The following is a 144,179-nucleotide window of genomic DNA, read 5'->3' as shown; positions in this document are numbered from 1 at the left end:
AAATTTATGTTAGGCCAGCCCTAGAATTTGCCGCACAGGTATGGTCTCCCCATGCAGCTTACCAAAAATTAGAAATTGAAAACATCCAAAAAAGAGCAATACAATACATTTGTTTTAAAAGTGGATTAGAATACAATGAGAAACCTACCAAGAGTGGTGTATATTCTTTGGACTTGAAATGCTGGAAAAAAGAAGGGACAAAGCGAACTCGCTCCTTTTTAACCAGCCATTAAATGGTACCATAAATTACTTTCAACCTCGTCTCAAATAAACTTCACTGACCAGAGCTTTAAGAAACCATCCATTGTTAAAACCGTCCTATACAAGAACAAATTATGGATACTACAACTACTATAATAGGACTATAAGATCAATCAACAAAGCAAACAACAAAGCAAAATGTTCAATACCCCTGGACACTTCAAGAAGCAGCTTAGATTTTTAAGCTCCATTATCTGAACCTTAAAATTGATTTTTCTATCAATTTATTTATTTGACTCCGATCCTGTATAGTATGTAATGAAATACCAGTGTTCATTTTTTTCCCATACACCTTCTCACTTTAGTTTGACTGATCCCTCCTTTTTTTTAATTTTTACTTCTTGATTTCTATTAAATGTTTTGTCTGCACTCTGTACATTTACATTTTACCTCAGAAATTAATATTCCGAGTCTTTGCTTTGAAGCTGTGTAATGATGCTTTGTAGCTCCACCCTCGGGCATGCTTGCTGTTTTGTAGCTGATTTAAATAAATAAGCTCTCTGAGCTTGAGATTCAATCTGAACTGCATTAGGTGAAACTCAAGTTGAAATCTTCCCTTTCCTAAAAACTTAAAAATTCTTCCTGACTTTTCTTGATGTCATCTGTCTGTTCAAGTGTTCCTTCACATTTCATATTTCTTGATCATCCTGAATCTGCGTCTTTAATTCCTGCACTGAATGTTGAAAATTCAAAATTTCAGTTTCACTCCTTTTTCCAGATTATGTGAAATGTGGAAAAGAGAAAAGTGCTTCAGAAATACAAAGCCAAACATAATGTGACTGATCAAGAAGCCAAGAAAATGATACAACCAGCAAACATAGACGAACTATCTTATGCAATAAATATGCACAAAAACTGTTCAATTGCAGCACAAACAGAAACATCAATTCCATCAAAAGAATCCTTCTCCTCTCAGATTCAAAAACTTTCAATTCTTACACTATCACAATTGCAAGAACAAGAAACTAACACACCCATTGCTGTTCTATTTCCATTCTATTTCCATTATTATTATTATTATTATCACTAGCCATATAGTGCAAGTAAGCCTGAGGCTTATGCACTAGCCAAAAAAAAAAAAAATTCCAAGTTACCCTGAGAGAGAAAGAGAGGGGGGGGAATCACCAAGAAATAGAAGTATGATGATATCCAGCTCAGGACCCTGGGTGTGCCAAGCCCATACGAGATGTGAGCCCCTCCACCCAGAGCCAGAGTTGAAACTGGATGGACAAGCACTTTCAGTACTAACAAGTATTCAATTCCTTGGACTAATATTTGACAAAAAATTAAACTCCTTTGAGCACATCAAACAATTATGGACAATGTGCTTGAAAAAACTCAACCTGCTTCAAGCATTCTCTGTTACAATATAGAGAGCAGATAGATACACATTGTTAAAACTGTACTCTGCACTAGTTAGATTTAAACTAGATTATGGCAGCTCCAGTGTATGACTCAGCGAGACCAAGTGTCCTTCACTGGCTAGACCCAGTACATCACAGAGAAATTCATATAAACAAACCTTGGGAGCATATTGAACTTTGCCAATTCATAGCCTGTATGCTGAAGTCAGTGGACCACCACTATCCATCAGATGACAGAAACAGATTCTGAACTACACTCATAAAATAAACATACTGGACCATCCTGTGTGGCCATTCCTATTTCTTCCACAATGGGGAAACCATGTATCAAGCACACCCAAGAGCAAATCAACCTCTGTACATTTCTCTTAGAGAGTCTTTAATTCCACACAACCTAATAATGAATGGAATAGTAGTCTTGCCAAAAATTTCACATCCATCTCCTTGGGAATGCTTTAAGATAATCAGCAATCTCCTATTCCAAATCTGGAGAAAAGTGTCCATATCTTACAAAAATTATCAGTTCATTGCATCCAGTTATGGAGCTAATCGCGTCCATTTTGTAATGTTTTTGCCAATATACACAGGTGTCTCTAAATCCAAATGTCATGTAGGTGTGGCAGCTATATTTCCAGAGAAAACTGACACAACAACTTGTTGTGAATAAGCTGCATTCCACAAGAATGCAGCATATTCACAACAGGATTGTGGACAATAAAACTAGCCTTAGGCCATCTACAAGCCATATAAATACAAAAGAGTATGATCTATAGAGATTCCTTGAGTGCTACAAGCAGTAAAAGATCTTTCCAGCATGTAATGTAATTCTTGACAATTCCAAGATATCCTAATCATTTTTTAAACAAAACAAAAACAACCACTTTTTCTGGATGCCAGGCCATAAAAGGGATAACAGGCAACACAGCAGCTGACCAAGCCACAAAATCAACTACAACTTTGACAAGTAAAGATTTTAAAATATGCCAACTTTAAACCATTGATCCACAATGTCTCTTTAACACAGTGACAGACAAACTGGCAGGAACAAATGGAAAACAAACTGTTCCAGATAAAATAGAAGTTAAGCCTATGGAAAACCAGGTTGAAATCAGAGAGGTAGGAAAAAGTTTGTTTTCCAAGCTTGGCTCAGAATTGGTCACACAAATCTAACCCCATGCATACCTACTCCAGGCTGGTGATCCACCTCAAAGCAATTATAAAGAGGCTTTCAATCCATTACTTAAGACACATGAATAGCTAACACTCAGAGGAGTGTTAAGGGAGAGATAACAAAAAAAGATGTATTTAATTTTATGAAAGCTATGAACTGCTACAACCTTCTGTAATGAAAATAACATAGACAAAATACTACACATAATCCAAATAAAAATTCTCTTTCAATAATAAACTAAGAAACATGAAGTGTTTCATGTATTCTGAAGCGAAATATTCAAATTATCCAAAAACACAAGAGCTGTTTTCATGTCATACTGATGGCTTTCCAAACCATTATACCAGGAGTTTGCGATGTATCTTCCCTCCCCTGGCATATTCTCTCCATCATTCACAATGGGGCCAAAATGATACTCCACTAAACACTACTGAATGCCATTTCAGCCTCCACTCAGCCTGTGCATGATGCCTATTAATCACTGTGAATATGTTCCCAGTGATGAGTAGGAATGAGAGTCACAGATCACTAGGACTCGAGATCATGGTCACTCTTCCAGCAAATAATTCAGAGCTATGTGAGGGGTCACACTGGCATTCCTAATCTGGACAGAAGCTGTTGACTTGTTCACCAAAGATATCAGCTGGGATATTGCTTCTGTCTTTCATCCATGCTTCTGAAAGGTCCTATGCCTGGTCTTTGAGCATGTGTGCTTTCCTCTTCCCATTGCATTAAACTTGTTCAGCAGTATCATGGAATGACATTCAACCTTCTCACAGGCTGACTGCCATCCTCTCAGTTTGTCAGTTGGACATACAGAACAATTTGTAGGTGCCTCTGTAGCCAGGTGGGCAGGAGCAGCAGTGTGTAGCACACGCTTCTTGATTACACCAGGGTTCGCGCCCGTGACCACCAAATACGGAGGATGCAGAAAGATCAGGGAATGACCACTGCATATCCCTGGAGCAATATTGCTAATGCTCCTAAAAAAAAACAAATAACAATAACAGAACAATTTGTCTTCTGCTCAGCATTATTCTATGAATACAATAAATTTTAATCGAAAATTTTCAAAAAATTTATAATTTGTTCATAAACAACATTGTCTTAATACAGAATCTAATTCCTTGAAAATTTAATTATTTATTTCACTAATCCCTCTTAACATTATTACTAATTTTGATTAAAATTGGAATCTCTTGCATAAATTTCCGGATTTTCCATTTTCTTAATTCCACATATGTGCGTGCATGCATGCCTGTGTGTATTACTGTGAAATATTGGTTATTATGTGGCTCTGCTGTTACTATGCTGATTCAATTTGTGTAGATTCCAAAAGTTGGATCAGCATACTATCACAAATACATATTTTCTGAAATATGTGATCATGCCCCCCCTTTCATATGCCCCCTCAAAAAAATTTTTTGAGGGTGCATATGAAAGGGGGGCATGATTAATTTGGAAATAAACTGTAAAAGTATTTTTTAATGACAGTTGCTGGAAGCGGCAACAGATAGTATAATGATGTAGTCATGCAGTTAACTCATTGATTGTTGGCTTAAAATTTTTATGTCCATAAGTGTTAATTTTATTTACTTTTGTTCTTTTAGGGTGTTGGAGATATGCCTAAAGATGGATTATCAGCTAAAGGTCAAAAGACAGATATATATCAAAGGCGTACTGGGAGAGCTATGTAGTTCCTGCCATTATTCCTTTCCTTCCTCATTCCCTTCCTTTCTTTCTCTCTCCCCCCCTTTCTATCCCCCATGCATGACTTGTGCTGTTTTCTTCCTCAGATCTGATACAAAAAAAAAAAATCTACATATTCAGTTAGATGCATTAATGCCTGTTATTGGGAAAAATTATTTATTTGACTAAAAAAAAAGTTTTTATATTATAGTGTTGTTTGTATATTGTCCTGAGTGGCAGAGAAAGAAATAGCAGCTGTCAATCATGGATCATTGCGTTATGTAGTTAAAAATTAAATATTTTAATAGACTTTTAAATATGTTGTCAGATTTATAATTTTATTGTGTTTTCATAATTACCTTTTTATAAGCAGTTTCTAAGAAACTGCAAACCACCAAAGAAAAAATTTTATCTCAAATGATGTAAACACAGAATGTTGCCTTATGATATTTATGAATATCTAGTCAAATTTTAAATGCAGGTTGTTATATTTTTTATGTATTTGGTGATGATTAGAATATGGATGTTTATACTATATACTATTCTGTGTAAAATATTTGTTTATGTAATGCAGTTAACACACACACACACACACACACACACACACACACACACACACACACACACAAAGAAACTTTTGTTTAAAATAACCGGAGTTCATTAACTGCAGTGATATAGAGTGGTCCCTCGATTAACGATTGTAATTGGTTCCACGAAAATACTCAAAATTATTGTTAATCAGCTATATGAAATGTGTTAAAAGCTTAATCTGTTCTATGACCATCAAAAGTTGAACTTTTTTCATAGAAAAACTGTACTTTATAATACAGTACTGTACATTATCTTATGCTAACATCATTGTTAAATGCATATATAATTAATACAATGAATTGCAAAAAATTGTTGCCTTTAGCCGAAAAGATCACTGTATGATCTTTTTGCATAGCGATTGTTGCATAATTAATACTGTTTTTGCATGCTGAAATAATTTCTCTTTTCTTTTCTTTTATTTTTGCTGCCATGGATATTGATTTAATTTAGTAAAAATCACGATAAATTTGCAAAAATCAGTAAGAAAGAGAGATATTTGCACTGAAAAGACGCAAAGAGAGAGAGAGAGAGAGAGAGATGGATGCCAAATTCTGATAAATGCAACTTCGTGACTTTAGATCACTATGATTGGCCAAAAATGATGATCCCCATGGCATGACTTGTGAGCACTTTTCTTGATGAAAAATAGAAGCCCTAGTGTTATTGTATTGTTATCATTAATTGAAACTTTATCATTAATCAAATGCATGGATCTATTGAGAGGCATATTGTAAACCAAACTATCTAATCAAAAACATCTGTAACCAAGGGACCATTGTATACAGATATTACTTAGATCATGCATTGTTGCTGTTTGATTACATATGGAAATGTAAGAAGTGGTAAGTTTACAGAGAATTGTGAGTAAATCTCTTGAAACAACAGAGATATGAAAGATGTTGTTTTTCTGAATTTAAATTGTTGAATCTAAATGTGCAACAAAAAATAAATAATTCTGTTACTCTGATGTGTAATAACAAAAACTGATCATTCTGTTCTATACTAATCCTGAGACTTGCAAAAACTGAAGTATTTATTTATAACTGGCAAGTATTTTGTTAAATCTATGCTGTTTTTAATGTGTGCTGCTATGGATGTTGAGTTTTGCAAATTTATATGGACTGTAATAAAGATATGAAGTTCAGTATTTTCTGCTGTGCTCATTAATATACTGATCACTACATTTTATTAATGTATTCTCATAAATTACTCATAAATTTTATTACATAATTAATTACACTCTTTTTGTAAAATATTACTGGAGAATAACGTTTCTGGTAATGTTATATTTTATTGTCATGGTAATTCCTGCAACTCCTGAACATTCAGAATTTCTACATTGATATTTCTTCTGATGGTTTCCTTATCTGGGAACAATTCATTCTCGTGAACAATACTATTTTTTTGTGACCAGAAGTAAAAACTTGCTTATTCAGAGTAGTTGGTATCTAGAAATTTTTAAAGCTATCTTTATGATTGTGAAAATATATATTTGCTTTATATATAGAACATTAAATTTATAACAGTGCTTATTTTTTGATACAGTAAAGTACACAGAAATTCTGAGACTTTGGGCTAGTTATTACTCAGGGCTACTTTTTCCCGGTAATGGTTGAGAGTCACTTTAATGTGAAATGCCAATTGATGATAATTTTTTTAAATATAATGTAGTCTACTTAGAACTTGTTAATGTCATTCTACCAGATTGAAAAGTTTAGCCTTGGTATAAATAAAAATGATATATGATCAGAGCAGCAAAGCAGAGTTCGAAGTAGTGGGAGTACTGTGGCTTGTGGTAGAACAGAAAGGGACAGTTTTATAAATCAGTGGTAGAACAGAAAGGGACAGTTTTATAAATCAGTCTTGCAAAATGTGCTACTTGTTTGATGTTTGCAGACAATCTAGAGTGGGAGGTGATACAATCAAGGGGAATGTCTTTGTGTGTTTGGTGCAAAGAGTGTGAGGAAATTAAGTGTGAACTTGGCATTTTGATGGGCATTTAGGAGAGAGCTTGAAGAATAGGGTGAAGATGCCCTTGGAAGAATTAGAATACGGGGTGATATCTCAATGCTAGAGCTTACACTTGTGCTTCAGACAACACAGTCGCAATCCCCAAGGGATAATCTGGTCCCACGGGAGATAGTTGTTGCAGTAACCCTATTGTCAAAGAAATGTGAAATATATTGTGCAAAAAACGATAGGTGGAATAGGACCAGGGTATATCTCTCAGGGGAAAAAGGAGATGTGTATATGGTGACACTAATGTTAAGTAGATGATATGAGGACTTCCCTAACAAGTAGAGGACAATGTTGAGAAAAAGTTGCATTACATTTGAAAGTGCCTGCAATTCTGTTCACACATATAATAGGGATGAGGAGAACCTTATCAATCAATTCAATCTTGGAGAGGTTGTGCAAGGGTAGTGGGGTAGAATTTTTTTGCAGTATGGTCTGTGCTTGTTAACAAGAAAAACTGTTTTTATATGGAATGGGATACACTTAAATAGAAGTGCAAGAATATTTGCTGATGCTTTTGACGCAATGTTAGATTGCTTGGAAAACTACTAGCTTTGGGGAATAATACACAGACAAATAGATTAACCACAGCCACATTCAGAGGTGTAAGTGATATAAGGAAAACCCAGATATAAGGAACATAGAACTGGAATTTGGGGAGTACAATGTGTACAGAAAGGATAGGAAGAGAGGAGGGGGTTATCCTATTAGTTAAGAAACACATAAAATCCAAGGAAGTGAAGCCAGTCGACATCGCTGGACAGTGCAGTGTCAAGTCAGTTTGGTGTGACATAAGCATTGGGAGATCAAAACTGAGAGTAGGAGTGTGCTATAGGCCTAATGACTGATGAGTATAATAAGAAACTGTACAGGGAAATAGAATTGGCCAGTGAATCAGAGAGTCTTATAATGGGGGATTTTAATTTCCCAGATATTGACTGGAATTTGTGAGTTGGTCACTTACACACTAGCAAGGCTTTTGTGGATTTATTGGATGATTGTTTTCTAAATCAGCATGTTTGGGAGGCAACTAGAGGGAGTAATACTCTTGATCTGATTATCAGTAGTGATTCTTCATGTATTAAGAATCTGCAGATAAAGGAACCACTAGGTGGCAGCGATCACAGCGTGTTGAAGTGGGGTTTACACAAAGAGGTAACTACTATCAGGGGTAAAGGGAAGGGTTTTTGCTTTCGAAACGGTGACTACGCTGGTCTGAGACTATTTAAATTCTATACAGTGGGACCAACTGATGATGATACCAATAGCATATTCAAAATGGGAAGCATTCAAAGAACTTATCTTGGAAACTACTAGGCTTTACATACCAACTAAGAAATATTGTTCAAGGTTTAGGCCTAAATGGATGTCAGATGAACTAATGAGACATATGGCAGAGAAGAAAAATGCATGGGATACATATAAATTAACATGTGACACAGAAGCCTATGATAGATATAAGTTGATCTGTATCCAAGTTACAAAGGAGGTTAGGCAGGCGAAGGCAGATTATGAGAAATCTTTGGCAAAGGATGCAAAGAAAAACAGCAGAGTTCTTTACTTATGTAAACTCTAGAAGGAAGGGGATGAATCAGATTGGTCCACTTGATATCGATGGTTCAACTGTTGATGATCCTGCTCAGGTAGCTGACAAACTGTATGAGCATTTTGCATCAACAGTCACACATAAGGAGTTATCTAAGGAGAGGAATAGCAGATGTCTATCAAACTCTAACAGGGAGCTAAAGGATTTTGTTATAACTGAGAGCAAATTGTAGAAGAAATTGTTAGTTAAACATAAGAAAGGCCTGGGGTAGGAGGGATCTATTCAGTTATATTAAAAGAGGCAGCAAAGGAAGTAAGCAGACCCTTAGCAATTATTATGAGAGCATCTCTGGATTCAGGGAGATCCCCATGGACTGGAGATGTGCAAATTTAACCCCAATTCAAAAAGTGGAATCAAAAGGTGACATGAATAATTACAGACCTGTTAGTTTAACTTCTGTTTCGGGATAAATAATAAAAAAAAAATAGTCACTGGTTAAGGAAGCATTGCAGGATCATCTAGATAAGACTACAGTTATACCTCAGACACAGCATGGGTTTGGTAAGAAGTCGTGTGGGCGCCTCCGTAGCCAGGTGGGAAGGAGCAGCAGTGCATTGCACACGCTTCTTGATTAGACCAGGGTTCGAGCCCGTCACCACCAAATACGGAGGATGCGGAAAGGTCAAGGAATGACCACCGCATATTCCCGGAGTAACATGGCCTTAGTTGCTAATGCTCCTAAAAACCAAAAACAAAAACAAACAAGTCTTGTCTGACCATTTTGATTGGATACTACAATGTGGTCACAAAGAAACCGATGCAAAAAACAATTTTGATAACATATCCTTGGATTTCACTTTTGATACTGTTCCACATGGATAACTACTGTACAAATTGGAGCAGTATGGCATTAAGGGCAAGTTGGTGCTATGCATAAAGGGATGGCTAAGTGGGAGAAGACAGAGAGTGGTAATCAATGGACACTGCTCTTCGTGGACTAATTTTATGAGTGTAAACCCCCAGTGAAAACAAGAATGGACCCAACACCAGGGTTTGGTGTTGGGTCCATTCTTGTTTTAGTATTTGTATTAGTAATGGCCGCATAGTGCAAGAAAGCCTATGGCTTATGCTGCACCAGCCAAAAAAAAAAAAAAAAAACCCGAATAAAACTGATAAAAAAAAATATAAAATAAATAATAATTAATAAAAGAAAAGGAAATTAAACCTATCCTATGTGCTTCCCTGACCCGAAGGTACTATCCAGATGACCTTTGAATTTCCCCAAAACTGTCAGCCTCTACCACCCATATAGGCAACTTATTCCAGTAATTTATAGCTCGCTGGTAAAAATAAAACTTCCTGCAGTAAAATCTAAACATTTCCCCCGTAACTTTAATTTATGTCCCCTAGTTCTAGCATCATTTATAATCTTGAAAATTTCGTCCCCATTCATTTTACTGAAGCCTCTCAGAGCCTTAAACAGCTCAATCAAATCTCCTCTAAGGTGTCTAGTTTCCAAACTCTGCAACCCACATATTCGAAGTCTTTCTTCATAAGGACGCCCTTTTGCCGATCTCACCAGGCGAGTTACCCGTCTTTGCACCCTTTCAAGAAGTTCGATGTCTTTCTTTAGGTGCGGTCGAACACAGTATTCCAAGTGTGGTCTAATAAAAGCCTTATATAATGGGATTATCACATCCCTATCTCTACTTGCAAAAGTTCGATAGATCATCGATAGGACACCATGGACTTTCTTGCAACCTGTTTACAATGCTCAGAGAATTTCATGTCTGACTGTATCGTAACACCAAAGTCCTTTTCCTCCAGTACTGGGTTTAGTTGAACTCCCCCAAGTGAATAAGTTATTTTGGGATTACTGTTTCCCAGGTGTAATACCTTACACTTTGTTGGATTAAAGCATAGCTGCCATTTTTCTGACCATCCCTGAAGACTCTCTAGGTCTCTCTGAAGAAGAGCTCAGCTTAACAGTGATCATTAACTACTCTACCAATTTTAACATCGTCTGCAAATTTAGACATCACGCCCTCTATCCCTTCATTGATGTCGTTTATGAAAATTAAAAACAACAGTGGTCCTAATACTGATCCTTGGGGAAGCCCACTTCTTACATCAACCCAATCTGAGGAATAGCCATTTATCATAACCCTCTGCCTCCTGTCCTGAAACCATCCTGATATCCATCTAAGGATTTTCCCAGTGATTCCAACCTGTTCCAGCTTATAAAGCAACCACTCAATGTGGGACTGAGTCAAAAGCTTTGCTGAAATCTAAATAAACAATGTTGAAATTATTCCCTAAATCCAGCTCGTCAGTGACCCTTTCAAAATAGCGAACCAGATTTGTTATAACATGATTTTCCCTTTACAAAACCATGCTGAGTATCCATGAGAATTTCAATTCGATCGAAATGATCCTGAATTACACCATTTATCATTGCCGCCATGATTTATGCGAGCAATGCACTAGACTCTGGGGAGATTCCCTTTGGATTGGAAAAGTGCAAATGTATCTCCCATATGGGAGATACATTTGCACTTTTCCAATCCAAGGGAATCTCCCCAGAGTCTAGTGATGCTCGCATAAACATGGCAGAATTGCTTAACAAGTACAGGTCACTGTTGAAAAAAAGCCGTGAAATAGGGTTGAATTTGAAAGTGTCTGCAATTCTGCCCAGACACGATAGGAGGGAGTATATGATGAGAGCCTTGTAGATCAATTCGGCCCTGGAAAGCTTGTGCAAAGCTCAAGGGGTAGAATTTTTTTCAGCCTGGACTGAACTTGTTAACAGGAGAGATTGCTTCTACAGGGATGGGATACACTTAAATAGAAAGGGTGCAAGAATATTTGCTGATGCTATCGAGGCAGTGTTAGGTGGGTCGGAAAACTGCTAGCTTGGGGGGAGACAAAGACGAATAGATTAACAGTAGCCACTGGCAGAGGTGAAAGAGATTCTTGCACTGCTTCTATTGGAATCAGCAGAAGCCTGAAAAACAAGATACAGGATATTTCAGAGACTGCTGGGAGTCATTGCGGTACAAGTAAACACATGGGTTGTGTTAGGGTAGCTAAGAATAGAAACAGGTGCATGTATACTTGCGGGTACACCAATGCTAGGAGTTTAGTAAATAAATTTGATGAATTTGAGGTATTGCTCAAAACATCAAAGGCAGATATTGTTGGGATATCAGAGACGTGGTGTCACACAGATATAAGGAATGCAGAAATGGAATTTGGGGAGTACAACGTCTACAGAAAGGATAGACTGGATAGGAAGGGAGGAGGGGTTATGCTATTAGTTAAGAAATACATAAAATCCAAGGAAGTGAAGCCAGTCGACATCGCTGGACAGTGCAGTGTCGAGTCAGTTTGGTGTGACATAGGCATTGGGAGATCAAAATTGAGAGTAGGAGTGTGCTATAGGCCTAATGGCTCTGATGAGTATAATAAGAAACTGTACAGGGAAATAGAATGGGTCAGTAAATCAGAGAGTCTTATAATGGGAGATTTTAATTTCCCAGATATTGACTGGAATTTGGGGGCTGGTCACTCACACACTAGTAAGGCTTTTGTGGATTTATTGGATGATTGTTTTCTACATCAGCATGTTCAGGAGGCAACTAGAGGGAGGAATACTCTTGATTTGATTATCAGCAGTGATTCTTCATGCATAAAGAATCTGCAGATAAATGAACCAGTAGATGGCAGTGATCACATTGTGCTGAAGTGGGATTTACTCAAAGAGGTAACTACCATTAGGGGTAAAGGGAAGGGTTATTGCTTTCATAAAGGCGACTACGATGGACTGAGACAGTATTTAAATTCTATTCAGTGGGATCAACTGATGATGTTACCAGCAGCAAATGCAAAATGGGAAGCATTCAAAGAACTTATCTTGGAAGCTACTAAGCTTTACACACCAACCAAGAAATATTGTTCAAGGTTTAGTCCTAAATGGATGTCAGATGAACTGATGAGGCATATGGCAGAGAAGAAACATGCATGGGATACATACAAATTAACACATGACACAGAAGCCTATGATAGATACAAGTTGATCTATATCCAAGTTACAAAGGAGGTTAGGCAGGCGAAGGCAGATTACGAGAAATCTTTGGCAAGGGATGAAATGAAAAACAGCAAAGAGTTCTTTACTTATGTAAACTCTAGAAGGAAGGGGATGAATCAGATTGGACCAGTTGATATCGATGGGTCAACTGTTGATGATCCTGCTCAGGTAGCTAATAAACTAAATGAATATTTTGCATCGACATTCACACATGAGGAGTTATTTAGCGAGGGGAAAGCCAGAGGTGTATTCAACTCTAGCAGTAAGCTAGAGAATCTTGTAATAACTGAGAGTAAAGTAGAGGAGAAATTGTTGAAGATAAACACAAGAAAGGCACCCAGGGTGGATGGGATCTATCCAGTTATATTAAAGGAGGCAGCAGAGGAAGTAAGCAAACCCTTAGCCATAATTATGAGAGCTTCCTTGGGCTCAGGGGAGGTACCCACAGACTGGAGATGTGCAAATGTGACCCCAATTCACAAAGGAGGATCAAAGGCTGACACAAGTAATTATAGACCTGTGAGTTTAATTTCAATTCCAGGAAAATTAATGGAGGCACTGGTTAAAGGACTGCAGGATCATCTAGACAAGACTTCAGTTATAGCTCAGACACAGCATGGTTTTGTTAAGGGGAAGTCTTGCCTGACCAATTTGATTGGATACTATGATGCAGTCACAAAAGAACTGGATGCAGGGAATAACTTTGATATTATATACTTGGATCTTAGAAAGGTTTTTGATACTGTTGCACATGGAAGACTGCTGCACAAATGGGAGCAGTGTGGCATTGGAGGCAAATGCTATGGATAAAGGGGTGGTTGAAAGGGAGAAGACAGAGAGTGGTAATCAATGGACACTGCTCTTCGTGGACTAATGTTATTAGTGGAGTCCCTCAGGGCTCAGTGTTGGGTCCATTATTGTTTTCTGTATTCATAAATGATATTGATGTTATATATCACGCTTAATGTCGAAGTTTGCAGACGATACAAAGGTTGGCAGGGTTCTCAAGGACACTACTGACACTATGCTGCTGCAAGAGGATCTGGAAAGGTTGAGCAGATGGGCTGAGAGGTGGCAAATGAAGCTTAACATTGACAAATGTAAAGTACTACACATGGGAAACAGCAACCCCAGAGCAACGTATCAACTCTGTGATACTACACTGACAGTGGTAGAGAATGAAAGGGACTTGGGGGTGGTTGTGCAGGCAGATATGAAGTTCTCTGAGCAGTGCAGACGGGCTGCATGAGTAGTTCATGGTGTATTGTCAATGATATATAGGAATTTTTCTAGCAGGGATAAGGAGGTGATTATTCCTTTGTAAAAGGCAATGGTCAGGCCACACCTAGAGTACTGTATACAGGTCTGGAGGCGTCATTTCAAGAAGGATGTAGCGCTGCTGGAACGAGTACAGAGAAGGGCAACAAGATTAGTGAATGGAACAAAGGGGTGCTCTTACGAAGAAAGGCTTAAGATTTGCAAATTACAGTGTCTGGGCACCAGCTAGGTGTATAAAGCCTTGAATGGTTTGAGCATGCTCAATGCTGATGGGATTCTTCCTCTCGCTCAGAATAATCACCTGAGAGGGCATAAATTCAAATTGAGGAAAGACAGATGTAGGAGAGACGTGCGGAAATTTGCCTTTAGCCAGCGGGTGGTTGTTTGGTGGAACAGACTTCCATCCCTTGTCGTGGAAGTTGATAGCCTAAATAAGTTTAAGGATCAGCTGGACAGGTATTTTGAACGAACAGAGGGGTGAAGTGGAAGTGGTTTCTTTTTTTTTTTTTTTTTTTTTTTTTGCTGATGCTGCATAAGCTTGCTTTCTTGCATCAAATGCCTCTACTAATGCTAATCCTAATGCTACTGCTAATAATTAGCCTCGATGGTTCAATGCACTCGCTTGCCGCCTCCCTTAAGATTATAGGGTATATTCCATCAACTCCAGGAGCCTTACTGGCCTGTAGGCTCGAAAGTTTTTTCATTAAATAATCTTGTGAAATTTCAATATCATTAATTACATATTTTTAAGTTCGCTCCCACAATTTCCCATTGCCACAAAAGGTTTTTCATTTGTAAATATCGATGCAAAATAACTTGAGTTCATCTGCAACGTCAGCTGGTGTATTTAATACTATCTCCTTTCCTTTACGTAAAGGGCGATCTGGTTTGTGCTGCTCTTCTTGGCATTTATATATGTGAACTATGCTGTCGAACCTTTTCTGTCGCTCTATTACAGATCATCTTGTAGCTGTTATAGGCTTCAGTACTTTTTATTGCTCTGTAACCTCTCCATGTTACCTTTTTCTGCTCAAGTAATGTGGCAACTTCACTATTCATCCAACTTGGTACCCTCATGGAGTATTTTTTTAATGGTAAATATGCATTCAAGGCATCTGTGATTAATGTTTTAAAAGCATACCGCAGTTCAAATGTATTCATTCTCTGCGCGATATCTACCTTTCCTGAAATTAAAACCCACTCCTTTGCCTTTTACTGCTGCTACCTCTCTCATCATCATCCACCGTAGAACTCCGTGATCATTTCCTGCTACTGGTTCCTCTACTGTCAGCCCTCTTATGTCATCTGATTCATGGGTGATGAGGTCTACGATATTCTTTTCTCTAGTACTTTCCCTGACATGTTGATACAAATAACAGTCATCTAGTTGATTTAAAAATTTTGTTCCCCATGTCGAGTTTCCTTCCCATTTACTCCAATCAATTAGAGGCAAATTTAAATTACCCATAATAATACATTGACGCTTACTTGTCCATTCCATTTGCATATAGAGGCTTTTGTCATAATCTTCACAATCAACTGGTTTGTAGATTACTCCTACTCGCATTATACCTTTGTTTCCAACTATCTCACACCATACAGATTCTATACTAGCATGTGAAACGTCTGAATCCGGGAAAGCTATTGTCACACTCAGGCTGCTTCTGATAAGAAGCATTACCCACCACCCCTTCTATCTACCCTATCCTTTTTAAATACATTATACAAGCCGTACTTAAACTCATCATCCCCAATTTCCGGGTGGCACCACGTCTCTGTAAGCCCTATTATGTCCGCGTTACTTGTTTTAACCAGCAGTTCGAATTCGCTCATTTTATTGACGACACTTCTAACATTACTATATAAACAATTAAGACTTACTGTTCTTGTATATTTAACCACCCTAACACAACCCTTGAAGTTTTTTAAGCTCTCTTCCCTGGCATTAGCTACCTGCTCACTTGAAACGTTTCTGCCCCAGAACATCTAGATAATATGTCCAGTTGGGGTAACAGATAAGAACTCTTGAGGTAGGTGCAAGAGTTACTTTGACCAATATCATCAGATAAATGCGTGTCAGTATTACCCACATCCCCTCCCTAACTAGCAGTTTCCCTGAACCTTTAAGGTATCCTCAATGATATTGGCAAAAACGTTTGCACCACCTTTGTTAAAGTGTATCCCGTCTCTACAAAACAAATTCCTTCTACTTACAAGTGTGGGCCATACTGATAGAAATTTCCCCCCTAAAGCCTTGCAGAGTCCTTCAAGTCTTGAGTTAATCCACAGGGCTTTTAACATATAATCCCTCCTATCGTGTATGGGCAGAATTGCAGACACATAGACATTGTGGCCTAGCTCGCGGCATTTCCTCAGCATGGTCCTGTATTTTTCCAACAAATCGTCAGATCGTGTACGTTTAATGTCATTAGTCCCCACATGAATAATAATATTCTCTTTACCCCCCTTTAAAATCTGACAATCTGTTGGTGACATCATTAATAGTTGCTCCCGGCTGACATGTCGTTATTTGGTTTTTAGGAGCATTAGCAACTAAGGCCATATTGCTCCGGTGCGGTGGTCATTCCCTGACCTTTCCGCATCCCCGAATTTGGTGGTGACGGGCTCGAACCCCGGTCTAAGAGTAGGAGACCGGCGGAATTACTTAGCAAGTACAGGTCACTGTTGAAAAAAAGCCGTGAATTAGGGTTGAAATTGAAAGTGTCTGCAATTCTGCCCAGACACGATAGGAGGAAGTATATGATGAGAGCCTTGTCGATCAATTCGGCCCTGGAGGGATTGTGCAAGGCTCAAGGGGTAGAATTTTTTTCAGCCTGGACTGTACTTGTTAACAGGAGAGATTGCTTCTACAGGGATGGGATACACTTAAATAGAAAGGGTGCAAGAATTTTTGCTGATGCTATCGAGGCAGTGTTAGGTGGGTCGCAAAACTGCTAGTTGGGGGGGGGATACAAGGACTAATAGATTAACAGTAGCCACTGGCAGAGGTGGAAGTGATTCTTGCACTGCTTCTATTGAAATGAGCAGAAGCCTGAAAAACAAGATGCAGGATATTTCAGAGACTGCTGGTAGTCATTGCGGTACAAGTAAACACATGGGTTGTGTTAGGGTAGCTAAGAATAGAAACAGGTGCATATATACCTGCGTGTACACCAATGCTAGGAGTTTGTAAATAAATTTGATGAATTTGAGGTATTGCTCAAAACATCAAAGGCAGATATTGTTGGGATATCAGAGACGTGGTGTCACACAGATATAAGTAATGCGGAACTGGAATTTGGGGAATACAATGTGTATAGGAAGGATAGACAGGACAGGAGGGGAGGAGGGGTTATGCTATTAATTAAAAAACACATAAAGTCCAAGGAAGTGAAGCCAGTCGACATCGATGGAGAGGGCAGTGTCGAGTCAGTTTGGTGTGACATAAGCATAGGAAAATCAAAATTGAGAGTAGGAGTGTGCTATAGGCCTAATGACTCTGATGAGTATAATAAGATATTGTACAGGGAAATAGAGTGGGCCAGTAAATCAGAGAGTCTTATAATGGGGGATTTTAATTTCCCAGATATTGACTGGAATTTGTGGGTTGGTCACTCGCACACTAGCAAGGCTTTTGTGGATTTATTGGATGATTGTTTTCTACATCAGCATGTTCGTGAGGCAACAAGAGGGAGCAATACTCTTGATCTGATTATCAGTAGTGATTCTTCATGCATTATGAATCTGCAGATAAATGAACCACTGGGTGGCAGTGATCACAGTGTGTTGAAGTGGGATTTACTCAAGGAGGTAACTACCATCAGAGGTAAAGGGAAGGGTTTTTGTTTTCGTAAAGGCGACTATGATGGTCTGAGACAGTATTTAAATTCTATACAGTGGGACCAATTGATAATGTTACCAACAGCAAACTCAAAATGGGAAGCATTCAAGGAACTAATCTTGGAGGCTACCAGGCTTTACATACCAACTAAGAAATATTGTTCAAGGTTTAGGCCTAAATGGTTGTCAGATGAACTAATGAGACATGTGGCAGAGAAGAAAAATGCATGGGATACATACAAATTAATGGGTGACATGGAAGCCTATGATAGATATAAGTTGGTCTGTAACCAAGTCACAAAGGAGATTAGGCAGGCAAAGGCAGACTACGAAAAATCCTTGGCAAAGGGTGCAAAGAAAAACAGAAAAGAGTTCTTTACATATTTGAACTCGAGAAGGAAAGGGATGAATCAGATTGGTCCACTGGATATTGATGGTTCAACAGTTGAGGATCCTGCTCAGGTGGCTAACAAACTAAACGAGTATTTTGCATCTACATTCACGCATGAGGAGTTATTCGGGAAGGAGAATGATGTAGGTAAAGTGAACATTGGCAGTGAGCTGGATGATTTTGTAATAACTGAGAGGAAAGTGGAGGAGAGATTGTTGAGAGATAAACATAAAAAAGGCACCTGGGGTGGATGGGATCTATCCAGTTATATTAAAGGAGGCAGCAATGGAAGTATGCAAACCCCTAGCCATAATTATGAGAGCTTCTTTGGACTCAGGGGAGGTACCCATAGACTGGAGATGTGCAAATGTAACCCCAATTCACAAAGGAGGATCAAAGGCTGACACAAGTAATTATAGACTTGTTAGTTTAACTTCTGTTCCAGGTAAATTAATGGAGGCACTGGTTAAAGAAGCACTGCAGGATCATCTAGACAAGAATTCAGTTATAGCTCAGACGCAGCATGGTTTTGTTAAGGGCAGGTCTTGCCTGACCAATTTGATTGGATACTATGATGTAGTCACAAAAGAACTGGATGCAGGGAATAACTTTGATATTATATATTTGGATCTTAGAAAGGCTTTTGATACTGTTGCACATGGAAGACTGCTGCACAAATTGGAGCAGTGTGGCATTGGAGGCAAATTGCTGCTATGGATAAGGGGATGGTTGAGTGGCAGAAGACAGAGAGTGGTAATCAATGGACACTGCTCAACGTGGACTAATGTTATTAGTGGAGTTCCTCAAGGTTCAGTGTTGGGTCCGTTGTTGTTTTCGGTGTTTATGAATGATATTGATGATGGTATATCAAGTTTAATGTCCAAGTTTGCAGATGATACAAAGGTTGGCAGGGTCGTTAAGGACACTACTGACGCTATGCTTCTGCAACAGGATCTGGAAAGGTTGAACAGATGGGCTGAGAGGTGGCAAATGAAGTTTAACATTGACAAATGTAAAGTACTACATATGGGAAACAGTAACCCCAGAGCAACGTATCAACTCTGCGGTACTACACTGACAGTGGTGAAGAATGAAAAGGACCTGGGGGTAATTGTGCAGGCAGATATGAAGTTCTCTGAGCAGTGCAGACGAGCTGCAAGAGTAGCTCATGGAGTATTGTCAATGATATACAGGAATTTTTCTAGCAGGGATAAGGAGGTGATTATTCCCTTGTATAAGGCAATGGTTAGGCCACATCTTGAGTACTGTATACAGGTCTGGAGGCCTCATTTCAAGAAGGATGTAGAGCTGCTGGAACGGGTACAGAGAAGGGCAACAAGATTAGTAAATGGAACAAAGGGTTGCTCTTACGAAGAAAGGCTTAAGTTTTGCAAATTACAGAGTCTGGAGACTAGGCATCGGCGAGTTGATCTGATACAGGTGTATAAGGCTTTGAATGGTTTGAGCATGCTCAATGCCAATGGGATTCTTCATCTTGCTCAGAATAATCACCTTAGAGGGCATAAATTCAAATTGAGGAAGGACGGATATCGGATAGATGTGCGGAAATTTGCCTTTGGGCAGCGGGTGGTTGGTTGGTGGAACCGACTTCCATCATTTGTTGTTGAAGTTGATAGCCTAAACAAATTTAAAGCTCAACTGGACAGGTATTTCGAAAGAACGGAGGGGTGAAATGGGAGTGGGGTTTTTTTTTTTTTTTGGCTGATGCTGAATAAGCTTGCTTTCTTGCATCATATGCCTCTACTAATGCTAATGCTAATGCTAATGCTAATCAAGAAACGTGTGCTACACACTGCTGCTGCTCCTTCCCACCTGGCTACGGAGGCGCCTGACAGACATACCCTGGTTCTACTCCACCTATCCTTATTACAAAAAATATTCCCCGTTTCCCTGACAATGGAGTCTCCTAATAAAACAATGTCCTTTTTAACCAGAGTAGTTTGTACTTGGTTTTTCTGTTTTGAGGCCTGAATCGGGTGTGCATCACTTGGTAGATTGCTGGAGTCTTGATTCCCTGACGAGCTCCCAGATGCATTATTCTCGAGGGCAAGCACCCATTTTTTCAGGGACTCAAATCGTTCCATCAGTGCACCAAATTGTAATATAAGATCGGTGCACTCCTTACATCGATCACAAAGAAAAGAATCCCCAGTTGAGCTATGATTAGTCACCAAGTCGACCTTGTAAAACATTCCACAGGTTCCGCAACGGATTAAATCATGACTCACCCGTAAATCGCCATCGGCTATTTCTGTGTGAGTCACAATACCCTGTGACGTGTTTAAGGTAGATCTCGTAACTACCATTATAAAATTAGCTAAATATCAATGTAAATTAACTTTTAAAAATTATATCTATAATATTATTAAATCCAACTGTTACAGGAAACCTATAACAAAATAATCCAACAATATCTAAATAAATCAAATATTTAAAAGCACTAATCAACAGTAATCCAATCCACTTAACTGAGGAGCCCTGATGAAGCGCGTCCGCTCACCTCGAATGCCAACACTCGAATCGTTTTCTCTATTTATTAATGATATCGAAAAGATATTTCAGGACTAATGTCCAAGTTTGCAGATGATATGAAAGTTGGCAGGCTTGTTAACGATAGTGATGACAGTACGTAACTTCAGCAGGATCTAATAAAGTTGGGCACATAGGCTGAGAGGTAGCAAATGAAGTTTAAAATTGACAAATGCAAAGTACTGCATATAGGTAACAGTAATCCCAGAATAATTTCATTCTCCACTACCCAGAACACTCAGGGTAGTGGAGAATGAAAAAGATCTGGGAGTTATTGTGCGGCCAGATATGAAGTTTTCTGAGGAGTGCAGGCAGGCTGCCAGTACAGTCCATGGGGTCTTGTCGATGATATACAGGAAGTTCGCTAGCAGGGATAAGGAGGTGATTATCCCTTTGTATAAGGTCATGGTCAGGCAATACAGGTATGGAGGCTTCATTTTAGGATATAGAGCTGGAATCAGTACAGAGATGGGCAATAAGGTTGGTCTTGCCAATAAACGCTTAAATTCTGCAAATTGCACTGTCTGGAAATTATGCACCTGCGAGGTGATCTGATTGAGGTTTATAAGGCCTTGAATGGTTTGAGCAAACTGAATGCTGATGGGATTCTTCCTCTTGCTCAGATTATGCACCTGCAGGTACATAAATTCAAATTGAGGAAAGACAGTTGCAGAATAGATATGTGGAAATTTGCCTTTAGCCAGCAAGATGGTCGACTGCTGGAAGAAACACCCATCTGTCGTGTAAATTAATAGCTTAAACAAATTGGAGGAAGAACTACACAAACCTTTGGAGCAAATGGATGGGTGAAATGGGAAGATTTTTTTTTTGGATGATGCTGTATAAGCATGCTTTCTTGCATCATATGCTAATGTGTTCACACATACTGTCTGAAAGTCATATTCAAATTCTGCAACTGTTGCTTTAATTTTACTTTATTTATAGAGCTCTTCCGATGAAGGAAAAGAGAGACAAGGGAAATAGATCCCTCACCAAATTCTGCCCAACTAAGGCTAACGATAATAAATAAATTTTTTCTGTTTATACTCCGGCACGACAACCAAGTCAGTAGAGTTTACAATAAATCGTCAATACAAATATTTATCATATTTAGTAGTCACGGGCTTGAACCCCGGTCCACTCAAGGAGCGCGTGCTATGCACTCTCGCTCCTGACCACTCCCACCTCAAAGGGCCTTGAAAAAAGTGACCGGACAGATTTGGACAGTAGTTAACTTCAGGTAAGTATTCAGTTCAGTGGGTAATTGAACTGAAATAGCTCAAATTCAGTTCAGGTTAGTAACTGAAGTTAAATAAGCTTGAATTCAACTCAGGTGGGTAACTGAACTCAAACAGGACATCATTAAATTCTTAGTCAAATTCAAGCATTCTTATTCTGAACCACAATGCATAATGCCAGCTGCACAGCCCATGGAGCACCAGAAACCCTACAGACAAACTCAACCTTGACTTGCTCTTCAGAACCTTGCTTAAGGAGCAACACCAGATACCAATTCTCTGCAGTGACAGGTTTTTGGATTTTGGGTAAACCACAGAAGACAGGGAGGCCTGAGGCATCATCCTATAATATTCTGCAATTTCAATCTCTTCCTGGTCAAACCATGTTTTTGGAAGACAAATGACCTTCCTTTCTAAAGTGTGGAATCCAAACTATTGGTCTGAAGGCAGATGTATCTATCTTTACAATAAATTTGTTGCTTGCTTGCAACAGTGCATAATCCAAAACTGTTGATTGACTGAATTTAATATTCAATTAAGCAATCAATAAAGAAAAACTGTAATTTAGCTATAAATTCAATGTATGTAATTTAGTATAAACGAATGTTTAACTTCTCTTTGTACATAATTTTACAGAACCCAAAATTCAGACCTAAAGACGAATTTCAATATAGAAATTCATAACATAATGAATTTAGTTTTTTTGGGACTGTCTGGGTTTAACTGTACAAATTTGTTCTTTTCGTGTCAATAAACTAATTAAACTTTTGATTAAACTTACAAAGTTTTCATGCTCAATCAACCACCTGTAGTGCTGCTGTGAAAACAGAAATAGTAACAGAATGTATGTTTCCATAAGTTTTGGTGAATTGCAGATATTCAATCCAAGACTAGTGTAAGACTTTTGTAGCTACTGTACATTCTGTGCACCACACCCAATGGTGCCCTTAGACCACAGGACTTCACTTTTGGGAAGGTTGTGTTAAGGACCAGACATGCAAGTTCCATTCCATTGGCAAATGATGTCACAACTTGAAGAGATCACTGTAGCAATCAACACAGTTACACCAGTCACATTACAGAGCATCTGCAAGAGGTTGATTTGTTGGGATGTATTCCACATTACTACTGGAAGTCATATTCAAATGTTGCAAGCGTTACTTTTATTGCAACTTTGGATCTATACTAATTTTCTCTGAGTATAATTGTTCTGTGTAAACATAATAAAAAATTGTAAGGTAGTGAAGTGTTTCTGTTATTCCAAGAAAAAAATTCCCAGGTTAGATGAGTTCAGTATTTGGAAAATGAATGTTATACATTGTAAAAATGAGTGCTAATCAAAAAAGTTAATACAATTGTAATTACAAATACTAACAAACAAGTATCCACTACTGCGTTTACTAAAAAAAAAGACTGAGTGGTTTTAATGGGCACTGCAGTTGGACTAATGTAATCAGTGGAGATCCCCACTGAGCTCACTGTTGTTTTCAATATTTATTAATCACACTAATGGAGGTATATCTGACTTAATGTCTAAGTTTGCAGATGATGTTTATATAATTAATAATAGTAATCAGGGAATGTTATAGAAACAACTTGGAATATTAGACAGATGGGCTCAGAAATGAGAATTGAAGTTTAACATTTACAAATGCAAGGTAGTGCATGTGAGTAGTAGTAATCCAAGAATAACATACCAATTGGGTGGTACCACACTCAAGGTAGTTCAGAATGAAAAATGGTCTCAGGATAATTTGTGCCGACATGCTCCTAGGGCAGTTCACAGAGTTATGTCAGTGATATACAGGAATTTTGACAGCAGGAGTAGGAAGGTAATTATTCCACTGTATTAAGGCAGTGGTTAAGCTGCATCTTGAGTACTGCATACAGGTCTAGAAGTCTCATTTTAACAAGGATGAGGCTCTGTTGTAATAGGTGTAGAGAATAGTAATGACATTTATGAGGGAAACAAAATGATATTCTTATCAAGAAAGGCATCAGTCTTTCTTGGTAAAATTGCATCTGAATTTGCATCTGTTATTCCACTGCTCTGTCAACCCACTCTGAACATGTGTCAGAGTAGTTTGAAACCAGTCAAAATCCATTTGCCATCCAACACTTAACTCACAGAACTAACTTTTCCTCATTTATCTCTTCTTGTTCTTTGGAACAATCTTCCTTTACCATGTATTTGTCAAAAATAACAGAAATTCATGTCTAATATCTTCTTCAACCAATGCATGGTACTAAATACTATAGAAAAAAAAAGTGGGTGGGATTGTAAAAAAATTTGTTTTCCATTGTTCTGCTTTCCTTTCAAAGAATTTGTGGTTTATTTTGGTATTCAGGTTGCAAGGTATTTAAGTGGCAAATAATTGTTTTTCACAGCTTTGTACAGTTGTTCAAGAGTTAAACATACAACACTCGCATAGGTCTTTCTTGATTATTAAAAGATGAGAAAATCAAATCATATTTTAAATATATCAGGATTACAATTTCAAGTTTTTTTTTAAATTTGTATATTTTTCTTTTAATATGGCTTTTCTTTTTTTACTACCACTTTATAATATTAACATAGGTGGCTCTGGTGATAGTGGGAGCTGATATTGGTAATACTTCAGTTGAAATGTTACCTCTTCTTTTTCTCTTCTTTACTTTATTTTTGCACTATTACTGGTTTTCTTATCCCTATCCATATGAAAGATTAAAATTATACAGAATACTACAAATTACCTTAGATCTCTTGATTGGCAACTGTATATTATCAAATATATCTGTTGAAAGCTCTTGCACAAAAAAAAAACATAGTAGCATTTCTCTGAACTGAAGGTTTGCTTACTTGAACAATCTAGGTGGTGCACTTACTGTGTTCTTTATGAAAACACAATAAAAACTTATGACTTACTTAATCATGGCTTTAAAAAAGTGTCCTTTACTTCACAGATTATTTCCATTAAGAGGTAACTACAAATTACTGCACTGTGATTATTACTTTTGTTAACAGCACATTTTGGAACCTCTCACAGTTCTTTGGATGCATACACCATTCCTCTCAGTATAAGATGTTCAGGAAAGTAGGAAAATGGAGAAGTCATAATATCATATCTTTCTTAGATCAGTAGCTCATAAGATCAAAAAACATCTTTAGAAACAAGAACTAGATCACCCCCATACGTGCCTAGTCTCCAGATGCTGCAATTTGCAGAACTGAAGCCTTTATAGGTAAGAGCACCCTTTTATTCCCTTCACCAATCTGGTTTCCCTTCTCTGCACTCATTCCAATTCTTTCTAAAATGAGGCCTCCAGACCTATATACAATATTCTAGATGTGTTCAAACCATGGCTTTGTACAAAGGGATAATTCTTATTCCTACTAGCAAAGTTTCTGTATATCATTGACAAAACCCCCATGAGTGTCCTGGCAGCAAATCTGCACTGCTCAGAGAATTTCATAACAAACTAATAATTGTGGTCTAATAGTGTAATAATTTGTAGTTAATTCTTATGAATTTAAAAATCTGTTGGATCCACTTAAGTGTGAATTTTAGTATTCCTACAGTATGCTATTCACTTTTGATCTCCATCATTAATTATTTTTTAACTGAAAGGTTTAGCCATAAAAAAAAATTCTTTAGATAATCATATGTGTTAAAAAGCATTCTTGCTTATAAATTAATACAGAGTTTTGATTTGCTTCTTTTTTGGCTATGCTGCTGGTTGGGCAATATTATTTTTTGAATAAGGCGGCTGCTGTTTCTAATGATATTTTTTGATCTTATTACATAATATAGTGTAACAAGGCCAGATGATATGAGGAAGCAGAATTTTTCCTGCATCAACTTAAAAATAAAATAATAATATAAAATAAAAGAATAAAATAAATCATAGTATTCCCATGTAACTGTCCAGTTCTGCTTTGAATTTAGATGGACTCACTGCCTCTGCTACACTAGGAGACAACTTAATCTGGTGTTCGACAATCTGCCACTCATAAGTAAACTTCATGAGATTCAACTTTCTGTTATTCCCTAAGAATTTTTTTTTTGCACACTTGCTAAAGAGAGTTTATATCTTTATCCTGGGGTTCTAGTCTCATCTGCAAGGGGGTACAAATCCTCCTTATTCATTTTATTCAACTAAGATTCTATTCTTAATACTGAGATATACTGTCAGCATTAGGAATAAATTTTAAAGTTTCCCATTTTAAACTATTTGTTGCCTTTTTCCCCCCCAAAAACTGATTGCAGTACAGACAAGTACTTGCTGTTGTTATGGTTTTTTGTAAGCTTGCTAGAGAGCTAATTATTTAAACATTCATAGGAGAGTTTTTAAGCCTAATTTAATTTTGTGTTTATCTTTGATCAGTGGGGATAAGCAATTAAATAAATTGTTTGGTATGTATTTATGTAAGTATATTTCTCAGTTCAATTGGCAATAACAATGCTGTTGTTGTTGTTTGGTTTTTAGGAGCATTAGCAACTAAGGCCATATTGCTCCGGGATATGCGGTCGTCATTCCCTGACCTTTCCGCATCCTCCGTATTTGGTGGTGACGGGCTCGAACCCCGGTCTAATCAAGAAGCGTGTGCTACGCACTGCTGCTCCTTCCCACCTGGCTACGGAGGCGCCAATAACAATGCATTTAAATTTTTTTGTTACAGTTAGTAACTTAATTTTTAATTTTTTGCTTTTTGTTACAAGTTTGTTTAGATTTTTGAATGAATTAATAATACTAATAAAAAAAAAAAATATATATATATATATATTTTTTTTTTTTTTTTTCGAATGCTTATATATATCTGGGCTCCTAGGAGACCATGGCCCCCAGTTTGAGAAACTGGTCTGCATATCCAAGGCTGGGCATTTTAGACATTTTACACACTTGCAAGTACATCTTAAAAATGGCATGCTTAACTAACTGCCTGAAGAATAATCATGAATCAAGTATACAATTAGAAAAAGTACATTATTTATGATAATTTTATTTATTTTGATTTATTCTAAAATAATAAAAAATCGTTAAAAAAAGGAATGAAAATAAATTGGATTTTGAGTTTAATATACAAGATAGCAGTTGTGATTTATATCTCTGTAAACTCATTTGGCCTATTCTGTATACTGTATAAATAGCATGTGCTATTTATATACAATAGGCCATGCAAGTTTACTGAGAAGAGATGCAATTAACTGAGAAATAAACTACTGAAAACAATTTGAACAATTCATTTAAATGTAATAAATAACATCATATAAGGATAATATTAATGCTGATAAAGATACTGATAATAATGAAATAAAATTGACTTTGAAATTAAAATTAGACAATATTTTTTGGTAAATGCCACATGACCTTATATATCAAAGAGGTGAGGAAATTATGCATATAAACAACAAAAGCTATTTTAATATTGATTCATGCAAGAAACATAATAGAACCATGAGGCACTTCTCATTATCTGTGCATTACATTATACATCATGCATTAATACTTTATCAGTAATGAGAGCTACATAAGATCTAAGATAGAGAGAATAAACATTAAGAATTAAACTTAATAACTGTTGTGCAAACAGCACTAAACATAAAAATAAGCAGTGCATGATATAAGTAGGAGTCCCATAGAAAAACCAATGAAACAGGGCCCTATAAAACGCACTGGGATCTTATAATGTTCTGCTAGAGTTACTGGCTCCACTGTGTAAGCAAAAACTGTCATTGATAATCCTATGAGAAAGAAACAAATTCCAGTGGCAGCAGTCAGACAACCATACAGAGCAAGTTCTTTCTGTCTTTTCTTAAAAGAAAGATGTTCATCCTGTTCAGAACTCATTAACTTGATGAATCCTGTAAAATTAACACATAATATTAGTATACAGGTAGGATAATAACTGCCCCCCCTCCCAAAAAAAACCACTTTTCCTCAATCTTTCTGATTCTGTAATTTAACATCTCTGCACGAAACTGACTAGACAAAATCAGTTAATAAATATCATTTTATCTGTATGTAAGCTGCAGTTACTTCCTGGTATTTTACAGTTATGTGTAAGTTCAAGGAAGGGCACAAAAGTCAGAAAATGTTTTCTGTAATAATTGGAGGTTTTTTTGCTTAACAAGTGTTGTCATCTGTGGTTAAAGGGATAGTTTAAGTGCTTTAATCACAAGGAATTTATTTATTTTTGTATTTACCTAAATATTTAGAAGTCTGAATATAAAAGCTGGTGTTTGCCATTATCAAAATTGCAATATTGCTGTAGTGGGAAATTTGTAAACAAATGTGAAGGGTAAGTATAATTCTTGAATATTTTCTTTTGCAAGTTCTGTTAGGAATATAATTTATATTGGAGTATTTTGTAGACATTACAATTTTAAAGATGGGACTAGTATTAGGATGATATTAGTCCAGATACATTAAAAAAATAATAAATAATATTCATGATGAAAATTGTGTTGATAACTCTGTTCATGGCTTTACCACAGTACAATGATGGTAATGTATGAATTTTGTTGTGTACCACTGAGAAAAAAGGGATATCATAGACGTGGTACCACAGAGATATAGGGAATGCAGAATTGGAATTTTGGGAGTACAATGTGTACAGAAAGGATAGGAAGGGAGGAGGGGTTATGCCATTCATAAAGAAACACATAAAATCTAAGAGCATCCAGTTGAAATGGGTGGACAGTGCAATGTTGAGTCAGTTTGGTGTGGCATAAGCACTGGGAAAGCAAATTTGAGAGTAGAAGTGTGTTATAGGCCAAATGACTCTGATTTGTAAAACGAACAACTGTGCAGAGAAATAGAGTGGGCCAGTAAATCAGATTGTCTTATAATGGGGATTTTAACTTCCCAAATATTGACTGGAACTTGTGGATTGGTCACTCACACACTAGCAAGGCTTTTTGTGGATTTACTGGATGACTGTTTTCTACAGCAGCAGCAGCAGCATGTTCGAGAGGCAACCAGAGGGAGTACTCTTGATCTGATTATCAGCAGTGATTCTTCATGCATTAAGAATCTGCAGATAAAGTGCATTTTGTGCCCTTAATAATAAATCCCACATCAGCACAAGTGTGCTGATGTCGGATTTATTATTATTATTATTGGCCATATGGTGCAAGGAAGCCTCAGGCTTGTGCTGCACCAGCCAAAAAAAAATTCGCAAGTTACCCTGAGAGAGAGAGAGAGAGAGAGAGAGAGAGGAGAGAAGTAGAAAGGAATCACCAAGAAAGAGAAGAACGATGATATTCAGCTCGGGGCCCTGGGTGTACCAAGCCCATACTCATCAGATGTGAGCCCCTGGGGTTGATGTAACTGGGATTTACTCAAATAATTGTTATATTAAAGGAGGTGGCAAAGGAAGTAAGCAAACCCTTAGCCATAATTATGAGAGCTTCCTTGGATTCAGGAGAGGTCCTTGATAGTAGTTTTGTCTTTAATTAAATTTCACATTAGTACACTGTGATCACTGTCACACCCAGTTAATCTTTTACCTGCAGATTCTTACTGAAGAATGAAGAATCAATGCTGATAACCAGATTGAGAGTATTGCTTCCTCTTGTTGCCTCTCTAACATGCTACTGTAGAAAACAGTAATGCAATAAATCTAAAAAAGTATTGTGTGTGTGTGTGAGCAACCAAAAATTCAACATCTTGAAAGTTAAAATCTCCCATTATAAGACATTCTGATTTACTGGCCCAGTCATATTTCTCTGTATAATTGTTTGGTATACTCATCATTGTAATTAGGCCTATAACACAATCCTACTCTCAATTTTGTTTTTCTCAGTGCTTATATCACACCAAACTGCCTCAACATTGCACTGGTCACCCATGTCGACTGGATGCACTGCCTTACATTTAATATGCTTCTTGACTAAGAGTATAACCCCTCCTGGCCTGTTTGTCCTTCCAGTATACGTTGTACTCTCCATATTCAAATTCAGCATTGCTTATGTCTGAATGACCCCATGTCTCCGCTATCCCTACAATGTCTTAATGACTTAATCAGTACTTCAAATTCATCATATTTATTTACAATGCTACTAGCATTAGTGTACATGGAAGTATACAAGCACGTGTTCTTACTTTTGATTACCCTAACATAGCATGTGTATTTACTTGTTCCATGATGACCTACAGCAGGGCTTGAAATACCCATGACCTTGCTTTTCAGGATGCTACATGGTCCAATAGAAGCAGAGCAAGAATCACTTTCGCCTCTGCCTGCAGCTCTAGTTAATCCCCCCCCCCCCAAGCTAGCAGTTTTCCGGCCCACCTATCACTGCCTTGATGCCATCGGGAAATATTTTTGCATGTTTTCTATTTAAGTGTATCCCATCCCTGTAAAAACAGTCTCTCCTGTTAATAAGCACACCATGCTGGAAAAAATTCTATCCAGCCCCAAGCTAGCAGTTTTCCGGCCCACCTATCACTGCCTTGATGCCATTGGGAAATATTCTTGCACCTCTTCTATTTAAGCGTATCCCATCCCTGTAAAAACAGTCTCTCCTGTTAATAAGCACACTGTGCTGGAAAAAATTCTATCCAGTGAGCCTTGCAAATTCTCTCCAGGGTCAATCCAACTCATGACTTTTTCCTAACAATGCCCTGTACTTGTTAAATAAGTTCTCAGATCTCCTAGTCTTAATATCATTAATGCCAAATGTACAACAATATCACCTTTTGTGCCCTTAAAAGATATCTGCTCTACAACACATCTATTTTTTCCCCTGGCAGACATACCCTGGTTCTATTACACCTATGAGAGATCAGCGCATTCTGCCTTGGGGATTGCTGCTGTTTTTGCTGATGCACATGTGAGCTCTGGCAGTAAGTTGGGCAGCTGAGAGCCTGATAGGCCCCCATTTTATTTCCTCAAGGGCATCCACCCTACTTTTCAAACTCTCATAAACACCCATTAGAATGCTGAGTTGGCACTTAATTTTTTATACTCTCTACACCAAACACAGAAAGACATCCCTCTTGGCAGTATCATGTCCTGTTCCAGAAATTATGCAAACACTACACAAGTTGTCATTTTGCTGGTCCGTGATTTGTTGGAGAATCGCTCCCACTGGTTCTCCCCTGAAGCCGCAGCACTCCAAATTCTTTGTGCTCATTGCTTTGCTGCTCTACTCTGGGGCATGATTTCCATATAAATACAATTTAATTGATTGACAATGAAAATTAATAAAAGTCAATCAAATTGATTAACTGAAAATACTACACTAAGCTAATAGATTCTTAAATGCAGTGATACGTATTACACTATCAAGTTTATGTTGTACCTTAAACCAGTGTTTCCCAAACTGGAGTCTGCGAACGCCTGGGGTTCTGCAGATGAGTTCCAGAGGGTCCATATCTCAGACCCTCTGGAACTGGTCAAATTATTCATTCTATGTATAGTAAATTAATGATAAATAAAGTTATTATCATATATTTATGTAAAAATAAGAATAAAGGTGAGTTGTTTTAAACACAAAACTTTGAATTTTCTTTTCAGAAAACATATGCATATATATATATATATATATATATATATATTTTGATTTTTTAAGGGGTCCGTAGATCTGAGTAGTTTGGGAACCACTGCCTTATACTATCAAGTTCAAAATATACGTTACATATACCATTACATTCACAGAGTTTTAAATTAGTTATATCCTTACTAAAAGTAAAATTTCTTAACTGGAAACAAAAAAATATTCCAAACTAAGTGATTAGAACCTCCAAGCTATTTATTTATTACAATCGAAACCCTACTATTCCATTGCGCTACTAGTTATGTGCTACGATATTTGCGCCTAAACATTGATATTATAGCTCTACGAATAATAAGTTGTAACTTACAAAATCACTAGCTAAATTTAAAAATATGCTAAGTAATGTGACTAAGACTATTAAACACAATTTAATATGTTAATTAATCAAAAAGAAGATAAAATGTCGAAAAAATGCCTGTTCCCACAAGCTCAAAATAATGTATTTGTATATTATTAATTCCTGATTAATATTATATATTCATGAATTAATATAAAACTACACTATCTTTTGTATATCATTAGCTACTTTTGTATATCATTAGTAATCTTAGATATTTAAATTGAAATTGCTAAATCAGTCATTAATATCAAAAACAGTAAAGGACCCAACGAGAGGCCACTTCTCTTCATGGATCAGTGTCTTATGAAACTGATCCAAGAATAGATATGGCTTCTCTCTCCTCTCACTTAATCATTCTGTTACTTATTTTAATGTCTTTAAGGAATGCAAGAGTTGTTCATGTGGAACCATATCTAAAGTTTTACTAAACTCTAATTAAATTATATCAAAATTATATTTTGCATCCAGTTCCTTTGTGATAACCTTACACTAGTTAACCAGAATAGTCAGGATGATCTCTCCTTAACAAATTCATGCTGCAATTGCCTTATTCTGTAGCTCTCTTCACACTGAGATGATTTTGTTATTTCTGTTACTATGAGCTCCAAAATTTTCTAGATATAGAACCTATAGTACTTAGTACTGTGAATGCATTGACGGTTGAGAAGATGAAAGAAAATATTTGTTGACATTAGACTTAAACTTCTGTAGATTCTAATTTTCAGGAAATACATATGAATGAAGTTGTTCCAGAAAATGGAAGTTGAATGAATAAATGAGGAAGAAGAAAAGTTGGTTCTGTGAGTTTGAAGTTGGACAGTAAAAGTATGTTGACTGGTTTCAGCACGTGTTCGAACAGCTTCGGAAGAGAGAGCAGGAATTATAGAAGCCAATTCAGAAGAACAGTGCCTATGGAAAGTATCTATAGAGAAGGAATGCAGCAGAAACAGAAAGTCTATAAGACAGAGTGGAGAGAACTGTTAAAGATGAGTCATTAATTAACCTAACTACCCTCTTTTGAATGGAATGTAGAAGTTTGAGATGTTTTGGGAGCATCGTCCCAGATGTGGGAACAATATTCCCTGGCAGAATGGATCTACGATTTGTACAGAGTGAACAGCTGTTTGGAAGAAAAGTAACAGCATGAGCAAAAGAGAAAACCCAGTTTTTTGATGTAGAGGAAGCAATATTTTTAACATGCTTATGCCAGGAGAGAGATTAGAAGTCGGGGTAATCCCCAATTGAAATATATGACCTTGCCTATAAATCGGAGTGTCATCAAAGATAAGCATAGGAACAGAAGAATCCTTTTCGCAAAATATGAGACAGGACTAAGTTTTAGAAGGATTGAAATCAATTAAGTTATCTTTTCCACACTGGAGATCAGTACTGAAGGAATTGGCAGTGGATATTCGAGAAGTTGAAGCCATTTGTGCAGGATAAGGGTTCTCAAACTGGAAGGTGGAGTGCAATGTGCTACCAGCAGCAAATGTATGGATAGGATTTCTGGTCAATGGTAGAAGATCATTAATATATCGGTGCCTCAGTAGCCAGGTGGGAAGGAGCAGCAGTGCGTAGCACATGCTTCTTGATTAGACCGGGGTTTGATCCCATCACCACCAAATACGGAGGATGCGGAAAGGTCAAGGAATGACCACCGCATATTCTCGGAGCAATATGGCCTTAGTTGCTAATGCTCCTAAAAACCAAATAACAACAACAACATTAATATACCAGAGGAAAAAGGGATTGGGAGAAAGAACTGAACCTTGGGAACACCAGCATTAGTGAAGAAGTTGGAAAACAGAGAGCCTCTACCATCATCCACAGTGAGCAGTCAGAGAAAACTGGATACCCAATTACAAAAAAACAGTTGACAAATCGTAAAATGGAAGCTTTTTTAGAAGACTTTTATGCCGAAGACTATCAAAAATATTTGAAATGTCAAGAGCAACTGCTTCAGTGTCACCTAACATTTCCATTGAATTTTTCCATAGATGGCTAACGTAAGCCAGAATATCACCAGTATGGATTCCATCAGAACACTGATGGAATCCATACTGGTAATCGTTGATCAGATAGAACGTTTCTAGATAGTTTAAGAGTTTACGGTTAATTGATTTTTCCATTTCTTTAGAAGGAATAGAAGTACAATGGGTCAATAATTGGATGAGAGGGATTTGTCATCCTTTTTGGGAACTGGATGGATATGAGCAAATTTCCAATCAGAAGGGAAAACACCTTTGGAATAATAAAGTGAAGGTGGCACAGAACAACAGTAAGTTCAGGACCACAGGTTTTGAGAACAAGTGGAGAAATACCATCAGGACCTAGAGCTTTCTTAGCATCAAGATTGATCAAAATCCTTCTGACATCCTTTTGATGGAAGACCACAAGAGGCACTAAATGTGATGTACTGGGAATGGTTGGAGGTGGTTTACCAATATCATCTTCTCTTCTCTAGCAAAAAGAAAAAGGAAAATTAAACTTCGATAATAAAAGTTTGACTGGAAACCTCCATGGTTGTTTTCCCCATCCATATAAGTGGACCTCCATTTCTGTGAGATGTGGTGAACATCACTGTGAGGTGAAGAACATCACTGCTATAAATGATCCCCAGCACTGCAGAAAGTGTAATGAAGTTTGTTAACAAAAGTTCAATGGGTGTGGGATGGGGGGTAAGATGTAAAATACCCCTACACTGGTTGGTAAATGTGGAGAGGGTACTTTAAAAATAACATTATACTTCCTGTATCTCACCTTACTGATGCATCACTTTGAATGGTACTGAAAAGGTACAGAAAAAAAAAAAAAAAAAAAAAGATGATATGAAATATTTCTTTTGCCCTGGAATGGATTTACTTTCATGGTAACAGTGGGTTAAGAAGAAAACTTTTTTTTTATTGAATTTTATGCGTTGATTAGTTATTTGCAATAAAGAATAAACAATATATAAATAACCAATACACAAATAATACTCTGCCATCTATTTATCTCATTATATATATATATATTATCGCACACAAATACACATATGAACTTAAACAGAAAACATTTCAAGTTGCCACTCTCTCAAGATTTAACTTTTCATCACTGATGTGGGGTTTGAAACTTCACTCTAGGGAAAAAAAATATATATTTTATATATTAAAAACAATTCCTAAAAAAAATCTGCACACTCTCATGAGTCATCCATGACATTCTGGTGGTTTCACCACTCATAAGTCATGTGGGTATGTCTGGATTCAAGTAAGTCCTGTCACAGAGTGGAGGAATTTCTAAAATCCTATTTAATCAGGGCTGTAGTTAACCAATAACAAGTGGATGGAGTATGTTTTTACCCATGAGTTATGGACAGTGGCCTATGAAAACTTGTAGTCTAAAAGTGCTTTATTAATTCTTTGGAAGATCTTAATTGCTTACCAACTGTCAAATGAAGTATTTGGAAGTTCAGCTTCTTCTTAAGTATAACTAAAAAAAAAAAAAGAAATAAAATAAATTCATAAAAAGTATAAACAAGGCTAGTTGCAGCTGCACAAGTTGCACATGCATAATGTTGGCTGTAAGTTACACACATACTGCAGTGTTATAAATCATTTGCAGAAGCAACAACTTGCTGAAGGAAAGAAAACACAAACCCATGAGTTTCTTAATTTTTTTTACAATTAAACTTTGCTACTAGCAAAGTTTAATTTTCCTTTTAATTTTTGTTAGAGAAGGTTGTCTGCATGTAAGCTGCTTATATTATTTGAAAGCTGTTTTTGGAAAGTGAATAGTAGAGTGGGAAAATGACACCTATAGTTACCAAAAAAAACATTAAAAACATTTTTTTTCAACAATTTAATTATTATAAATGAAGAATGCAGCTACTGAGACACCAGTCTTCGACGTGTTAAAGACTAGCATTTTTGCTTTGCATAAGAAATTTAAAAACAAACCAACAAAAAAATATATATTGCATTTATCATTACATTTTAATGCCACAGAACAAACTGCTTCATTAAAAATACTAAGAGAAATCCCACTCATACAATAGATTCTCAGTTGAAATGTAAATTCTAGTTTCAGTGAAACATAAACTGATTTTTTTATATATCATTCCTGCTCCAACTGCACCTGGAAGCTGATAAACACTGAAAGGTTATCAGTTGTCCAACAGACTTTTCTTCCCTTTGGTAACTGGGAATGGAAGTGGGAACTACAGTAGCATAGAATATATTTTGCTCAGGTATTACTTAACATAAAACAATTGATTCAGATAATAGATATTTTGATGAAATAATCTTTCTAATTAATCAATAATCATGTAAACATATTTGAAATGGAAATTATCCTCAGAAGTTTAGCTAGAAATTCTGGCACCTGTGGCAAATATCTGGTGTTTCATTATTTTTTTACTATTTAATATTAAATAATAAATTTAATTTTATAATTTGATTATATCAAATTATAATATTGCTTTAATCTATTTATTATAAAATCATTTATAATTAAATTATAAAAATGTTATTAGATTATTATTCAAAAGCATGTAGCTTTTATTGAAAGGTACAGGTTTTTATAGTAATTAATTTATATAACAATAATTATATAGTCATTTTGGAAATTAAATGTATATAAATTTAATTACTGAGTTTTTTCACTGGGTTCTGTTGCTGAATTTAATTCACATATCAAAATTTAGAAAGCGATTTATTTAATCTGATATTTAATGTATGTAAATACTGGTATAAAAGTAAACAAAAAATTAAACAGAATTAGAGCAACAAAATTGAAAAAAAAAATTAAAGAAAAATTAAACACCCTTTTTATTGAAATTTATAAAATTTTAAATAAAAAGGACGTTTAATTTTCCTTTAAAAAGTCAAATGGATCGAGGCATTACAAGTGGTGGGTACTACTATACTTATATAACTATTTCTGCATTTTAGATAGAACGAAAGAAAGGAAGCTATTTCTAATAGCAACTACCCATAATTATTTAAAAAAAAAAAAAACGTATAAGTTATTTGTATAACTGCATCATATAAATACATATAAAAGAAAGAAAGAAAGAGTATTTCTAACCCAGTGACAATGATCAAACAAACTGCAACGTTAAAACCACAATGCGCAGACAGTTATTTTCAAAATCAGTGTGAGATGAGTGCAATAGCTGGAATAAAAAAAAAAAAAAAAAAACACAAGAATACAGTAACGACGGGAGAAATTTTTATCAGCTTTTTTCCACAACGTGGCCAAGTTATGCGGTACTAAAAGTGAAAAAAAAAGTAACGTGCAGCCGTTATCAACCCACTGCAGGATGGAAGCCTCCTCAACAATTCATGTTGAGGGAAATGGACCATAATCTGCCACGCTGGTCTAGTGCGAGTTGGCAGATCGACCGTATTCAGGGGTTTGAACCCCGGTCTACTCAAAGAGCGTATACTACTACACTCCCGCTCCTGCTCAATCGGCTACGGAGGCGGTACTAGTCATAAGTAAATATAGGGTGGAATCTTTTATCAATACGGAGAGTGGAAATGATCACCAGGGATCGGATTAAGGATGAAATAGATCCCTATTTAAATTCGAAGCCCCTTTAATCTTTCTCTCTCTCTCTCTCTCTCTATATATATATATATATATATATATATATATATATATATATATATATATATATATAGAGAGAGAGAGAGAGAGAGAGAGGGAGAGAGAGATTAAAGGAGCTTCAAATTTAAAGATGAACTGTACAGACTACAATATGCAAAAAAAAACCTTAGTAAACATGGGTCCGAATCGTTTTCGAGATATTGCACATTTCTAGTTGGGATCCACCACTGACTTGTTTGTTTAAGTTAAGTTATGCTCACTTTCCCTTTCTCAGTGCTCTGAGACGTAGCAGGCATACTAGTACAGTACTTGTCAAAGGAGAGTCAACATGGAAAGTGATTACAGCAACGAAGAGTATGCGGACATGCACTTCATGTAAGGTAAAGCCAATGGCAGTGCACACGAGGCTGCACGTTTGTACCAAGAAGCATTTCTCCATCGAAGGCAGCCAAACAGGCGCATATTCATCAGGTACATCAACGCCTTAGAGAACATGGGCGCTTCGCACATGGAGTACGAACAGGTAGGCCCAAAAGCATAACACCTGATGTTGAGGAAAGGGCGTTAGAAAGAATAGAACAAAATCCAGGAATTTCGAGAAGGAGGGCTGCTCTGCAAGAGCGTGTATTCAGTCATAGCAGTGTGTGGCGAATTTTACATTTCCAATTACTGTACTCCTACCATATCCAGTGTGTACAATGTCTCAGCAATACAGACTACACTCCCAGAGTGCTTCCAGTCATTGACAGATCTTAACGGAATATGTACATTATCTCGAAAACGTTTCATTTGCGGCCCGATGTTCACTGGGACTTTTTTGCTTATATTAGTTTGTATTTTTCACCTTTAAATTATTGACTATCATTTTTGAAACACCCGGTATTATTATTATTATTATTATTATTATTACATATGGTGCAAGGAAGCCTGAGGCTTATGCTGCACCAGCCAAAAAATACCCCGCATTACCCTGAGAGAGAGAGAGAGAGAGAGAGAGAGAGAGAGAGAGAGAGAGAGAGAGAGAGAGAGAGAGAAGTAGGGAATCATCAAGAAAGCAATAAAGAGAAGAATGATGATATCCAGCTCAGGACCCTGGGTTTGCCAAGCCCGTACTCACCAGATGTGAGCCCCTGGGGTTATATATATATATTAGATAAAGTATGCATAGATGAAGCCAAATTTACACAAAGTGCCAGAGACTAGAAAGGTAAGGACAGTAGAAAAAGAAGTATAATAGATATGTAAAAGGTGAAAGAATGTTAATATTCTCAAAATTATGATAAATTAAGAAGATTATGGGCTGAATTACAAAGACAATAGGAGGTGAGTGAGCTGTAAAGTAAAATTATTAATAATAAGGTAAAATATAATACAAAAATAAAAAGTGGTTTTTCTAAATATGTCCCCCCCATCAGATATGGGGGGGACATATTTAGAAAAAAGTCGAATACAGGTAACCCAAAATGCAGAATCTGATGTAAGCTAAATTAACTATTGATACATAGTCAGGTATTTCATCTGGGGACTACACCTGACCATACAGGTTATCTCAAAAATATTGGTACAAACGTTTAGGGGAGGTAGCTAACATCTAAAGGAATGTTAATCGTATAGGAACCCATAACCGGAAACGACACGGGAAGTAGTAGCAGAGGCACAAGAAGCAGAAATGACACAAGATAGTATTAATTAGTGGCAAACATTTATTGGACATAATATTAACAATGGAGTACGAGATGGATGCATTTCACGATGTTACAACAGATGCTTGAAGGTTCCACCATGAGACGCAATGCATGCATGACACCGACACAGCATGGATTGGTGGACACGGTCGAACACACCTGGAGTGTTTTTGACAGTAGCAGCAGCGCAGACGAGTCTCGCCACGAGATCCATTTCCGTCTTCACAGGCGATTCATACACAATAGATTTGAGGGCCCCCCCACAGAAAGAAATCAAGGCTCGATAAATCAGGTGAGCGTGGGGCTAGGCAACGGGTTCACCACGGCCAATCCATCGACGCCCAAAACGCCTGTTCAAATGGTCACGAACACACCTTCCATAATGGGCAGGCACCCCATCATGTTGAAACCAAATGTTGCGTCTCACATTTGCTGGAACATCTTCAAGTAACCCTGGTAGAACTTGTTCAAGAAAGATCTGATATTTAGCGGAGTTCATGCGGGATGGTGACAGGTATGGGCCGACTAAGCAGTCACCGACCATACCTGCCCACACATTTATTGCGAAGCGATGTTGTGCTGCATGGGGACGCACACCATGTGGGCCCTGTGCTAATCCATACACTAGGTTCATGTCTGCCAGCTCACAGTTAGTGTATCGATGCATACTCTTCGTGCGGCGACTACTGCTTGAATGAGTAAACCAGAAATTTTCCTCTTGGCGAACTGATGAACAGCGCCGTGTACGGACTTACGGTGACGTTTCCGGTTATGGGTTCCTATGCGATTCACATTCCTTTAGATGTTACCTACCTCCCCTAAACGTTTGTACCAATATTTTTGAGGCACCCTGTATATCAGGAAATGCGTTTCTATAGTATTAGTATTAGTAGAGGCATTTGATGCAAGAAAGCAAGCTTATGCAGCATCAGCAAAAAAAAAAAAAAAAAAAAAACCACTTCCACTTCACCCCTCTGTTCGTTCCAAATACCTGTCCAGCTGAGCCTTAAACTTATTTAGGCTATCAACCTCCACCACAAGAGATGGGAGTCTGTTCCACCAACCAACCACCCGCTGGCTAAAGGCAATTTCCGCACGTCTATCCTACATCTGTCTTTCCTCAATTTGAATTTATGCCCTCTCGGGCGATTTTTCTGAGCTAGAGGAAGAATCCCATCAGCATTGAGCATGCTTAAACCATTCAAGGCTTTATACACGTCTATCAGATCACCTCGTTGGTGCCTAGTCTCCAGACACTGTAATTTGCAAAACTTAAGCCTTTCTTCGTAAGAACACCCCCTTGTTCCATTCACTAATCTTGTTGCCCTTCTCTGTACTCGTTCCAGCAGCTCTACATCCTTCTTGAAATGAGGCCTCCAGACCTGTATACAGTACTCTAGGTGTGGCCTGACCATTGCCTTATACAATGGAATAATCACCTCCTTACCCCTGCTGGAAAAATTCCTGTATATCATTGACAATACTCCATGAGGTACTCTTGCAGCCCGTCTGCACTGCTCAGAGAAATTCATATCTGCCTGCACAACCACCCCCAAGTCCCTTTCATTCTCTACCACTGTCAGTGTAGTACCACAGAGTTGATAAGTTGCTCTGGGGTTGCTGTTTCCCATGTGTAGTACTTTACATTTGTCAATGTTAAACTTCATTTGCCACCTCTCAGCCCATCTGCTCAACCTTTCCAGATCCTGTTGCAGCAGCATAGTGTCAGTAGTGTCCTTGACAACCCTGCCAACCTTTGTATCATCTGCAAACTTGGACATTAAGCTTGATATACCATCATCAATATCATTTATAAATACAGAAAACAATAATGGACCCAACACTGAGCCCTGAGGGACTCCACTAATAACATTAGTCCACGATGAGCAGTGTCCATTGATATACCACTCTCTGTCTCCTCCCCCTCAACCACCCCTTTATCCATAGCAGCAATTTGCCTCCAATGTCACACTGCTCCAATTTGTGTAGCAGTCTTCCATGTGCAACAGTATCAAAAGCCTTTCTAAGATCCAAGTATATAATATCAAAGTTATTCCCTGCATCCAGTTCTTTTGTGACTGCATCATAGTATCCAATCAAGTTAGTCAGGCAAGACTTCCCCTTAACAAAACCATGCTGTGTCTGAGCTATAACTGAAGTCTTGTCTAAATGATCCAGCAGTGCTTCTTTAACCAGTGCCTCCATTAATTTTCCTGGAACAGAAGTTAAGCTCACAGGTCTATAATTACTTGTGTCAGCCTTTTATCCTCCTTTGTGAATTGGGGTCACATTTGCACATTTCCAGTCTATGGGTACCTCCCCTGAGTCCAAGGAAGCTCTCATAATTATGGCTAAGGGTTTGCTTACTTCCTTTGCTGCCTCCTTTAATATAACTGGATAGATCCCATCCACCCCGGGTGCCTTTCTTGTGTTTATCTTCAACAGTTTCTCCTCCACTTTACTCCCAGTTATATCAAGATTCTGTAGCTTACTGCTAGAGTTGAATACACCTCTGGCATTCCCCTTGCTGAATAACTCCTCATGTGTGAATGTCGATGCAAAATATTCATTTAGTTTGTTAGCTACCTGAGCAGGATCATCAACAGTTGAACCATCAATATCAAGTGGACCAATCTGATTCATCCCCTTCCTTCTAGAGTTTACATAAGTAAAGAACTCTTTGCTGTTTTTCTTTGCATCCCTTGCCAAAGATTTCTCGTAATCTGCCTTCGCCTGCCTAACCTCCTTTGTAACTTGGTTGCATATCAACTTGTATCTATCATAGGCTTCTGTGTCATGTGTTAATTTGTAAGTATCCCATGCATTTTTCTTCTCTGCCATATGCCTCATTGGTTCATCTGACATCCATTTTGGCCTAAACCTTGAAAAATATTGCTTAGTTGGTATGTAAAGCCTAGTAGCTTCCAAGATAAGTTCTTTGAATGCTTCCCATTTTGAATTTGCTCTTGGTAACATCATCAGTTGGTCCCACTGTATAGAATTTAAATACTGTCTCAGTCCATCGTAGTCGCCTTTATGAAAGCAATAACCCTTCCCTTTACTCCTAATGGTAGTTACCTCTTTGAGTAAATCCCACTTCAGCACACTGTGATCACTGCCACCTAGTGGTTCATTTATCTGCAGATTCTTAATGCATGAAGAATCACTGCTGGTAATCAAATCAAGAGTATTACTCCCTCTAGTTGCCTCCCGAATATGCTGATGTAGAAAACAATCATTCAATAAATCCACAAAACCCTGCTAGTGTGTGAGTGACCAGCCCCCAAATTCCAGTCAATAGCTGGGAAATTCAAATCTCCCATTATAAGACTCTCTGATTTACTGTCCCACTTTATTTCCCTGTACAGTTTCTTATTATACTCATCAGAGTCATTAGGCCTAAAGCACACTCCTACTCTCAATTTTGATCTCCCAATGCTTATGTCACACCAAACTGACTCAACACTGCACTGTCCAGCGATGTCGACTGGCTTCAGTTCCTTGGTTTTTATGTGTTTCTTTACTAATAGCATAACCCCTCCCCCCTTCCTGGGAAACTGGGAATGGGAAACTGTACCAATAAAACTCAACTTAAAATCCCGATTTTGAATTCCGGAAAATATTATGCCCTGTTTGCGATTTGTTTATTTGTTTTATGCTTTTTTATATGCGATTTTTGAATCAACACAGTCATCAATGGATGGCTGAATGGTGTCATTATTACGTTAGAGATGGATCCATGAGGTTTAAAGAGTGATTACCGATGTCATAGTTTGAGAAAACGTATATAATATCCATTGAAGCAGTTTGCCTAACGGTGATTTGATAACAAGCTGCGGAAGTTCCTTGTTCGGCGGAAATACTTTTGTTGTTAGAATTTCCTCACATTAGTCTTGGTAGCAGCAGTTAGAAGACATCATGAAAACTTATTGGTTGGTTGTGTTTTCCTTTCGTTATATATTTTTAATTTCAGGTAAGCATCCTACGTTGTCTCTTCTAGTTTTGCAAGGACGCTTCATTCATATTTTATCGTAAATTAAAGGATTTATTTTGTAATCAAGCATGACGAATGGTATTTTCATACAAAAATTAATGAAATGAATAAAAGAACGTTTCATTTATTTTTCACCACTAATCAACGCCTTCGTTTACGAATAAAAAATGTTCTTATCAAAATAATCAAAATGTTCTTCTAAATATGTCCTTGTTTGTAGAATGTTTAAGTACTGTGGACCTATGGTATTAAATAACTAAAGAATCCGCATCACACCTCGTGGGGAGCACAGATGAACCTTAAATCAGATCAAAATCCATCAATGACGCGAGGAATTTTTATCGGTATTTTTCGCAATGGTTATCGGTATTTTCTTATCGGTATTTTTCATTTGAGCTGAATGGATAAAAAAAACAAAAAACACTTCTTTCTTGGACGTGGCCGTTGTACCGTACACAGCTCGCAAATGAATTTCTGGGCACTTTGGCCTTTTTGCCATGCGGAACTCGGATGACTTCGTGCATTTCTTCATTTCTCCACGTTCCAAACAGGATAACCATTATAACCATTTTGTTTGGTTACTTAATGTCAACAAAGTTCTACAGCATCCTGTAACAAGGAAAAAAGTTACGCATGTCTTTTGGTTTCAAATATGTCGGAAAGCCGTTCCAGTTGATAAGTTTATTTTCAAGCGTTCTGGTAGTTAAACTTTCCAAAAATAGTTGTCTAAAATGTTATGATCATAGAGTATATAAACTAGAGTCTCCTGACGCCATACAGTGGGATCAACATAAAACCATGTAACTTGGATATAAGTAGGAAAGATGTCGAGTTGCTATGTCTTTAGATATACAGAAAAAACTTGCCAAAAAAAGTTCAATCACAGATAAAGAATGATTGCATGTACAAGGTGACTATAACGTACTTTCTCAATTTTAAAAAAATCGGTAATTTGAAGACTATTGAGAAATATTTTTTTACATAATCAGTATATGTGGGATGAGATTTTTTAAACAATAATTATTTCGAAATACGAGGTAGCTAGGTGATTTATGCACTCCAATAAACAAATTAAAAGAATTAAAGGCTACTCTATTGTGCGATTCACAATACACGCTGTTATTATTGTTCCCTCCCTTTTGTGAAACTATTAGCAATCGGAGGCATTTTAAGCTATGCACAATTTAATGGCACATAGTAGCAGACCTTAGCAGACCAAAATTATCCCATAGATTCATTAACATGGTTCACATGGAAGCATACTTTTTATGGAAGATTGTGTTAGACTACATATTTACAATAATATCAAACAGCTCTTACGAGAAACCCTCTTCGAATTGCGAATTTTCCACTTTCTATCAGTCGCGATTTTCCACATCTCTAACGTGCAAGGTCGGCAGACCTAACTTTAGCAGATTTTTGTTTGTGGGGATATCTGAAACACGATGTTTACATAGATTTCCCTTTAAATCTTTCAGATTTTAGGGAAATTACTTGTTAGAAAATAACGGTGGACATCAGAGAATTGGATGGTTTTTGAAGAGTAGTGAAAAATTTATTTTTGTGTTATTTTTCTAAATTAATCACTTTGAACATTTCTGGTTAAATTTCGAAATAAATTTTTTCTGGTTTAAAATAAACCAGAAATGTATTGATTACAAATACGAAAAAAAAAAAAAACAAAACAAAACAAAAAAAAGTTTTTCGATATCATTGATTTAGTTATATAATTTTAAAATCTTTGTATTGAAACAGTCACAGAAAGAAGAAATGCAAATAGAAGTAAAAAAAAAAAAAAAAAACCCTTCCCATTTCACCTATCCATTCCCTCCAATAGTTTATCTAATTCTTACTTTCTTCCTTGAATTTATTTAAGCTATCAACTTCCACAACAAGACAAGAGATGGAAGTTTGTTCCAGCAATCAGCAATTTGCTGGCTAAAGGCAAATTTCCGCACATCCTACAACCGCCCTTTCTCAATTTGAATTTATGCTCCCTGATGTGCGCAGTCAGAGCAAGAGGAAGAATTTCATCAGCATTGAGCTTTCTCAATACATTCAAATCCTTAAAATTCCTCAATCAGATCACCTCGCGGGTGCCTAGTCTCCAGACGTTGCTGTTTGCAGAACTGAAACCTTTTTTGGTAAGAGCACTCCTTTGTTCCCCTCGCTAATCACGTTGCCCTTCTCTGTACTCGTTCCAGCAGCTCTACCTAAAATGAGATCTGCAGGCCTGTATGCAGTACTCAAGATGTAGTCTGATCACTGCTTATCATCTCCCTATTCTTATTAGCAAAATTCTGTATATCATTGACAACTCCATGAGCTGTCCTAGCAACCTGTCTACACTGTCAGAGAACTTCATATCTGACTGCACAATTACCCCAGGTCCGTTTTAATTTTCCACTACAATTATAACGATGGTTAACGCTTTTAAATGCTAACAATACTGAACGCATGAACCACACCAGATAACATTTATGAGTGTGGCACTTGACAGCTTTATATTAAATTGATAGATTACCATTAAAAATGAATGGCAATTTGACCATTCTCATTTATCTCCGTTGTTGACACTCTTTTAAACTTGAAATTCTGTTTATCCCTTGCAATTTTGTCAGTTTTTCCGTTTTCGTTATAACAAAACAGAAATGTACCATGGTCTCTTTTTAATTTTCATGAACATTTTTATTTAAGAATAAAAATAAGTTTTTCTATACAACTTATTCTCGTGAACACCTTGTGCATAACAAAATCTTATCTTTCTTTTTTTCTATTTGCAGAAACGTTTTCCTCTTCGTGGCACACCTATGGAGATTCTTGTTATATACTTGTTCCAGACAGCGTAACGTGGCTGAATGCTTCTACAAGATGTGATGAACTTAATGGAACTTTAGCTATAATAAATAAAATTGAAGTGATCTTCTTCGTGATGAGCCAATTTCCATTTTGTGAGAGAATTTTATATTTCAAATGCATTTAAACTGTAGTAGATATTATTCCAATTCACTGATATTTGAGTATTGTATAATTAACGGGATTGGTTCAAATTTGACCAGGACAAATGTTTAACAGACGTGTTTTGGGATGTGAGAGGATTTCATGTCGAATTTCTGTGGGAGAATAATTCCGTGCATGCTGCTTACTAATGTACTATTCTGAGGAACTGCTACAAAACTGTACGAAAGAAAAATCGTTCTCTGATTGGAGGAGGATACGTTTTCACAACGATTCATGTTCGTATATAGTGGCTGTGACTGTCACAGCATTACAAAATATTGGCTGGGACGTACTAAGACACATTCCTTGTCTGGATTTGTCTCCATGCGATTATTACTTTTTTTGTATTTCTGAAGAAGCACCTCTAGAGCATGTGTGATTAACTGCTATTACCTACCGTTCGTGTTGTTTTCCTAAGAATGAAAAACGAGGGAAACATGGTAGGCAAATCTTCGTCGAAAGAATTTTAAAGTTCACTGCATTCTAAAGTTTGTTTCAAACATTTTACCAAAAAATGCTTCTTCGAAACTTAAAAGTTTAAGGGCACTTTGATGAAAGGAGACGCGGTTCCAACAGAGGATAAAGCATGTGAGTTTCGTAACAATGATTAAGAGAAAGACGAACAGTACAATCGGCTGTTGGGACATTAAGAAGACTCAACATCACTGAGAATTTTGTCTGATGAAAGAAATGGGCTATATCGAACATTTATTGCAATATCATGTAGTTCTGTGCATATGAATGTTCCGGTCAAATTTGAATCATTCTATGTATTTTAAAAGGCATGTAAGAAGTTTCTCTCTTAGTCATCGGTTATTAGTTCTGTGCCTGTCTGTTGATATGAATATTATTATTATTATTTCAACGGTGCCTGGGCGTTAACCCAAATCCGTATGTGTTCACGGTCCGATTTTTATGTGGTGCAGGCTGAAAAACCCTTAAAAACTCTTAGAGAAAAACTTACTTCTTCCTCCTAATATTGGCTCATTACAGCCTCGATTGAAGGGGACTTTAGAAATTTCTCCAGTCGTCGACGGGATTCGAACCCAGATCTCTTTCTCTCCAAAAATAACTAGAGAAACCTCTATAGATAAATAGGACTGATGATATGAATAGAGTGTAGAGTGTTTAGTGTCAAACAGCAACAGGGTTTAACCCATCTCCGCGTTGTATACATTGTGGGTGTGAAACGGAACACTGTCAATGCCAGAGGTTTAAAGGTGTATGGATTTTGAATATGTGTAGTGTCGTGTATCGTTGTTCCTTTAGTCATTTAGCCACTGGGCCCCTAAAGGGACCCAACGTTGCCGACACTCCGCCCCGTGGAGGCAGACCAGGTACACTACTATTATAGTTATTTACTCTGGCAGGTCCTGCAACATAATTTCCTAAGAGTTCAGTGGCTAGGAACTATAAAAAAAAAAAAAAACCGCTGTAATAGGGGTCAGCCAGAGTACTAGTCATGCAATTTGATGTTATTAACTTTTTGGGTGTAGTTAGCTCAAGTAATTTAGAGATGATTCGGACGCTAGTTGTAAGTTAGAGAGTGGGAGAGACTGAAGCCTGGGGGAAAAATACGGGGTTCATAGAGAAGATTACCTCCAAGTCAGTGGAACAGGCCCAAGCCTCACTAGAGGGAACAGAGGGGCAGTGAGGGGGAGAGACCAATGGTGACCTCCCCCCGCCGGAGGAGTGGAGGCAAAGAACCACGCAAGGGAGCTTGGCTAGGAAGGCCTAATGGCAGCAGCTGAGCTGTGCTGGTGGAGTGTCACACCTGAGAAGAAGGTCCCGTCCTGGTCAGTGTCAGCATCCCACACCATGCTGGCTAGGAACAGCGAACAGCATGGTGTCGGCATAGACGACCTTGGGGATCCATAAGGTTCCCATGGCCATCCGTCTATCTGATGAAGAGGCTGGAATAGAACATGCAATTCACATCATTCGCTCACACACCATTTTTTTTTTTTTTTTTTTTTACATTTTATATTTTATAGTTTTTTTACAGTACATTTCAAGACATTTTATAGTTTCTACATTTTACAAGTTTTTCATACTGTTTTTTGTTCCATTCATCCATCATTCTCATTCACACCAGGGAATATGCTGTCAATTTAAAACAAAGCAATAATTAAACAAGTAAATAATTTAAAGAAAGCTCACACTAATTTAAATGACATGCAAATAATCAAATTTAGGAGAATATTTATCTACATATCTAATTGAACAATGAAACAAAAACACACACATAACAATAATATTAATACTAAAATTTTTTAACAAACTTCCTATCATACTTTTACATTCTGCCTTCGACATTTATACATTCAACACACTATTTCTCGCATTCATTTACTCAATCCAGGCACACTTTTTCACCCTCACATTCACCCAGCCTATTTCACTCAGCCTCCAGTCATTCGCTCAACAACCACTCACACACATCCTTTACTTTCACACAACTCTTTCAGCACAGCATTTACTCTTTCAGCACTCACCCTTTCTCACACACTCATCCCCAGTCATACATTATCATTCACTCACCCTTCCTAGCATTTCCTTTCATACTCTCACTTTTACATTCACTCCTCTTTTCACTTCAATTCTCATTCATTCATCCTCAGTCATACTAGCATACTTCAAAAACCTATAGCTTACTAGTTTTTTCCAGTTGACAGTTAAGCCTGGCAGCATGTCAATACCAATCTCTTTAAAGTCCTTTCCGTGAGTGTTGTCAGTTTAGGGCATTCAGTCTATTTTCAATCGATGTAGGTTATGATGAGGGCAGTACCAGCCTGCCTTTATTCTCATCAGTCACATTTGGTTATTTTCCTACCTCTTTGGTCCCCTGGCAATGAGCCAAAGGGGCCCCCGGAGGCAGGGTGTCAAATCTGGTAGCGTCCTGTAATTTCTGAGTCAATTCAGATATGTTCAGTCATGTAGAGATTTTGCCATTCACTGGGCATGAGGAAGGAAATGGGCTGGTTATATATTTGGTCTATTGATTTGGTACAGAGACTGGTTGAAAAGCCTGTTTCTGCAAGTTTCGGCGGATTTCAAAAATGTTTTGAGCATATTTAGTGAAGGCCTTGTAAAAGGTCTCCTCCATGATGAATTGGTGTTCTTAGCCCCTAGTAAGCGGTGCAATTTCTGTGATTAACTGTCTACGTTGATTTTCATAGATTACACAATCATATAAGAACGTGTGCCCAATCCTCACTTTCGCCACAGGTACAGTGGGGGTAATCGGCCAGTCCCAAAGAGTGTAATTTAGCTTTAAGGGATCCATGACATGTCGACAGAAATGTGGTATAAAGTCCTGGAGCATACTATTGGTTTTGGGCTAATCTATGGAAAAGCCACCTGCAGTTTCAAGGTGCAGTGGTAGTGTACCTGCCAAAACTTGCAGGACCGCGATACTACTGTACAGCATGCTCTAGTTATTGTTAATGAGATTGTTCTTTGAATGATATTTAATTTTGCTCTGTTTCCAACTATGGCTGTGCGATGGAACCATACGCCAGCACCATAGGAGATTACAGGTAAAAACACTGCTCGGTAAATGAATTCCAGAGTTCTGCGCTTGAGACCCCAATCGGCTCGGCTGATTCTGGCAATCATTCCGGCATAGTTTTGTACTTTTTTTAGCCAAGTATGTCAAGTGTGGATAGAATGTTAATTTGGAGTCTAGAATTATGCCTAAGTATTTCAATTCTTGGACCATGTGAATTGAAGTATCACCTATTTTTTTAATCACTGATGGTTCATCTTATATTTAGGTTTCCTTTCGGTAGGATACATTTAGTTTTTTCTACCGAAATTTTGAGCACGTCGGTTAGCGTTCAATCCTGCAGTTGTTTGAGCGCCACGTTGTTCTTTCTTCCACTACCCTGATATGAATACCGAGATTCTAGAGAGTTTTGAGTGTAGATAGTACATTTTAATCAAGGGTGAATTTGATTATATTTCAGCAGAAGAAGGCTAGTAGCCGGACCATATATCATAATGACGATTATGATACTTGCAGGACCGCGATACTACTGTACAGCATGCTCTAGTTATTGTTAATGCATTAAGAACCTGCAGATAAATGAACCACTAGGTGGCAGTGATCACAGTGTGTTGAAGTGGGATTTACTCAAGGAGGTAACTACCATCAGAGGTAAAGGGAAGGGTTTTTGTTTTCGTAAAGGCGACTATGATGGTCTGAGACAGTATTTAAATTCTATACAGTGGGACCAACTGATGATGTTACCAACAGCAAACTCAAAATGGGAAGCATTCAAGGAACTAATCTTGGTGGCTACCAGGCTTTACATACCAACTAAGAAATATTGTTCAAGGTTTAGGCCTAAATGGTTGTCAGATGGACTAATGAGACATGTGGCAGAGAAGAAAAATGCATGGGATACATACAAATTAATGGGTGACATGGAAGCCTATGATAGATATAAGTTGGTCTGTAACCAAGTCACAAAGGAGATTAGGCAGGCAAAGGCAGACTACGAAAAATCCTTGGCAAAGGATGCAAAGAAAAACAGAAAAGAGTTCTTTACCTATTTAAACTCGAAAAGGAAAGGGATGAATCAGATTGGTCCACTGGATATTGATGGTTCAACAGTTGAGGATCCTGCTCAGGTGGCTAACAATCTAAACGAGTATTTTGCATCTACATTCCCGCATGAGGAGTTATTCAGGAAGGAGAATGATGTAGGTAATGTAAACATTGGCAGTGAGCTGGATGACTTTGTAATAACTGAGAGGAAAGTGGAGGAGAGATTGTTGAGGATAAACATAAAAAAGGCACCTGGGGTGGATGGGATTTATCCAGTTATATTAAAGGAGGCAGCAAAGGAAGTATGCAAACCCCTAGCCATAATTATGAGAGCTTCTTTGGACTCAGGGGAGGTACCCATAGACTGGAGATGTGCAAATCTAACCCCAATTCACAAAGGAGGATCAAAGGCTGACACAAGTAATTATAGACCTGTTAGTTTAACTTCTGTTCCAGGTAAATTAATGGAGGCACTGGTTAAAGAAGCACTGCAGGATCATCTAGACAAGAATTCAGTTATAGCTCAGACGCAGCATGGTTTTGTTAAGGGCAGGTCTTGCCTGACCAATTTGATTGGATACTATGATGTAGTCACAAAAGAACTGGATGCAGGGAATAACTTTGATATTATATATTTGGATCTTAGAAAGGCTTTTGATACTGTTGCACATGGAAGACTGCTGCACAAATTGGAGCAGTGTGGCATTGGAGGCAAATTGCTGCTATGGATAAGGGGATGGTTGAGTGGCAGAAGACAGAGAGTGGTAATCAATGGACACTGCTCAACGTGGACTAATGTTATTAGTGGAGTTCCTCAAGGTTCAGTGTTGGGTCCATTGTTGTTTTCGGTGTTTATGAATGATATTGATGATGGGATATCAAGTTTAATGTCTAAGTTTGCAGATGATACAAAGGTTGGCAGGGTCGTTAAGGACACTACTGACGCTATGCTGCTGCAACAGGATCTGGAAAGGTTGAACAGATGGGCTGAGAGGTGGCAAATGAAGTTTAACATTGACAAATGTAAAGTACTACATATGGATAACAGTAACCCCAGAGCAATGTATCAACTCTGCGGTACTACACTGACAGTGGTGGAGAATGAAAAGGACCTGGGGGTAATTGTGCAGGCAGATATGAAGTTCTCTGAGCAGTGCAGACGAGCTGCAAGAGTAGCTCATGGAGTATTGTCAATGATATACAGGAATTTTTCTAGCAGGGATAAGGAGGTGATTATTCCCTTGTATAAGGCAATGGTTAGGCCACATCTTGAGTACTGTATACAGGTCTGGAGGCCTCATTTCAAGAAGGATGTAGAGCTGCTGGAACGGGTACAGAGAAGGGCAACAAGATTAGTAAATGGAACAAAGGGTTGCTCTTACGAAGAAAGGCTTAAGTTTTGCAAATTACAGAGTCTGGAGACTAGGCATCGGCGAGTTGATCTGATAGAGGTGTATAAGGCTTTGAATGGTTTGAGCATGCTCAATGCCAATGGGATTCTTCATCTTTCTCAGAATAATCACCTCAGAGGGCATAAATTCAAATTGAGGAAGGACGGATGTCGGATAGATGTGCGGAAATTTGCCTTTGGCCAGCGGGTGGTTGGTTGGTGGAACCGACTTCCATCACTTGTTGTTGAAGTTGATAGCCTAAACAAATTTAAAGCTCAACTGGACAGGTATTTCGAACGAACGGAGGGGTGAAATGGGAGAGGGTTTTTTTTTTTTTTTTTTTGGCTGATGCTGAATAAGCTTGCTTTCTTGCATCATATGCCTCTACTAATGCTAATGCTAATGCTAATAATTTGATGACTCAATTCAAGTGTAAGTCTTTCTATGATAGGAATGCCCAAACTTTGGCCTACAGTTCAATCCAACCGTTCAAAGAATCTTAAGGACAATAAATATTAAAATAGTTTTTTGTAATAAAAAGAACCTAAAAGTTGATATTGATTTTTAACTGTCCGTCGTGTTTTCCTACCTTTCAACGTATTTGTACGTTATCAGCAGTGCATTCATAGCGGAAAAAAAGGAAGATTGTGTGAGGTTACATGAAATAGAGTTTTACCTCCTTCCCCGCATCAGCTGGGGTTATAAGAGAGGTGTCGATAATGCTGCGTGGAACAGCGTGGGACAGCGTGAGTAGGCTACTCACCATTTCAAGAAGGTTTTAGATTTGATGAACCCTACTTCATTTGGCGCAATTCTATCTGTATTGTATATCTGTGAAGAAAAAAATGTGAATTAGAACGGCTGGTGGTAGCAATGGCATCGTGGTCTGCGGATAAACCTGTTGTGTAGCAACAAGGCCTTAACTAATCCTTAGCGAAAATGGTACAACATAGAGTAAAAATAGCTTTATTTTTTAACTCCCATTTTTTAGTTGCCTTTTATGAGAGATGAGAGGGACATGTGTGGACATATGCGCTTTTTGTAATGGCAGCTTCTAGAACATCGATTTAATTCCGCCTCGTTTCGCTGTAATTTTTACAGACTTTTTGTAAAATGGGCCAGTCGTGTCGTAGTGTTATGTTTGTGTGATTAGTGCATGTTGTGTTGTGTTGTTCTGGCCGCTTTGCTAACCCAGAAGTAGCAATCTCCTGGAAAGCTGCTTCTGAGTACTCGTCAACACCACGGGAAGGTGGGCCAGTTCCTGTAGTTACGACACGTACAGTCTCAGATTATGAGACAAAAAAAAAAACAAAAAAAAACAAAAAAAAAACTGGGAGCTTAGTGTCATAGCTTCAGAGAAAGACTATACAGATAAACGTTAGTCATACATATCTGTATTCATTCAACAGTTTCTTTAATAAGAAATATTCAATAGTTTCTTTAATAAGAAACATTAGGTAGCATTAAATCAGAAGATAGTTGTCTATTGAAGGTTATCAGTTTAAATTAAGTTCAGGTTATTATAGAAAATTAAATCGGTCTAGGCTTTAGATGATCCTGATGTTAACAAAAGATTAAGCTGACGTCGTTAATATCATAACAGTAGGTCAAGGGTAGAAATTTATAGCAAGTTTCCATGCACTTATTTTCAATACATTCATAAAGGACTATCTCATGTACATTCATTTTAATTGTCCAGTAAGGTATTATACAAAGTTCTATCTGTTAGGTATCATACAAAGCATTCTACAGTTAAAGTACAAGGAGTGAATTTTCAATTGTACTGTATTTCATATATAAGATTATAATTTTATTTTACATTAATTAAATACGTACTGTCTTTAGGTTTAGAAATTTTAATAGTTTTAAATTAACTACGAGTCATTTTATATTCGCTCGAGCAGTATTTCACAACATTAAGTTATTAATCCTTTTCGAAGCTACCTTACATAATAATTTGTTTTTGTAGTGCTACTTCTGAAGTGGCAAGCATAGATCAAATAATTCCTATCAAGTAGTTAATCCTAGTAAGTCCATTAAAATTACTGTATAAGGTTGTTCGTGTCGGACGGCCCCTGGGATTTCTCCCATCTCCGCGTGTATTCGCTGTATCGAGGACAGTACTGTACACTGTCAAGCCAGAGACTTGAAAGTGTGTGGGCCGTGTCTCTGCAGTGTGATGTGTTGTGTCCATTGTTTGTCCTGCTTATTGGACGCCAGGCCCCTAGTGGGGACCGACTTTGCCCATACCTCGCCACGTGGAGGCTAGCTGGGTGTGTCCAGAACGCGACAAGTTGCTCTGGCAAGTCCTGCGACCTAATTTCCTGGGGTTTCAGGGGCTAGGACCTAAAAAAAAAATCCACGCATTCGACATTAATTCTTAATGATATTGCTGTTAGGAAATCGCTGGTTGGGGTTGAACGCTAAAGAGAGAGATGTGTTAAAAGGCCTAACAGGTCGGGCAAAATTTTGTTATTATTAAATTTAGACGTGTGGGCTATATGGCTGAAGACTGGGGGGATAGAAGTAGAAGTAAGGGGTCGATAGAGGAGATGACCCCTGCTAAGCAGTGTGGCATGCCCATGCCAAATCAGAGGGAAGTTTGGATGGCAGGTGGGGGAGACGAAGAAAAGTTATCTCCCCCTGCCATGGATAGGATATACAGGTAGAGTGGGGGGAGGCTGAAGACTGGGGGGTGAAAGGCAGAAGTATGGGGACGATAGAGAAGGCGACCCCAGGTGGTCAGTGAGGCAGGCCCATGCCTCACCAGGCTAAGAGATGGGTCGGCAGGGGAAGTGTAAAGTGTATTCGTGTCAAACGGCACCAGGGGTTTCCCCCATCTCCATGTAGTTTTCATTGTGGGTGTAACAGATCACTGTCTAGGCCAGATATTTAAAAGTGTATATATGGGGTATGGAAGCATTATGTTGTGTATCGTTGTTCCTTCGGCCATTTAGCCGCTAGACCCCTACTGAGACCGAACGTTACCCCACTTACGTCCTGTGGAGGCAGACCAGGTACCCAGTAAATTTTTGTATACTCTGGCAGGCCCTGCCACCTAATTTCCTGAGATTTCAGTGGCTAGGGCCTAAAAAAAATAAAGTTTTTATCTTTTTTTCCCCTTCTCCGTGGGGTAGTTCGCTAATAGGATTTACGCCGAAATTGGTGCGAGATTTGGCTTTCAGAATTTGGAAGTATATTTAGATTTTGTCGTGTGGGCATATGCTGTGTTGTATAGGAAGAGCAAGGGGGGAAGACTGAAGACTGGGGGGAAAGGTAGAAATATGGGGTCAATAGGGAAGGCGACCCACATCTATCCTGCCACACCTGTAGCAGGTGAGCATGCAGCTTTATCTTCTCCATAGTCTAGCTATTGGTGATGTCGGTGGTGAATCCCAAAGATGTCTGTGGGATACCCTTCTCCAGGTGGTGCGTGAGTCCCCATTGAATGACCTCTAAGTCCAGTGGAAGGACACAGCAAGGACCTGCAGGGCATGCGTGCTCACTGTGCTGCAAGCTCGAGTAATGGTCAGACGGATTGATCGGTGAATCGAGTCAATGATTCGTTTATTTACAACAGTTGTGGCTTTATGATACCACGCTCCAGATGCATACGTGATTATTGGGGTGAAGATGGTTTTATAGAAAAGACATAGCACCCGTCTGTCTATGGCCCAGTCTCTGCGAGTGACTCTGGCAACCAATGCAGTGTACCATCCGACTTTTGTGCACAAGTATTTCAGGTGGTTCTGAAATGATAGGTTCGGATCTAGGATCACGCCTAGGTACTTTAGCTGCTTTGAGAATTTAATTGTTTTCTGGTCAATTTTGATTTGCAGAGGCCGCCTGAGGTTGAGACACCCCTTGAGCAGGATGGAGTTTGTCTTTGCAGGGGATATTCTAAGTTGATTTTGCTTTGCCCATTCCTGAAGGGTGGACAGAGCCCGGTTTGCCAATGTCTCCAGTTGTACCCTTGAGTCCGCTGGCGCTGTTAGTATGAGGTCGTCAGCAAAGGCCTGTGATTTTACCTATCAAGGTCTATGACTAGGAAGAGCCATAGATCATTACTACGTTCCACAGTGGTGGTCCACGGACCGGACCCTGTGGACAGCCGCGAAATGTATTCTTGGAAAGGGTCCCATAGGGAGCAACAATCCTGATGGATCTGTTTGTGAGGTAGCTCTTGATGCTGTAGAGGTTGTCTGGGATCCCAGCAACCCGAAACCTTGCCAAGACGCTCGGCCACCAAAGTGAGTCGAACGCCCCAGCAAAGTCCACAGCAATCACGAGGAAATACTTCTTGGTGTATCTTCTTACTTGTTCTTGTAGGTTCGTTAAGGCGTCCACGGCTGAGCGACCCTGCCTGAAGCCGATTGGTTGGGTGAGGCCAGGGCAGCCCTGTCATAATATTGCTGTATTCGTCCATAGAGGAGGCGTTTGAGTTACTTGCAAATGTGAGAAGTACGATCTGTCTGTACGAGTCTGGGAGGTGTGGTGGTTTGGTCGGATTTTTCAGAATTAGTTTGACGTTTGCTTTCTTCCATGAGGTCGGGAAGGTGCCAGAGTGAAGACAGAGGTCGAAGAGGTTGAGCAAGAGTTTTGGGACACACTACTGTCTTTTTGATGATTTCGAGCTCCAAAAGGTCCGGTCCAGGGCATTTATTTTTCCTGATGAGGGTGGCAGCACTGTTGAGCTCCTCCACTGTGAAGTGAGGTTCTGTCGTTGATGTTTGATAGCTTTCATTTTCTAAGCAGAGATGGATCTGCTCTGTTGTCGCCGGTTGTAGCCGGGTGGAATACTGTGTTCAGGATATTGGAAATGGTCTGCTCCCAGGTTGTGGACATGCCTCCTTGTATCAATATGGTGGCGGCAATAACTTCCCCTCCGCGGAGTATATTCGTGGTCAGTTTGTAGACTATTCCCCAGGGGTTCTCGTTTCCCATAGTGGAGACAAGGCGCTCCCAAGTTTGCTGCTTACAGCTTCTGATTTCGGCTGTGTAAGTGTTCCTTGCTTCGTTGTAGCGTTGTCAGAGTACTTCGACCTCCGCCGTCGGCCACGAGCGCCTGGTCCGCTGAAAGGTTTGTGCTTCTTTCCGGAGTCGTCGCTGCAGTTCTAGGTTCCACCAGAGCACAGCCCCAGGGGTTGGATTTTTCTTTTTTAATAGCGATGTCGCTTGTGTGCGGTATGATCTCTGTTATCTTGCTTTGGAGGTGATCTAGATCTTCGAGGCGCTCAAGCTTCCTCTGTCTCTGTTGTATGCTGGTTTTTAAAGTTTGGAAGAGTTCCCAATTTGCTTTGGAAATGGCATATCTGTGAGTGGTTTGTCTAGCTGCAGGTACCCTAGTCAGTGATCTGTTGAGTTGGAACGTAATGGCTCGATGATCGGACGTTGTCCAGGCCTCTTGGACGGACCAGTCGGTAGTATTATTAGCGATGTTCCTGGAAGCCAAGGAGACATATACGGTGGCCTCCCACAGTGTATTACGAATGTGGGCAAATTGTTTGGTTGGTTTAACACTGTTAGCGTTGCATTTGCAAGGAACTCTTCCAGTCTAGTTCCGTTTCTGGTGCCATGTCTGTCTGGCGTGTGACTATGGCACATTGGTGACCGGCAGTTCACATATGCACCAACTATAATTTTAGCGTTGGGAAGGATGTCAGCAGCCAGATGGAGGTATCTTGTGGCGAAGGTGATGTCTTCGCCCGGGCGACAGTAGAGGACAATAACATAAAATGGCCCCAGAGCTGTGGTGATGCGGGTACATGCAGCCCAGGCTGTGCAAAGCTGTGTGATTTTGGACACGGTAATATCCGATTTCTGACCGTGACTGCGGCCCATGGGGTGTCGTCCTCGAATTTTACTATCTTGTAGGTCAGGGCAAAAAGTAGTTTGCCCTGACCTACAAATGAGGAGAGTTACCCGTCTTTGCACTCTTTCAAGAAGCTCGATCTTTCTTTAGGTGCGGTCTCCACACTTGAACACAGTATTCCAAGTGTGGTCTAACAAAAGCCTTATATAATGGGATTATCATGTCTCTATCTCTACTTGCAAAAGTTCGATAGATCATCGATAGGACACCATGGGCCTTCCTTGCAACCTGTTTACAACCTGTTAGCTCTATAGCTTCGGTAAAAAGAGCTGTTCTATAAGAGTCGTGCAAGCCATACTTCAAATAGTCTTTGCTATTTCACGGTGTCTATATCTTGGTGGATTAAGGCCGTTTTCCGAAAGAGTGAAAGCGCTATTCTTATTTCATTGAAGGATGAGTGTATAATTCTTCAACAATTTTTTTTTCCCAGAAAATTTAAGATTACAGAAAAGAACGGTTTACCTCTATTTCGAGATAAACGAAATGATAGTAGGTTTCTTTTTTTTTTATAAAACACAAGTAATTCTATTGTATAATTATGTATTTTTTGTCACTCAATTTTTAAGTGTTTATTTCCGGGATTATGTGACAGATGCCTTGCAGTTCATTACTGTTCAGTTTGGGATAAAAGACAAAATTGGACACATATAGATGATTATTTAAATGAAGATGATTATAGATGATTATTTATTTGAAGATGATTATAGATGATTATTTATTTGAAGAGTGAACTCCATCCTGTTGATTTATTTTACAGTTTATAATTTCTCCTATTCATCTTTCTGAAGCGGAATCAATTGATCTCCTCCTGATGAATTCCCTATGGATAAGAAACAGGGAATTCGTAAACCTTTCGAACCTTTTCACTGCAAGAATTAACCAATTTTTTTTTTTTCATAACAAAATTTAATAATCAAAATTTCTGACCGCTTAGTGATGTCTGATTAGCACAAAAATCAGCCTAAATCAGTGTTTTTCAAGTGACGTTCTGCGGAACATCAGTGCTCCTCATATTCAATAAAGGTGTTTCCTCAAGCTTTTGAAAAAAAAAAAAAAATAATAATAAGACAAAAATCTATACACAGTAGAGCACAAATCCTGCATCAGAACGCCATCTACTGAATGTTCCAAACCTAATGAGTAAACAAAGAACGTAACGTAATGGAAAAGTCAAGTGAATGAAGAAATAAATGGTGAGGAAGTAATGCCGCCACAGTGTGCAGGAAACATTGCCGGTAACAAAGAGTGTGGCTCAACTTCTCCTAACGGGAAAAGGAGAGGATGTATAGCAAAAATAGCATGATGACTACTTTGATATACGTTTTCACATTTCACGGCGCTGCGTACAATGTGTTACTTGTTGAGTTTTGTAGATTAGCTCTATAGCTTCGGTAAAGCCTAAAAGCAGTTTAGAAACAAAACACGAGTGGCGTTTCTTATTAATGGCAATAAAATTTATATAATTATTAGAACGAGCATATTTTTTAAAATGATATTTTGATTATTGAACTACTTTAGTAGTTCGAATATCGAAAACCGAAACATCTTTCGCTATTAGAGAGAATTTAATTATGCTTTCTTTGGTGAATGTACCCACAAAGAACTTTGAATGTAGGCGAGGTTGTGAAAAAAATAAAGGGGAGGAGTAGAAAAACGAGATTATCTCTTATCTATAATAACGATACTTCTCGTGGCTAGAGCAGTGGTCACGATCACAGTCTGTCCACATAATATGGAAAAGGCCAAGTGTCAAGTACATTATAAACGAGAGGAACTTGTGTGTATGTGTATTTTTTTTTTTTTTTTTTTTTTACTTCGTGGAAATCAAATAATGGTGTCTTTTAGCGAAAACAATGTATAGGGGATTAAAACTGAATAAATAAATAAAAATAACAGTAGCCGTCAAAACAGTCAATTTAATGAAAGCTGGTTATTTGTAAAGTAAAAGATGTAAAAGATTTCGTACATATCATTATTACTGAATGCTTGAGTTTCTTGAGTAACCAAAGGATATACCAGTTGATTAGCTATTTTATTTATTATTATTTGTTTTTTTTTAAGGTATGCATCGACTGTTTTAGTCATAGTGCATGAGTTTGCATAAGCCTATGATAGATATAAGTTGGTCTGTAACCAAGTCACAAAGGAGATTAGGCAGGCAAAGGCAGACTATGAAAAATCCTTGGCAAAGGATGCAAAGAAAAACAGAAAAGAGTTCTTTACATACTTGAACTCGAAAAGGAAAGGGATGAATCAGATTGGTCCACTGGATATTGATGGTTCAACAGTTGAGGATCCTGCTCAGGTGGCTAACAATCTAAACGAGTATTTTGCATCTACATTCACGCATGAGGAGTTATTCAGGAAGGAGAATGATGTAGGTAAAGTAAACATTGGCAGTGAGCTGGATGATTTTGTAATAACTGAGAGGAAAGTGGAGGAGAGATTGTTGAGGATAAACATAAAAAAGGCACCTGGGGTGGATGGGATCTATCCAGTTATATTAAAGGAGGCAGCAAAGGAAGTAAGCAAACCCTTAGCCATAATTATGAGAGCTTCCTTGGACTCAGGGGAGGTACCTATGGACTGGAGATGTGCAAATGTGACCCCAATTCACAAAGGAGGTTCAAAGGCTGACACAAGTAATTATAGACCTGTTAGTTTAACTTCTGTTCCAGGTAAATTAATGGAGGCACTGGTTAAAGAAGCACTGCAGGATCATCTAGACAAGAATTCAGTTATAGCTCAGACGCAGCATGGTTTTGTTAAGGGCAGGTCTTGCCTGACCAATTTGATTGGATACTATGATGTAGTCACAAAAGAACTGGATGCAGCGAATAACTTTGATATTATATATTTGGATCTTAGAAAGGCTTTTGATACTGTTGCACATGGAAGACTGCTGCACAAATTGGAGCAGTGTGGCATTGGAGGCAAATTGCTGCTATGGATAAGGGGATGGTTGAGTGGCAGAAGACAGAGAGTGGTAATCAATGGACACTGCTCAACGTGGACTAATGTTATTAGTGGAGTTCCTCAAGGTTCAGTGTTGGGTCCGTTGTTGTTTTCGGTGTTTATGAATGATATTGATGATGGGATATCAAGTTTAATGTCCAAGTTTGCAGATGATACAAAGGTTGGCAGGGTCGTTAAGGACAATACTGACGCTATGCTGCTGCAACAGGATCTGGACAGGTTGAACAGATGGGCTGAGAGGTGGCAAATGAGGTTTAACATCGACAAATGTAAAGTGCTGCATATGGGAAACAGTAACCCCAGAGCAACGTATCAACTCTGCGGTACTACACTGACAGTGGTGGAGAATGAAAAGGATCTGGGGGTAATTGTGCAGGCAGATATGAAGTTCTCTGAGCAGTGCAGACGAGCTGCAAGAGCAGCTCATGGTGTCTTGTCAATGATATACAGGAATTTTTCTAGCAGGGATAAGGAGGTGATTATTCCCTTGTATAAGGCAATGGTAAGGCCACATCTTGAGTACTGTATACAGGTCTGGAGGCCTCATTTCAAGAAGGATGTAGAGCTGCTGGAACGGGTACAGAGAAGGGCAACAAGATTAGTAAATGGAACAAAGGGTTGCTCTTACGAAGAAAGGCTTAAGTTTTGCAAATTACAGAGTCTGGAGACTAGGCACCGGCGAGGTGATCTGATAGAGGTGTATAAGGCTTTGAATGGTTTGAGCATGCTCAATGCCAATGGGATTCTTCATCTTTCTCAGAATAATCACCTCAGAGGGCATAAATTCAAATTGAGGAAGGACGGATGTCGGATAGATGTGCGGAAATTTGCCTTTGGCCAGCGGGTGGTTGGTTGGTGGAACCGACTTCCATCACTGGTTGTTGAAGTTGATAGCCTAAACAAATTTAAAGCTCAACTGGACAGGTATTTCGAACGAACGGAGGGGTGAAATGGGAGTGGGTTTTTTTTTTTTTTTTTTTTGTTTTTTTTGGCTGATGCTGAATAAGCTTGCTTTCTTGCATCATATGCCTCTGCTAATGCTAATGCTAATGCTAATGCTAATTTTTTATCAGAACTTATAAATCATAAGACGTGGGTGGATCTCCTCCTTCTGTTCCACAGCTTCTGTAATAGTCTATACTGATGTTACTGGGAGTTAAGTCTCTGTTTAACCGTCTTAGAACTATGTAAACTATGTATTCTCCGGGTTTCTTGTATCTTGGTCTTTCGCCTTCAGATATGTGATTCCTTGAGTAAGAAACTCTGAGATTGTCTCTGGGTGACTTATCATTCAGGTGATCTGCTCTGCTAGGTGCTTTTGCGTGCAAGTGATTTCTTGTACCAGTAGTTGTGGACGTTATCTATTCCTGTGGTTCGCCAGTCGTGGAACTTCCTGATCGACTCTCCTTCTTCTTCCCGAATCTCTCATTCTCTCATCTCCTGTACGTCCTTGATTTTCTTTCGTTCTAGTTTTATCCAGGGGGCTCGGCTGTTATTTCTTACTTCATTGTTCTATATGTTGCCCCAGAGCTCCTCAATCGTCTTCTGCTCGGGTGCGTTTCCGTCTTTCGTGTCTTGTCCGATACTCCTGTAGAAGGCTCTTTAACAATAAACAACCTAATCTTCATCGAAGATTAGGTTGTTTATTTTCCTCTGGGAGCTCTCTTTGTATCGGCGTAGTCTCTTGCTGAGTGTGAGGAGGTTCTGCTTGAGTGTGTCTAAGGGTTCTGCTATTCTCTGATTTTTGGTCTCGTGTTTGCTGTGGACGCTGTCTCTCTTGAGAATGCTTTTCACTTTTACAATCAATTTCTAACTCCTATTAACTCATTGGTACTGGCTCAATTGGCCTGTCTTGACTCTTAATTCTTTTATCTTCTGCTGAAATCTTCTTTCCCTAGCTGGCGGTTCCTTGTTTTTTTTTTCGGTTTTTCTTTTGTTCTCTGGTTGATCTCTTGTTTATCTTCCATTAATCCTAGTGGCTGCTATGGCAGCACAATATACGGCTGTGTGGATGGCCTCCAATGTTGCACCCTTGTTGTCGAGGCTATGTGGTATTATTTGTCGATTGAGGAGGTGTTCTGTGACTCTCCACAGGATTCTATTGGGTCTCTGCTTCAGTATTATGTGGGTCTTTGTGGGGTCCATTCCTTCGAATTCTGCTAGGGCCTTCTTCCATTTGTCTTCTATTCTGGATATCATGACCTGGTCTCTTTCCACTTCAGCTGCTCTGGGTTTTTTCTTTTTGCTCTTCCTTCTCTGGTTCCATGGTGTTCTCATTCATTGTTGTTTGTAATTGGTCACTCATATCCTGCTTGACATGAGCTATCAGGTTATTTTTGACCATGGTCCTTTTCTGGTCTGCTAATTGCTGTTCGGTGACTTAAACATCCGGGAATCATTCCAATCACTTGGTATGTAGTCTCGACCTGTACATTGTCATATCGGTCTCTAGTTTGGTTATTTTGTAGCATGTTTGCATGATGAACGTATTCATTTTGATGCTGCACTTCATGGGTTGGTCACTAGCGAAGTTGCACAGGAAGCACTTCCAGTGTTAGTTGGGATGGATGATCTTGCCCTTCCTTTGTGGTAGCCATTCCAGGCGAGAGCGCCATTTGCTACACCGTCTTCCTCGGGAGAATGTTTTCGACTTTTGGAACTGGCCCCCTCTGCCTAAGGCCTGAACGCGAGTGACTTTATCCTGCTCTGCACTCGATGCAATTTAATTATTACTTCTTTTCGACGTCATCATCCATCTATGGAGGTGGTGGTCACGACGAGTCGGTGGTTGAGGGTGCCCTATTTGTTTTTTAATTCAACTAATCTTTTTTTTTTTGCATATTACCTGTTTTCGTGGCTTATGATAACATCATCGTTAGCTTATCGATAATATGAACATAATTTCCTGAAAGGGGAGCAATAATATCTTACTTTATTTCGTGAAAGAGAAGTGCCTGTTGTATATAGTGCTTACTGGACGCAATTCTTGGTAATAGTGCTTCTCAGGAAGGATAACTATCATTACGGAAAACTTTTCCCAGTGCACAATGATCGGTATCATTACTAGTTTTTTCAGTAAGATCATTCTTATTATTTTTATCCGTAATGATATTCATCACTTTTTTCTTCTTATTCTTACTATTATTATTAAAAAGATCCCAAACGTCTGATGACTGTTATGATGAAATCTTGAAGCGTATTAATCGTAAGGAATCTTTATCTCACTGCTTAATGAAAATGATCCGGTTCAATTAGTTAAATAAAGTTTGATTGACTTTGGGCTTTGTGATTGTTATTGCAATTATCACCCCTTTTAATTTAACTCGTTCACACACACATCAATCTGGCCATTTCGCTGTCTGAAGGAGTTGCATATCAGTTTATCATGGTATAATAAATAGGTTTAATAATAAAAAATTAATTTTCATCAAGAATTAATCGTAGCTGGAAACTCGTATAATTGTTTGCACATATGGAAACGCTACTCAAATATTTCCGTTTTAGTTTATATAATTTATGCTCAGATTTCTCATAAAACCAGAGAGAGAGAGAGAGAGAGAGAGAGAGAGAGAGAGAGAGAGATCACAAATATTGAAATTACTGCATTATGAGCACCTGGAAAACGAAGACCAAATTGATGGATGCCTTAAAAACCAGCGATGAAAATTGAATTTAACCAGTACAAGTTTTTCTTCTCACAAATGAGGGCTGAGGAGGAGTTTTTCCCTCAGAAAAATTTACTTCTGTCATGCTAATTTCCTTTTACATTTATGTTAATTTGTAAAATTATTACTTTATTATAAAATTTCGTCTTAAAATAATTATTTACGTAATCTTTATATATATCAAAGTATAGTTTACAAATGCAACAATAATTAGTTGATATTACGCTAAAGTTTAGTTTTTAGATTCACAGGAAAGCTACTGGTTCGAATCTACCGAATTTTCAGAAACTCCATCACCTAATAGTACAAGCCACTGTTTTTATGTGGGAGAAAAGGTAAACACATTTTTTAAAAATATTATTTTACACTTTCCGTTTTAAATATTTTTACGTGCTTCTTTCTGGCAATTTATATTTTCATAATTCCCAATAGTGTCTGTCTTGAAGATATCAAATTCCTGGTTATTTATTGCTCAACAATAAATACTCAGTAAATTGGTTCTAAATGTTTATCACTTCCCCTGTTTTATTCTTTATTTATTTCCAGCTTCCACTCAACATTCTATAACTCATTGCTGTATGAATCTCTTAAGTTTTTCTGCCTATTTGTTTCGCTGTAGTTATAAAACAGTTTTCACCTTATGCATCGTATACTTCATTTTATACAACTTTAGTGCGATTTGTATAATGTAATGCAGTTATCATTTGAATTTTGGGCGGCTAGGTTGGCAAAAAACAAGACTAAAAATATAAGATATCGGTGTTAGAAATCTAATTCACATTTAACTACAGATATGTTTGTGCTGTGTGTGTTGTTTAGTTGCTTATTGCCACCCCCCTTTTGCTAACCAGGAAGCAGCGATCATCACAAATATTGCTTCTCAGAATATTGCCACACAGCGAGGAGATGAACTGTTATTTCTCAGTACCGCCCACACAGCGAGGAGATGAACTATTATGATATTAGGATCACCCGTAAATGATCACATCTACCCATATATTTATTTTGTCTGTAAACTGCGTGTGTTCTCTGGTCGATTTGCCTGTTTTGCTGGACGAAAAACCCCACTTTCTGCGGGAAAAACCTTGCTATTTACTCCTGAGACCGACTAACTCAGCCACGGAGTGAAAAAAGCCCACTAAAGTTCCTCGCGTTATCGACGGGATTCGAACCGAACCTTTTCCACCCTGTGTGGGGGAGGACGGTGACGATACCATTGTGCTACCGCGCAGACGCGTGTAGCACAGTGGTTATAATAATTTTCTTCCCCATACCGTGTCTTTTCCGCCATAGCCGGATGGAAAACACCCGGCTTCGAATCCCATCAATGACGCGAGGCACTTTTAGGGCTTTTTATTCGATCACTGGTGTGGATAGCAAAGTCCCCCCCCCCCCAAAGAAACTCAGATTTTCGTCCAGCAAAACAGGCAAATCGCCCAGAGACACACTCAATTTATGAACATATTACAAATGGGCAGGTCAGTTGGCTCTCGGGGTGGCCCTAAAATGGCAGTTCTTTCTTCCCTTATTGGGCTAAATTTTGCACCCATAGACAGTAGTGCAAAAAAAATGGGTGCGACCAATTTCGTACCAATGAGGCCCAATCAATGGTGCCAGCAACTTAAGAAAAGAGAGAGAGAGAGAGAGAGAGAGAGAGAGAGAGAGAGAGAGAGAGGAGAGAGAGGAGAGAGAGAGAGAGATAGGCTACAAATGGATACAGAAGGTAAAATGAACCCTTAGATGTCTATCCATAAAATGGTTGGCCGACCGGGCTGGCCGAGTGGGTAAAGTACCTGCCCGGCAACCCAAAGGTCGCGGGTTCGATTCCCGCCTCGGGCTTGGATCAAAGTACTGCAAAAACCTTGGGAGGTGCAATATGGCCACAGATGCCGATGCGCCAACAACTACCAAATTAAAAAAAAAAAAAAATAAATAAATAAATAAAATGGTTGGACTACAGTTAGAGTTTGTCCTAAACTTATCAGAAACTGACAACCTAGTTAACTAGGTTGTTTTATTTATATGCAGATTAGATTTCTGCTCGCGTCATTGCGGGATTCGAAGCCGGGTGTTTTCCATCCGGCTATGGCAGAAAAGACATGATATGGGGAAGAAAATTATTATAACCACTATTCAAAGTCTTATTAATAAAAGTCTTGAAATCTAATCTGCATATAAATAAAAATCTGCACAGAATGTAGTCTTCTCGATTTGGGAGTCATTTATGACCGAATTGGCAAAGAAAGCGATGATCTTTCCATTGATATGAACCTGACAGGTTCATATCAACCTAGTGTTGTTACGCCTACTATGTTAGTCATGGGATTCACTGAGGCTAGTACGGTGCTAGCACCGATGCTAATGTCCCCTCGGCATCGGTGCTAGCACCGATGCCGAGGGGACATTAGTACACGTGCTTTGACTGACCTGGGGTCAAGCCCTTGACTGCTAAATACTGTGCTGCTTCTTGTATTTTCCCTACCTTGTGAACTTCTCTCTGATATCTCCATAATAGAAGAAGAGTGGAAGAAGACCCTAGAAGAATTCGAGGGAATGGACCCCACAAAGGCCCTCACCATGCTGAAGCAGAGACCCAGGAGAACCTGTGACAAGTCACAGACCACCTCAATTGGCTAATAATACCGGAACACCTCAACAACAACAAAGTAACACTAAACGCTATCCGCACAGCCATTTACTGTGCCGCTCTATCTGCCACCAAGGTGAACGGAAGAGAAACCAGAGACCAACAGAAAACAAAACGCAAAGGCAAGGAACCACCAGCCTGGGAAAGAACGCTACAGCAGCGAATAGAAGAGCCAAGAGTGAAGATAGGCCAATTGACGCAGTACCAACTGGGAGACAGAAATAAGAAGCTGATCAGAAAGTGAAGACCATCGTCAAGAAAATTTTTTTTTTTTGCGTGTGTTCTCTGGTCAATTTGTCTGTTTTGCTGGACGTAAAAAACCCATTTTCTGGAGAAAAATCTTATCTTGCTATCTACGCCTGAGACCCACCAACTCAGTCACGGAGTGAATCAAGCCCATTAAAGGTCTTCGCATCGTCGACGGGATTCGAACCCGAGCCTTTTCCAGCCGGTGTGGGGAGGACGGTGACGATACCACTTTGCTACGCGCGCAGACAATTCCAGTACTAACGTACTCCTTTGGATCATATACTAGACCAACACCGAGCTGCAGGAGATCATGAGATCGACCAGGATAATGATGACGAAGAGGCACCAACACCACCCGAAGTCGGCCATCAAGAGACTGACCATAGTCCGGAAAGAAGGAGGGAGATGACTGACTAGCCTCATTGAACAAGAGAAGGCGATTAAGAACCTGCGCGATTACTTCCAGGGAAAACACAGCACCAATCTATCATGCATAAGAAAGATAGACAAAAGGCACACAACAATTTGTTCTTCACACGCTCTGCCTTGCGTTCCCACTCTAGTGCAGCTAATTTATTTATTTATTTTTTTTATTTCAATTTTTAATTTTTAATTTTTTATTATTTATTATTTTTTTATTATTTATTATTTCTTAATTAAATTATTTATTTCTTTATTAAATTATTTATTTTTTCATTAAATTATTTATTTTTTTATTAAATTATTTAATTTTACTTCACGTGATCTGCCTTGATTCCCACTCTAGTGAAGCCTAATTGAAATTTATTAGTGTTATTTTTAATTCCTAACTTGCACCACGGGTCCTTTTTTTTTTCCTTCTTTCTTTTTCCTCCTCCTCCTCCTGGAATTGGCCGCCAGAGGAATCTGTCCCACCTTCTGGAAATACTAGGTGGGTCTCAGAGTCTATCTTGAGATTTTACGTGTTTTACTGGGGCTGGACCACCTCATCGTGGTGTGAACGGGTACCCAGAATCATCTGCCCAGGTGACTGATACTTCTGGGTAGCCAAGAGGCCAGAACAGAACAACAGAACAAACACAAACCTACACCAATACATCTGCTCTTCACAGCGATACGAGGTGGAGCTGAACTGATGTTCTAGGTGCCGCCCTTACATATACACATGTCCACTTACCCATGTAAACTTTAAAAAAGGAGACTGCACTCACACAGACAGAAAAATGGGAGAAGCTACTTCGTGGCGGAGACTGCAGTGACCTCCATAGACAAAATGGCTGCTAACGCATGGCTCACGAAAGGAAAGATCTTCCAAGAGACCAAAAGATTCATGCACACCATCAAAGACCTGGTAATCATCACCGCCAGGAACTATAGGAAATAGATCGTCAAGGAACCCGAGTGACAGATGACACATATCGACAATGCCACCTGTCTCCAGAAACAATCCAGCATATTACCGTGGGATGCAGAGTGATCACTGAGACGTAGTACCCTCAAAGACATGACCAGTGGCCAGGATAATACTCAGAAGCTAGCGCAAAAATATCAGTTGATCAAAGAAAGTGTAACATATTACAAGTATGGTGTTCTAGAGACCAATACTCAAAAACTATACTGGACCATCCCGTAATAATGGACAAGACGATCCCGCACAACAGACCAGATAGAACCCTCATCGAGAAGAAGGAAATGGCTACCTGCCCGATCAACATAGTGGTGCGCAACACCAGTAACCTCCAGAAATCCTTCTAGGAAATGATCAGAAGGTACATAGACCTAATACAGGAAGTCAAAGAAATGTAGCATATGGAACAAGCAATGACCATCTCGAATGCTATGTTAATCGCTTGCATGGTGCCAAATAGCCTCCATAGGAACGTAGCAGCAATAGGCCTTTCAGAGAACGCTTACATGGAACTCCAGAAACCTATAAGATACTAAGAGAGTTCCTCTACCAGGGCCTTCGTGGGTAGTTCAGTTGGTAGAATTGCCGTCCTCCTCACACCGGGAGAAAAATACCCGAGTTCGAATCCCGTCGATGACGGCACGAATTTTTATATGCGTCATTTTCACAGTGTGGCTGAATTAGTCGGTCTCAGGCGAAGTAGTATGGTTTTTTGTCCAGAAAGCAAGAAATCAACCCTCCGTGTACTCTCTGCAATTTGCAGAGAGTATGCACGGAGCAATATGACCTTAGTCGCTGATATTCCTAAAACCCTACAACAACCTCGACCAATAACAATAATAGTAACCGGACACAACCAACCACTGCTTCCATTTGGTACCAGTGTTCGTTACACGGGGGAAACAATCCCATAAAGGAAAAAAACGTTTTCATAATAACAGTAATAATAATAATACTTTGTTTTAGAACCATAAGAAAAAGTACTTCACATCACTGAGTTTGTTCTGTTGATCACTGCCCTTACAGGAGGTTTATGCTTTCACGCGGCAGTAATTATACTATTTTTTGCTTCATTTACGTATACTGTTCAACATTTTTAGTTTATCTTTTGCTGTCTCTTTGGGAATTTTAGTTTCATTAAATCATCACGTTGCATAGAAAATAAAACACACTTAATTCGAATGATTTCTAGTGAAGTAAGATGGCAATTTAACTATGCATACATGAATCGAGTAATTTTTGTTCTATTTATTAAAATGCATGTTTTAAAATACACATTTATTTAAAATGCATATGTACTCTTAATGCTCTTTTGACTCATCTGAAATCTCAATGAACGATCCTTTATTAACACAGTCTAATTGACTTTTTAACACAGTCGTTGAGGTTGTTCAGCACCTGATGAAGCGCGGTGCAAGGCTGTTTTTTGCATTTGTAAGAGGAGTTTTTACAAATCCAGTCAACCAGTCCTCGACGGCTAAGAGCCAACTTAGGATTGTAGGATGGGAAATAGGATTCCCACATGAAACAACGTTGCATTTTCTTGCGGGATCATAGCTTGGGGATGTGTATCGTCATGGAGACTTCAATTCCTTAGCAACCAAAGTCTTCTCCTGCGAATTGAGACCCTAACTTTTTAAGAGATGTGTGGTATAAATAACAGAACAAAAACTTCCATCACAAAGGCAGCGTACTTTTCCATTAGGCAGGGATAAGCTTCCATTACAAAACACATAAAAGCCTTCGGCTGGCTGAATAATCTCCGCGACTAATTTAGAAAACATGTTGAAAATGTAACGTTCACTATGTTGAAACATAACCAGTATTGAACTGGTTAGCACCGGTTCTGTAAACTAGTTGTTAAAAATTTTACTCAAACAAAGTTATAACGTTATCTCAAAACGAATAATTCTTATAAAACGATTTAGAAAATAATAAAGTGTACAAAATATACTTAAAATGCAAAGGAATGCGAATTTCTAGTAAAGAGCAGTTTCTACTGTATAACAGATAGGTCAAGAGTTATGTTACTATTTGTTGTTGTTATAGTTGGGTTTTAGGAGCATCAGTGACTAAAGCCATATTGCTTCGTGTATATTGTCTGTAAATTGCGTTGGTTCTGTGGTCGATTTTCTGTTTTGCTGGACAAAAACCCTAATTACCGGGAGAAAAAAACATGCTACTCTCCCCTAGACCGACTAACTCAGCCAAGTTGTGAAAAAGTCCCATAAAAATTTCTCACGTCATCGATGGGACTCGAACTGAGGTCTTTTTCACCCGGTGTATGTTATTAAGCACATGAGTTTCTTATTTGTAGGCTGCGATATGCAAGTTTACTTTATTATTTTACTAACAGGAGTTGTAAATATTCTTTAAAATATTGTTTATTGCATTGTATACTTCAACATGATTATATTACACGTTTTATTTTTGATAACCTAAGTAGCTAACTTGTAAACTGGTGTGAAAAACTTAAGGGCGAACACTATTTCTAAAGGTTACCAACACAAAATCTTTACTTAAGGTACTCTTTACTGATGAGAGTAGATTCAGTCTCAGCAACGATTCTGGACGTCAGCTAATCTGGCGAGAGGTTAGCACACGGATCACCCCGCAAACATCACTGAAAGGGATCGATATGGCGGTCGAGATGTTCTCGTCTGGGGAGGCGTTATCTTGAATGGACGTACACAACTGGTGCACGCTACTGCACTGAGGAAATTTTTCTCCATGTGCGTCTGTTGCGAGGTGCCATTGGCCCCGTGTTTATGGTTGATAAAGCCACACCCCATTGCACTGCAGCTGTGATATGCTTTTGGAAAGTGAGGACATTGTTCGTATGGATTGGCCTGCCCGTTCTCCGACCGATGTAAATCCCATCGAACACATATGGGACACTCTGGGAAGAGGCCTAGCGGCACGTCCACACCCACCAGAAAATGTTCACCAGCTGAAGATGGCGCTGACAGAGGAATGGACGATGTTACCGCAAGAACTTATCAACAACATTGTTCTAAATATGGACAGGCGGTGCAAACCCTGCATCGACATTAGGGGTGGCCATATCTCCTACTGAGGACCACCTCCTCCCTTTGTTCCATCTTTGTCAGTGATGCATCCGTATCATGGCAGCCAGTGCTATGTTGCCATTTTTGAATAAAGTCCCTCTGTACCGTTCTGTTTCCGTTGTTGCGTCGGTTTTGTTTCCTTCGTCATTTCTGTACCTCACGAGGCTCCTTGTAGTTGTATACTGATACGTAGTATACTCCCTTGTAGTTGTATACTGATACGTATAATAGTAATTTTATTTAGGGCTATTTGCTAAACGTTGAAGGATGGATTCAGGAAGCAAAGGATCAATTCAATTAACTCAGAATCAAAATCAAAACTCAAAATCAAAACTTTTTATAGGGAACCAGTTGTTAAGATTTTGGCAGCTCATCACTGAACATAATATGGTAGAAATCATGTCACCGTCTACTACGATAATTTTATTATAATCCTGCAATACATTTTTAACATAAAAGTAAATTATAGTTACATAATGATTCTGCCTTGCAGATGTTCAATATGACTCAAACGGACAGAAAAAACTTCATCTCACACCTTACGCTTGTGTTTTCCAGGGAGCTGTTCCTCTTACAGACTGCACAGGTGTTAGAGGTGCCATTTGTAAACGCAACGGATCGTGCGACAATCACGATCAGGATTTATGTCCCGAGGTAAGAAGCAAAATGTTTTATTTTTGTATTAATTCCAGCCAAACTATTCTACTTATCCTTTGGATATTATTCCGATTTCACTCTTTTCAATTAAAAAGAAAGAAGGCTATGAATGTTCTTATAAGAACATCCATGTAGTTCCTTTTCCTAGCTCTGTTTCCCACCATTTCCAAGAACTTTCCATTTTTTCCACCATTCCCATTTCCACGAATACTTCCAGTATTTTTGCACCTTTTTCACTTTCTCAAACAGTTCATTACTTCACTAAACGGAAAGGACGTTGTGAAATGGTAGTTACACACCATCCTTTGTGTGGAAGGTGTTGTGGAATGATGTAATTTAGGACAGAAAGCCTCAAGCTATGCAAATTGTATGTAGTTAGTGCACAGTATCATTTCGCACATACTTTATAACAATTTGAAGCAGACTGAATTTGCAAACAAGGCATCATTATATTGCATATCGTATTGTGACTTCGAAGAAGCGATACGTCTCCTGAGAGAAGTATGCTGTTATTTAATCCGTCACTCATACCTGAACTTTTCTTTGATATTTGTCTCTTGATCGGTAGGTGAAGAGGAGCCAAAAGAGAAAGAGCTGTAGTTAAATCGCAACCCAGTTAGCTACACAATGTAAGGGATGGCAAAAGCTGTAATAAATATTAAGCCATAGCAATTTAGAGCAGAATGCTCTCGAGTTATGGACAGCTTGAGAGCTTGAATGCTCTCAGGCTCTCAAGTATATAACGATAATGCAGTTAAGGCATTACACAATTATTCGCCTTGTAGACGTTAAATACAACTCACGCGGACGGAAGAAACTTCATATCACAGCTTACATTTGTATCTTAAAGGGAACTGTCCCTGTTATGGACTATACAGATGTTAGAAGTGTTACTTACGAACGCAGTCATATGTGAACTCCCTTGTAGTTGTATACTGATACGTATAATAGTAATTTTATTTAGGGCTATTTGCTAAACGTTGAAGGATGGATTCAGGAAGCAAAGGATCAATTCAATTAACTCAGAGCAGTGATCAAGTAATTAATGTAGGAATCACTCATAACAGAGCCTTGCAAGTAGAACACTGTAGTTATGATCACAATCCTCCCGTTCCTTATGGAAAAGATCTGGGTTCGAATTCCGTTAAGGATGAGAGGAGTTTTATGGGGTTTTTTTCGCAAAGTAGCCAAATAAGTTGGTCTCTGGCACGTGTTGAGTGATTTATCATCCCGTAAACCGGGATTTTCGCCCAATCAGGCAAACCGACCGAAAAAACACGAAATCACACACACACACACACACACAAACACACACACACACACACACACACACACACACACACACACACACACACACACACACACACACACACACACACACACACACACACACACACACACACACACACACACACACACACACACACACGAGTCATTTTCCTTCTTTAATTTTCTCTTTGCGTTTAAGGTGCTCATTATTGAGTTTTGCCATTAGAAAGAGAGCTGCTTTTCTTCAACAAACCAAGAAAACCTCCAAATATCAATAGCGTAAATCAGAGGTATAGTCTGAAGCTGGGATGGTAACTGGAGCTTATGGGTGACCCATCTCAGGAGATAACACTTAGATCCAAATACTAGTTTGTTGGTAGCGCCTTATATAAGATACAAATAATACTGGTTTTGATGTGATGGTGGATGCCCGATTCCTGCTAGAAGCAGTGATCTGGGGACCAGAGATCACTAACATACTGCAGATGTTATCTGCGGTAGGCTCTTGTGAGAAGCATTTCTCTGTGTTAATTGAAACGAAGCTTCAATTACAAAACTATCCATAAGTCAATGTAGCTTAGAACAAGTAGGAAGAAGACTGCTCCATCCAGGGGTGGAGATGAATGATTGTCAGCTATTTTTTTTCCATTGCAAACATTTTTCTTACCTTTAATTGAAGACGTTGACTACTGTGCTTTGTAATTCTGCATTTTCTTTCGCTCATTTCTAGACTCTGAATATAAAAAGTACGACTTATTTACATTGAAAATTTCCCTTAGGAGCAAATTAGATTTTTCTTCCTTGGAAATGTTTGCGATGGAACCATTTCTTCTGTATTAGGGTCATTCAAATGAAAATCGTAAAATGTATATAAAAATGTGCCCCCCTGACATTACGTTCTAGAGATTTCCTCCAGAATCGAACCAAAAATATATTTGTTAGAAAATTATTTTGATTGGATTTCAACGTAAGCATTCTGACTTGATTTTTTAATCTTTTCATCGTCTCAAAAAAGTTACAAACTATAAAATTAACGTAATAACAATTCTTGACATGACAGTCCAATGGCATTTATACAGTTAAATTCAGTTATCATTGTCAACTCGCCTGCTTTGTGAGAATCTGAATATTTGATTTTTTTAAAGCTAAATGGGGGAAAATTGTGATCATCGTTTTAATATGAGTTAACACACAACTATTTTTCTTAACGGAGATAAAAATGAAGCTATCATAATGATTTGAATCCATTAACCTTGTATTTTATTTTCTGTTTTTCGCTATAATCTTGCATTGAAGTTAATTATTTTCAGGGCATGACCAGATATGGAAAGTGGTGCTATTGGCGAGAACAGTCTAGTTTTACAGCGAACGAAGCCCAAGCATCTTGCTTGAATAAAGGAGGTCTTCTAACAGATATTGGTAATAAGTAAGTGAAATCAAATTTGATGACTATTTCACTATCCTTTAAGTCCACTGTATTGTCTATTTTTAGGTGCATTAGCGTATATGCGTAATGCTCCTTTTGCGTTTACTTTGTCCGTCCTTCCTTCCACTTGTAATAACTCTACTCGAAATGGATGGATTTTCACAAAATCAACTAATAGAAATCCAGAAATCACGAATTATTACTATTTGTTAATGCATAGGAAATGTAACGGGAAGATGACTCTTGAGGTGTACCAGCATCACAAACAGAAAGCTCGCATTGCCTTCTATAGTTGTCATTCATTAATTCTCGAAATCTGGTTTGCTGTTCGGCTTGTTGAACTATGTACGATGTGAGGATTCCCAAAATTATTTGAATGTAAACATTGTTGTTAGATATATAAAGAAGGCAAAAACTGGGTGGAAAAGACTTGAGTTCGAATCCTGTCAATGGCGGGACGATTAGTGTTAGGGAACGTTTCAACAAATTTTTATTAACATTCGCTGTAACTTCGTTTCCAAGTAAGTTAACTAAAAAAAAACCATGTTGTTAAATGGTATACGGCATGACTACCCGACGTTTATTCCCCAGTAATGACGCGTGCGACTTCAAAGTACAACTCCACCAGGATTAAGTACAACTCTCACACTATTACACTAACAATCGTTAGTGTAAATGTATTAGAGTTGTACTTAATTCTTGTAGAGTTGTACTTAATACAAATAACGTAGGTTTACTTTCAAAATGAACACTGTGTATATTCATAATTCTATAAATTTGAATTACTAGGAATTATCATACAGTCATGAATTTCAATTAAAAATATATTATAATGTATTTTGTTTAATTAAAGATTCGAGGATGCGTATATTCTCTCATTGCTGCTACCAGAGCGTGATCATAATGCTTTTTACTGGTTAGGACTTGTAAGAAAAGGTGACGATGTACTTCTTTACGACGGATCGACATTGAATGTGACTGGTTTTATATGGGCCAAAAAGATGGAAGGTAAGTTCGAAAGTAGGTCTTTGTTTAACGGTGATTATAACGTACTTTTTTAACAGAGTGGATTGACAGAGTAGTAGCAGTAGTATTAAACAAAAAATCCTACTTTCAGCTGCTCTTTGTAGTGTTCCCCCATTAAAAATTCCATTCGCAAGGAAAACAGGAGTAGAATATTTTCTGTAAGTTTTTTTCCATTGAAAGTTTATACAGTGAGGTGCATAGTAGCATTTTTCTTCTGTCTTAAAGTGTTATGATTTCAGTCTTTTCAATGGAACATTGCAGAACAAATGACTATGTGAAATCGAAGACAATCAAAAGGATATTTTTGATTATCTTCAATTTCAATTCATTTGGAATATTCCTTCCCAAATGAATATCTAAAAGATATCGGTATGCAAAATTTAAATAGAGTCAAGAGTAAGTGCTAAAGAATTTTATAGGAGAGTGATAAGCTTCGTGTTTTATTGATATACATTGTTCTATCAAAAGTTACAGGACTGCCCTTTGATGGCGTGCAGGTACGAAATATGCAAATAATTTAGTCTATAAAGGTGATCATCGGTTAGCCCGGAATTCCTTTGAAATGAGCATACGTGGAAAGCCAACAGTTTCAGAGGGAATCTTAATGAAAATAATGATTATTGACATTTTAATCTGTTTCATTAATCCTAATTTTGTATTATATTTCAATATAAACGATTGCTTTGTTTTTATCTCTGCATATTCTATTATTCTTAGCTTTCTCACCAAAGTGTAGTTTTATTTACATCTCACACATCTACCCGCCCTGTGTGTGAGATGTAAATAAATCAATAAATAAATGTTATGTGAGGAAAATACTTGGGTGTGGCATTGATCGGGAATACAACTTACTGAAGAAATGGTAATCCAAAGGAACGCATGCTTTTGAAGAGAATAACATCTGAATGTTGCAGTGGTCAGCGTTTCAACTCAACTGAAATAGCTTTGGGTTGAATTGGAAGTAGAGCGATGCCTCTTTATTGGTGGAATTGAAGAATACTTTACAAGAGCACAATATCACCATCAATTAGTAGAATGTCTTCAACGAAGCATTGAAGCAGTCATTGTGCCCAAAGGCGGACTAGCAAGTATTTATTTTGTTTTGATCAAGTGACCCATGACTTTACTTTTGGTAAAATGGTAGAGATGTGAGAAATATAATGTACAATACTGTATATTTCCAGCTAAATACTTTTGCAAATTTTCCTAAAATAAAAAAAGCAAATAACACGGAGTTTTTGTTTTTTATTTCTTAGGTCTTGGCAACTGTGTAAAGGCTACTGCGAGTAACAGCACAGAGCAGCTTTGGTTGTATATAAAGGATTGCGAGAAGGAAAAAGCATTCGCCTTGTGCAAAAAGCGACAAAGAAAATTTGAAGTTTTAACCCCAAAAGATGGTACGTGTCCAAATCCATGGTTTTTAAATTCTGGCTTCTGCTACTGGGTATGTATTCCATTTTGCAACGTGAAAATATACGGTAATTTAATTAGAATACTTTTAATATGTAAGATGCAAGTGGATGATATTCAAACAGCAAAAATGTAAACAAAAAGGCAAAAAGTAAATGTATAATAATTATATCGTTAAATATATTATCGAAATAAATTGTGATATGCAAGAAATGAAAAAAAAAAATTGACATGCAGTGTACTGAATAAAATTTATATGTTTGTGAGAAGTATTCAATAGTTACAGAAACCGGACTAACATCAATAGTAATTAATTTAAACATTGGTTGGTGCAATTGCATCATTACTACCTAGTTTAATTTTAAGACAAACCGAAGTTTGTACTTTAGGCATCGTTATTACAACATCTCATATTTTGAAATAATTATTTGCTTGTGTGCAAGGAAGCCATAGGCTTTTGCTGTACCGGAAAAAAAAAAAAAAATAGATATGAAAATACAAATTATGCACTTCCCTCCTCACATAGCTGACTATCCAGTTGACCTTTGGATTTCTTCACCCGCGGAGGCAACTTGTTCCACATTAAACAACTCGCTGGCTAAAAGAAAACTCCTACAACTTGGTCTAAATTCTTCCTGTAATTTGATTTTTTTGCCCATGCCCACAATTCTGGAATTCTTTATAACACTGAAATTTCTTCCTTCATTCGTTTTACTAACCCCCCTCCAAGAGCCTTATACACTTCTATTAGGTCCCCTTTATTGTGCTTGGTTGCCAAGCTTTGTAACTCATACAAAGTTTTTCCTCGTACAGTCGCCCTTTTGCAGATCCACCACGCAAGTTGCTCAACTTTCAAGAAGTTCAATGTCTTTTTTCAGATGAGGTCTCCATACTTGGACACAGCATTCCAAATGTGGTCTTACATTTGCCTTGAGAGTGAGATTATGACCTTCTTATCTCTACAGGACAGTGTTCAATAAATCATTGATAGGACACCAAGGGCTTTCCTGGTCGCCTATTTATACTGCTCAGAGAACTTCATATTTGCCCATATCGTAACTCCCAAATCCCTTGTTTCCTCTACTGTTTTAATTCAACTCCTTCAAGTGTGTAATTTATTTTGGGGTCGCTATTTCCCAATTGTAAATAGGCGTTGCAAATAAGTCGCTATTTCTAAATTTTACTGCATTAAAATTTAGCCGCCACTTTTCTGACCATTCTTGAAGCCTGTTCAAGTCGTTCTGAAGGAGCGTTTTTTGGCGCTGATTATTAACGACTCTCCCAATCTTTACTTCATCTGCAAATTTTTACATCCCGTCCTCTATCCTTTCGTCGATGTCTTTTATGAAAATCAAAAACAATACTGGTATATCCAAGAACTTGGGGGGGGGGGCCTCACTTTTCATGTTACATTAATCTGAAGAATATTCATTAATCAGAATCCTCTGCCCTCTGCCTTGTAGCCACCCTGCGATTCTCTTAAAATCTCTAAAATCTTTTACAACGAGTTACCTTCCTCTTACGCTTCGACTAAATAACACTTTCCCATTAGAGAGATCTGTTACGATACTCAATTGAGTACCTCCGTAATGGAACAACATGACACCGATTCTGCGCTATGTGGCCTGTCATTGGTTGGAGTAACTAACTAGAGGCAGAAGAGCTGTCGACTCAGTTGTTTATTTACGCAATATAGAGTTTGTGGCTTTCTGCCCTAAAATTTAATTACTTTAAACATACACTTATTAACAAAATATTCTAATATTGAGGGGAAAAAAGAAGAGTGCCTTGGCCTGCAATGCAGCAAATAGACATAAAAACTTCTCTGTTGATCGAGAAAAAATAAACTGTGCAATTGACACTGGTGTTCATGAACGAACTCCCATGGTCTTCCCAGTTCATCCAACAGTGATTTTCAGCTGGACTCAGATCAGAACTTTGAACAGGAATTGTTTTTAGCTTCATGAAAACGTGAGGCTCATCGCTATAAAATTGCATTAGAGTTAGAACGATAGCGATATTGAGGTTGTCACTGTGCCTTTTCATCTGCAAGGTAATATTCAGCCTTTGTAGTATGATGGTGACATTCACAGTTTTGTGAATGTTACCATCGTACTACAAAGAGTGCCTCGAAATTATTACACTGTCACCACGTGTATAATTGTGACAGTGCAGGCCTGCTTTTCAAAATGTGTTTGGGTTAGCACCGAAGTTCTTTAATATGAATAAAAATGACATATATATTGAGATTCAGTACACCAGCCCCTTTCCGCTTCTTCAAAAGCAGTTCTTCACGCGTGATGTGGCATTTACTTTTGTGAGGTTTGGTTTGGTTGTTTAGAATTCGCGGGAAGGCATCTAATACTATCGGACGTCTCGTTTAAACGTATTCTTCAGTCATTTTGACTGTCTTATATTATCAAAAAACTTTCAGTTTTTAGCATATCTAGGACCGATTAACTCGGCCGCAGTGTAGAAAGCACAAAAAATTCCAAGAGGAATTTTTCGCTGTGTTCGTATCCGCGGGAATTGAACCCACTCCTTTATCGCAGTGGTAAAGAACAGACATACCCATTCTGTTAGCTGCGAAGGTTAACATTAGCAAGAAGAGGTTTGTAGGTAACTAAGGCTATTAGGCGTCAGTATGGCGTGTCTGTAATTGTATTTAATGTTTTCTTAACAAAAAAAAACAGGAGTTTCCAACAGAAAAAAAAACATGCAATCGTCGTTTGAGATTTACTAACTCAGCCATGTTGTGAAAACAGCCCATAAAAATTCTTAGCGTCATTGATGGGATTCAAATTCCGGTATTTTCCAGCCGATGTGGGAGGACGATAATTATATCCCCTATGCCACCCGTGAGGTTCTGATAAGCAGCAACTCTTCTACCTAATCTTCTTTAATCTTTATTGTATACAAACATGGTATATACAATAGACCCTTCACAGCAGCAATGCCAGGAGTTTTACATTGGTTGGTGGACAATAGCTTTGGGAGAAGGGGGCCCCACATCGAAGTTCGGGCTCATCCCCCAGAGCCAACAATAAAATAGAATCAATGTCAGATTATTAATCCGTTGATGCATACAGTATGGCGCCTCCGTAGCCAGGTGTGAAGGAGCACCAGTGCGTAGCACACGCTTCTTGATTAGACCGGGGTTCGAGCCCGTTACCACCAAATACGGAGGATGCGGAAAGGTCAAGGAATGACCACCGCATATTCCCGGAGCAATACGGCCTTAGTTGCTAATGCTCCTAAAAACTAAATAACAACATAAGAAAAGCATACAGTATGCAGACTAGCACTATTATCCAGTTTTATAGAGCAAAACGTTTTACCATTCAAACTAAATTGACACTGTGAAATGATGATTTCTATGCCCTATAAAAAATATGCAGAACTGTCTCTACCACCTTGTACTCTTCAAGTTCACACACACACACACACACTCTCTCTCTCTCTCTCTCTTCTGGCCCTCGTGGGTAGAACATATGCAGAACATTTGCAGAAAATATGCAGAACATTTGATAGAATCGCCTCCCACACCAGGTGGAAAAGATCTGAGTTCGAGTCCCATCGATGACGGGAGGAATTTTTATGGGCGTTTTTCACAACGTAGCTGAGTTAGTCGGTCTTAGGCGAGAGTAGCATGAATTTTCTCCCCGAAACTCGAGTTTTTTGTCCAGCAAACAGAAAATCTACCTCAGAATACACGCAATTTATAGACGGTATACACTGAGCAATATGGTCTTAGTCTCTGAAGCTCCTAAAATCCTACAACAACAATAACAACAATTCTGGCCCTTTTACAGAGCTTCTCATCACAAAAAACCACTGCAGAGTTACAATACATGACCAGGCAGCCTGATATCCGGCCGCTTCTGTGCATCATTAATGACCTCATTAATGATTATTCGTGAACTCTGACATGGTTCCCTCCCCCACAATACAACCAACTGTTTGGCAGTTTCCTTTGCCAATTTGCAATCTCCCTGGTTGAGGTTAACTTTGTCATAGTAAACTGCCTTCATTTCACACTGAGGTATTTGTAACGTTTAGAGGCTCCAAAATCTATTTTACAATTTGTCGTGTCCTATGTAATCATAGTACTTGTTGATTTTCAGATTTATTAAACGTGTTTCTTCTAGTCATGCTGATTGTAAATAACCGCTCCGCCATTTCTAGTTTCATTTATGCCTCTGTGCTAGCTCTGCTCTACGCTGGTATCTGAAATTTCATGATAAATAATTTGCATAGAATGTGTTATTCATTAGTATACTGGTACATTAGTTTCCTAATGTACTAACAGAGAATATCATTGGGTAACAGAGCGTATCAAATATCTCAGGAGTTAACAAGAACCATCTTATTCAGCCCTATGTTATCAACACGTTTTGGGATGAGGGAAAGGTATTTAATTAAAGGTGTATAAACTGGTAAAATCGGGAACATAAACTGCTAAGATGCTAACATATTTGTTTCTTCATTTTTCTTGAACAAGGAATCACAAGCAATTTGAAAAGGTACGTCGTGTGACTTAGGTTTCAAGGATTACATTAGGCATAAACAATCATGCTGTTTGAACATTTTCGTTGAAGTAATTCAAGAAAATAAATAACGAAGTAATGAAGTTTCTCATGGTAGCAATCCATAGAGGCATTACAAACTCCAAGGATGAAGGATTTGATGCACTCATCTTGCTCATGTGTTCTCTTTCCATGTGTGTCCTCTGTCTTCATAATATTCAAGCGAGGCACTTTTTTCTCCTAGCTTTTCAGAATAACTCCTGCAAGCTCTTAGTAACTTTCTAATAGTATCAGCAACTAATTTAAATATTTTTCTTTCCAAATTCTTTTATTAGGTGTCGCCATCTTCTCCTACCTTAAACTGGAACGATGCAAGAACTTATTGCAAATATATTGGAGGTGATTTAGCTAACTATGATACAAAGGAAATAGTGGGAGATATCGCCGAGAAGTACGTACCTTATTTTAAGTCCCAGTGAACTTAAAATTCTCATTAAACATATAAAAACGTAGAACTGTGTTGTGTACACATACACAACACAGCGATTGAGGAAAGAAAAAGTTAGAATTAATCTTTATTTGTAAATTTACCATACAATTCATATAGAAGAAACTAAAAATTCTACATTATTTTTATTTTTAATTGCATCACTGCAATTAAAAATAATTGACATATAGTTTTTAAATGGATTTTTTAGTATTTAATTAACGTTACAATAACAAGTGGCACAATTAGTTATATACTAAGGTACTCATATATTTATATGTCATTCTCTCTTTTCACCGCACTAAATTATATTAATTAAATTAAATTCTAATATTAAAAATGTGAACATGGAATAGTCCAGTGTACATTTTTTTATAATGATCACATTCTTATGGAAAAACAGTTGTATCATCATCAACAGGTAAGACATCGCACGCCAGATAACCAGTCCAAGAAAGCAAGAGGTGCAGGATGATGTTCAAATCACCATGTACACTTTTTTTAGCCTTTTCGATGGATATTGCTGGGGATGGGCAACAGCGCTATTAAACATGCCTTAGATAGTACACTAATATGATACCACGCTACACGAAAATCTGCAAAACATCCTGCAATAGATCTTCTGTAGCGAGTGTCAGTTGTGATCTTTTCTAGATCAATATCAAGGGAAGCATTTGGATATAAGGAAGAGGTTTAGCCGGGATAAACCTGTTTTGCTATTAAGAATTTAAGCATAAGCCAAAGGAATAATCACACTTAATATTAATAATGTTAAAACTGCATACTTTAAAAAAAGTGGAGAGTAACTTTTTTTTTTTCATCTTCAAGGTTACTGAAATAGTTGAAAATCAAAGATGGGCAAAAACTATTAGACCTTGACTAGCAGTTTTTACAATATTATCCTTGACTAGCAGTTTTTACAATATTATCTTTAAGCCTCTTGACAATGAATATCTGATCACTTTCTCTTTCCCAGCCGTGTTTGTTGCTCTGAAGCCAGCTCTAGAGGGTAGCAAGTGGATGTGATCACCATCCTCCTCAACACCAGGTTGGAAAATGCCCGAGTTCGAATTCCACTACTGAGGCTAGGAATTATCATAGATTTTTTTCACTACTGAGTTGAGTCGGTCGCAGGAGAGGATTTCATAGTTTTTTCTCCGGGAAACTCGGGTTTTTCGTCCAGAAACAGGAAAATCCATTACAGAACATATGCAATTTACATTGCTGATGCCTCATTGCCTTAGTTGACTTGGCGCTTAACGTACACAGTTTGAAATCCACATAATACTGATCAGTTGAAGTCATTTAATAATTATTATTAAAGGATCATTTACTAATGAAAAAAATAACTGACTGTTCTTCTTCAGTCCAGTGAAGCATATAAGCTAACAACTTAGGTAGTTTTTACAATATTAATTTTTAAACTTCGCGATACTTTTTCTGTAAGATGATACCTACGTTAATGATGATAATAATCACCTACGTCACAAAACATCATTTCGGTCACTAGAACTTGTTTATTTATTAATGGGTGAAATATATATATATATATATATATATATATATATATATATATATATATATATATATATATATTGTGCTGCCACTTTATTAGGTACACCCCTGCTGTGCACACAAATAATGATTTGTCCCACAACGTTGCAAGTCACATGACCACAGTTGTGGATATAAATGCAGCAGAACAACCTTTCTAGTATCAGTTAAGCGTACAAACCATAGGAAGAATGGGGAAAAGGAGTGATCTAACGGACTTCGAACGTGGCATGGTAGTAGGTGCAAGACGTGGTGGATAAAGCATTTCTGAAACGGCAGTTCTCCTGAACTTTTCACGCAACAGTTTCAAGGGTGTATCGAGAATGGTGCAACAAACAGAAAACATCCTTTCAACGGCACTCCTGTGGAAGAAAATCGCTTGTTGATGAGAGAGGTCAGAGGAGGATGGCTAGAATTGTGCAAGCAAACAGACGGGTCACAATGTCGCACATCACGTCTGAATACAACCTTGGTACGCAGAACAAAATATCGCAACACACCACTAGTCGCACTTTGTCGCGAATGGGCTACAACAGCCAACGGCCACATCGCGCACCTTTGTTATCAATGAAGAACAAGAGAGCACACCTCCTGTGGGCACAGCAACACCAGCACTGGACTATCGAGGATTGCAAAACAGTTGCTTGGTCTGACGAGTCAAAGTTCCTGGTGAATCATGTTGATGGAAGGCTGAGAATTTGGCGAAAACAACATGAATCCATGGACCCGTCATGTCTGACGACTACTGTGCAAGGTGGTGGGGGAAGTATTATGGTGTGGGGAATGTTTTCTTGGCACACGTTGGGTCCATTGATATCCATAGATTCAAGGCTGAATGCCACATCGTTTCAATGATGACTAAGTGCATCCGTTCATGTTGACAGTTTATCCTCAGTCAGATGGTTACTTCCAGGAGGATAATGCGTCGGTGCACAAAGCCCGAATCACTATGGAATGGTTGCAGGAATATGACAATGACTTTTCTTTGCTGCACTGGCCCGCTCAGTTCATGGATCTCAATCCTATTGAACATCTTTGGGTTGAGCTGGAAAGGACTGTTGGCTGCAGGCCTACACGTCCGTCGAATCTCAAGGAACTGCGTGACGCGCTCATGTCTGCATGGTACTCCATTCCTGCACAACGTTTTCAGCATCTTGTTCAATCTATGCCTAGACGAATTCAGGCTGTTTTGAAGGCTAAAGGAGGCTCAACACGCTACTAGGTAGGCGTACCTAATAAAGTGGCAGCAGACTGTATATATATGTACACTGTAGTTTGTTTTAATTTGTTCCAAAAAATGCTTGTTACTATTCAAAAGGCTTCAGAGACCCCACTGATAACATTAACCGCAAAAGGAACGCAGATCGAAAATAGTCACAAACACATTTTTTAGAATTGGGTCCTAGAGCAAATTAAAAATAAGCTTATACACCTTAATTGCAACCAACTCTCCAATTAAATAATCCCTCCCATCGAAGAAGACTACAACCTAAATTAATCCCTACCAACCACCCTAGAAACAAAATATATAACTTGTAAAATTTTCCAACAACACTATTTAAATTATATACTTAATTTTATTTATTTAATTTTGTCTTATTCTATTCTATTATGATTTAAATATAAATTTTATTTCTATTAATTTATTTTTTATCGCATATCTTTAAATGTGTACCAATCTCCCTATTAAGCAATTATGATGATAATAATAATAATAATAATGGGCCAAAGTGATCATCTGTGACAGTGATATTGCAATGACAGCTGGAAAGTCTTTACGTGCTATTGTTATTATTGTTATTTACTATATAAAATTAACCCCAAAACAAAATCCTTCGAATTAGATCTAAGTTTGATTTACTGTAACTTTTAATTTTACTAAAAAAATTAAGAATTTCAAAATAATAACCCCCAATGATTGTCTTTGCAGTCACTGGAGAAGTGATAAGAAAATTCCACGAAACGTTTGCCTTCGTTATATACACATTTTCAATTCGGAAATAAATATAATAATACCAACGTAGGTTTGAGTGTTTTATTATCTTTAGTTACTTTTTTTCTTGTTCGTTGCTAAAACTAATGTCTTCTGTTTATTCTGTTGTTTGAGAGTTTCACTGCTGATTCGGAGGCTACTTTTCCTGGATTCCTTCGGGATCAAGATTTTTTTCAAGTTGCTGTCTTCTGATGTTAATGAGAATCTGTCATTCACGAGAGTATTTTCCTCTCTTTATTTATTTATTTATTTATTTTTACTGGTCAACACATTATAATCTATCTCTCTACCTGTATTAATTTCAAATACCACAACTTTAATTCCTACCATTGAAACATATTAATTTTTATTATAAAAGATATTTTATTCTATGATATTGTAAGACAACGTCATACAAACCACTGAAGTGGAATGTTTTGATATTTCAATATCGATATTTTGGCCTGTTATTGAATCGAATTGGTAAATCCTAGGATTTTGGATTTAGCAGATTTTCACAGTAATGTTAATATTCTTTTTAAAAATAATTATTATTTGAAACTAATATTTGAGATTTGCTGCTCGCAACATCAATGTTTATTTATATCTATATCCAGAGAGATTTTATCTTGCTGAAGTTTTACTTTTACTTCTTTCAGGCTGAACAATGGCGTAAATGCCTCCTATTGGATAGGAATGCGATATGATAAGAACCAGAGTGGTAAGTAGAAATTAGTCTATATTCTATAGATATAAATAAATATATAAGTGATCCTTAAACTGTACACTCTGATTACATTCAGAGATTATTTATATCGTGATCACAGTGAAAGTTCTTTTCTATTTAAATAACGTAAATCCCGCTCACTTTTACTTGTGGTCCAACCTCAACATCAAATGAAATTATGAAGTTAAATAAAATTGGTCAATTCCTGGATATTCCGAAATCTTCCCAGTGTTTACGTAAATTAATTTTAGTTACCAAAATTCTTTGTAAACCCTGTTTGATATATACAATATAAGATATGCCATTGTTTCATAATGACACAAACCCCAAAGGTTTTAATGTTGTTTGGTTTTCCATCAAATTTTCGAGGCGGAAAAGTATGCGTGAATTATTTATTATTCATTGATGTACTCTACAAATTTTTATCGTTTTCACTTATTATTTCTTACCCAGATTACGTGTGGACTGACTATCAGATTAGAATCCTTCAAAATATCAATATAGGGGATGAATATAATATAACCCAAGATCGTTGTGCGGTTCAGCGTTTTGATTCAGAATTTTTAGAACTTAAAGACTGCTCTATGCATTCCAACTTCATCTGTAAAGCTAATTTAGAAGGTAAGTTCTAGGTATATAGCCTATATATATAATACATTTTTAATGTGTGTCAGAAGCAATTGATGGCCTCAAATTGAATTGGGATTTGATTACGATGGATGGCGCTAAAATTATGGTCGCTACTAAAATTGGGTGCATGGGTCAGCTTCATAAATATCTTGAGAGTAAAAATATTAAAAACAGCAATGCAATTTCATTGTATAATTCACCAGTAGTCTTTGTGCGGAAAATTTTTGGGTGTAGATTCAGTCATGTCAACTGTAATATCAACAGTAAATTTTATTCGCAAGACTGGTCTGAATCATCGGCAATTCAAAACTTTTCTTGAAACTATTGAGGCTGAATACCGTGGTTTACCGTGAAGACAGGATATTAGAGCTGGAAAAGGAATTAGAAAATGTGAATTGGAATATCATCGGTTTGGCTGAAACAAGAAGAAGAAATGAATCACTTATAAGTTTATCAAGTGGAAATCTGCTGTACACCAATGGAAACAGTGAAAAGAGTGAAGGTGGAGTTGGGTTTCTGGTCCATAAAGATTTTAAAAACAACATTTTGGAATTCAAAAGTACATCACCAAGGGTGTCAAGACTAATACTCAAGATTTCTAAGAGGTACAAGCTAAAGATTGTAATGATTTATGCACCAACATCGAGCCATGATGATGAAGAGGTTGAAGACATGTACACTGAAATTGAGAGTCTTCTAGATGAGCAGAAAACCCACTACACTATTATTATGGGGGACTTCAATGCTAAGGTTGGAAAAAGGCAAAACAGTGCAGAAAGAGGAACTATAGGAAATTTTGGAATTGGTGAAAGAAATAAAAGAGGTGAAAGACTTGTGGAATTTGCAGAATCTCAAGGAATGTCAGTAATGAACACTTTTTTCAAGAAAAGGGTGAACAGAAAGTGGACATGGAAGAGTCCAAATGGATTAACAACTAATGAAATCGACTTCATCCTCACTAACAGAAGATATATTGTGAATGATGTTACCGTCCTGAATAAGGTAAATGTTGGAAGTGATCACAGAATGGTAAGATGTACACTTGATATAGATGTAGGAAAGGAAAGGAAAAAACTGACTCGAGTAAATAATACAAAGGTCTTTGAAATAACAGAGGAGGAGAAAAAGCAGTATGTACTGGAACTTAAGAACAAGTTTGAGCTTCTGCAGACTGCTCAGGACCAAGATATCGACGAGGAATATTACAACTTTCTGAAAGTGATAAAGCCCAAGAAACCTATAGGGAAACAGAAATCCAAAGAAGAAAAAATTAGTCAAGAAACACTTGTCATGATGAACCAAAGACGACAAATGAAGAGCAAGAAAAACACTGCCAGGGAGAAAATTGAGTATACTGAGTTATGCAAAGCCATTAGAAAGAGACTCAGAGAGGACATAAGAAGATTTAACACAAGAAAAGTAGAACAAGCATTAAGGGAAAACAAAGGATTTAAATCAGCAGCCATGAGCAGTAATACAGAAAGACAAATGATACTGAAACTGAAGAATAGCGATGGTGTACTTATAAACAGCAGAGAAGGCATCATTCAAATAGCAGAAGACTACTATAGAGAATTATACAAGGAGCGAGGGAATGATACCAGCAGTGGGGAAGATGGATTGCAAAGTAGCAACACATACGACATACCCGATATTCTTCCTGATGAGGTAGAACATGCATTGAAGAAAATGAAGAATCGGAAAGCTCCGGGGGAAGTTGAACTTACTGTAGAGTTGTTAAAATTGGGAGGAAGAGACATAACACAAAAACTGGCAAGGCTCTTCACAAAGTGCATTAGAAAAGGTGTGATGCCTAAGCAGTGGAATAATGCAATCATAGTTTTGCTGCATAAGAAAGGAGATAAATCAGAAATTGGAAATTATAGACCAATTAGCTTATTATCCCATATCTACAAGTTGTTCACAAGGGTCATTACTAACAGATTAGAAAGAATACTTGATGAGAATCAACCGAAAGAGCAAGCTGGCTTTTGGACAGGATTCTCAACTATGGATCACCTTCACGTAATATCACAGCTAATGGAGAAAGCAAATGAATATAAAACACCATTATGCCTGGCATTTGTGGATTATGAAAAGGCATTTGACTCCATACAGCATAAGGCAATGTTTCGGGCACTGGAAAGACAAGGCATAGATACTCCATATATTATGATTTTGAAGAAAATATATGAGAGTGCTACAACCTTTATTAGACTAGACAAAGACAGTAGCAAATTTAAAATCGAGAAAGGAGTTCGACAAGGAGACACAATATCTCCGAAGCTGTTTACTGCTGCCCTTGAGGAAGCTTTCAGAAGATTAGACTGGTCGCAGAAAGGAGTCAATGTGAACGGAGAGTACCTAAACCATTTACGATTTGCAGATGACATTGTGGTCATAAGCCACGATCCCAAAGAATTAGAGGAAAATCTTAATCAGTTATGCACAGTTAGTAAGGATTTTGGACTAAAGATGAATATGGCTAAAACAAAAGTAATGATGAACAAGTATGCCACGGAAAGGGAAATAATGATTGAAGGAGCAGTAATTGAAAAGGTGGAGTCATATACTTATCTGGGACAAGTTATTAGCTGTAATAATGATAAATGGCTGGAAGTCAAGAGAAGAATAAATTTTGGATGGATAGCATTCAGGAAATATAGTCACATACTGAAGAGCAATATCCCAGTTTGTCTGAAACGTAAAATAATGAATCAATGTATACTCCCCACCATGACTTATGGAAGTGAAACTTGGGCACTCACCAAAAGAATGGAAGAGAAGCTAAGAACTACACAGCGAAGAATGGAACGAATTATATTGGGAATCAGACTGTTAGATAAGAAGAGAAACACGTGGATTAGGCAGCAAACTCAAGTAAAGGACATTCTTATCAAAACTAAAGAACTAAAATGGTCTTGGGCAGGACACATAGCTAGAAGACATGATGACAGATGGACTAAGAAAATAACAGAATGGTACCCAAGATGAGCTAGAAGAAAACCTGGAAGACAAAGGCGGAGATGGATAGATGAAATTCATGAGTTTTTGAGTAGTAAATGGATGGCCAGTGCTCAAAACAGAAGGAACTGGAAAGTTGCTGGAGAGGCCTTCATCCTGCAGTGGATTGAAAATGGCTGATGATGATGATGATGACCGTGGTTTGTTGTATTACACTGAAGTACGATGATTGAGTCGCGGTAACGTGTTGAAGCCATATTTTGTACTTAGGATCGAAATTAGATCTATTTATGAACGAAAAATGGAAACCTGTTCCGGAACTGTCAGATCTCAAATGTTTGTGGAACCTTGCATTTTTAACAGATATATGTAAACACCAGAATTTTCTTAATATGAAACTATAAGGACGAGACAAAGTTTTCAATGAATTGTATTATAATGTCAAAGCATTTGAAACAAAACTGGAGTTATTTATAAGTCAACTACTTCGGAATAATTTTTCACATTTTCCGTGTTGCGATAATTTATCTAAAAATATACCTAGTTGTAATTTTCCCAATGAAAATTTTGTTCAAAACGTTAGTTTGTTGTAGGAAAATTCTGCGGATAGATTATCTGATTTTAAAAATAATTCAAAGGTGTTTAAACTTTTTCAAAATACGTTTGACGTACCCGTCAGCGATGTTAATGAGAATTTACAATTAGAGTTGGTAGATCTTCAATCTAATGATGTATTGAAGACAATATTTAAAAATGAAAATCTAATTCAATTTTATTCGACATTATTATTATTATTATTATTATCTGAGTCAGATTATCCAAAAATTAAAAATTTTGCAAGATAGGTTACATAAATTTTCGGAAGTATGTATATGTGAGTAGACCTTTTCAAAAGTGAAATATGTAAAATCAAAAATACGATCACGTCTAACTGACCCGCATTTACATGGCTTTTTAAGAATTGGAACTATGTAGTACTTTAAAATCCGATATTACGAAATTTACTCGCACTTCACAACCACATTCATCGCATTAATTATAATTTTGTTGTAGTACTGACTGTATTTTCGTGATTAGTACAATAAATAAGTAATAATTAAATTTTGATATAAACAAACTGGTGTATTTTATATTACATATCAATCGATTTATTTATATAGGTAGGTATAAAATTTGTTTCTCTGCATAACAATAAAGTTATGCAGAGAATGTAGTTTTCAGTAATTAGGAATTTTCTCCGGCCCGCCAAGTATTCCAAAAATTCATGTGGCCCGCTTCTCTAAAAGTTTGGGGACCCTGCTGTATAGGATAATAATGATGGGCAAATGATGCAAAAGAAGCCAGGCTGGAAATAATTAGCTGTTCAATTCTTCCTTAAATTCTAAACTGAGAATGAGAGCTTAGGGAAATTAATGGGTACTTAAGTTATTTCATGATACCAGTACGATTTTGATTCACACTCTTGACCGGTATAATAAGAGTAAAACAACTTCCACACTTTTATCACAAACATCAGTGTGATGCTAAAGAGACCATGCCCGTTATACTATTAGCCAAATTTAGGATAGAACAGAACCGTGAATTGGAGTAGGTTCACAGTTCTGTGATAAATGTGTGCTTCTCTGACATACTACTTAGAATCCTTCCAGTGACTTCAAACGTGGAAGATCAAAGGTTTATGTTTGAAACGGTTGGAGGATTTAGGGCTGATGATTATTGGTTAAGCTATATGTCTCCCAACCGCATGTCCAATTTGAATTTGCATAGTGGGTGTGCTGCTAATTTTTAAACAAGGGTTTAAGTTTTAAACAAGGGCTCATTCAAGAAAAAATTCAGCTAAAGGTCATCCCAGGTTAAAATGATCTGTTACCATTTCAAACAAATTTTTAGTTTGATGAATTTTAAAAGATAATCCCCAAAAATTAAACAACGGGTTCTCACCACCTTTTGCTCATCCCAGCGTAGCGGGGAAATATCTAGCTTGATGATTAAAACATCTAACTTGATTACTTAAGTGGATGCTTCTGGCCCCGACTCGACAGCTAGTCAATATCACTTGTATCGCAGATATTAGTGAAAGCAGTAATTTTGTTGCTATGATTTTAATAATTTTATTTCTTTTCTGCCTTTAAAAAATCAAGTAGAGAAATATATAATATACGAGAGAAATATATAACATACATAATTCATTATATCGTACAATTTACGATAATTACAATGATGGACAATGATTGATAATTATAATGATTTAAATTGTTAATATTAACACGAAGATAATTTTAAAAACGTATAAATGATAAATAATGAGTGAATTGCGGCTTATTATTGTTAGATTATAATGTCAAAATGTCTTAAGAATCTTGATATTAAAAAAAAAAAAAAAAAAAAACGGAAATAGACCTCCAATTCCCCACTCCCCTCCACTGGCATGTCAATCTCGATAACTATGTATGTTTCTTTTTTTTTAATTTATAGTGTACTTCTTAAGTTAACTTTACTAAAAGGTCCTCGCGGGTAACACGGTGGATATAAGCTCCGTCCTCACATCAGGTGGAATAGGCCTAGGTTCCAATCCTGTGAATGACGTTAGGAATTTTTATCAGAGTGTGTCACAACGAATTAGTTTGTTTCATTGTTGGCTTGCATGGTTCCTCCGGAAACTGGCTTTTTCGTCCACTAAACAGGAAATCGACCACAGGACACACGCCTCATAGCCTTAATGTGCTTTGTACGTTTAACATTCTCCACGCATTCTGATGTTATCTTTATTGTAGGGATTTTCGGCCCATCAACGACTTAGGCCATTTTGAGCACTATATATAGTGTCTGTAAATGTCTGTCGTCGTTTTCGCTGTTTGCTGGATGAGAAACCAGATTTTATGGTAGAAAAATCACGCAATTTTGGCCTTAAACCGACTAACTCAGTCACGTAAATAAAAAAAACAAAAACATAAAAATTCCTCGCGTCAGTAACGGGATTCAAATAGGACGTTTTCCACTTGGTGTAGGGAGAACAGTGCGCTGATAATGTACTGAAAACGTGTACTACATTTATTGCTACTATGTATTTTTACACTGAATTTACGCAGCAGTGCTCCTGGCATAGATGCATCAGGAGATACCACGGCGATAACCTTGGCATAACTTCGCAACGGTCCTATGCCCCTTAAGAAGTACTGCGGAGGTTATGGCTCGGAATGTATTCTGTACGCAAATTATCCGGGTAAATCCATAACCAAATAATTTCTGCAGATTTCCGCCGAAATGTCTGTTAAACTGTAAAATATAGCAAAAGAGGTTGTTTTTGATACCTGTGAAGGAGCAGCAATAAGATGGGTCGTCGCCTTTCCATCGAGCATCTTAATTCAAAAATCAGCGTCCTTCCCCTCAAACTTATGAACTCCAATATCCCCGAAATTTGACTTGAAACGAAGAAACGGATAGTAGAGTTCAGGAACTGTCCGGCGACTATTAATCCTGTTGACCAATTTCATAGCTGCCGACCAACTGTCGTAGACCCTACTACACTGGTGTGCAAAACTTAAGGACCAAAACTATTTCTAAAGGTTACAACCACAAAATATTTACTTAAGGTATTCTTTTCTGATGAGAGTAGATTCAGTCACAGCAGCGATTCTGGACATCAGCTAATCTGGCGAGAGGTTGGCACACGGTATCACCACGCAAACATCACTGAAAGGGATCGATATGGCGGTCGAGGTGTTCTCGTCTGGGGAGGCGTTACCTTCGATGGACGTACACAACTCCAGATACTGGAAGGCGGTGGCGATACTGTAACCAGTGCACGCTACTGTACTGAGGTAATCCTTCCCCATGTGCGTCTGTTCCGAGGTGCTATTCGCTCCGGGTTCGTGTTTATGGATGATAATGCCACGCCTCATCGCACTGTAGCTGTTGATATGCTTTTGGAAAGTGAGGACATTGTTCGTATGGATTGGTTTGCCTGTTCCGCCGATCTAAATCCCATCGAACACATATGGGAAGCTCTGGGGAGACGCCTAGCGGCACGTCCACACCCACTAGAAAAGTTCACCAGCTGAAGTGGCGCTGACAGAGGAACGGACGATATTACCTCAAGAACGTATCAACAACATTGTTCTAACTATATAATATCGGTGTAAATACACCATAGTTAACCCATATATTTGAGCTACGATTGTAGCGTAGAAGGCATCGTTTTAATTGTATCTCATAATGTGGTTGCCTTCACAACAAGATAGCTACTATTGAATTACTTCAAATAAATAACGCTTCTCTAGTAGAGAAGACTACTGTTATTTATTTTCAGTGTACCACCACCCAGACGATCGTTTCGAAGCTTTTTGGCTTCGTCATCAGTGGGCGGGTAGGTAATACAATTTCAAATACATTACCACCACACCCTTCTGGCATCTCTCATAATGTGGATATAACTTCACAACTGAGATGGCATACAGTATTGTATTACCTACCCGCCCACTGATGACGAAGCCAAAAAGCTTCGAAACGATCGTCTGGGTGGTGGTACACTGAAAATAAATAACAGTAGTCTTCTCTACTAGAGAAGCGTTATTTATTTGAAGTAATTCAATAGTAGCTATCTTGTTGTGAAGGCAACCACATTATGAGATACAATTAAAACGATGCCTTCTACGCTACAATCGTAGCTCAAATATATGGGTTAACTATGGTGTATTTACACCGATATTATATAGTTAATTATCAAAACCCATAAGGATTATGCCTAGTGCATTTAATTTTCAAAAAACATTGTTCTAAGTATGGACAGGCTGTGCAAAGCCTGCATCGACGTTAGGGATGGCCATATCTCCTACTGAGGACCACTTGTTCCCTTTGTTGCATCTTTGGCAGTGATGCATCTGTATCATGGCAGCCAATGCTATGTTGCCATTATTGAATAAAGTCCCTCTTAATTCCTTTATTATTTACCGCTTTGTTTCTGTAGTTGTGTCGGTGTTGTTTCCTTCATCATTTCTTCATCATTAAATTTTTCACACCAGTGTAGTCACACCATATACAATTGTTTGTCCCACATGTAGAAACCATGATCGAATACATATGGACACACACAGGTTGTCTAGGAGTTTAGGTAACATGCAGAAGTATACATTGAGAAATAATTGCTACTATTCTCATGCTGGACGAATGTGTATGTGAATTTTTTTGTCTGCGTGGAAACTGCGTCCATCCCTAATGAATTTCATTCGTAAACAGAACCCAGTGCAAACCTGCAATTGTGAGATTACGTAACTGACACTGGAGAAAGACTTGTCATTGAGGATTTTCAGTTGCCAACAATCGTAATTCGCACATGACAGTAACAGATGATCTGAAGATGATCTTCTAAATCTCTACTATTATGAGCCTGGGACATAACGGGCCAGTATGATGAACGTGTTCATAAATCGTACACCATAGTACAAAAGATCGTTTCGATCTGCTTGTACTGCAGATGTATCTGCAAAACATTTAGGAAGTTCTATATTTAAATGTTTTACCTGATTAGAGTTACTGGAGTTCCGAAGTGTTTAAAAAACACTTTCAAGTATTAGGTGCAACTATTTCTTTTGCCCGCTCTTGTAAATACGCAGAAATTATAGTATTGAAACATGAAATGTTTCAGATACTATAATTAAAGGAATTGAATAGTGACTAGTATAATTTCTTTTTCATTTTTACATATAACAGACCAGCTTATGACAGCTTCGTTTCTCAAATAATCACATTTGATTAGGCTGAACAAACACCAACGTTCTGTTTGTTCGTTTGGGTTTAAGTTTCTCATCTTTAAATATCCTTTTATGGTTTCTTTGGATGAATTGAGGAAATAAGGGTAACGATTCTTATGTAGTTAAGTTTATTTGATTAAGTTTAACGTATCAATGTTTAATTTTCCAAACCCGTCTGTTGTTATTGTGGTAACACACATTATTTCATTTATTTGCTCATTAAACTTTTGCTTTAACTTTGTGATTAATAGGCGACCTGGTAAGTGCTGATTCTGATTCATTGTAGAATAATACGCAGAGGGTTTATTAATGCATAATCGTCAGTCCATCTAAGTTACGTCAGATTAAAATATTAGCAATCATGATGTTGTTAAATCAGAATAACAAACGCAGTCCTAAATTAAGTTCCTTGTTCATACAGTCTGAAAGACTTTGCTGGTGAATAGAAACACATCTAGAAATTTGTTGCCGTTTGTAGAAACGGCAACTTTTCTGAGGATCGAGTGCACAGTGATCCCTGTTATGATTTAAGCAAATGGTACCGAAGAAGAGTTTGTGAATATCTGTCTAGTATAGAGGAGTAGATTTGAATTGTTTTGCAACCGCAATTTAGAATTGTTTTGCGACTTATTGCAGTTTGATCATTTAAACCTTAATTTTGTTCTATATGTTATTCGCATTAAAAAGTCTCATTTTGGATCTGTTTTTGTCGAGATTTAGCTCCTGTTATTTCAGTGGATGAAGCCACTACGGAAGAACCATGTAAGTCATTTTACCTTCATATATTCTTAATTCCTTTATTATTTATTTACTTTTTATGTTAAAGGAAAGTGCATGTGTTAAATAAAATATCTACTTCTTCAGTTTAAGGATGAGGATAATTACTTATTCTGAATGGCAATTTAATGGTACATTAAAGAAATCTCACGTACTATAAATCAAGCCAAGTCAAATAGTATCTCGACAAAAGATAAAGAAATACGCATAACTCTGATAATTTCTATCTGATTCCAACGGACTTCTATATCCGGTTGTACATTGTAATTGTTTCAAGAAACGATGCACTTCTGCTGTTCTAAATCTACTTGCATCTTTCGTTTCCTTAAATTGCGCTTTACATCACGTTCGATTAATATCAAATTTTAAAAAACATGAATGAGATCATGGTCAACATATAACAGGTAAAATTTAAGATACCGAATTACAAGGTATACAACTTAATAAGATATTTACCCAAGAAGCCTCACAGGGTAGTTACAGCAACAAAATACAAAGGAAGAAAATTAGCACTGAACAAAATTGGCATCTACAGAAAATCATTGAAATTCATCATAGCAAGAATACGTAAATCCATGCTTTCCCTACTATTCCATCATATTATATTATTTTAAGGTTAATTTAAGATTTTCTAAATTTACCGTTCAAATGTTACTTTTTCAAATTAGACCATCTTAAATTTGGGAGAAAAAGATGTAAATCGAAACTTAGAGCAATTAGTTTCAATGTGTGAGTACAAAATGCAATGTTTTCCAGTGTCTTTTCTGACCATAACGATTTCGTTAATATTATCTCTTTCAGTTCAACAGTGCAGCTTTAATGACTCTCAGTGGTTTTTCTTCCATGACTACTGCTACACGTTTAAGTTGGCAAAGTACTCGTGGCACCGTGCTGAGGAACACTGTGAAAGCAAAGGCGCTTCACTTGTATCTATTCACTCAGAAAAGGAGGCGCTGTTCCTGTTACGACTGGTGAGTATAATTTCTCAACTTTGGCTACTCTGGTGTAAATAGCAAAGACAACCGAGTCAGTCTTATAACTATACACGCCCTCGGGTATAATAACCTCTTACCCACACCCGGTGGATAAAGTCCGTCAATGACGTGAGAAATATTTATGGGCTTTTCACAACGTTGCTAATTTTGTGGGTCTCAGGAAAGAGAGGGTTGCGCAGTTTTTTCTCTCGGAAACCTGGATTTTTGTGTCCAGAAAACAGGCTAATCGACTACAGAATACAGTATATGCAATTTACAAACACAATATATTGACCCTCCCTAGCCTTAGTTTCTTTGGTGTTTACACAAAACAAACTGTAAGAATAAGCAGCCAAGTATTTTGATGTGGGAAGGACTTATGTCAGCAGTAATCTGAAGTCCGATTCCACAGGTTTGCTTGTATATCAAACTAGAACATGTCCTAATACTGTACTCAATTTAATCACTTAGCACACTAGAATATGCAACGTTATCATTCTGCCTTTCTTCGAAAGGCCCAATGATAACATTTTCCCACTTTGTGCACATGGCTACTGTTTAAATTTAAATACATCTACAATCTCGTAGGTTTCGCTAAGAAAAACGACACTGAACAGAGTGTGGATCGGACTTAATGCATTAGGATTCGATGGATCCTTTGAGTGGAGTGACCAATCAGTGGTGAACTTTGTCAGATGGAACTTAAATGAGCCAAACAACTTTATGAATCAAGAACGATGCGCCACCATGTTTCTCGACTCAGGTAAGGAAATTTTGGTTTATGAAAATTCCTTTTTTTAGCGTATTTTTCAAAAACGATAAGTGAGCTTATCAATCGCACAATACAAACCCAAGTTACGATACCGGTTCCGGTAAAATTCTCTTCCAAATGAGTTGTTGATGATAGGAATATACCAGTGTTCACTCTTTTGTGAATCTGTGTTTATCTGGGGACTCAGTGCTGTAGTTAGTCCGATTGTTGCTTTTCCATTTTACAAATATTCCGAAAACTCAAAATAATCAGAATTCAAATTCAGGGCTGGAGTTTGGCGTTCGTAGGCCCTAGGCACTTTTATTCCGAAATTTGCCAAAGGGGGGTAAAATTTTCTTCTATTTTAACATTTTGATTGCGAATCATGTCAATTAACGCGACTCAAGTTTCAACTATAATAAATGATAAATCACCTCAATTGACGGAGCGACCATCACTTCGATTCTTGTAGTTTTGAGAACAGTCCTAGAGAGCGTATGCGTATTGAACTGAAGCTCCTAGTGCCGACTGCGCACATGTTGTTTCTCAGCTCGTTTTTCGTTAGTCACAGTGAAAAGAGTGAACTGTTGTTTTTTTTTAATTTTTGCCTTCCTTCGTAGTCCATAGGCACTGTGCCTGTGGTACCCAATGGGAAATCCAGCTCTGGTTTCGGGAAAAATAATGGACACACTGGTTAAAGTGGCATTGCAGGATCACGTAGATAAGACAGCAGTAATAATTCAGACGCAGCATGGGTTTCTTAAGGTAAAACCTTGTCAGACCAATTTGATTGGATACTGTGATGTGGACACAAAGGAACTGGATGCAAAAAATAATTTTGATATCATATACTTCGATTTCAGGAAAGCTTTTGATACTGTTGCACATGGAAGACTACTGTACAAATTGGAACAGTATGACATTAAGGGCAAGTTAAACTAGACCTCTCCAGCGTGAAGAATGCTCTAAATCGTGACTGAGATCTGGGAAAATCATCAGAGAGAGAATAGAATGGATACTACAACTACGAAATGCCATAAGAGAAGCAATAAGAAGAGATAGTATTCTTCAATGCGTGAACAGGAAGTTATAGAGGATGGCTGGACAGGTGTATGGACTGATATCGAAAATGTGATCAAGAAAAATTATGTAGTGAGGAATCTTCTTAAAGAAAAAGCAAAAGGAACATTTTCGGAAATAGAGGATCTCCTTCTGCAGAAAATGCATAACCATGCAGAGCTCCCTCGAAAAATAAGAGGACGTATCTTAGAGATGAGATTAGAAGCACTGGAAGAAATTCAGGATGCTATTAACGAAAACACTGAAATTGACGATCTCATAGAAAACACAATAGAAGATGGATTGATAAACCTGTGGGAAGAAGTGGACAATGTAAAACGCGAGGATGCTGATTTTCGAGATTAATTTATTAAACTTTTGAATCAGTGAACATTACAGCTGAGGGAACTGGTTCAGGATAGAATAGCGAAGAAGACGTCCATAGGATAATAAAAGAATCGATTTTAGACTTAAGGTGTGGTATACAAAAGATTTTATTCGAGATTCTGTTAAGAGTCATGTGGAATTTAACACTCTGACAAGAGAAGCTGCGAAGAATGTAAAATCAAATGTAGGGAATGTTGTTAAGGGAGTGGTAAATTTACGTTGTGGAATCAGAAAAGCAATTAAACACGGACAATCACAAATATGCAGTTTCGTGAAGGAGAAAATCGATAGGAAAATACTTCTAAGGAGACGGGTAAAACAAGTTGCCATAAACGGTTGGATAAACATACATCAAGCGATTTTTGATGCTATCAAACACAATCGAGAATTAGTCCCAATAATTTAATCCAGTTAGAAATTATTTTCGTAAATGTAAGATGAGTTTTAATTAATGCAACATCGGAAGTGAGAACAAAACGCCATTTTCGTATTTCTTTTCCTATAGTATTAGAGCATCCTCGGAGCATTTCTTGAAATTCATTCCAATTCTTCTTCGTTTTCTCTTCACATTCTGTCATTTTTTCTTTATCTTTCTCAACCTCACGAGGAATTTGTAATAGACACCGTTTTCAAGTTGAATTCCTTTCAAATTAACTGTTATTTCCAGATTTCACTGTGTTCTTTCCAGATTTCACTGTGTTCTTTCCAGATGAATTCCAAGATGCCTGCCTAATGGAGGGGGCTGATCTTGAAATAGACACTTTGCTCATGAGAGAAATGCATTGAGTGCCGAACAGTGGTGACACGAAATTAAATCATATTAATTCAGTAGGCAAAAACAAAGTTTCGTAGTGGCTCTTATAATATCAGTTTAACAAAAGCCGTACTATAAATAATGAGGCAGTCATGGAACCTGAAACTTAGGTAACAGACACATTGACATTACTAGTATGTACTCTGCTACTTACTCATAACTGAATAACTCGTATGATTGGACTATCCGCCAGGTGGCCTAGGTGTTAGACGTGTGTGACTCAGCTCCTGATTTATAGTGATTTTAAGTAGTTTTTAAAGGGCATCTTTATAAAATCTGTGTACTGACATGTTCCTTAGATAACTATCAAGTAACTTAGATGGTTTTTATGAAGTCTTCATCAAGATAAGTACTATTTATTTAAGCTTAAATTTTTAGTGTGCAACGTTACTCTCTCAGGGTATAAAACTTGTAAACCATTGCAGAAACTATAGTTATGTACACATTTGCGTATAATATCTAGGTAATATTTTGTCAATGAATTGTGAAAAATCTTTACGCGATAGAAACAAACGGACTTCGGTTTAGTAATCGAATAACTGTCACATACTTTTACTCATACCCCAGATACACTGTAAACCAGTGTTATTAGTTAATACTCTTCTCTTTCATATTATTTTACTTATATATTCAGATTTCAAAATTTAACCAGAAAAGTCATGCAAACAGAAGTTTACTTTATTGAGTTGTCAGAAATGTTAAAATTAATAGTGCTTAGTTCTATAGGTGGTTTGCTGTTTTGGCAAGAAAAAATCGAATTTTTGGATATTTCTTTTATTAAAATCCAGAAAGTGTAATTTGCGAGTCCAAATTAAACTCGCTCTAAGCATAACTTTTGCAGAGTTCAGTTTTCATCTGGCAGAATCAAACTTTGCATTCATCGGTGAAAAGACGTTGATGTGATATTAATTCTGTGCATTTTTATGACCGCTATGTCATTTTAATTATCACGAATTTCACTTTCTAGGGAGGTGGAATGATGATAACTGTAATATGGGGACAGGAACTATATGCAAGAAACATAGCTCGTCGTCCTCCACTGCAGTAACGAAACCCCCAACTACTCCATTGCCTGGGCATTGTCCATTTCCGTGGCATACTTTTGGTACGTATATGCTGTTAGATTCTAATCGTTAATTAATATTTTATTAAATGCTAGTACAATTATTACAGTTGACCAGATACCTCAAAGGAGAGGCTGACCCTTAGCAAGAAACAATGGTACCGATCATTACAAGAAAACATGAAATCGCAAGCAGAACACGCATGTATTGGGAGTTATTCGCCATGGAGTTAATCTTTCTTTTCTTAGTAGAATTACGAAAAATTAAGCCCTTCAGCGGAAACTCCTTGGCCCTGATTGTGTACAACGTGTACTCTTTCAAATAAAGTTACAAGAAAACGTGAGAGAAATGAAATCCTCATGTTCACGGATAGTATGATCTATCCATACTCAAAATTTGTAAACATAAAGCCTGATAACTGTTAATAAATAAATAAATATTCTTTATTGGATTTATCATAGCCTAGACGTAACAACTGAAAGGTATATAATGTCCATTGCGGCAGGAAGCCAGGGACTAAAAGGAAATATTATATGACAGGTATAATATAATAAGATAATTAAATTAACATAGCAATAAGCATACAAAAATATACATACACACATAAGTATGCATGATCGCTACCATAAGCAAGGTGTTCCAAATTAAGAGATGTCTAACTGTTAACTGAGGTCAGCCAAGACAAGTAAGGAAAAGGCTCGTGTATAAGAATCGCCTTGGAAAGGCCTTGGAAAGCTCTTCCAGATGATAGCCGTATTCAGAGAAGCATTACGCAGATTGGAAGCAAGGGAAGCACTCAGAATAGCACACCTTATAGGTTTTGTGTACGGAAAACGTCCTGAGGTCACAGGACGTTTTCCGTACACAAAATTTTGGATGTAAGGTACTATTTGAGTCAGCAAGAATCTCTCTGTGAGGGCACGTCTGTCAGTGTTGGCATCAAAGAAGGACGCGATCTCAGATGACTGCGGGAGATTCTTCACGAACATATATCCCATATGCAAGGTTCTGTGATTAAGCCAGTTAGCATCTTAACCGAGAAGGGCAATCTTTTCTATGTGGTGAGTTCCGGAAGTCGGGAACACCCAAGGTACGGGCCATTTTGATCATGGTCACTTTGTGGGAAAGGTGAAATTTCAATACCTCCCACTTCAAGAGCTAATATTCACCAGTGAAAACTCTTTACATAATGGTGGGAACGGCAGTAGCTAAGATTACTGACCCTTACAGAATTGTTACAAAGTATGTATATACTGGTAAGCGAAGAGCATTTTATGCAAAGAATTTGACTTTTCACTCTCCAGTGGAGACGAACACGTCTTGTGAAAAGTTGTTGGACTTGTTTATGGAAAAAGAGCTTAGAATCGAAAATCATTTCCTAAATAAGGTTTCGACCTTATTTAGGGAATGGACAAACAGTACCTACGGGTTCTCTAACTAAATCAAAGTCTAACTCCTCCCACAGCTGATAATACCGAATACGTCTAGTGAGAAGTTTTTGGATTTCTTAATGGGTAAGAGCTTGCAGTTGAGAATGATTTAAAGGCCACAATGAGGCTAAACCTTATTTAGGGAATGAGAGAATAGTACCTTCGGGCTCTCTACAGATTCTAAATCAAAGTCTAACCCTCCGACAACAGATAATACTAGTTGACTGATAAACTACATGAACAGCAGACTCCTTCCTGATCCAAGTTTGATACTATACCCTTCCTAACAGAAATCACCATAACAAAGATATGTAATTCAGACATTAAATAAAGTCTCCCAAATGAAATTACTTGCCATGATATGTTCCTCCTTTTCATCATGAAAGTAAGCGGTTAATTTATCATTGAGGTGTTGCTACACATATTTGGTGGTACTCTTCACACTATTGTTTTTCCTGAAATATGGAGATATTATATCATAAAACCCGTGCCTAAAGTCAAACATCCAAAATACAAGAAGGTCTTTCACCCCCTCTCAACAAGCTGTAATTTATTAAAACTATTCGAGAAGACTATGCTGCTAATTCTTGTTATGCACTGTTTCCGGGAAAGACCTCCGTATTAACTACTGCGATTCCAAAGAGATGGACTGTGACAAATTTATTGGACACCCTATTTCGAATCCAGACCCTTTTAGCGAAAGGACATTGTAATATAATCTTTTTAGACATTAAAGCTGCTTTGTGCAAACAGGTAGCGTCCTCTTTTTGTTTTTTGCTGGTGCTTTGGACTCCTTTCTATCTTTGCATGCAGCACTTATGCAGATGATATAAAACTGTTCTCTCTTCCAAATACGGTGACAAACCTGACACTATCAGCGCCCGTGCCACTGTCTTAATAGAAGAACTTGAGCATTATTTTAGTAAAATTGGCTTACCTATAAATCCGATCAAGTCAACTCAAGTATGATTTTCCAATTTGAAGAACAACAACATATATAGCTACATCAACGGCACCAGAGTCCAAAAGGTCTTACACACTAATCTTGGGCTTATGTAGGATGAGGGACGGACTTTTAAACAGCACTTTGCACGCTTATTTCGCACGCTCCCTCTGGTTCTTACCCGTTACATGTAAGATTTAATATCTGCAAAATATACTTAAAATATAATAATCATAATAATGTTTATTAATGATATCGATAATAACGTAATATATCCTATGAATATCTACTTTTGTCACACTCTGTATATATATAGTCAAAAAATAGGAAGGATAAACTGAAATCTGATTTCTGTATGTTGTTTATAAAAGGACTTCTTGACATGTCTTAAAGACGCAGGAATAAAAGGATGTTATATGCCTAGTAGATTTACTTGGTATTATCTAAGTTAAGATATATTAACAGATCAGTTTATTTTATAAAAACTAAATGATTTATTATATTTTTCCATTGGTATTTGAATTCTTTAGGAAATAAATGCTTTATGGTGGTCGGTAAAGATGTTGCAAGATGGCAAAGTTGGGAAGACGCTGTGAATAAGTGTTCATTTTTAGGCGGGAATTTGGCTTCTGTTCATAGTATAGAAGAACAAAGTAAGTAGAAGATACTGATTAATATTTAAGCATCCTAAGAATGGGTGTGTATTGAATACAATTTTTTCCAAACTGTAGGGCATGCTCCCAGTAGAAGCATCACCGATTATTTAACAAAACGTGAAGACCAACTAGATGAAACCAGAAGAATAAAAGGCAATAAAATCTAATTAAAGAATGACACTACGTGGAGTACTAAGTAAAGAAGATTTAATGAAGCCACCTTTCCACCGGAAGTATTTTAATCAATTTATCTGATATAATAGACAATTAGATCCCAAACAATCATGTATGGTAAAGTAATTAAGTAGAATTCCTCAGTATTGTACAACTTGGTTTCTCCAGTGGTACTGTTTAGGCTCCCATAGTCAAGCTTTAGAACTCCTGACAAACCCAAAAATCGAGGCCAAAAGACGGATTTCGATGTTGAAATTTAAAAAGTAGCCAAGTTTATTTAGTTTATTGGAATTGTTTGTGATCTAATTGTCCTTTGAATACTAATAAACTAATTAAAATAATTCATGTGGAAGGTGTCTTTATTAAATCTTCATTACTTAGAAATAAAAATTCACTTTTTAAAAAAGTTGGTTTTATCAAATGAATGAATAGACAATATGCGCATCCGGCGCATTGCTCATTCATTCCTCCAACCAATGCATGGCAACAGACATAATATTTGTTGCTTCAGCTGCAATATAGGGTATGATATGTAGATGGCCTATGTTATATGTAGGAAACAAATAAATAATAACTGACGGATTTTTCATTGGTCCAATTTTAATGAAATTCGGGATGATTCTACAAATCTTTCTAAAAGGCCCAAATATATATTTTCATGAAAATCCACCCACTCAGAGACGAGTTATTACATGCGTGCAATAATGGTACGGACGGACAAAGAAATAATAACTTCCAGAATAATTGGTCCGATATTAATGAAATTTAGAACGACTATATAATTCTTTTTTAAAATGCCCAAATATAAAATTTTATGAATAACCATCCAATGACAGATAAATTATTAAATGAAGGCTAAAAAAATAATAATAAAAATAAAATAAAAAATAAAATCGAAATAAATAAAAGATAAAATAAAAATAAATAAATAATAATATTAACTGCTGTTTGCAGGATTTCTATTGGTTTGATTTTAAAGAAATTTAGAAGAGCTCGACAAATCTTTTTAAGAGGATGAAATATAAAATTTCTTGAAAATCCATCCTCTGGGAATAGTGTTATTTCATGCGGACGGACGGCATGGTGAAGACAACAGGCGCCTTACGCATATATCTGAACTAAAGCTGTCGTGAATCCATTGTATATTATTTTTAAGAAAAAGAAATGTTTCCTGAAAGATAAAAATAATTTTGAAGTCACTTTTGAAATCAACGTCAGAAATCTAGAGAATCAGGAAATTTTACGCAAGCTAAAGTAATCCAATTTGGTTGTTTAGTGTAATGAATGTAAGAGTTGAATACGTTAATAAATTTTTCAGCCAATTATGGTCATGAGGCTTCAATAATAGTATCTGTAAATTGCGTTGTCGATTTTTCCAGAAAGAAGTATATGATGGCTTTTTTTTTAAGGCGAGAGTTTTGTCTAAATCAGTTCCAAGAGCTTTGGGAGAGTCCAGAGATTGGGATGCTTATAACAATTTGAATAGGGTTATGTAAGAATAAAGTGATTTGAATTAATTTGCTGGCAGTGATGATAGTCATATTAAGTGAACGCAAATAAATGCCATCAGATCAGTTCGTCCGCCTCACGATCACCCTTGAGAATGTCTTGTCTAGGTTTAAAGGTAATGAATATTTTAAGTCCGCAGCAAATGCTGAGATATTAGAATTAGACTGCAGAAATGACTGAAATGCTTCTGCAAAAATTATCAAATAGAACTCCTTCATAAGGAATTCCAGTGATGGTCGAGATGTGATATCTAACTGTCTGAAGGAAAAACGATATATCTATGAGGAACTTATTGATTGGTTAATCTCGAAGTGGTCGTTCAGTGTTTTTGTTGTTCATATTCAGTGCACATTGTCAAATGTTGACTTCATTTCAAGGTAAAAAACGTCACACAGCCTTGTTCTGAAATGTCAAATGTTGGGCAAAAAGATTTAATATAACAAACCCCGCAGATGTTAGTGATATTAACTCTGTTCTTCTTACTCTTAAGAGGATGTTAGATAGACTGCCGAATTAAGTTCATAACAGGAATCGAGCAAAGGTACTTCTCAATTATTTCAGTAATTATGCGATGCCCACGATTTGACGATACATGGTACATGATTTCTGTTTGTGTACTTGCAGATTTTTGGGAGGAGTGTGATTTTGTATGGTCTCTATTGTTGAGGGAGGTATGTTTGAGTGATGCATCTCCTGATAATGTTGAGCAGGGGGAACTTGCAAGTACAGTATATAAGCATTGGCAACTTGGATAACAAAGGTTGATATGCCATCAGGACTAGAGCTGCTGATATGACGTTGTGCATTTATTATCTGCTGAATGGTAGATAGGTTAATTAATTGATTTAACAGAGTGGAGTGGAGTGATCTTGACTTAACGGTTATTAGTTGATAAGAGAGAAGGCTCTTGAAGTTTCATCAAGTACAGAGTAACTTGGTAGAATGTTTTGAGATAACCATGTAGTGTGCCAGCTGAAGTTGATTACATATTGGTTGTAATCTGTTCATTTTATTTTATTTTATGGGAATTAAGAGAGGAATGCTTATTTGCATGCCGTCTGAGGAATACATGCAGCATATCTTGTGCTCTTATATTTTTGAGCTGGAAGAGGACTCTGTTTTCTTTTAGTTGAACAGGGGCGGCTTAAGTTTTGGTTTTCCACTAGATTCTGTGGCTCTTTCGTTTCAGTATTGAAACGAAAGAGCCACAGAAAGAAACCGTTTCGTTTTAGATGAGGGTTGAGCCACGGTTTAGTGAGAGACGAAATAGACATTTTGGATACTGCCTCTTAGATTATGTGATTTAGTCATTTTATAAGAAGTTGTGTTGTTTATTGACCATGTTAGGCATGTTAGTTAAAACCAAGATGATAATTTTTGCGATCGAAACCCTGCTAGAACAGAATTCACGTAAATTTCCCGAAAACTAAAACCTGCAGAATATCGAGTCTAACGTCAACGTGCATTTTCTATCTTCTCACCCTACAACCCATACACAGCACTAAGTAGTATAGGTTCTTTTACCTTTCGTGAGGAAGAGAGTATAAGTTTTTTTCCTTAAAAAACTGTATGGGAGAGGTTAATCTAGCAAAGAATATTCAAGCAACAGGATTAACTTTATGGAGACTTTGAGCAATGCCTGCTTTTGTATGAGAACGGCCATAGGGCCCTTCAGGGTAAATGCTAAGCAGGAATTTTTCTCTCTATGCTGCTAATCAACAGCATCGTAACAAGAAAGGTCAAAATATCAAATAACATGTTTTTTCTATCCTACGGCACCAACTGTGCATCTAGGTAAGGACCAATCAACAGGGGTATAAGAATATAAGATGCAAAATAAATAACTTCAGCAATACGATATTGCACTTTTAAGGACATTTAACGGGAGTACACTAATGCACATTTTTCAAGGCATTGCACGCACAATTCTCTTTATTTTTTTTTATATTCATCAAACTATAGCCGTCAGGTAAGTCAGTGCATTTCATTTTGCATTGAGTTATACCCAAGAACGTTTGTAAAGTTCGAAGTGCAATGGAGATAAATGACTGAATCTGATTAGAATAGCTTAGTAAATTTTGTTTGAACAAAAAAAAAGCCAAAAAAAAATTCGAGTCAAAAAGTTCTTTATAAGAAAAACGCGTCTTACTTCAGGGGCAAAACAGTACTGAGATCAGTTTTAAGGATTATTCAGGTTAAAGGCGGATTAAGTAGCTATCAAGCGGTACACGCATTTGGGTACAGATTTCTTAAGAACAGATAGTCGACTTTACATAAAAGAATTCAGTGTCCTCATTAATGTCGGTTATAAACAGACTTCTCAAGTAGATCGTTTCACTCCCCTGAATAAATCGACAGGATGAGCAAGGAATGTTGCTCCCTTCTTTCGAAAAGTCTCGGTATAATTGATTGATATTTTCAAAATAAAATTGATACAGGATTAATATCTTTTTATTGGAGTGGATAATACACTGAGTGATCACAGAATTATGACCACCCTTATGAAAAGTGAATGCGACCCGTTGACCAGTGAGGTACGAGACTGCGCAGTCAGTCGACCTACGTAGCATAGATAAGGTGTCAGTGGTTCAGTAGGCAGTAAAATTCCGAGCGTGATGGCTAAAAGGAAGGATTTATTGGACTTTGATTGTGGGACTCAACGAGCTGGTGCCTCGATTTCCCAAAGGGTTGAACTTGTGGGGTGTCCGAGAGCTGCCGTTGTTAAAGTGTACCAGGAATGGCGTCAAAATGGTCAAACAACGACCCGACGGCAAAACTGCAAAAGTCAGCGAAAGGTTGATGTTAGAGGTGAGCGCCGGGTTCGGCGAGTCATATAGGCGAACAGGCGCAGCACTGTTCAAGAGTTGACTACACAATTCAACATGAGCCAACCCGGAACAATATCTGGCATGACCATGCGTTGCACGCTCGCACGTATAGGCTATACCAGCAGACGACCCCTACGGCATCCTTTTATAACCAAGGTTCATCGGCGTAAAAGACTCGCCTGGTACAAAGAGCATGCAAGTTAGACGTTAGAAGACTGAAAGAAGGTGTGCTGGTCGGATGAGTCACGTTATTTACTCCACACCGTGGATGGGCGTGTACGGATTTGGCGTCAACAACATGAGGCTCTTCATCCATCATGCATGGTATCAAAAATGAAGAGAGAGAGAGAGAGAGAGAGAGAGAGAGAGAGAGAGAGAGAGAGAGAGAGAGAGAGATAATCTTTTATTACCCTTCACGGCCATTAAGCCAGGGGCTTACAGTTTCCCAAACTTGGGAAAATTGAACAATTGAAGGCCTGTGGAAGCGGTTGTATGGTGTGGGGCATGTTTCACTGGCAGGAACTTGGACCCCTGGTGCATGTGGAACAACGTGTCAGTGGTCTCCGCTATCGACAACTGCTTGCTGACTGTGTACACCCCGCTACGTTACACTTTTTCCCGAATGGTGATGGTGTCTTCCAAGATGACAATGCGCCGAGCCATTGGGCACTTGTTGCACAGGAATGGTTTGAGGAACACAGTGCTGCCTTCCAGCATATCGATTGGCCTCGAGGCTCCCTCGATATCAATCCCATAGAGCACTTGCGGGACACTATCGAAAGGTATATCAGGCGTCTGGATACACCAATCACCACCATGCCTGCATTGCTGACCGCATTACACACAGCGTGGTTGGGCATACCTCCCGAATGCTTCCGACATCTTGTTGAATCAATGCCACGTCGGATAGCTGCTGTAGTGAGGGAAAAAGGAGGACCTCACTACAGCAGCTATAGTGAGGGCAAAAGGAGGACCTACGAAGTATTAGGTAAAAAAAAAAAAAAAGGTAAAGTGCAGCCATTATCAACCCACTGCAGAATGGAAGCCTCCTCAACAATTCATACTGAGGGAAATGGACCATAATCTGCTACGCTGGCCCAGTGCGGGTTGGCAGATCGACCGTATTCAGCAGTCAGGGGCTTGAACCCCAGTCTACTCAAAGAGCGTGTGCTATTGCACTCCATCTCCTGACCACTCGGCTACGGAGGCAACTCGTATTAGGTATTAGGTAGGTGGTCATAATTCAGTGATCACAGGGTGTATATCTCTAGTTACTAATAGGCCAATCAGTGAGTAGGTGGATGTTACAGATCAACTGGACAGATAATTGTTGGAAGAAAGCAGTATAAGCTGAATGCCGCTTCAGTAATTTTAACTTCAGCGTGGAAACCTTGAATCACACGACGTTGTCCACAAGCTTTTTCTTGTCCTCTCTTCTGAAGAATAATCATTGGTAAGCTGGTGCAGTGATCACAGAGTCCCCAAACGAAAGCAAGTTCATATTATATATTTATGCTACTTATTTACTAAATATTGAATAAATTATTTTACCAATTGTTCTACAATTTTAATCTTCTAGCTTTCCTTAGTGCGCTAATAATTGAGATACAGACAAACGCATGGATTGGTCTTCACAACAAGATTTATAATGAAGAGTACTTTTGGGCAGACAATTCTCGTGTGAACTTTGTGCACTGGGCTCCAAATGAGCCGAACCATATTAACAATGAGTTAAAGGTAAGAGAATTTGTTTAATTAATTTTCTTTTGTGTCAGATTAAACGCCAGGTCTAATAGACTCATTAAGCATTGCCTGTCTCCTTGATTAAAATTTCTTTTTTTTTTTTTGAGAGGGAAAAAACTGCATCTCCCTTTCAAGACTCACTAACTCCACAATGGTGTAAAAAGCCCATAAAAGTTCCCCTCGCCTGGACAGGGTCCAGGCGAGGGGAACTTTTATGAGCATCTTTTGGTACAGTAGAAAATGGCTAGGTTTGAGCCTCTTTCGACCACATGGAAATTAGCATTGGCTAATTCACATTCTTATGCAAACAATTATTTTTTGACCAATTCTTTGTAATTTCATTTTCAAAAGAGTACATCAGTGCTTGGTGTCCTATCATATGTGTGCCTCAAAAAAAAGTTAAGCTTGTTTTTGTACTTGTACTTGTTTTTTTCCTTACATTATTGCATCTAATTGACATCAAAATTTATTGAGAAAAACGTTTATTTTTGGAATACCGGTATTAATATAGGAATCCCGATTTCATAAATTAAAAATACCGAAATACCGGTATTAAGGTTTTGACTGGTATTGTGAGCCCTACGCATATTCAATGAATATTCTTGTTAACACCGATAAGACATGAAATCTGGATGAAAATTAAAAAAAAATTAATTTTTAAAATCCCCATCAATAAGAAGAGAGAAACCATTGGAAGCATTAACATGTAGGAAACCTTGTACATCAGAAGAACTTCAAAGAAAGTTAATGTTCTTATCGCCAATAAGTAAATCAGTACTAAGGGATTTACTTGCAAAATGATATAGAATACTGTCAAGGGTTACAAGAATGTTGTTAACAGAAATTGAAGGAGGACAGTATAGACAGTCAACCACCAAAGAAGCAATGCAGATAAAACCGAATTCAAAAACTTGATCTGGATGATTTGAAAGAGGAATGGCAGGACAATGCAAATTATTGTAAACACAAATAGCAACTCCATTACACCGTTTGAAGCCCATCTGCAATTGTGAAAAGTGGACAGTTTGGAATTTGGATGGAAACTTCAGGAGAGAACCAGGTTTCTGTAAAAACCAGCAGGCTTGGATAACCGTTTCATGTTGTAAGTTGAGCGAGAATTTCATCATAATCTTTTACAAGGTTATGAGTATTCATGTAGAGAATATAGTGATTGTATCTTTTGATTCAGCATTGAAGCCTGAGTTGTTTGGGTTAATGGTTGGCAAGGGGCAAGGCAAGAAAATGTTTTCCACAGAACTGGCATAGTTCAGATTCCGAACAATACCATTCAGATAAAGAAAGATTTTGAAAGATGCCAATTCAGAAAATTCAGAAAAAAGAGAAAGATAAATCATGTTAGACATGTTGATGGGCACTCAAGAATTTCTGAAAAGTGAGTGGATTGTCAATCGCACCCAATTGATTTGATAGCTGGCTCACTAGCAGATGAGCTAGGGCAGGAAGAGGAAGTCTTTCATAGAAAGGGAAAATAATAGGTCTCAGAAGTCGAAAAGTGATCCTTCAGTAATTGATCAGTCTCTTTGCTAGCAGTGAATATAGAAAGAGCTATACGAATTATGTTTAGCACTCATTCTTATTACTTTAGCTTCTATCTGCAGTTGAGTTCTAATATGTTGCTCCACTTCCATCTAACTCTGTTGTGGTTCGAGTCTTTACACAAAAATGCCCTTATTTGAAGCATTAGTTCTGGGAACTGCTGAGATTATAGAGTTGGTAGTCATTTCCATAACAGGCGGAGGATGTCGATGTTTGCTTGACTGATGAACATCAGGATATCAGGTTGTCTCCAAAGCGTTCTGACTTGACCTGCCTACCTTATACAGGAAATGACATCTTCTACGAGTGGATTTAGAGTGCGATTCCCATCATTAAGCTTTTGAGAGACTGACTGGCAACAGGTTAGCCTCTTTTTTCAAATAAGTGGCTAATTTAGCTTTGTTGCATAACAGACTTCTTCGTAGGAATTGGCATTCCTGAGCTAGTTATTTTTATTGATTTTTTTGTGCCATTTGTCTGGGTAGGGATGAAACATCTACTAGAATTTCAAATAATTTCAATTAAATCCGAGATTTTTTTTTAACTAACGTGTACTTAGTCACACAGTTCGTCGTATTCAAACCCAGTTTTTTGAGTTTCATCAAATAACCATCACAGATTTAAGAATATCTAAGATTTCAGGAAGTTTTTTGTAGCCAACCAATTTGAATATTCGACTGTTGAAATCCCTCGATTAGGAAGTTGAGAGCAGTTCATTTGGGAGGAAAAAGAGCGATTTGCCTCCTCAGATACCATACCATACCATGAGGTACAGCTTCGGACATCGCGCTCTGCACAGCAGCATTTGTTGATGGCGGAAAGCCGATAGACTGGGTTCACTATCGGGAAGGCTTAAAAAGATCTGCTGGGTTGGATTATGAGTTATTTTCATTCTGCTTCTGCTTTTTCTTTGATTGCCTCTGATTTATACAGCATGGCTCCTTCCAAGAGTTAATTGATGCCTGGGACATTTTTTTCTAGTTTACCGTTGCCATACTACGCATTTTACGATATACAAGATCCGCTTGCACTGATGAAAACTTTGCAAATCTTTTTGCACAGTGGTAAATAATTTTCACTTATGGAACCACAAGTGATTTGTAATTGATATTGTAATTGTAAGTGATATTAAGACATTCCTATTAAAAGTTCAGCTAGTAAAAAGATTTAGCACTAATTCAAGATAACAAGCAGAGTGCCTTTCAAATAGTATTGTCCACTTTGTAAGAACGATAAATGCTGACCTTGGTTATACTGCGAGGGAGAAACTTAAAAAGTGTCAAAGACACCTAGAGAAGTGATGCGAGATTACTTGCAGAAGGACAGGGAAAGTTCAATTTACTACAGTATGGAAACCGTCACTGAAATTCCTCTGCTTCCTGGACTGATTAAGAATTTATAAAAATTCAAGAAAGGAGAAAATACAGTGTATTACTCAAGAACTCCGAGTTGTTATCAGATCCCTTCCAAATTAGAGGGAATCTTGAACAACAACAACAACAACAACAACAACAACAACAACAACAACAACAACAACAACAACAACAACAACAACAACAACAACGAAATAAATAAATAAATAAACAAATAATAATAATACTGAAATAAAGAAATTTAATATGTAGAATAAAATAAAAAAAAATAATAAAATAGGTGTTCCCTCTTGTATTTATTAGCCTCAAACTTCAGGCTTATTGGTGCCAAAAACAAGTATTTGTCTCCACTGACTGTTCTTATTATAAACAAGAACGGTCAGTGGAGTTTACAATTAATTTTACAGTAGCCCAGGTCGGGTACAAGGTTACAGTCATTAAAAGTTCACGCACTTGAGTGACAGTGGCTTTAACCCACTTTACTACTAAAGACGGTACTGTTTTTGTATCCTCTCTATCTGGTGATCTCCTGTGGCCTTGTGTGTACGCATGAAACAAAAATTTAAAATTTATTTACAATCACTAAAGGATTTAACAGTTACGTGAGCTTAAACTATCTTCCACTCATACGCGTGTGCTTTACACTCGCTCTTGCTTGGCCACGTTGAGCATATTTTGCAACCGATTGCTTAGATACCAGTACAAGTACATGTTTTATGATTTTATTTTATTTAGGAGGAATGTGTGGAGATGGTGTTTCACACTGCAGAATTTGGAAAGTGGAATGATGCTCCGTGTGGTCATAAGAAACCTTTCATCTGCCAGAAGTATAAAGGTAAGCATCTTAGGATATCAAGAAACCTAAATATTTGTTCATTTGGAAGCGCAGTATTTTATTTCGCTTATTGGAGTTACTATTAAGATTAGCCATATGGTGCAAGGAAGCTACCAACAGTGACCAAAATGTAAATAAATAAAAATATATATAAAAGTAATAATAAAAAAAACAGAAAAAAAAAAACACAACCCTATCTATATTTCATCCATCTCAGATAGGTGGAGATCGCGAGTAGTGTTTGTCTAGTTTGTCCTTGAATCGTAGTTTAAGCTAGTCAGACTTTGGCCACAAGTGACAGATGAAAGTTGTTCGGCAATCAACCACTCCGCTTGGCTAGAAGGCAAACTTCCCGCAACGCCTACAACTGTCTTTCTCAATTTGAATTTATGTCCCTCCTTAGCGTAAATGTTTGAAAAGATTCATAAAAATTGATTGCTTATGAATCTTTTTCAAAACATTTACGCTAAGAGGGCATAAATTCAAATTGAGGAAAGACAGTTGTAGGGTGTGCGGAAGTTTGCCTTTAGCCAGCGGGTGGTTGATTGCCGGAACAAACTTTCATCTGTCATTGTGGAAGTTGATAGCTTAAATAGATTCAAGGCACAACTAGACAAACATTTGGATTGAGTGGATGGATGAAATGAGAAGGGTGTGGTTTTTTTTTTTTTTTTTTTTTGGCTGATGCTATATAAGCTTGCTTTCTTACATCATGTGCCTTTATTAATGCTAATGCTAACGTGACTGAGTTAGTCGGTCTCAGCGGAAGGTAGCATGATTTTTCTCCCGGAAACTCGGGTTTTTCGACCAGAAAACAGCAAATCGACCAGAGAATGGCCGTAGTTTATAGACATATTACATATAGCGCAATATGGTCTAAGTAGCTGATGTGCCTAAAAACCCTACAACAACAACAATAACTGGCCACTTTGATACTTGGATGCCACAATCACCAGAAAGACTGACCCATATTGGATTTACCCTGCATTGCTTAATTGTTATCTGGATTGCGGTGGATTCCTTCAAGACGATAACGCAACTACCCACTGTGCAGAAGTTGTATTTGAATGGCTCGAGGAACGTTCCTAAGATTTCCGGTATCTACCCTGGCCGCTGAACTGTCTAGATCTGAATTCAGTTGAGAATGCCTTGGACGTGTTAGAAAGGGCAGCATATTTTTGTGGTCCTCAGATTTCATCATGTTGGAAGAATGAGGAAATTTGGAGCTAGGCTCCTAATAACACACAATGGAATCTCTACCACGACCTGTGACTATAATAGATATTAAATAAATGTTTCTAATTTTTTGGCTAGTGAGTATAGACATCCGCTGTTAATCAATGGGTTGCGCAATAAATGGATAACCTTGTATGAAAGAGTGCATTTTAATAAGTGTTTTCCATCTTGATCACGGTCGGATATTGCTGATGGATATTTGGTCTTGGTTAAGAGCAATAAACGATTGGTGATGTTCACAGTTTTGAGTAATTAAAAAAGAACTTCTTTTATAGGTTTTCGTTGTAGCACCTTGGTGTATACTTGTAATTAAGGAACTATATAACTACATTATGTCGGTGATGTAAACATTTTTTGCTTAATTTCCTTCATTCTAGAACGCATGCTGTCAACATCAGCACCTGAAACAAACAGATGTATCAAACCGCAAGGATGGAAAAGTTTAGGATCTTCTTGTTATAAACAATTTGCGCTTCCTAAAGAGGAGAAAACGTGGTATCGAGCCGAACATTTCTGCGGGCAATTTGGTGGACATCTTGTAACAGTTACAGATCTTTTTCTCCACACGCAGCTCATGGCATTTATTTACAACGCCAGTTCTCCTGTATGGATTGGACTCAAAAGAAATGTGAGTTATTCGTTTACTCAGATAACTATTATACTTTGCGGAGGTTCTTTAAATTTCGTTGATATTTTATATGCTTCTTTGAACGAATGATTTCCATTAAATTATGTTTTTTTATTTTCAAAGCATACGCTGTCCAAAAGGAGTACTGGGACACCTCTCAATATAGTGAATTATTCAAATTACGGAATTTATGTAAAGCACAAACTTTAAAGGTTTCAAGGATATAACAGAGTTGTTAAAAATACAGATTTGGTTGCGGCAGGGTATTTATAAGCTTTCAAATAGTCATAAGGTCGGAGGCATATCGGCAGTTCGTCACTGCAGTCACACATTTGAACCTCGTTAACGGAGTCTTAAATATGATGGATAGCCGGAAAGCTCACCACTTTGAGAACATCAAAGGTTATAGGAAAGCTGATTTTATTCAGAATACTTTTCTATACGTATCGATTAGAAGAAGAGTAAGAACACAAACACCGTGCCATGACTGAGTCCAGACTTAGTTTAGGAACGATTTGAAGAAGGCCTATTTCAGAGACAACGGAGATCAGGTCCTCCTGACCTGGTTCAGACACACCAAAAACAAACAAACAAAAAAGAAAAAAAGAAGAATATCCGAAGGGAGTACTCGAACGCAATTTGTTATGAGAAACGCCTGTTTCTCATTGCAAATTGCGATGAGATCAACAGCGGTCTACAGCGATCAACATCCAGTCAACAATCACTGCCTAGTGCACATTTCTAAGCATGAGGAGTGTTGGCTGGTTCTATTATCTAGCGCTGCTGCACTACTTTATTGTCCAGTGGAAGGAGTGCAATACCAAAGAACAGGAGCCCTCAGGCTGCCCAACCCGAGGGAAAAAAAAAAAAGAAAAAATTTATTAAGTCTAGTATAAAGTTGAATGCATGTTAAAATATAATTTTAAATACTAGATTAACTTATTACCCAAGAAATACTACACAGCTTGTGTAGTCTTATCCTAAAATTAGATATGAAACGGGGAAACACAGGCTACAGTTCGTTAGCCCCTTAAAACAATTGAACAAAAAATTCTGAATCCCAGAGAACAAATAAATCCTTCTATGCATTGTTAATACCATTATATATATTCCAAATTATTACTAATTTAAGAAAACAAAATTTAGTTTCTAAGTTAAAAGCTGTTTGACCTAGTAAGGTAGAAATATAAGTTCATGAATACATCAGTGTACTGTCCACTTCTAGAATTAGTAAACAAGGTGAGTCTTCTTTTAAATACCTTGTCAGAAAAAGATTGGAGTGCCGCAAAGTTCTTGGCATCTTGAATCAAAATAATGAGGTTATCAGTCCTAATAGATTGAGTGCTTTTAAATAGTTTTTGTCTGAAGTCGTCATAAGCCGGGCAGTAAAGCAAAACATGCCTCCAATCTTCTACTGCCCCACAAAAACACAAAGGGTCAGGTTAAAGTCCAAATTTACACAATTTATCCCGCAGTGAACCATGTCCAGGTATTAAATATGACGTTGTCATTGAAGGATAAAACCATCCCATAACTTTCTTATTTACAGCAAACGTTGCATTTTCAATGAACTCCTTGGAAGTGAGTCCTGTTTCACTGGATTGCCATCTGTATTTCCACTTCTCAGTGAATTTTGTCCAAAGATTAATTTTCACCTGCCGAATGTTCGTGGCCGGATTACTTACAATGTCGAGCATTTGTGTTGCCAAACCTTTCTTGATGAATAGCCAGGAAGTTCTTGTTGTTCTGCAGCATCTGTGTATTGCCAATATCATCTTTCTCTACAATGATAAAAGTTTGGCCTTCACTGTGACGTGAGTAACCCTAGCGAACCATATGGCAGCTGCATATACTACAATTGGCAAAAATATAGCCTTATAATAGAATGCCAAAGTTTTGTGCTTTATACCCCATTCAGCTCTGGAGAGCCTAATCGCATTGGCAGTAAACTTCTTAATTTTTTCAGCTAAGTTCTTTACGCGAGTATAAAAGAAAATTTATCATCAATTAAGAGACCAAGATATTTATTTGAAGAAACATAAGGAATTTAGGCATTGTTGATATGAAGTTTAGGAGGTCTGTTATGATCCAGTTTGTTATTGAAGATCATCGTTTTAGTTTTCGTCTCAGAAATTTTTAATTTGTTTATTCTAGACCATTCCAGCAAATCATCCAGGATTTCTTTCCCATGTGTTTCTACCAAAATCCTTGACTTGCCTGGTATGCATAACACTAAATAACGCATGTGCAATTTTATTGCAAATTTTACTTTCTTTTAGTAACCATTGGTCTAAAACAGAATTCCAGAAGAGAGGCCAAAGGACCAAAATTCATTTTCTGAGGATGCCCACATGGCATTCTCTGGAAATGAAATTTGAAAATACCAAATGTTGTGAGATGACTTTTATCTGCCTATTTGAAAAATAAGATCTAATAACATGATAGAGTAAATCATCACATTCTGCCTTTCGAAGTGATCTGAGGGCGCTCTCCCACCAGAGTGTATCGAAAGCGCCCTCAAAGTCGATAAAAATAACCATCATGTATTTCGTCTCTGTTGTTTTACCTATATTCACCAAATTTCTGTTGGCATCTTCAGTGGAGGAGCCTTTCTTAAAGCCGAATTGTGAATTAGAAATCATATTACTTGTAGCCAAAAACTTCTTCATCCTAGGCGCTAATAATCTCTCATAAAGCTTTCCAAGGTTTCCCAAAAGGGATATAGGGCGATATGCCTTGGGATCTGTTGCCAATTTTCCAGACTTTCTGAGTATCTTTAATAACGCAATCTTCCAAAAATTTGGAAAAGTTCTCTCTAATAGACATTTGTTGAAAACATTCAACAATATATGTGAAAAATGTTGGTGAAATATTTTGTTTGTCACATTTTCAACTAAGTCCATTCCAGGACATTTTCACAGATTGATTTTAGAAGTTGGAAGTGCAAGTTCATGTAGACTAGATAGTTTCGTGTCATTTGATTTCTTGTAATATCCATTATCGAACCTTATCTGAGCTTGTTCCGTTCTGTCTTGCTCTGGGTGATCATCAGGGGGAAAAGTCTCTCTATAATATCTACAACCGTGGAGACCCAATTAGTAGTCTGACTTCTGTTAGATTAAACAGAACTATGTTTTGTAACTGTTTTTATAAACAGTTATAAAAACATCATTGTTTTTGTAACTCCTGAGATACAAAAACAATAATGTTTAGGTAGGCGGTAGGCATCAGAGTGCCCCGCCCATGGATGATTTTGAGACTGTTTGGTCGACCCTTCTCTTCGTCACAGCAGTCTGTGTTACTACCCCATTAGTTTTCGGAGAAGGTATTAATTTAACGTATCTTATTAGAATTAAACGTATTTGACAAGAATAACATAAAGGATTATTGTCCTGAGGAAAATAGACAATGAGGGAGTTTATGATTTTATTACGTTTGAATACAGATTAGTTAACTTACTCTAGTGATAAGAGCTTATTTTAAATTGATTTCTGACTATACTAGGGTAATATGTCTTGTACATAATCAGATATAGTTGTACTTGCATGTTTTAATTAAGGACTAACAGTTTAAAATGTAATGCGAGCTCAGTTCGATTTGGTGAGATATTCGAAGACAATTCCTGGCATTCGAAGATCATCAGATGTATTGATGTTAAATGTATATTTATGTTAGAAGTACCCTTTAAATATTGTCGGTATAGCTTAAGTTTGGATGTTAAATGCAAACTTAGATTTAATACACAGTTTATTATTAAAATTGTAAGTCTGATTTGGATTCTGCTTGGAGGGAATTAATGTGTACCTAACTTAACCTAAATCTAGTTGATTTTAGAACTGTTTGATCGTGTTGTTTTACTGATTATTTTATTTGGGGACAGCTGACATGCTGATCCACCTCTGTGACTAAAGGGGGTTGTTTTATTTTGGACACAAATCGTATCTATCGTTAGCTCAGTTATAGTCTTGTATATTTCACCACTACTTTTTTCCCCCTACTGGTTGGGCAGCCTCTAGGATAGAGTGCATTCATTGGTAATGCACTACCTCCAATGGATGCGAACTTGGCCCATATAAGCACTAGAAAATAGAACCAGCCTCGGCTACACGTACCAGAGACGGTGCCAGGAAGCGACTGACCGAGCCTTAGTTACTCCTTGGTGGCTGGCGAAGAGACCTGAAACATCACAACAACACGAACGTACACTTACACTAACGCAACATTATCAGGCCTTTAGACAGCGTTATTGTTTCTAACAGATTTTCAAGGTGGAGTTTGACTTGCGTCTCACCCAAAGCAAGTCACACATACGTACATACAAATAGAAAAAGTTTTTAAGTAACTAATTTCTTCCTAATGCTTTGAAACATGGGCTCCTATATAACAATTTAATTTGAATTATTTATATTAAATTTCTTTACGATAAATATTCTTGTCTGCACTAACCAGATAGAAAATATAGTTGAAAAATTTTAAAAGAGTAAAATAAAGTCCACTCATAACAACAAAAAAAAAAAGAGAAGGAAAGCAGGTTTTCCTTCCTTTCCCATTATTTTTCTTCTGTATGGGCGGACTTAATAATTTTCTTTATTTTATAACTAAATAAGGTTAATTGATATAATCGTGCAGGTATTCATGTCGGTTATGATAACACTTTAAGGATGCAAAAAAAGTGGAAAGTTGTAGATGTTTTTCCTTTTATAGAGGATGCGGGTCAGATACTTTTCAGTAATAATTATTACCAAGATTAGTTTTTTTTATCTTAATATTTAAGGAAAATTCGGGGTTGGGGGAAGGAGTGACATTGTCGTAGTACTAAGTGTTAATATTATTTGATTTATTTCCTCAGGGTACATGAGTCGAAAGTATCACTTTCAGTGTTCGTTGGCATGAACGGATTAACCACAGCTTTAATCCGCATTGTTTTGATTTATAATAAACAACACGACAAATGTAAAAATATTTGTGGCTGCTGATAAGGTTTCACTCAAATAGTTCCTTTTCTTTCTTTTTTTAATATATTGTAGAATCAACGTCGTTTTGCATGGATATCTGGACTGCCCCTTCTCTACACTGACTGGGGGACAAATGAACCGACAGAAAGTCCGCAAGGAATCTATTGTACAGTTATGGCAAATGATAGTCACTGGAAGACCAGCAACTGCCAGGAAAGACGACCTTTTATCTGTGAAGTGTCAGAAGGTGGGTAATCCTTATCTTGTGCAATTTCGTTTACCACCCTCATTATCGAATAGCAGCAGGATACCCTCTATCTAAAATATCTGATTGTGACTATCAGTTAACCAATAAGAAATATTATTCCTTATCGCAAATAACTGTACGAACTCTAAATGTAGAAAAAATATACGACGCAGGGGATTTCTTATAGATTTTACTTCTTTTAAGTATGATATTTTGTTTTTCATGTCTTACGTTTTGTTTTTACTCTTTTATAGAGATTGTTCCAGTAGTTTCATCTGAAGTTGCCACCGAGTGCCCATCTGATATAAATGGTTGGCATGATTTGGGAGGAAGGTACTGCTATTATACTCAAACTAAAGAAACGGTCCCTTGGATTACTGCTCAAGAAAACTGTTTCCATAGAGGTAAGTTTTCTTACAACATTTCTCTTGGTATAACCGAAAAGAACGACACATCGATCAGAACCCTAAGTAATAAATAGCATTTCAGAAACTCAGTAATGTAAAGTTTTCATCAACTCAAGCCCACAAAAAGTCCCATGTGACGAGTTTTGGGTTAAATTCATTTTATACAGCGGTGTCAAATAAACTGTAGCCCCTAATAAATTAGCAATTCCGAAAGCAAATTTATAATATAATGATATATATGGATATCTTCTCACTAGATCACATTAAGGAAGAAATAGATTTTTAATCGCAAAAAAAGGTGTGTGTGTGTGTGTGTGTGTGTGTGTGTGTGTGTGTGTGTGTGTGTGTGTGTGTGTGTGTGTGTGTGTGTGTGTGTGTGTGTTATGACGCAGTTTCATTGGATTGGATTCAAAGAACCATAGGACTGATCCGAATGGATCCTTTGAATCCAAGTGAATCGTCCTTTGAATCCTTTGAATCAGTCTCAAGTTCTAAGGAATTTAAGGCTGAGAATACAGAAAATGGCTGTTAACATTAGATATGAATTTCAGTTAAATGCGAAGGAAGGTTGTTCCAGAAAGCAGAACTAGAAGACATCAACGAGGAAGAGGAAAAGTTAGTTTTGTGGTTTGGAGTTCGACTGTGAATAGATGCTGATTGGTTGCAGCTCATGTTCGGATTAGTTCGCAAAAGAATGGGGCTATTACAGTTGCCATTTTAGTAGAACTCTACCCATGGAAGTAACTATAGAAAAGACATACAATCAGAAAGTTTCGTCTATGAGACAGCGAACGAAGAGACGAAGGAGCACCACTCCAGATGTGGAAACAATGTTTCATGGTAAGGCGGATTTGAGATTTGGGTTTTATGGTGCTTACCCATGGATCTTTGCGACAAGGAGAGAACAGCTGTCCTAGCCCCTTCCACTGGTTCACAGTGATTGAACGATCTATTATCAATTTCAAACCAGCCTCAAAGGCGGTAAAATCGTTTCTTGATTTTAAGCAAGCGCCAAAAGGGAGAAAATTTTTCCCGATTTTAAACCAGCACGACAGGGATAATTAGTTTCGCGGTCCCATCCCCTCTTGGCGTTTGGTCTTGGATATCAGCATTTAAGGAGCTGTGATAATATACACTGGTGTTCAAAGAAAGCATCACCCCTTAAATTTGCAATTGTCGTCCTAATGACGCGAGTATATGGCAATATTTTTACAGATTGCATCAGATAAGATTGACACGCGTAGTTGATGATGTAATATTACATCAGCTGTTACTTTCAGCTATATAAGCACGCTCTGCATTAGTTGCAGTCATTCCTTGTTTGTGTCAGGATGGCGAGTTACGTGCAGTTAACGCCACGAAGATAGAGTGCTATTGTTGCTTTACATGAAGAAGGATGTTCTTTCCGTCATATTGCTTATAGAGTATCTTGTAATCAGTCGACAGTGAATAGATTTCTTTCCAAACTCAAGAATACTGGTTCGGCTGATAGGTAAAAAGGAACCGGACACAAAAACGAATCTCTACGCCAAACCAGGACTGCGTTTTGAAGCGCTTATGCCTTAAAAACCGTAAAGATTCTTCGTCTGAGCTGAAAAGAGAATGGGAAGAACGTACAGGAGTGGTAGCAAGTGCAGTAACAGTCACAAGACGCCTCTTCAAAAGTGGACTTGTAACCTGTGGTCCTAAGAAGAAGCCCCTCCTCACACAAAAAATGAAAAAGGCCCGATTAATTTGGTGTAAGGAGCAGTGGAAGTCAGTTATTTTCTCGGATGAGAAGAAATTCAACCTGCATGGCTCTGATGGGAGACAAACGATTCGCCGTAGACGTGGTGAAGGATACAATCCAGACTGTATGGTGTCTACAGTGAAATTCCTTACCAGCCATATGATATGGGGGTGCATTTCGTATCACCTGCATTTTATGAAAGGTTCCGTAAATGCCAATGGATATGTGGCTATATTGGAAGGCAAATTGCTGCCAACCATTAGAGACCATTCCAACCTGCCAAGTAACTGCAGCTTTCAGGATGACTCTGCTCCTTGTCATTGGGCGAAAAGTGTAAGTAGGCACTTCTGTAGTTACTTTATCTTCATATCAGCACTAGAGGTTCGGTAGTAATGTGTTTACATTTGTTACAGGTGAAGAAATGGTTGGAAGAACGGTCCATTACAATTGTTAGCTGGCCAGGGAACAACCCGGACCTGAATCCTATAGAGAACTGTTGGCATCGTGTGGAATCTGCAGTTGCCAGAAAGAAACCAAAAACCCTTCGTGAACTTCATAATTCGTGTTTGGAACCACGAACTATCAGTTGATTGTCTTCATAAATTGATCTTGTCAATTCCTCAAAGGTGTGCTGCTGTCATCAGGGCCAGAGGCGGTTCAACTAAATATTAGTTTGCACCTGGTGAACTTTTCATTTTGTTTTTTTCCATTTAATTTGGGTATAGGACCTTTGATCTTGTCAGTGGGGCTTCGAAAACTAATAAAGAAATTTGAAGCAACCGACCGGGGAGTTAGGTGTAATTCCTGGCAGGGAAGGACCACGTATCAGAAGGAAGGTACTGGATGAAGTGGGGGTTGCAATGGTCAAAATGCGAAACACCACCAGTCAGTAGCACCTGCCAGAGGTGTGTCAAGAGACTTGAACCTTCCTTGTTCTACTGTACGCAAAGTGCTTAGAATAATCTTACGCTGGTTCCCGTACAAGATTCACTTAGTGCAAGAACTAAAGTCTTGTAATCAACAACAACGAATAGACTTTTTTCTACGATTTCTGACTCGTATGGAATTTGACGATACATGGGCTCGAATAATCTTATGGTCTGATGAGGCACATTTCACTCTTCATGGGACTGTAAATGGAAAAACTGACGAATATTCTCGTCCATCTGCTGTGCATGAAAGACCATACGTTACAGTATGGTGTGGATTCACAGCAGAGTTTATAATGGGACCATTTTTCTTTGAAGAGTCTACACCTCATGGCCCCGTAAGGTGTACGGTAACTAGTGCACGGTACTGAGCTCTTCTAAGAGATCACATTATTCCTGCTCTGCAAGAAAGGTAATGCTTGGAGACCGTAGTGTTCATGCAAGATGGGAGGGGCACCATCTTATATGAACCTCCCGACTTTGGTCGACAAGTGAAGGAATTTCTCCGTTCAACATTCGGAAATGATTTCTAGTGGCTTTTCGCAATTTTTGCCAGCCCTTAATCCCACCAGATCCGAATCCCTGTGATTTCTGGCTATGGGGATACCTGAAAGACTGAGGTTTACCATGACGGCATACAGGCGCTTGTCGATTTGAAAGCAAGCATTGAACAGCATGTAGCCAACATCCCTAGTAAGATGCTACGCGAAACTGTGTCGTACGAAGTCCTCGGTTTTCAGAATGCCATCTCAAGTGAAGGAAAGCACATAGAACAATATCTGTAGGTTTTCTCATTTCTGATATTAAAATCTAATCCTAAGTTAAGTATTCCATCTCATGTTTACAGTGCCAATTTCTTCCCTGGTGGCATAAATTTGAACCTTTTTTTTTTTTCTTCTACAAATAACTTTCCCATACCTTAAATGACATACCTACCGATTTTCACAGCGCTACATCTAACCGTTTTTACACCAGGGAAACTTATTTTAAAACCACTCTGTACATATTACAGTAGGTATTAATTAAGCTATGTACGAAAGCGTCAATTTATTTTTATTTTGCAAACTGGAAAATATTCTTCCGATTTTCATGTATCATTTAACTTTGTTAATTGGTAAGATACATTTAAGAATGGTTTCTAAATTGTTTGTGCCAACTGTGGAGAAGTATTTAAAGCGGAAAAATCTAGATTTCAGAGTTTTATTATTATTGAATAACGCGACAGGCCATCCAAAAGGTTTAAGTCATCCAAACGTTGAAGTATTGTTCCTACCACCTAATACAACTTCTTTAATTCAGCCATTAGATCAAGGCATTACATCTACCTTTAAAGTTCATTACATCAGAAAATCGTTACAATGGATTTAAAAAAAGTTGATTTCGAATCGGTTGAAGCGATGGAGGAATGGAAACTTTTTTTCAATTGTAGACTGTATCGGAATCATAGCTTTATCGCTCAAAGAAGTAGAACCGTCAACATTAAAAGCGTGTTGGAAAAATGTGTGACCAGAATCAGTCCATTAAGGAAATATGGTCGAACCGGCAGAAAGCTGAATTGGTGCGATAGTAGAACTTGCTAAGTCGGTAGGAAGGGAAGATTTGATGGTATGACTACTGAAGACGTTCACGAATTATTGGTAGAAAAAGGGGCTGGCGAAGCGGATTTGGTGGAAATGGAATCGGAGGTAAACCAAATCAATTCGGAGGATGACAGCGCAGTTGAAAATTCTGAAGTTCAAATTTTAAACTAAAAAGCATACGGGAAGGCATAAACCTAGCCGAGCAATTAGAATCTTATTTTTTGAATTCAGATCCTTCTACTGAAAGGAGCACAAAGTTCAAAAGGGAGCTTCAAAAATGTTTAGCTCCATTCCAAGAAATTTACAAAGATCTATCAAACAAAAGCAAACAAACTCAGATTATTGATTTTTTTAAAGAGAGAAGAAGATACACGAATTCTAGATGCGGCAGAAGAAAGTTCAGAAGGTGAAGATATTCGGCAACAGAGAAAACGTTCTCGTTTGATTTTGTGCCAAGCAGCGATGAGGAGGGGAAAATTAAATGCACGTACAAGGGGAAAATTAAATGCACGTATCTGACATATATATATATGTATCACAGTTTGTAAAGTAAGACGTTTGTTCAGTCATTACTATTTAAGTTACTACTATTATAAAAATAAAGTTAAAATATTAAATTATTACTATTATAAAATTTAAGTTTCCGATAGTTATAAAAAAAAAGGTGTACTTTTGTTAGCTTTTGGAACGTAACCCCCCTTTTTGTAAATATATATCCTGGTTTCATTTTTCCAAGTTTTTATTTACCAAACTGAAAATGTACACGGTACAGAAGATGACTGCTTAATCGTAAAATTATAATTGTGACGAAATTTACCAACCCAGAGAAAGAGCAGTGCGTATACTTTGGTTCAACGAGCTGCGGTCTACCACCACTGGTATACCTAAATAACGAATACGTCTTAAAAAGAAGCCAACGAGTAGACCTGCAGTTCTGCAATGGCACTCAAAATTCATAAAGGACTCCTATTTTTGCAATCATCCCAGCTTAGCTAGATGCAGAACAGAAGTTAGTGAGGCACAGTGCAAATGGTTCGAGGAGGTTTAACGCGAAGACCAAGGAAATCCACAGGACATTCCAGTCGTGAGCTTAACGAACGTAGGTAAACAGTGTGTAACGTTACGTCCAGGTCTTAGGATGAAACCGTACAAGTTACAGATCGTTTAGAGGCTGTTGATCGACGAGAAAACCAAGAGTATGAATTTCTTCGAATATGTTTCAGTTTATGGAAGGCAGTAATCATTTTCTGGAACAAATCATCTTTAGTAAGAAGGGCATTTTTCACTCGAGTAGGGAAATAGACAAGTAAAATGTGAGAATATAGGACACTGAAAAGATCCAGGAAATTTCGGATGCCAACGCGATTGTGTGAAGATACTTTAGCGCGATGTGCTGCCGTAAAGTGTACGATCCTCTCTTATTTGAAGATTGTACTGTTGCAGGCAGCCTGTATGTGGATATGTTGCAGAATTTCCATACCCCCCTCCCCCAACTGCAGGATGACAATGAGGGAAACTTGATTTTCCAACAAGACAGAGCTCTGCCACGTTACGAGTAAGAAGTTCGTACATAGTTGAAAGCGTGTTTTCTGGAAAGTGGACTGGAAAAGGAGAACCGATTTTGCTTCCCCACTATCCCCTAATCTCATTTCTTTAAATTTTACTCTCTGGCTATTCGGGAAAGACCAGATTTGTTCGGCACGATATATCCGGGTTGAAAGGGGTATTTTTGCCGAATATGGGAGGAATGGGATTATAGGTGGAACAGCTGCGGAGTAACTAAAGGTGATCATATGGAACACATCTAATTGAAACTTGCAAATATCCATTCTCATTCTAGATATGATTTTAAGTTGGTATCATATACTCTGTTATTCGCACAATAACGTTTCACTAGTATAATGGAGATTGGTGGATATTCTTAAAATGGCTTGGAATTCTTTACAATTTTCCATTTTTGAAAGTTATTTCTGTTTGAAATGTCTTACAGGAGGAACACTTGCTAGCATTCATTCTGAAGAGGAGTTAAGGCTTCTGGGAATGCTGATGAGGGGTGCCCAAAGTGCAGTGTGGATCGGGTTGATAAGGAAACACGATGGTTCGTATGCTCTAATCACTAATTCGTATTTCAAATTATTTAAAAATGTAATTAATTAATTTAATTATTTAATTAAGTACGCATCATTTACACGTCGTAATACTTGTACGGAGAACTTAATAAAAACAAAATATATTATTTTATTATTATTATTATTATTGCTCTTATATTATTTCTCCCTGATTGGGGAGTTCCGCCCAGTGAGGGGTATCGCTACCAAGTGCACAGGGTGATTGTTATGTCTGGTGTTACTGTTGGTCCAAGAACTTTCTGACTATCCTACAGGTGTTCAGGATTCCGACTTTCTGGAGTTCCTTGTAGGTGTTCTCTAGGAGACCTATTGCTGCTAGGCTGCCGTGTAGAGTCTTTGGCACCATACCGGTGGTTGACACGATGATCGGGAAGGTCGATACTTCTTGCATATATCTCTTCTCCTTAACCTCATGTCTCAGGTTCGTGTACTTCCTAATTTTTTTCCTCATGGGTTTTCTGGACATTGCTAGTGTTCGGCACCGCTATGTCAATCAGATAGGTAACCTTTTCCGTCTTGTCCACAAGGGTTATGTCCGGTCTGTTGTTTGGGATGGTCTTATCTTTATTATGGCGCAGTCCGGGTACAGCTTGTGGGTTCGGGTCTCTAGTACTGCCTGGGATTCTTACTTCTAGTACGATACACTTTCTTCGATCAACTGGTATTTCCTTGATAGCTTCTGATGTATTATCCTGGCTACTTGGTCGTGTGTATGAGTGTACTCAGTCTGGGTGATCACCTTGCATCCCGCGGTGATGTGTTGGATCGTTTCTGAGGCCAGGTGGCATCGTCGTCATGTGTCATCGAACATTTCGGGCTTCTTGGCGATGTATTTTCTATAGTTCCTGGTGTTGATTACCTGGTCTTGGATGGCGATCATGAATCCCCCAGTCTCGAGGAAGAGCATCCCTTTCGTGAGCCATGCATTGGAAGCAATTTTATCTATGTGATCTTGATGGAGATCATTTTAGTGTCTTTCATGCAGTGTCTACTCTGCCCATCTTTCTAGCTTCGTTTGTACTTCTTGTTTGGGTGGGACTCCTCGCTTTGGTTGAGTAGGCTATATCGCGTGTCTATATTCCTTATGGCCAGCTGGAGTGCTGCTGTGTGTTTCTGGAAGTAATCCTTCAGGTTAACTGTCGCTGTCTTCTATTGCTTAATTAGGTCTATCAGGCCCCTTCCTCCTTCTTCCCTCGCAATTATCAGTCTCCCCACTCAGATTTCGGGTGGTTTTGGCGGCTCTTGGTCATCATTGTCCTTGTCTTTCTCAAGATATCCTCCAGCTTGGTGTTAGTCCAATCTATATTGTTTATGGCTTTAACTGTGTTCCCTCCGTTCATCTTGGCTTTCAGCAGGCTTCTGAGTCTCTGGTGGCATTTTTCGGTCAGGCAGGCCTTAATTTCCTTGTGCTGTAACTGCTGAGCCTGCATGATCCCCAAATATTTGTAGGCTCCTCTCCCTCTGCCATGGCTTCGATCTATTTACCACTCTGCAGCTGGTAGTTTCGGTTGACTGATTTTCCCTGGTGCAATCTGTGGGTCATTAATTTGTCTAGACCATATAATGGCCATTATATGATCTAGACAAATCTAGACTAGATGTAAAAGGCATTTTTTTAATAGTTTCTCATATTGTGGGGTGCCTTCACAATTAAAACGATGCCTTTTACACTACATACGTAGTTCAAATTTATAGGTAAACTATGGTGTATCTACACCGATATTATATAGTTAATAACCAAACCCATAAGAAATTATGCCTTGTGCATTTCATCTTCTAATACATTATTATTTATACATCATTTGGCATGTCTCATATTGTGGAAATAACTTCGCAACTGTGATAGCCTGTTGCATTACCAGTGCACCTGCCTACTCACTGATGATGAAGCCAAAAAGGATGCAAAGCTCCTTGCATCTTTGCTCAGCCGCTTGCATCCTTTCTGCTGTTCGGCCATTATGTTCTGGCTCTCAAAGTGGTCTGATATCTTCCTGGTTATGCAGCTGGTCAGGATCTTGTACATTGTTGAGAGGCAGGTGATTGTCCTATATTTCGCCGGGTTTCTTGTATCTTCGTCTTTAGGCTTCAGATATGTGATTCCTTGAGTGCGAAACTTCGGGATTGTCTCTGAATGCCTTATCATTCGGGTGAACTGCTCTGCCAGATGCTTGTGTGTACAAGTGAACTTCTTGTACCAGTCGTTGTGGACGTTATCTATTCCTTGAGTTCGCCATTTGTGAGAGTTCTTGATCGTCTGTTTTACTTCTTCTTCCCGAATTTCCCACCCTTTCATTTCTTGTACGTCCTTGGTTTTCTTGCGTTCTACTTCTATCAAGTATCTCGACTCTTATGTCTTACTTCCTTGCTCCATATGTTTCCCAGAACTCCTCAATCGCCTTCTTCTTTGGTGGTCCGTTCCCTTCTTTCCCGTCTTCTCTGATATTCCTGTAGAAGCGATGAGGATCAAAGCCCCTTTGGTCCGCATCGAAGATTCGGCTGTGTTTATTTTCCTCTGGGAGCTCTCTTTGTATCGGCGTAGTCTCTTGCTGAGTGCAAGGAGGTTCTGCTTCAATGTGTCCAAGTGCTCTCCTATTCTCTGATTTTTTGTCTCATGTTTCTCCTCTGCTGCTGGTCTCTCTCTTCTCTTCCATTAATCCTCATAGCTGCTGCCGCAGCACAATACACGGCTGTGTGGATGGCCTCCATTGTTGCACAATTGCTGTCGAGGTAATGCGGTATTATGTGCCGATTCAGGTGGTCTGTGACTCTCCACAAGGTTCTATTCGGCCTCTGCTTCGGTATCACATGAGTCTTTGTGGAGTCCATTCCTTTGAATTCTGTTAGGGCCTTCTTCCACTCGTCGTCTATTCTGGATACCATGACCTCGTCTCTTTTCACTTCAGCTGCTGAGGATTGTATTTCTTCTTGTTCTTTCTCCTCTAGTTCGGTGGTGGTATGTTCTTCCTCCTCTGGTTCCGTATTCTTTATCCTTTGTAGTTAATCGCTCACGTTGATGATCCTGCTCAGATAGCAAACAAACTGAATGAGTACTTTGCATCTACATTCACAAATGAGGAATTATTAAGGTTTGAAAATGGCAGAAGGTTTTCAAATTGTAGCAAAGTGAGGAGAAATTGTTGAGAGCAAAGTGAGGAGAAATTGTTGAAGTTAAACATAAGAAAAGCACCTGGGGTGGATGGGATCTATCCAGTTTTATTAAAGGAGGCTGCAAAACAACTAAGCAAACCCTTAGCCATAATTATGAGAGCATCCTTGGACTCAGGGGAGGTTCCCACGGACTGGAGATGTGCAAATGTATCCCCAATTCAAAAGGGGGATCGAAAGGTGACACGAGTAATTACAGACCAGTTAGTTTAAATTCTGTTCCTGGTAAAATAATGGAGTCACTGGTTAAAGATGCATTGCAGGATCATCTAGACAAGACTGCAGCAATAATTCAGACACAGCATGGGTTTTTTAAGGGAAAGTCTTGTCTGACAAATTTGATAGGATATTATGATGTGGTTACAAAGGAACTGGTTGAAAAAAATAATTTTGATATCATATATTTGGATTTCAGGAAGGCTTTTGACACTGTTGCCATGAAAGACTATTGTACAAATTGGAGCAGAATGGTATTAAGGGTAAGTTGCTACAATGGATAAAAGGATGGTTGAGTGGGAGAAGACAGAGGGTGGTAATCAATGGGTGCTGCTCTTCGTGGACTAACGTTATTAGTGGAGTCCCACAGGGTTCGGTGTTAGGTCCACTGTTGTTTTGTATATTTATCAATGATATTGATGAAGGCATATCAGGCTTAGTGTCGAAGTTTGCAGATGATACAAAGGTTGGCAGGGTTGTTAATGACAGTAATGGCAGTGTGCTACTGCAACAGGATCTAGATAATTTGGGCAGATGGGCTAAGAAGTGGCGACTGAAGTTTAACCTTGACAAATGCCAAGTACTGCATATGGGTAGAAGTAACCCCAGAGAAACGTACCAACTGTGTGGTACTACACTTTGGTGGTTGAAAATGAAAAAGACCTGGGAGTAATTGTGCAGGCAGATATGAAGTTTTCTGAGCAATGCAGACAGGCTGCCAGGGCAGGTCATGGGGTTTTGTCAATGATATATAGGAATTTTGCTAGCAGGGAAAAGGAGGTGATTATCCCTCTGTATAAGGCAATGGTCAAGCCATGCCTTGAGTACTGCGTACAGGTCTGGAGGCCTCATTTTAGGAAGAATGTAGAGCGTGTACAGAGAAGGGCAACAAAATTGGTGAGGGGACTGAAGGGATCCTCTTACCAAGAGAGGCTTAAGTTCTGCAAATTGCAGTGGCTGGAGACTAGGCACCTGCGCCGTGATCTGATTGAGGTGTATAAGGCCTTGAATGGGTTGAGCACGCTGAATTCTGATGGGATCCTTCCACTTGTTCAGATTACGACCCTAAGGGGGCATAAATTCAAATTAAGAAAAGACAGATGTAGAATAGATGTGCGGAAATTGGCCTTTAGCGAGCGGGTGGTTAATTGCTGGAACAAACTTCCATCTGTCGTTGTGGAAGTTGATAGGTTGAATAAATTTAAGGAGGAACTGGACAGGCATTTGGAGGGAATGGTGTGATTTTTTTTTTTTGGCTGATGCTGCATAAGCTCATACACATGCTTTCTTGCATCACATGCCACTACTACTACTACTACGTCCTGCTTGATATTTTTCCAAGATTGCAGGAGCTATCAGGTTCTTCGTGACGATGGTCCTTCTCTGTTCCGCTATTCGCTGTTCGGTGACCTGAATATGCGGGAATCGTTCCGACTACTTGGTATGTAGTCTCGCCCCGTAAGTTGCGATATCGGTCTCCAGCTTCGTTATTTCGTAGTATTCTTGCATGATGTACGTATTTATTTCGATGCTCCATGCGTTGGCGTTTTCTCCCTTCCTGGGTGGTCACTCTCCTGTTCTCTGATTTTTCGTTTCATATTTGCTGTGGACGCTGTCTTTCTTGAGGATGCGCTTCACTTTTCCAATTAATTTCTTACTTCTATTGCCTCTGGTTCGGTATCACAGTCTGCTCGGGTAGCGCAGTGTTATCGTCACCATCCGTCCCGGATCGGGTGGAAAAAGGCCTTGGTTCGAATACCGTCGATGAAGTGAGGAATTTTTATGTGATCTTTCACTCCGTGGCTGAATTAGTCGGCGTCAGGAGTAGATAGCACGGTTTCCTCCCGGAAAAACTGGGGTGCGTTTCAACAAAGCAGGCAAATCGACCAGAGAACACACGCAATTTACAGACACAATACACATGGATGGTTGAAGGGAAATTTCAAGGTGACACTAATATAATAGTTTTGTATCTTGTCATATCGGTCTCTAGCTTGGTTATTTCGTAGAATGCGCGTATTCATTTCAATGCTCCACTTCATTCGTTGGCGTTTTCTTCCCCCCATGGTAGCGATTAGTGCAGTTGCGCAGGAAGCACTTCCAGGGGTTGGAATTGCATGGTCTTGACCTTCTGTTCTGGTAACCATACAGGGGACAACGCTACTTGCTCCACTCTCTCCGACTTTTGAGACGACCTCTCAGCCTAAGGCCTGAATGCGAGTCACTTTATATTGCACCATGCTCATGCAGTATGATTATTATTTCACTTCGGCATTATCCATTTATGGAGGTGGACCTGTTTAGCTTTGGCTCACGTCTAGTTGTAGTGTTAGTTCTTTGGAATGACACCAGATGGCGCCACTATCTACCCTTAGCCGTCGCGCCGGCCTTGGGAAAGGTAGGTCTGTTGGAGCAACTTTCGCGATGTTTTTATTTTATTATTATTTAGTATTATTCTGATTTATTATTATTATTATTATGTCTCCCAGCGTGATGGAGACGCGCCCTCTTCCGTCACAGCGGAACTCGAACCCGGGTCCATCATGCTTGTAGTCCAGTATCGTAACCACTGTGCCATCGCGCCCTTTATTATTATTTGCATTTTGCATTTTTGCATTTTGCAAAATGCAAAATGTTTGCATTTTGTTCTACTTTAAAGCAGATTCATATGGATTTTGTGATTCAGAAATTGTCCAGGTATCAGTCGACACAGACTCACAGGGTTATGTAGTGAGAGATAAGCGTATTTCCTGGTGACAGATATGCGATCGAACATTCTGGTTAAATTAGAAAGAGAGGAACTGCCACGGATTACACCAGTTTTTTCAATATTTTGTATTTATCAGCCAGTGCATTGACACTTTATTTAGCACATTAATATGTTGTTGTTGTAATAGTAGTAGTAGTAGTAGTAGGGTTTCAGAAATATCAGCGACTAAGGCCATATTGCTCCGTATATACTGTCTGTAAATTGCGTGAGCATCTAGAATAAACCATCTTTTACCTGAATAAAGAGAAAATAAGAATATGCCCGAACAGCTCTGCACACCACTATAGTATCACAGGTATTACCCCTTATGATTAATCAAAGATAAGAAATCTTGACTTGCTAGAGGGCATTGCAACAAATGTGTGTTTGTTGAAATGAGATGTATAATAAATTAAAGATCCCTTTAATTTATTCATCCACCTCTGAAGATGCATATATTAAAGAGAAATAAGGCCACGAAAGTTGCTTGGGAGGAGGAGGAGGTCATTCCTGAGATATCTGGCTCAGATATCTCGGGAATGACACCCCCAGATACACCCCCCTATAGGGGTATATCTGGGCGGTGATGAGATGGGACCTTTTTATAATCTTATGCTGCTTCCATGGTGCGTTCAAGTTCTCGTGGCGAACGGTGCCTGAAATATTAAAGGCTTTCTTCAAACGTATTCAGTCTGATGAATCCCAAGATGAAGAGAGTTAATGTTCGCGTAGAGTTATTTGTATCTCACACACTTCCCAAGGTGATAATAAGGATAAACAGTACATACAATTAAAATGTATTATTAATGAAGTGAAAAACTAGCACTTTAAATAGGTCTTGATTAAAATTTAAAGGTTCATAATGTCACGTATTTCAGAATAATTAAGAAGTGAAATTTAATCGTTAAATGTATAAGATTTAACGATAAAATTTTATAAGATAAGTATTATCTTAAAAAGAAAACACTACTAAACACATTATATTTCTTTGACGTTATCCATCGCTGTCCTGAGATGTATTGAATCTTGCGTGGGAAGTACGACTCAGTATTATTTGGAGAAGCGTAACATGAGTAGTCATACAAGGTCATAATTATGTTGCTCTCTGAATATGGTACATTACCGCATCTTTTTTTATATCCCAGAATTTCATTTACGCCTCAATAGATTCCTACATTATACACAGAGTGTCTCGTAACACGGTGGCCATACTTTAAAGATCAATTGAGAACCTGAAAACAACAAAAAAGTTCTGAAACATGTCCAATTTAGGACGGTTCGGAGTTATGGCTCTGAATCGATATTCAAAATAAATGACTTGGCGTTTTAAATAGTAAAATATAATAAAAATATGAAAATAATAAATAATAATAAGCAGACGTATTCCTTATGAAATGGTTATTCATACTAGGTATACATTTTATTCTATTTGTTTGTTTATTTTTACCATTGAAAGTTCCATATTGCCACTCTTTAAAATTGAAACAGCCACAGTTCCGTATCTGTTCAGAATCGAACACATGTGTAAATCAGCTTTTTCCTTTGTTTTCAGGTCCTGATTTGACCCTGAAAGTAGAGCCACATGTTATGAAACACTGTATCTTTAGATGAATTCCCGAAACACCCAGAGTAATTTAGTATTGGTAATGTTGCCTTCATATATTTCTCACAGAACATGTCTCTTATCTTCAGGCGGATTTGCTTGGTTCGACAGAAGCCCTGTTGAATACACCAACTGGTTAGAAGGTGAGCCCAACGACCTCAGTGAACTGTGTGTTGAGATTCGTTCTGGTAACTTAAAATGGAACGACGAGAACTGCAACTCTAAGAGGGGTTATGTGTGCATGATTAAGAAAGGTAAATAAATTTACATATTAGTTCTTTACTAGTACAATTATTAAGGCTGAATGAATCAAGGAAGCAGACTTTTTCTGCATGAGTCAAGAATAATATAATAATAATAAAACAAAATATTCATTCTATTCTCATTTTCGCAAAGTAACCAACCAGTCCCCTATGAACCACGACTCATTGCCTTTTTGTCCTCTAGTTCTTGTCTAACGTAATCGTCCTTCATATGTGCATTAATTTACACTCATCGGTAATCTGGTCGCCCTTCTTTCAACTCTCTCCAGAAGTTCTATATCTTTTAGTTGCAGCCTTCAGACTTGAACAGAATATTCTGAATATGGTATGACCATTGCCTTGATATAGACGGATAATGATGTCCTCTCTACTAGCAAAATCGTATAAATCATGTACAGGACACTACGTGTCCAAGCAGCCTCCTTACACTGCACGGGAAATTTCATGAGAGATTGAATCATAACACCTTAGTCGTCTTCGTCTTGAATCACATTTAGCTTCTGTCCCCATAAGTCGCGACTCCAGGATTTCTGTTCCCCAGATCTGCATAACGTTACATTTATAAGTATCGCATACTTGAATAAAAGCAATTCGTCGGACCTTTTATGGAACCGATCTAAGTCTTTTTAAAGCAACGCGGCTTTGCCCGAATTCTTAATCACTTTTCCCACCTTCGACATTTACTTTTGTAAATGTCGAAGGGGGCAACGGTTTAATGACTACATCATGGTAATTTATGATATTGGTTACTCATAACCTTTCCTTAACGAACTGATTCTGGAATCCATTTGAGATTCTTCTTGTCGAGGGAGGGTCCTAAAAAGCGTCCTTAACCATGGAGTACCGACGTGATCTTCTCAACTACATAAGTGAAACTCACTATTTACCCACCTCCTCTTTAGCACCATCTTTGTGTATCTAGGAGACATTAGTACTTTTCTAGTCCAAGGTCTACCAACTGTTCTATCAGCGAGGTTACTAGTCCAAAGGATATGTTCATTGAGTCTAATGGCGTTCATTCAGTCTAACGCAGTTACACTCCCACAAGGGAGTGTAAGTGCGTTAAGGTCCAAAGAAGGCTGTCATAGCTGTGGTTGTACTGGCGCGTCAGTCATATCTGCAACGCGTGAGATTCAGGGCTGAAAAGCCTCAAAACGTTGGGAAGAGTTTACTGTCATATAAATTAATGAATTAGCATCGTTTCTATACACAGTAAACCAACCGAAATTCTGTAGTGGCATCCTTAACATCTCATATTGCGAAATTAATTCATATCTGGGTTGTTAGCTTTTATATACCATCGGAGTTCCTATCCACTCACCGACGAGGGACCATATGTCCCTGAAACGGGTGGTGGTGCCCACTGAGAATAAGTAACAATAAAATTAATAACACACACACACACACACACACACACGAGGGCATAAACTTAAATTGGAAGTGATGGCTGCAGAACAGGCATACGGGCAGTTGCTTTCAGCCACAGAGTGATTGTCTATTGAAATAGTCCAGATTTGTCGAAGTATGTAGTTTGAATGAATTTAAGGACTGTAGAGTTTTTCGAATGGATTAGAGGTTGAAGTAGTTAGTTTGTTTTTTTATGCATAAATATATCGAATAGTATATAAAAATAGTTACTTATTCAGTCTTCATTTTCTAGTTCCTTCAAACGAGTCTCTCACAATTAAGAAAGTCAACGATTTAAAGGTAGAGGGACGTTACCATTCTCAGCATTTCGGTAAGTTCAAAATTTAGCTAGTTTTTATTGGAAAACTTTTACATAATTAACGAAACCAAAATGTTCTGAAATAGCTCTCGTTGTTTCTTAATGTATTCACTGGAACCAAAGCAGTAAATCCAATGTAGTATCAGAAATACTGAAGGGTAGAAAATAACACCTGTGAATGTCAGTATCATTATCCATTACTTCATCAGTAATCATCATGAAACTTTGGAAAGAGAACCCCGAGTGTTTTTCGCTGTGTCCCATCTCATTCATGGTAGATGGGACAATGAATTGTCGCACATTATCCAATCTACCACGAATGAGAGGGGCAACAATATCAAAGGTACGTGAAAAGGAGAGGATCAATAATAAAATTAACAATTTCTCCAGATGAATCAAAGACTGGTAAAGGCGCCTAGTTTTTAAATGCTACTGACCAAATCAGAAGCATAAATACGTATACACAAATTTGTATCGACTCCATTAAATTGGTAAACTATTCTTGGTGAGAAATCTAAACTACAATGTACTCCCATCTCTCTATGGACGAAGTCTTTGTGTACTATTAGAATGGTTGAATTCGATTTGAATGAGCGAGTACAATTGACAATAGATTTTAAAGTGCAGAACTGACCAAGCGTAAAGTTTTAAGGCTAATTAACATATAATCCGAAGTATTAGGCAAATATATTTAGCAGTTTTGAACAGGAAGAATATAAAATGTTCTCAGAATGTATTTTCTCCCACTCAGAACTAGAGATCATTAAAGAAACTGGTGGTGGATATTTAAGAAATTGTAGCTGTTTTCACAGAGCAGTTTGTTACACTGGAAAGTGGAATGTAGTATACAAATATCAAAACTATGGATAGGATTTTCCGTTAATGCGAAAAGGTCATTAAAATATAGGAGGAAAAGAGTAGGTGAAAGAACAGAGCCTTGGGGATCTCCAGCATTATTTAAGAAGTTGCAGGCCACAGCCAAAAATGTCCGTAGCGAGAGCTTGGAGAGAATTCGACACCCAATTCCAAAAACTGGAAATTGGATCCGAATGGCATGCATACGATCAGACCACACTTTTAGCAAATAGTTGTATACATTGGTGTGCAAAACTTAAGGACCGACACTATTTCTAAAGGTTACAACCACAAAATCTTTACTTATGGTACTCTTTACTGATGAGCGTAGATTCAATCTCAGCAGCGATTCTGGACGTCAGCTAATCTGGCGAGAAGTTGGCACAAGTTATTACCCGTAAACATCGCTGAAAGGGATCGATATGGCGGTCGAGGTGTTCTAGTCTGGGGAAGTGTTATCTTGGATGGACGTACACAACTCCATATACTGGAAGGCGGTACTGTAACCGATGCACGCTACTGTACTGAGGTAATCCTTCCCCATGTGCGTTTCTTCGGAGGTGCCATTGACCCCGAGTTCGTGTTTATAGATGATGAAGCCACACCCCATCGCACTGCAGCAGTTGATATGCTTTTGGAAAGGGAGGACATTGTTGGTATGGATTGGCCTGCCCGTTCTAGCGAACTAAATCCCATCGAACACATATGAGACGCTGTGGGAAGACTCCTAGCGGCACATCCACACCCACCAGAAAATGTTCACCAGCTGAAGAAGGCGCTGACAGAGGAATGGACAATGTTACCGCAAGAACTTATCAACAACATTGTTCTATGGAGAGGCAGTGCAAAGCCTGCATCGACATTAGGGGTGGCCATATCTCCTACTGAAGACTACCTCTTCCCTTTGTTCCATCTTTGGCAGTGATGCATCTGTATCATGGCAGCCAGTGCTACGTTGCCATTTTTGAATAAAGTTCCTTTGTACTGTTTTGTTTCCGTTGTGTCGGTGTTGTTTCCTTCATCATTTCTGTACCTCATGAGGTTCCTTTGGTATTTTTTTCCCATATCCACGCCACTCCTATGAGAAGCTACAGGTGAAAAACCTGACTGGTCCTTAAATTTTGCACACCAGTATGTCTGCCAACCCGCACTGGACCAGCGTGGCAGATTATGGTCCATTTCCCTCAGCATGAATTGTTGAGGAGGCTTCCATCCTGCAGTGGGTTGATAATGGCTGCATTTTACCTTTATATCAACAAAACTTACAAATATATACTATTCAAATCTATACAAATACGTAATGACTATCTAACTGTGATAATCTCAAAACAGCAGGGATAATACAAAAAGACCACAATATTCTTATTCATGGTGCTAAGGAACATAAATGTGAGGGCAATACATATAGCGACAGTCATAATTACATTACATAAAAAAGGAGTAACTAAGTGTAATTATCACATAGGTAACTAAGTGGGGAGTTGCACTTCATTCTAATTTCTGTAATGGATGTTCTGGGAAGTAAGAAAAAGAGACCATCCAATCAAGTGTTGATTAAGATTATCAGTGTTATCTTCCACGCTTGCTGGACCTAAAGATAGACAAAGACCCATAGAACGTTAGCCCAATGTTGTTCGTTGAGAACGTGTTTCGTGGAAGAGACGTGTCGGTTACTGTCCTATTTGCATGTGCAGCCGATTATTTTAGGTATGTCCGAGTAGCTAGTTCTGTGTGTGGTAACAGCTAACCTCATTGCAATTATTTAGCGTACAAGACTGATATAGAAATTAAAAGTTGGAATCTCTTTAACGACGCAAGAAATTGAAACATTTTCAAGTACTTGCTGATAACCCACCAACCTAGTGGTGTGCTATTAGCAAGCCCCTAATAAACAAACAAACCCGGTGTATCTCATCGTGTAGGTTTAAATGAAGTTTCGATTTATATTTTATATTTACAGTCTTCTCCAGTATGAGCAGAGAGGCGAAGCTCCTGCGTTGTGTCTGTGACCAAAACCTCCAATGATTAATCCACTGGGAAAAAAACTGCCGAATCACAGAAGTTTTTATTATTATTATGAAGTTCAAATATCTGCCAAATACGCTAATTGAGTTCTCATTATTATTATCTCTAATGTTGTAAACAGGGCATTTTGACTTATTTAGAACAAATTGTGTTTGTTTAAATTGTTTAAGCATTTATTTGGTGTCTGATAATATATATATGTAAAAATTCAGTAAATGCATTTTATATCGATTTATTTTGCAGACCAGACTGTTTCAGCAGGTGGCGTTACTGGAATCACAATGGCCTTACTGGCAATCGTGACTCTTCTCGTAGCAGTGGCGATATTCATTTACTTAAAAAGGAAGAATAGGGACGTGAAGCATTTGCCCCTTTTGAACTCTCCCGCAGAAGAACAAGAGGGTTGCAATAATGCGTTCTTTTTCAGAGAAGAAGAAGTCGACGGCGTTAGATTTCATTAATTTGGTACAACTGGTTTTTAGGTCCATCCCAACGGACGAAAAAAATTAAGAAAATAACTTAATGGCATCGCTGCTCTTTGTACATCTTGGAACACGACTGAAAAATTGTACAGAACTGTATATTAAAAGATAATTTTTAAAATCGTTTAATTTTTTCGCCAACAAACACAAACCTGGTCTGAGACTGGGTCTTCCATTATTCAAATATTACTTTCTGTTTTTTCATTTTTTGATTTTATAGTGACTCTAGACTAATGAGTCGCAAAGGAAATCTGTAAAGGGGATGGCCAAAAAATACCATAGATGAGATGACACAAAAATTTATTTGTTTATTAAAAATCTCGAACAAAGAATGGAAAAAAAACTTGTAATGATCAATAAGAATTTTGCTCAAAACGGGAAAGGCGTTGTTCAAAAATATTGAGAATTCTGCACTATTACAAAACTGATTTTATACTGTTATATTCTACTATTGGTCCGTTTTCGTGAGTAGCTGACCATAATTGTGTCGATTGCATTCTTCGTAAGAGTGTCTGGGAGTTCAAAATATGGCCGAGGATAATTAATTCCAGCGTTCCACTCTTCCCTCCTCCACTACTCAATAATTCCAGTGTTCCTAGGCTTCGTACCTCAGAGGTGGTTATTACTATTTTTTTATTTTCTGAACTGTTACGCACTGAGTAGTGACTTCTTTATTTTGAGCTACCAGTTGAAATTATCAGTGGCCACTAATAGTTCACACCAGGTATTTAAGATGCATCCTAGCAATCAGAGAGAGATTTTAATATGCCTTTTTCTCGATGCTATGGACTTTTCATAGTATATTAGTAACTATCGACCTCTTCTGGTGGATAAAGTAATTCTTGAGTAAGCAGGTTGACAACCTCAAGAAGGAGTTTTCCTGGCAACCTCAAAATGATTTTCGGCTAAAAGTTTATTTTTTTTTTTCATTCAAATACTTGCAAAAGGGTGCTACGTGTGATGCTATGCTGGATATGACTAACGACCTGTCTCTGATGCACGAAAAGATTAAAATTAAAGAATTACATAAAGTACGATCCTATTAGTACTAGTATTAATAGAGCAAATGATTCAAGAAGGCAAACGTATACAGAATCCGCCAAAAAAAAAAAAAAAAATAAATATGAAATAATAATAATAAATAAATAAATCTCATTTCACTTATCCATCCCTTCCAACAGTTTGTCTAGTTCTTCGTTGAATTTATTCAAACTACCCACTTCCACAACAACGGATGGAAGTCTCTTCCAGTAATTAATGACCCGTTGGCTGAAGGCAAACTTCCTCACGTATATTCTGCGAACCATCCTTCCTCAATTTGAATTTATGTCGACTCATGTTTACAATCCGAGCAAGAGGAAGAATTCCATCAGCATTGAGTTTGCTCAAGCTATTCAATAGCATGAAAGCATTGATGGGTGCATGTAGTCCGGGTATTGCACATAATCAGAGAGTTATTGGGTTGAGAAAGTAGTTTTCCAATTTCATAGTCCATTATTATTATAATCTTTTTTCTCCTTCATGGGATTTTTATGCCATGAACCAATCACTGCTGCCAAGTGCACGGAGTCGTTGGTGATGTTCGGTTACAATTATTATTATTACTGTTGGTCGCGAAACCTTTACTGTCCTACAGATTCTCAGGATGGCTTCTTTCTGGAGTTCCATGTAAGTGTTCTCTGGGAGGTTCTTATGGAGATTCTTTGGCACCATGCCGGTGGTTGAACGGTGATTGGGATGGTCATTACTTGTTCCATATGCCACATTTCTTTGACTTCTTGTCTTAAGTCTGTGTAATTTCTGATGTTTTCTTCGTAGGTTTTCTGGAGGTTGCTGGTGTTGGGTACGCAGTGGGTAGCCATTTTCTTCTTGTTGATGAGGGTTATGTCTGGTCTGTTGTGCAGGATACTTTTTTTTGTCCTTTATTATGGCACGCACCCAGTATAGTTTGTGAGTAGGGGTCTCTAGTATGTCCCGAGATTTTGAGGTACTTGTAATATG

At 38.0% G+C, this 144,179-nt stretch overlaps 2 protein-coding genes across 2 annotated transcripts in view; both read left to right on the top strand.

Annotated features, from left to right (window-relative positions):
* LOC150089847 (TOG array regulator of axonemal microtubules protein 1-like) overlaps positions 1-4,629 on the top strand; it is a 221,689-nt gene extending 217,060 nt beyond the window's left edge. The window contains exon 14 of the mRNA XM_090390111.1: positions 4,407-4,629. Within this exon, the coding sequence (XP_090246237.1) occupies positions 4,407-4,493 (87 nt within the window). The 3' untranslated portion in view covers positions 4,494-4,629. The remainder of the gene's footprint in view (positions 1-4,406) is intronic.
* A 41,387-nt stretch (positions 4,630-46,016) lies between these two features.
* Positions 46,017-142,244, top strand: LOC150089846 (macrophage mannose receptor 1-like). Its single transcript, XM_090368856.1, has 23 exons — positions 46,017-46,126; positions 64,875-64,966; positions 72,541-72,636; positions 75,219-75,334; positions 76,188-76,342; positions 77,617-77,804; positions 82,632-82,747; positions 86,969-87,030; positions 87,490-87,657; positions 97,101-97,142; positions 97,959-98,128; positions 98,720-98,894; positions 102,110-102,247; positions 105,110-105,232; positions 111,326-111,483; positions 115,155-115,254; positions 116,868-117,118; positions 122,146-122,320; positions 122,575-122,724; positions 128,956-129,063; positions 136,917-137,081; positions 138,751-138,828; positions 141,940-142,244. The coding sequence occupies exons 1-23, from the start codon at positions 46,108-46,110 to the stop codon at positions 142,155-142,157; spliced, it is 3,063 nt and encodes a 1,020-aa protein (XP_090224982.1). The 5' UTR covers positions 46,017-46,107; the 3' UTR covers positions 142,158-142,244.
* Positions 142,245-144,179: the final 1,935 nt, after the last annotated feature.

This window comes from Mastigoproctus giganteus, chromosome 2, assembly GCF_048544385.1.
Source record: "Mastigoproctus giganteus isolate SK-2022 chromosome 2, ASM4854438v1, whole genome shotgun sequence".
Classification (NCBI taxonomy): domain Eukaryota; kingdom Metazoa; phylum Arthropoda; class Arachnida; order Uropygi; family Thelyphonidae; genus Mastigoproctus; species Mastigoproctus giganteus.
The sequence above is the reverse complement of the archived record's forward strand: the minus strand, read 5'-3'. Positions and strand labels throughout refer to the sequence as shown.

Excerpts from the sequence above, each read along its gene's own strand:
- LOC150089846 (XM_090368856.1), top strand. Across the intron at positions 64,967-72,540 it reads GTTTTTATGTGGGAGAAAAG|GGAGCTGTTCCTCTTACAGA; the intron begins GTAAACACATTT and ends TGTGTTTTCCAG. Across the intron at positions 98,895-102,109 it reads CACCATGTTTCTCGACTCAG|GGAGGTGGAATGATGATAAC; the intron begins GTAAGGAAATTT and ends TTCACTTTCTAG.